General features: G+C 38.6%; 9 protein-coding genes across 14 annotated transcripts; 5 read left to right on the forward strand and 4 right to left on the reverse strand.

Moving 5' to 3' along the window:
* Positions 1–3,187: 3,187 nt before the first annotated feature.
* mideasa (mitotic deacetylase associated SANT domain protein a) lies at positions 3,188–15,585 on the reverse strand. 2 transcript variants are annotated; one of them, XM_042502921.1, is made up of 13 exons: positions 15,502–15,585; positions 13,334–15,080; positions 10,557–10,769; positions 8,637–8,979; positions 8,483–8,549; positions 8,240–8,382; positions 7,172–7,275; positions 6,921–6,996; positions 6,661–6,749; positions 5,913–6,056; positions 4,917–5,033; positions 4,656–4,825; positions 3,188–4,141 (listed from the first exon to the last, which is right to left on the reverse strand). In XM_042502921.1, the coding sequence occupies exons 2-13, from the start codon at positions 14,837–14,839 to the stop codon at positions 3,886–3,888; spliced, it is 3,228 nt and encodes a 1,075-aa protein (XP_042358855.1). In that variant the 5' UTR covers positions 14,840–15,080; positions 15,502–15,585; the 3' UTR covers positions 3,188–3,885. The 2 variants fall into 2 exon arrangements, with proteins under 2 accessions (XP_042358855.1, XP_042358854.1); XM_042502920.1 differs by having other exon boundaries at positions 10,557–10,772.
* Positions 10,728–29,780, forward strand: ttbk2b (tau tubulin kinase 2b). Of its 3 annotated transcripts, none has more exons than XM_042502922.1 (16): positions 10,728–10,793; positions 18,807–19,084; positions 21,085–21,207; positions 21,309–21,456; positions 22,084–22,157; positions 22,269–22,409; positions 22,519–22,623; positions 23,142–23,207; positions 23,295–23,387; positions 23,467–23,592; positions 23,683–23,840; positions 24,072–24,267; positions 25,469–25,683; positions 25,789–26,245; positions 26,880–27,580; positions 28,648–29,780. In XM_042502922.1, exons 3-16 carry the CDS (start codon positions 21,139–21,141, stop codon positions 28,991–28,993), a joined length of 2,895 nt encoding a protein of 964 aa, XP_042358856.1. In that variant the 5' UTR covers positions 10,728–10,793; positions 18,807–19,084; positions 21,085–21,138; the 3' UTR covers positions 28,994–29,780. The 3 variants fall into 3 exon arrangements, with proteins under 3 accessions (XP_042358856.1, XP_042358858.1, XP_042358857.1); XM_042502924.1 differs by having other exon boundaries at positions 24,072–24,261; XM_042502923.1 differs by lacking the exon at positions 10,728–10,793 and adding an exon at positions 18,445–18,505.
* A 1,487-nt stretch (positions 29,781–31,267) lies between these two features.
* On the reverse strand, positions 31,268–33,416 carry churc1 (churchill domain containing 1). The gene is made up of 4 exons (XM_042503051.1): positions 33,203–33,416; positions 32,847–32,982; positions 31,770–31,840; positions 31,268–31,649 (listed from the first exon to the last, which is right to left on the reverse strand). The coding sequence occupies exons 1-4, from the start codon at positions 33,239–33,241 to the stop codon at positions 31,557–31,559; spliced, it is 339 nt and encodes a 112-aa protein (XP_042358985.1). The 5' UTR covers positions 33,242–33,416; the 3' UTR covers positions 31,268–31,556.
* A 71-nt stretch (positions 33,417–33,487) lies between these two features.
* Positions 33,488–45,074, forward strand: znf106b (zinc finger protein 106b). 2 transcript variants are annotated; one of them, XM_042503045.1, is made up of 21 exons: positions 33,488–33,576; positions 33,994–34,125; positions 34,256–34,317; positions 35,483–35,686; positions 35,773–36,978; positions 37,714–38,065; positions 38,163–38,223; positions 38,869–39,023; positions 39,119–39,179; positions 39,260–40,001; positions 40,097–40,146; positions 40,890–41,023; positions 41,368–41,502; positions 41,807–41,923; positions 42,271–42,462; positions 42,725–42,787; positions 43,017–43,136; positions 43,407–43,478; positions 43,571–43,642; positions 43,819–43,965; positions 44,069–45,074. In XM_042503045.1, the coding sequence occupies exons 1-21, from the start codon at positions 33,556–33,558 to the stop codon at positions 44,123–44,125; spliced, it is 4,155 nt and encodes a 1,384-aa protein (XP_042358979.1). In that variant the 5' UTR covers positions 33,488–33,555; the 3' UTR covers positions 44,126–45,074. The 2 variants fall into 2 exon arrangements, with proteins under 2 accessions (XP_042358979.1, XP_042358981.1); XM_042503047.1 differs by lacking the exon at positions 33,488–33,576 and adding an exon at positions 33,643–33,771.
* On the reverse strand, positions 44,509–64,893 carry capn3b (calpain 3b). 2 transcript variants are annotated; one of them, XM_042503048.1, is made up of 23 exons: positions 64,360–64,893; positions 59,188–59,257; positions 57,700–57,818; positions 56,970–57,103; positions 55,718–55,886; positions 55,225–55,308; positions 55,040–55,131; positions 54,852–54,929; positions 53,557–53,717; positions 53,261–53,430; positions 53,160–53,171; positions 52,100–52,308; positions 51,913–51,949; positions 50,776–50,799; positions 50,462–50,548; positions 49,323–49,400; positions 49,168–49,225; positions 49,017–49,081; positions 48,258–48,326; positions 48,087–48,165; positions 47,817–47,933; positions 46,655–46,713; positions 44,509–46,161 (listed from the first exon to the last, which is right to left on the reverse strand). In XM_042503048.1, exons 1-23 carry the CDS (start codon positions 64,669–64,671, stop codon positions 46,135–46,137), a joined length of 2,310 nt encoding a protein of 769 aa, XP_042358982.1. In that variant the 5' UTR covers positions 64,672–64,893; the 3' UTR covers positions 44,509–46,134. The 2 variants fall into 2 exon arrangements, with proteins under 2 accessions (XP_042358982.1, XP_042358983.1); XM_042503049.1 differs by lacking the exon at positions 50,776–50,799.
* Positions 64,894–68,199: 3,306 nt separating this feature from the next.
* Positions 68,200–80,579, forward strand: nrbp1 (nuclear receptor binding protein 1). Its single transcript, XM_042503050.1, has 18 exons — positions 68,200–68,757; positions 70,087–70,345; positions 70,433–70,555; positions 72,064–72,165; positions 72,265–72,354; positions 72,490–72,530; positions 72,805–72,899; positions 73,968–74,051; positions 74,352–74,410; positions 74,790–74,888; positions 74,982–75,114; positions 76,241–76,331; positions 76,696–76,746; positions 77,085–77,220; positions 77,546–77,599; positions 77,712–77,775; positions 78,728–78,783; positions 78,888–80,579. The coding sequence occupies exons 2-18, from the start codon at positions 70,115–70,117 to the stop codon at positions 78,981–78,983; spliced, it is 1,605 nt and encodes a 534-aa protein (XP_042358984.1). The 5' UTR covers positions 68,200–68,757; positions 70,087–70,114; the 3' UTR covers positions 78,984–80,579.
* Positions 80,580–90,916: 10,337 nt separating this feature from the next.
* On the reverse strand, positions 90,917–108,055 carry si:dkey-12h9.6 (macoilin-1). Its single transcript, XM_042503655.1, has 11 exons — positions 107,492–108,055; positions 105,719–105,860; positions 105,481–105,607; positions 103,944–104,067; positions 103,396–103,574; positions 97,414–97,876; positions 97,174–97,332; positions 95,674–95,844; positions 94,461–94,587; positions 93,561–93,735; positions 90,917–92,627 (listed from the first exon to the last, which is right to left on the reverse strand). The coding sequence occupies exons 1-11, from the start codon at positions 107,566–107,568 to the stop codon at positions 92,437–92,439; spliced, it is 1,935 nt and encodes a 644-aa protein (XP_042359589.1). The 5' UTR covers positions 107,569–108,055; the 3' UTR covers positions 90,917–92,436.
* A 5,751-nt stretch (positions 108,056–113,806) lies between these two features.
* Positions 113,807–117,793, forward strand: LOC121955624 (cysteine-rich venom protein TEL1-like). Its single transcript, XM_042503656.1, has 7 exons — positions 113,807–113,896; positions 114,183–114,311; positions 114,557–114,647; positions 116,302–116,444; positions 116,615–116,709; positions 117,209–117,291; positions 117,666–117,793. Exons 1-7 carry the CDS (start codon positions 113,807–113,809, stop codon positions 117,791–117,793), a joined length of 759 nt encoding a protein of 252 aa, XP_042359590.1.
* Positions 117,794–121,641: 3,848 nt separating this feature from the next.
* Positions 121,642–130,996, forward strand: LOC121955845 (cysteine-rich venom protein TEL1-like). The gene is made up of 7 exons (XM_042503933.1): positions 121,642–121,705; positions 121,994–122,124; positions 122,371–122,461; positions 123,728–123,870; positions 124,072–124,166; positions 124,650–124,737; positions 130,856–130,996. The coding sequence occupies exons 1-7, from the start codon at positions 121,642–121,644 to the stop codon at positions 130,994–130,996; spliced, it is 753 nt and encodes a 250-aa protein (XP_042359867.1).
* Positions 130,997–140,603: the final 9,607 nt, after the last annotated feature.

Genomic DNA, 140,603 nt, shown 5'->3' on the forward strand with positions numbered 1-140,603 from the left:
AAGATGGAAACTGGTAAGATTTTATTTATACCAGTGCTTTCGTTGATTCTGCCTATTGATCTGATTCATTATCGATTCACTTATTGATTTCTGATCAATTTCACATGTGAGAAAAAAAGTCAGCTCAGCTGTTTTATTGTCTGTATCTGAACAGAGTAGAAAAATTAAAACATGCACGTGACTCAGGTGTGTAAACGCTCCACTGTTAAATCATTTTCTCTGTCAACTTAAAAAAAAATTCGCTAAGCCTGCCTGCATGGTGCTAATGTTATTATTAAAGTATATTTACTGTCAGTAACGGTAGCTGCTCGACTGAGGAGTGGAACTTGTGTAGAGTTTGCAAGGCATTCCTCGGACTTATGCCCATGATGCACAGTAAGATGTTTAAGCATATTACTGGTGTTTGCACCCTCACTTGAAATGATCATTTAACAGACAATACAAGAGCAGAGCAGCACTGTTGCCGTCTTTCTTCATGAAATGAAGCCACGTTTGGACCATGTCTTCCTTTCCACCATTGCCTTCCTCCAATGGTTTTGAAAGAAAATAAGCCAGTTTGGGTTTCCAGGGGTTAATCTTTACATTTAAAAAAATAACTGACATCACTGTCCAGACATTTTACCATCAAAACTTTGATTTCACAATGATTATAGTTATATTTAACCTTGCAAATGAGAAAGGAGCCTTGGTGGTGGATTAAGGTGTGTCCTATGAGAAGTTATTCTGTGAGCGTGTTGTAGACTGCGGTCCGTGTTTCTTTCTGTGCACTTATTGCAAGAATGACATTGACCCGCAGCCCCTCGGGTCAGAAAATGATCAAAGTTTTATTGCTCAGTGGTTGAACATAAATATTTTTAATGTACCTTATGCTTTGCATCAGATTGAACCTCGGCCCTGCTGGAGGAGAAACGTTGATGTCATCATCTGTCTTCCAGACATTTAGTGACATTGATCCAGAGTTTTGCTCTTGTCTCCATTGCTCCACACCGGTCTGCCCCTTAACGTCTTCATCTTCTCCTCTGTCCCTAACCTATTTTACAGTGTTCATGTAGCTTGGTTTCTAATGGGGCCTTATTAGCAGGCCCACTGCTCAGGGAAGACATTTGATCCTCGCTGTAAACCTCTGATGCTTCGTCACAAACCTCAAGCTAAAAAAGACCCTCTGAGGACAATGAAAACACCACACTGTTGGTTACATTTCGCTAATTCGGACATGACCATAATAAGCAGTTTATACTGACAACCATAAATTTACACAATAGAATATTTCGTTTTATCATTTATATCAGTATTTTTTTGCCAATTTTCATGACTCACTTTTATTTTACTCTGAATTATAAGGGAGTAAATAAATAAATGTACCACATAAAGTGGACCTTTAAAGGTCCAGTGTGTAGGATTTAAGGGTATCTATTGACAGAAATTGTATGAAATTTTAATGCTTTTATTGGTTAATCCCCTGAAACTTAATAATATTTTATTTTTTAACCTTACAATAAGCCGTTTATACAGAGCAGGTCCTCTTCCATAGAGCCTGCCATGTTGTTCCTACAGTAGCCCCGAATGCACAAACTTCTGCATTTTGGCCGTTGCCATCTTAGCAGAAGTATTTAAACGAGAGGGTGGAGCTCTGGAGAAGTCAGGGGTGGATCTGACTCACAGACAACCTGTAACTCACGAAGCAATGCCCTTATATATGCGTTACTTTGGGCCTTGATATAATGTAAATGGATGAGTTTAATAAAAATTTACCCCCTGTACAGTTGTCATAAATATTGAAATCAGCCATAGAGACCAAAACTGTTTTTTTTTTTGTACCAGACTGTAAACATGTTTATTTCTGCTGTAAAGTTGGGCATTTTAACATGGGGGTTTATAAAGACTGACTGTTTAGGAGCCAGCCTCAAGTGGCCACTCACTGAACTGCAGTTTTTGGTACTGCTGCAATGGCTTAATTTTTGAGCCCAGGAGATTACTGCTTGATGGTCAGAAAAGCATGCATTTTAGGATATTTACAGTATTTTAGGACATTTCCACTATTTTAGGTTGGTTCTAGGATTTTAAGACGTTTTAAGATTTTAGGACATTAAGGGCTTAGTTAGGACCTCTGTTGTGGTGTGATCCTCCACAAGCTCAGTTTTGATGCTTTTTTATGTACTCTGGCACGTTATGTATGCTAAAAATACAAACATTTCCCATTGTGAATCACTTAATTTTTATTGTGAATAAGAAAAAGGTTTTGGGGCCACCCGGCACCCTAACCACGGGCCATAAATTGAGTACCTCTGCACAAAAACATTCTCGTATTTTTGGCATTCTGCATTTGACATACTATGTTTTTGACATACTATGTATTTGGAAATCCATTGTTTTCTGACATACTATGTAGTATGTTGGTACCAGAATTGGAATGCACCCTTTATTTCCATTTGTCGTAAACACTTCCTTTAAAATGCATAAATACAGTTGACCACATAAAGCAGCAAAGTCAGTGGATTTTACTGTTGCTCTCCTCTTGGCTCAAAAAGCAGTTACGTATGTGTGTATGTGTTGGCTCCTGCTGCTAATTTCAGCAGTAAAACTAAATGAGAGCTGACGAGGTCTAAGATGTCAGTGATGAGTGGGAGATAGAGCAGGGCCATTTTGTCCTTCATGGTCTCAGGGCAATATGCTGTACATCTCATCTCCTGAGGGCGACAGGCTACACTTCCCTTTACTGAGCACGCTCTTTTAATGGCTGAGTTATGTCACCACTTATCAATGCCAAATTTCACCGCACCCCCTTCTCTAAAGATGAGTTGGCTCTTCAACTCATAATCTGAAAATGATTGTGGAGTCTCTCTTGCATACTGAATCAGATTTATGAACACAGCATTTGGAGTTATATTTTATTGTGATAAATCCATCTTGCTCAGAAGATATAGATGTTTGTGTAAGGGCAGCATTTTAAGTAACAATAAAAGAGGGAAAATAGCAAATGAATCCCAAAAGAATTCCTGTTATTGACTATGTTTCCAAAAGAATATATCTTGATGCATACAGACACCAACTAAATTCCCATTTATCTCTACTCACATCATGAGTGTGAGAGAATATTCTGCAACACAGTGAAACACTGCCTCCACCTGCTGGATCATCAGCGTCTTGCAATACTGAATATTTTCTAACTAAAAAATGAAGACACTTCTCAGAACAGTAGAGATTTTAATAAACTTTTCAATTTACAAGTCTCATTGCAGCTGACATGATTAGTTCTTATATTACCAAAATCATTGCAAAAATTCAGTATCATAAATATATGGCCATCTCATATATACTTTTTTTGTACATATTCATTTCAAAGGTCCCTTAGTTGTAAAAAGTGTGCAACCAACCTAAAAATCTGATGGAAAAATTCAGCACAGTATTTTCCTAAAAAAAAGATAAATACTCTAAAGCTCTGACTTTACTTAAAAGGGCTGCTGCTGTAAAGTGAAAATTGCTTTGATATTGTTGTTTTATTGCTAAAAAGGCATCCTGATTATCTCACGAAATCTCATGAAACCATTAAGTCAATGAAAATGTAGAATATTTTGACATGTATTCAATTAAATAAAAGGATATAAAAAAGGCAATATTGGCAAAAGCAGAAGCATAGGGGATAAGTGCATTTACAAAAAATAAACTTCCTCTGAATATTTAAAAGATACAAAATGTGTAAAGGTGTGGAGTGTGAGCCAGCGTCAGCTGGGAAAGGAGTGTGAACATTAACAGGAAGACTAAAAGCACTTCTCTCGTCTTTACTCTGCTCCCCGTGAGGCAGAAAGTCTTTTTCCAGCCATCTGATTCGACCTCCATCTCTACCCATCAATTCATCTCCTCATCCTCCTCTCTTGTTCTTGTCTCTCAGTGCCAGTCTTCATCATCATCATCCTCTCCTTCAGATGAGTCTTCCTGGCTGCTGACCTCTGCCTGCTCCGTCGCTCCATTCCCATCTCCTCTCTGATTTGCCGCCGCTGTTGCTGCTGCCGCTGCCTTCCTGGCCCGAGCTTCAGCTGCCGCCTGCTCCTCCTCCTCTTTCTGACGCAGCGCTGCAGCCTTCTTCTCCTGCTCCGCGTGGCTCTTCATGTGAGCACTTCGACTCTTCACTTTGTAAAACACCCTGGGGTACAGAGACAAAGCATGATGCAACATTACACACAGTAGCAGCGGTTTGGAATGATGCAGCTGACAGAAGATTTCCAAATATTGGAGGAAGGTACACCAAATATGAAAAAAATGTTTTTCTTCACAAAGTCTAATTTCACATCACTATTTTCCCATTTTATTTGATAATGCCACTTTTCATCACAATTTTTTTCTGTCTATTAAATCAAACGGGGAAGATTATTTCAATAGTTTTTATGATATGCTATCTGTATTTCTCTGTAATTAATTATGTCATAATGTCCTAATTTATTTATTTATGACTCGCATGCAGATCAACACAATGAGATGAACCAGTTGAGCGACTATAACTGCAACCATCTCACTGGTGAGTCACTGAAGCGGCAAATCTCAAACGCTAGTGAGACTGCAACTCTAGGTGAGCAAAATCCAATCAGAAAAGACTATTTAGTGCAAAATCAAGACATCATAAGAAACTACGATCAAGTAAATTTCTGATTCTGACATACCTGCCGCATTTCTTGCATGGAAATATTGCATCAGGATCCGGTGGAGGCTTTGCTGGTACTCTGGGCTTCTTCGCTGCAGGCTCGCCACGGGGCCTATGGGGTGCTGAAGGGTGGTGGGGAGCCTCCTTACTGACAGTGTCCGGCTCTTTGATAACAAGCATTGTCCCTGCCTGGAGCAACAAAAGTAAGTAGATGCCAGTTTGAAAGTTTTAATACATCAGTGGAAAAAAAAAGGTCAACCTTCTTGACTCACATACTTACATAGTCATGAACCTGTAGTGACTGAGCAACCCTCGCCTGATGGCTGCTCTCGTAAGAAACGTCCTTATGGTCGTCTCCATCCGTCTCTCCCTGTGTTAATTTTGACTGCTGTGAACTCTGTGTGATAATAATGCCAGAAAAAGACAACATCATTGCACAAAATATTAAGACAACCCTAAAAACATGATCTAAAACAGCCTTGAGGCTACAAAAAACATGAAATCCACAAAATGATCACATCTTTCTCGCAATCTCACTGATGAAATGAAAACACTATTTAGCGCACACATTCTGTAACAACAACTGAGTAATATTCATTGCCAAACATGCATCACTATGGTACATTTAAATACTTAAACCACAAAATAACCTTCAGCTAACCACACTGCATTACATTGAATTAATGAAGAAGAATGTGTTTTTCTCTCATGCCTCCATGATAAACAAAGAATCCAGCAGAAAATTCTTGATCAATTGAAGTCCTAGGGGTCGACGTTAACAACAGCCAAACTACATCAAAATATCTGTTTACAAATTCACACACAACTTGTGCGGTATAAACCAAGGCTCATTTATCCAGTTGCAAGTACTTTCCAAACACAGAATTTTCACAAAAAAACTGACCAACCTAAAAACTTACTAACAGGGTTCAAACCCATGTGCTTTGCCCAAGTGCACTATGTGGAGGTGTTTTAAACAGCAAGATTTTTGCAAAAATGCATGTGTTTAAAAAGTACTGAACACAAGACTGGATAAATGAGACTTGGATTATTTCACGATCTACGTGAGAGTTTGTAAATGGCTGTTTTGATGTCAGTTTTGCGACCCCCCTTTACCTCAATTCATGACGACTTTTCTCTGCTCTTGGATTCTTAGTTTACCTTGGAGGCATTTGATAAAAAAAGTTTTCTTCACAAACAGGGTGATTAACTAATATACAAATGATCACTTTGTGGATGAAATATTCCATTAAAAACAAGGTTAACTTCACTCTACCTTAATGTCCACCACAGCCTCTGTGTGCTTCTCCACAGGTGATTCTGGAGGCCCGAAAGTTAAAATCCCGTTGCGACCGATCTTCACCTGTTTTTTGTATGTGTAGTAAAACTCCACACACTGAGCCACAGCCTTTGTCCGCACCTTTAAAATCAGTCAAAAAGACCCAAAACATACAGAATTAATATCCTTTAGTTAATCTTTTCCACTGTGGTGCTGCTTGGCAGGATGCATCTCACAACATGCACTTGTAGCATCCATATTGATGGCAAAAACATTATTTACACGTTATTTAGGTGCATATTATTAGGAATGGAATGGGCTCAAACTAAGAACAAGTTCCAAATTGTCTGATCTATTGGATCTGTAAGCCTCCAAGCTTACCATTTCCTTATAAACACAGCTCCTGTCACAAAGAGGATATGGCTTCTACAGTCAAATTTTTGTCTTTTTTGCACATTTGGAACTTATCAAGTTTTAACTGTTTGTGATGAAAGAACGGGATTTTCCATTACATCACAATCCAGTCTAATATTGTAAAACGCAGGCAGAGTAACAGCTGAAAATCTGCACTTTAATAGTCTTGTTTGTTTAAAGCAATATAGCGATGCCTCATAATGAATGTGCTCATGATTTATTGATGTTGTCGAGCTACACGAAGCACATTTAATCAAATTTAAATGTATCTCAGATTTATTTACATCGAATCATAATCTTTCAAGCTGCAGGGTAAAATTAACGAGCATACCAATTTCTGCACCATAAAGAAGTCCTTCCTGTAGGCAGAGATCCCCTTATTGAAGTAGCGCTTCTCATCTGCAGTCCAGCAGTCGGAGCCTGTTTGTAAATCAGATATCGTACAGTTTAATGTGAGCTTGCAAAAGAGAATGAGGAAACATTTAAAGAGAGTTGGGAAATCAGAGACAGAAGGAGGAAGACCGAGAGATAAAAGGAATCTGTGCACATTTGATTTTGCACTGAGCAGTTTTCTGTGATGTCAGATCTCACCTGAGTAGTGATAACCTGCCAGGCGATGACCTTTGGGGAAAACTGGGTCCTGATGCATCAAACGTCCCAGTGTTTCCTTAAAATCAAAATGATTTATTACAGTGAGCGAGTCAATCTTTAGCACGGTCACCGTTCCTCATTTGAGTGCTTCAGCTAAAAACACTGAAACAATTTTGACAGTAACAAGTACAAAGTTGCACTGAACATAAAGTTATGTTTGAACTAAAGAAATTACAAGTCACTATACTCACAAGGAAATCACCTCCGCAATCATGTAAACAGTGTAAAGCCAGCTCCTGATTGGTTCCCCCACCGCGGAGCACACTGCAACAAGCCATGTTCATCAAATCCTCCACTAAAACAAAAACAAAGAGAAAATGAGTTAGACTGGTGCTGTGCTCGTTCAAAACGCGGCTGTTCAGATCATGCCGATTGCTTGGCCTCTGGTATTGCCGCATGCAGCTTTCTTGAGAACCACTTGAGGAATAATTTATTTTGAATTAAACATTTTGTAATATGCAGAGCGCTGTGGTGAAATATTCTGAGCGTTTATCACCTTTTGTCAACGACAAATAACGTCCCTAAAGGAGAACTTTGAACTGTTTCATATAGTATAAACTTTACCACTTGCGTCATTTTTAATGCAGCAAAATGTATCTAGTCAACTGAAAAAAAGCAATTAAATGTATTATTCTAGTGGGGTACCAAAAGTTTAATACGTACTGCAATAGTAATTTATATAACCAAAAAAATGGTATCCTAGGCATTTGTATACCTTTACAATATTACCAAGCAAAATATAGCAATAACGCTGTATTGCTTCTTTTTCCAACACCCCTAGTTATTTTGGTGCAAGAGGTCACATGAGCATTTGACGGCCTCAGTGAAATCAAAGTCAGGCAAAGTTACGAAAGTTACATTGTTAATGCTCAAACATGATTTGAGTTTTCTAAAATGTAACCACTTCCTCTTTTTGCATCCATTCTTGAATGAACTGTAATGAGTGATAGAGAGCAGGCTGAACCAGCATGCTGTTTGACGGAGAAACAGTTTATAGAGGTCCCTTCTTAATACACTATACAGTCTGTTGGTAATAACATGTTACTAATACATACATCCCTCTATCTCGAGCTCACGCTCGACACTGCTCCTCCTTCCTCAGAAATAAGCCTGCTGACTGTGAAGTCGATTGGATGAATGTTTGTCGAGGATATTGAAGGACAGACATATGCAGGAACGGAGACACCTCCCATTTTTGTTAGATGAGATAGTGAAAAAAAGTTCCCACAAAGAAAAGAACGATCAGTGGAGATACTAACTGGTCTCCTGGTCACCGTGTTTGAGGCTGGACTCATCCATAGGGAGCCAAACCAGGTCAGCCTTGTGCTGGTCAAACTGGGAGGAAGCTTGATCCTGTAACTCAGGAATTTCTGCTTGGTACTTCAGCCCGATGTTGATACGTCTGAACAAGTTCAAAAAATCAGCATGTAGAGTTGTGGTGATGCAAGTACATTTATATTAGAGAAAAAGAGGCCCATTTCTGTTCAGGCAGCTGTACTTACGGTTCAAGGCTTGCAGGTGCGGCATCAGCGATCAAGGGCAGAACAGGAGGTGTGATTTCTGAACTTGCTGTAAAAACAAACCTCTTTTTTAGACATTATCCGAGAACGCCACATTAGTGGAATTTAGTTTTGAGAACATACTGCTGGGACTTACAGGAGCGCAACAGACTGCGTGTCGCAGATTTGGGCGTAGGTGGCGGCGGCAGGATTTGGTTGCTCACAGCCATGTTGGTCAGGAACGTGGAGAAGTAGAGACCCGAGCCCTCGCGCACAGGAGACAGGATGGGTGGAGGCGTGTACGGGGGCAGGGTGAGGGGGTTGTCTGGCATGCGGACTGGAGAGCGCAGGTTGCTTTGGTAGGAGGTGATGGTGGAGTAAAGGGATGGAGGGATGAAGGTGGATGGTTTGTGTGGAGGGATGATGAGTGGCTGAGGGCGAGGTCGCCGCTTAAATTTGGATTTTCCATCCTCGTCCAGCACTGGATCGTTTTCTCCTTCCTGAACAGATGAATAGAAGATCGAGAGTTTGCTACTTTTTCTTTGATATCTGTCTGATGAAAAGTTTTTCTGTTGCACTGACTTCCCAATGATCAATTTGTGTCTGTTATTAAGTTCTGTCTGCTCGTTCAATTGTAATTTTCTACATTTTTATGACAGCAAATGACTTTGAACCATTACAGGGGTAATGAAATACCTGTTAGATGAAGAGCTGCAGGTGACAGTCTGCAAGGTTAAACAAAATTACTTGCTCTGTGCATCAGCTGCTTGTTGCACATATTACTGCCTGACTTAAAAAAAATCTTGAGCTTGTTTGCTTAGTAAACTGATACACTAGTTGCTCTTCTAGTGTGTGTCTGGCGAAGTAGCAGCTCAATAAGTGTTCGCCATCATCAAATAAAACGTTACTAGACAGAAGATTAACAGGCGCAGTTCTTTGCACATGGAACTTTCCCACATCTTATCGGACCAAAGTGACACACGGGGCTTCTCCCAAAAACACTGACTACATTTACATGCACGCTAATATTTAGAAATGCACATATTGGATTTTTTGCCAATATCTGATATGCTAATATAAAAACATCTAATTTCCACTAATATTACACTAGAATACTAGTGGAATATTCATTTTCTTTAGCTATGTAAACAGTTAACAAGATTATTGTCCTTTTTGAAACAAAGACAAAAACCTGTGTACTTTGTGCATGCAAACGTGATAATTGTCACTTTTTTTCCTTGCTTTCCTAATAACCATGACACAATAGTACGTTGTGTACTTGCTGAATCAGGCTGTACTGTAAACCTACACACCCAGTTTAAAACAGCTGTTTTGGAGCGTTAATGATTCATATTATCATCTAAACCATGCCACAAACATGGCAGATTGGTTCCAGTGGATGTTTTCCAGACTAAAATCTTAAAGACTGGTTTCTTGTACTCATGAGAACTTTGAGATTTTGTCTCACAAAATCTCAAGGGGTCTTGAGGTAGTTATGTAATGTGAGTTAGAAACTAAATTTACATCTACAACCATAACTTCTGTATCTGTAGTAAAATGTAATTAAGTACAATTATGCAAATAAAGTATATGTAGTCATAACTTTTACTGGGGTATTGTTTTTTATTTTACCTCAAAATGCTATGATAGTTTATAAAATATAATGCTTTTATTATAGATTATTAAAAAGCACATAAAGTCAACTCCCATTTGCACAACAGTGTTAAACTTCTGCTCACCTGTTAATGAATCAGTGATAATAATCAAATTATGTCATTAAAGGGGCTATTCTGCTGCATAATCAGCATTTTTACTTTTGATACTTTTGCTGATAATACTCAAATACTTTTGTAAGAGGTATTTTTTAAAAACAAAACTTTTACTTGGAATGGAGTATTTTTAATTTCTTGAATAGCAACTTTGACGTGACAGATCTGAATACTTGGAGGCAACGCTGACATCTTTAGAGGCTGATAATAAGATGACAGGTCACCCTTAATCTAATGATAAAGGGTGACCTGAAATAATAAACCAATAATCAGATCAATGCTAATGTCAATGTTTTTACAGTACTAACCTGGCCAAAACTCTCCGTCATGGAGTTTCTGAGCGATCGCCGACGAGCCACAATGACAGGTTTGCGATCCGACTGTCCTGCAGGCCGCTCACCCTGGCCAAGTCGTCCCTGAGCCCAGCCACCCTGAGGATCTGTCTGACTCTTGTGCACTGGCACGGATACAGGGATAACCAAAGGCACCATGGTGGTGTGTCTGCCTGATGAACCATCATCCTGCTGAGGCGCCAAAGCAAAGAGGTGAGAAGATAAGGAGAGATGAGAAGGTGACAGAAAGCAGCCGGGAGAATGGAAAAGGGATTGAGATATAAAAACAGGGGAGATGGTATGAGAATCAATTGTCAAATCAGTTAAAACATAAATTCATTATTCCTAAATGAAAATATGTTGTTTTGCTGCAATCCAAGATTATTTTCGAAAGTCAAAAAAAGCAAGAAAGATGGCCCTCACACAAATAACAAATAATATTGTCTTATCACCTGAATATTTTCAATTTAAAATGACAAAACATCTTTTAAAATAGCATCAAATCATAACATTTAGGATGTTTGAACCAGCGAAAATGTGGCATTTTCAGTCATTTGTTGACTAAAGCAATAAATGGATTGTGAAAATTTTTTCTCTCATTTCCTGTCAATGGATTATTTGTTTAATGACCAACTGTTTCAGTATAATTTATATAACTGTGGAGCAATAGCAAATTATTGGACACTTAAATTTAAATTTTGCACTAACTGAGCAAAAGAAAATAAAAATTAAATACCAATGATAAAAAAGAAATCTGAAATTTTGCAGTGCTGCCTTTCTAAAATGTTATATATGGGTTACTCTTTTTAAATTAAAGGAGCACAGTTGTTTTATTAACACATCTTTCCATTATGTAGTGTTCAGAGGAGTGCTCACGCCTCCCTCGCATTTATGGTCAACATTTTCAGCGACCCTAAATTCTACCAGCAGGAGCGAAACATATAAATCAGTGTTATGATTTATATTTAAGGCAAAGAACCAGATCAGTGATTTGAATCTTATCTCAAAACCCACAAAATTGCTGCTTGTTAACCACAATGCACCAGCTCTGGGTTGTGTGAAGAGCAATATTAAACCTGTCTGGTGTGTGCTGGGAAGTTCACTGTGGGAGTTTAGCTATGACAGTTTGACAGCTCGGCCCCTCCCTAGCTCGGCTGAATGACTGGGACGGAGCCTGAGGAATGTGGAGGTGTGCAGACATGCAGCTGCTCCAACTGTTCATCCAGCATGCGCACTTTGCACAAACCTACAAGCCTGATAACCCCCCGAGGGAAGAGTGCTGAACGTACCTGTGCTGAGAAAGTGCTGACAAAAACTAGAGTTTGACAGGGTTTTTGTTTGCTTAATGTCCATTTAACCCGGAGAAAAAACAGGAGCTGGTTCCATTGGGTGTGCCACTGAGAATGTAAACATTATAAATCCTGAATAACAAGGTTGTATCATCTTTCTTATAGCGATATAATGAGAGCAATCTTTCAAATCCTAAAGGAGGAATCGTCAATAATAGCTGTTTTTCAGGTTGCACCAGTATCACATGCACAACAATGTGCTGTAAAGCCTGACTGTGTGCACTTGTAAAACAGCCTACTGTAGCTGAGCCTCAACAGCTGCAGGAATCAAGTTAACAGACCTAAGAAAATGATTTTGTAAACCATAGGGAAGTTGTGCATAGAAACAGGGTTCTTCCTCTTTGTGCAGCTGCTTGCCAACTTTGCCAGATGACAAAATTTGCTGTAACATGCACAGATTAGGCCTTGGTCTTCTTCCTCAACTAAACTGGGCCTTAAGGAATACTCACTCACTAAGTGACCAGTTAATCAGTTAGTCATGCTGTGCTACCTTGAATTCATAAGGAAAACTTTTTTCTCGCATGCCTTTACAGAAAGCTGCAAACATACTAATTTATTGATTAATTGGTGACCCAATGCAAATAATATGCAACAGCAGCAAAACCATATCATAACATTAATGTACAAACTTCCACACAACTCATGCAGTATGATGTAAGTCCAGCTGTATGGTCAGTACTTCCTAAAATCATGCTTTTTCACTAAAAACCTGAGTCTGACTTTGAAAAGACAATAAATAAGTTTCACTTTCAGTTCAGTTTTAAATAGGTTTGCAAAAATACATTTGTTTGGGAAATACTGAGCATATGAATGAATAAATAAGACTTTTTAAGCCCCATTTACACTGTCTGCACGAGGCGGGAATATTGCATCGTAATAATTCTGAATAAAAGATGCGATCATGGAATGGAGGGGCAGCGTGGTTTCGCCTTTCAGCTGGCATTGAAGGAAGTAACAGTGCCTAAATGATGTCTGTCTAAATGGGGCAGGTGGCAGGACAGGTGTGATGTTTTGATGTGTTATGAGTGTGACCCCAAGCAGCTAGCAGCAGTATGTGGCTAACTCAAAGCCGAAGACCAAGAACAGCAGCTGAAAATGACAATGAGGTCTGGGAACTGCTTACCTTACGAGCATCAAACATCCCAGATGTTTTGATATTGTTTTGCTGTTGTTAAACGTGGTCCGAAATCAATCAATAAATCAATATGTTCACCATGTTCCATAGAGGCATACAAGAAGAAGTTTTTCTTCACAAATTCAAGGTAACACAGCATGACTAATAGATTTACAAATGATCATTTTGTGGGTGACATATTCCTCAAATATTTAAATGGCTATTTGCTGTAAAATCACTATAAATAAGTAATTAGCCACAGTAGTGGGTAATAAGTGATTTTTTTTAACCTTGACCATTTTAGCAGGCTCCATCACTGATGCCTGCTGGGCCAGAGTCTCCAAGTTGATCTCCTTAGACGCTCTCCTCCTCCTGCGGATGACCCCTCCTGTCGTCACCTCCCCTCCTTTAACAGCCTGGGTGCCTGCTACTCCGTTCTGCGGTGCTGAAGGCTCTTTGGTTGCTTGAGACCAGATATTTGTTGAAGGAGGACCCAGTGGGGACTGTCCATCTCTGGATAGGCGTCGCGAGCGCCGAGGGGCAGCCAGCTGTGTATCTGAAGGCTCTGCAGGATTCGTGTCAACCTTTTCAAGGCATGGATCAGGTATGGATGATGCGTCAAGGCCTTTAGCCTCTGGCTCCTGCTGCAGCTCCATCGACTGGACATCCTCCTTTTTAGGCATGGCGTCAGGCGGACCAGGCTCAGGAGGCTGAAAAGTCATGTGTTGGGTTTGTTGTTGTTTTGGTTGCACCTGTGGTGGTGTCGTTTCTTGCTGCGGCACATTTTGTTGTGGCACTTGCTGCTGCTGTTGTTGCATTTGCTGTATTTGTTGCTGTCGCTCCTGTATCTGTTGCTGGTGATACTGTTGCTGCATCTGCTGCAGTTGTTGCTGTTGCATTTGATGCTGCTGGATTTGGTGCTGCTGCTGTTGCTGCAAATGTTGTTGCTGTTGCAACTGCAGGTGATGCTGTTGCTGCAACTGTTGCTGCTGCTGGTGGTGGTGATGCATTTGTTGCTGCTGCTGCTGCATCTGGTGCAGCAGCTGTTGTTGAGTTTTAGGCTGCTCGCCGTATGCCAGACTCTGCATTCCCTTGTTACCTGGGAAAACAGAGTAATAACCTGATGAAAACTGCTGCTTGCTGGGTCTAAATGTTGTCTGAAAGGGCTGCAGCATGGAACCCTGCAAAGTGTGAGGGGGCACATGGGGCTGACCCTGGAGCTCCACGCCCTTGTGAGCATGTTGATAGGCTTGCAGCTGAGCCTGGTGCATCGCAGCCGCAGCGTGCTGCTCCCACTCGAGCCCCCTCCCCTGAGCCTGTGCCTGAGCCTGAGCCTGTGCCTGAGCCTGTGCCTGAGCCTGAGCCTGAGCCTGGGCGACATCTCTGTAAACCTCAACAGGTCCTGGCAGTTGATTTTCTCCCGCCATTGGCAGAGCGACACCCTCGTGGACTCCTTTATGGAACGCCATCTGACCTCTGGTGTTCACTCCACCCATATAGGCACCAAAGTTCTGCCCCCAGGCTGGCACAGGAGCTTCCTGCGACCACCCGGGGGCCTGTACGGAGTCCTGGTGCAGCCACTTTACTGGAGCAGCCTGTTGATAGTGCGGTAGGCTTTGAGGCCCTTTCTCGTGGTTGTAAACACCAGAGCTGCTTGCAGAGTCACTGTGGCTTGACTCTAAAGCCGAAGGTCCCATACCATAATAAACCTCGCCTGAATGCTGCACAGGCTCTTTCATGGCTGCAGCCCGATGCTTGCCGCTCTTGTCAGCACTAATTTGAGGAGGAAGACTCATACTAATAGGTAATGTTGGAGCTCTCAATCTTGATCTGAGTGTGCAAAATGTTACTGCCTCTGTAGTGTGCTTTCAATGCCTGTGCTTGAGGAATTCTTTGTTTTAATTGTGTATACAGAGGTATTTGGGAGGAAATATAAATCCCAACGGAAAGTGCAGGGTGGGGAGAATGCAACCCTCCTTCCGGAATTAAATCTGAGGTTTGCTGTTCTTTCTTCTCATCCTCTTTAGGGTGCCGGACCTTGTGAGAGAAAGGAGGGGTGAGACACTTCACTTTAGACAAGCACACAAAGTTTTCACTCGCCATATGCAGCAAAGAGGAAATTGAGGCCTACACGCGCAAATAACTCAGTCAGTGAAGTGAAATCAGTCTGTGTGAGTGTTTGTTGATGTAAGCGCTGGAGAAGCAAACCTATATTTTGATATTTACGTCCAGGTGCGTGCAAACTGGACGTTATAGAAGCTAAAAGAGCGGACACGGAGGCGCTCGCTGCGTAGCTGCCATTTGGCATAACAAGAAATACAGGAAACGGAGGGGCTCGTGCAATCACCCGAAGGATAGCCAGTGATGTTATGTTAGAAATCAGCAATAAGGAAGCGCCCGAAGAGTTGTTAGGCAACACCGCAGATTAGTGAGCACGAGTTAAACACAGTGTCTATACCTGATCAGTGGTGCACGGAGCTCTCCATGGCCAGCTCCATGGAGTCACTTTGGTTTCGATCAAAGTCGACTGCATGCAGCTCCATGAAGGGATCGTGCGCAGCGAGTGTCATAACTCTGACAACTTTCCCTCGAGTTTCACTGCGCACAATATGGCGAACAGGCGACTTTACAATCCCATTGAACGCATAATCCAAAGTCCGGACAGGCTGGAGAGGCGCATAAAACTGTAGTTACAATGTTGCACACTGTATCCGCAAAACTCGTGCACTTCGGGGAGAAAAAAATGTCCACAACTTTCTCCCCGCATCAACGAGTAAACCACACACGACACGGCGGGTTGTGTGAAAACTGTGCCGTGCAGCGGCCCGCACTGGTATTTCCGCTGATGTGCACACGTTGCTGACGAGGCTCGCCGGTCTAAAAGCGCTGTGAAGGTTTATCCAGATTGTATGAAGCCCTGCGAAACTGCGCAAACACGCAGAAAGTTGTGCGCCCCGGGACACACCGCCTCACCCCAAAACAGCTCAACTCACATCCTGTTATCCAATCCGATTGTCTGGCCACTCCCATAGCTGTATCCGTGTTCGTTTGTTTCGCTGTCACGGCTGCCCGGAAAGCGGAGTCTCGGCTCATCACACGGAAACAGTCTGGTGTGGGTTAAAGCAGAGCTGTAGGCAGGACTTTAAAGTACTGAGGTCAAGCACCAGCAGCCCCTCCACCCCATGGTTATAATAGTTGACTAAAAATAAACAAATAAGTAGAATCAGGAGTGAAAAAAACACAGTTAACTGAAATAAAATAACTACAAAAAAACTTAAAATAAAGTTGTATACTTAGAATTAAAAAATTAAATTAAAAAAACACAAAATGTCTCAAATTTTAGTCATTATCAATCTGATAACATTTTGTGTTGTGTTTGTAATGTAACAACTTTTATAAACTTTGTAAATCTTGCCCCGACAAATACACCCAGTATTAAATAATAACAATGATATTAAGATTCTTCTTCTTCTTCTTCTTATTATTATTATTATTATTATTATTATTATTATTATTATTATTATTATTATTATTATTAATCATTATTATACTGAAACTAGTAAAAAAAAACAAAAAATTAAATTATTTTTAAAAATCGCCAAAAATGTTTAAGAGCCAAAAAATAGAATGCCTACATTTTAAAAACAACAAAAACATGCTATGTATTGTTTAAAAATATTTCTTGGAGCACACGTTTCTTGTGTTTTAGTTGAATTATTATTAAACTTAAGATTTATTTATTTATTTATTTACTTACTTATTTATTTATTTTTTATACTGATAATAATTAATTCATAGGAAGAAGAGTTGAATAGTTCTTTTTTTTTCTTGGCTGAAAAACTTTCAAAAGCAAGGACACTAGGTCTAAAAGAGTAATGGTGTTCACCTTTTCAAAAACGATCATGTGTATCTTTAAATCATACGATCTGCACTTCAGGTCCCCGCATTCTCAGAATAAAGTGCTCATGACCTTATATGTCTGTTATGTAGGCTGTAAAATAACTTGGTCATCTCTGTTGCAAATAGTCGTAAAATCAAGGCATTAATGAAAATTTACATTTGAATCAAGAATAAGTGTAATTTGGTTGACTAGAAAGAAAAAATAACTGTAAACTTGCATTCAGAAAAAAACCCCAACTAAGCAGAAGTTCACCTGCTCAGTGCATTTGTCTTGCTGCTGCAGCACCACATGTTAGCCAGACAGTGAAGTACTAACATAAAACACCAATCAAAAAATTTATTCTGACACAAGATGAAAGTCTTTGCACAAGCCAGAGGTGTGTGGGGCTTATCTTGTGCTTAGTTTTCACCTGAACAAAATTTCAAAACACAAATGCGAAGGAAGTGTCATGTCAGGGTTGCATCTCTGCCTCATCAGACTGCAACCTTCAGTGTGCACTGAAAGATTTGTATATCATGGTCAAGTGGAAAGGATGAGAGTGAGCAGATTCAGGTCTGAAGCTATTTCAAGATCCTTTGAGTGGAATCTATTCTGCACAGACTGATTTGTTTTTTCTCCAGATCCCCACTTCATCAATACAGTGAAATTAATGTGGTGGTGTGTTTTTTGTTTGTTTTTTTTTCAGTATGTGAACAAGGCCTTAAAGGTCTAGTGGTGGCGTTTTGTGGCATTTAGCAGTGAGGTTGCAGAACTGAGGTTTTATTTTTGAGGTCATCATATTGTAAAGTCTGTATGTCAAGCGGGAACTCGTGAACGAGGCCAGTGGGAGAAACATACCGAGGCTACTCAGTGGGCTGCATACCAAATAATTAAACCTGGAGGCTAAAAACTTTCTTGGTGCATATGCACCAAGCCAGAAATTCTCATTGGACTGGAAAGGCCCAATCTTGGGGTCCTGTATCTAGTTATTACTATATATCTGTGGCAAAAAAAATGACCCATAAATTATGACAAACTTAAATTTAATTAAAAATAAGTTTTAAAAAAACAGGAAATGACCTAACAAGTACTAAAATAAAAATAATAAAAGAAATAAATAGTAATAATGATATATTGTACTGTAACCTAATTTTAAATGTATAATTATAATAAAAAATCAAGTATTTTGATATCTAGTTATTTGATATTTTTCTATTGATTCTCCCGCTACTTTTAAAGATCATTTTTGTCACCTTTTACATTATTTTCTTTCTTTTTCTGTTTTCTTCTTCTTCTTCTTTTTGCAGTTTGCAGAACATTTCATGCCAAGTTGCTGATTTTCCTTTTTTTCCATGTTTTCATAAGAAATTAAACCAAATTTGCTCATGTTTCAGAGTTTTGAAGCACAGGAAAACTGATGTTGAGCCAGGGTTGAAAGGGTTAATAAGAACTGAGCTGAGATTTTTTTTTCCAGGTTTCAACTTTATTCGTCACATTATCAACAAATCTTTACATTATGCAGTGAAATGCTTTGTTGCACCCTCTGGTACTGTGTCCAACACCAACAACATACTGTTTAAAGGTAAAAAATGACCTTCTTTCTAATATTTAGATTTGGAAAATAATTATTTCTTTCAAACAGTAGTGCATGTGAAAGAATGTGATGTGTATACTTGGGCTGTGGTAGTTGAAGGGTTATCAATATTTTATCAGAATTCCCTTCAACACCCATGCAACTCTGATGGTTTATTATTCGACAGCAATGATCACAATTGATCAGTTTGAGTGGTGGCCCAACAATGTTGGTGATGCAATGTCCCTCGCCTTTTCCAGTGCGCTGTTTGGACCACATGGATTTGATCTGTGCTTCATGTTTTGTGCAGGGTGCCGTGTGTCTCGCGGATGCAGGAGTTTGCGGATCAATCAGGAGACACCACCGCTGTGACGTCACCGCCGCCGCTGTGAGGCAGAGCGCAGGGCATCACTCCCCATCCATTAGCAGGCTAGCTGGCTAACACAAGCTAACGTCAGCTATGGTCCATCCCCACTATCTCATTTCTAAAATAAACAACTGCTCGGAATGACCTGGCTGACTAACGACACACCGGGAACATGGCGACCGTTTGGATTTTAACGACAATGAATGGTGCAACGAAGCGAGGTAAGAGGTCGAGAGAAGGTAACGGTTGTCTTTTGTAAACATGCTAGTTAGCTTGTTTGCAGGACCACCGGAGCCGCCGCATTGAACGCCGTTAACTAGCCAGATTAGCCAACTGCTAATCCTCTCCAACGCCAGGTTTGAGGACATATATGACAAGTAAAGATAGTCCTGGTTGTGTTTTGACACTGAGTCAATCAGTGCTGGCTACTATTTTTCGTGATTATCTAGCGTTGGTGAGCTTCTTGTATGAATCTGTGTAAGACGTGTGGTGTAGCTAATCTTTAACGCTAGCCATTTAAATTGTATTATTCACATGTTTCTGTCTGGCATAGTAAGGTGAAACAAGTGACATTTCCTCTTTCCATCATTTGTAGAGCTTAAACGACCATTCGAGTGACCGATTAGTCAATGTCTGAAAAATAACCAGCAACTATTTTAACAATTGGTACGTATTTATATGCAGGCACTTTAAATGGTGCAATGACTTGAGCCACAATGCACTAAAAACCCACTGCTGCCAATTATTAATTGATATCTATCTATCTATCTGTCAGTCTTTCTATCTATTTATATATGCATAGACGCACTTTGTTTTATTATTATTACTATCATTTATGCTAAGAGGTATTTTCAGTGTTTTATCTTAACATTATCTGTGATTTTGCTTTGTCATAATGTCATTATTAAGCTTTCATTTAATGTTTAATTTTGTTTGTGTACAGATTAACCAAATTTCGGTGTACATGTATTATGACAAATAAAGCATTTAATGTTCGTTCTGTAATCCCAAGTTCTACCTTCTTAATTGTGTATTTCTGCTGTTTTTGTTTGACTTTTATGATAGAAAATCAGTATGCTTTTATATTTTAGGACATCTTAAAGGTATAGTTCAGATTATTTGAAGTAGGGTCATATGGCGTACTTATCCATAGACAGCATATTACAAACAGTAGATGTCAGCTAGAACACCCCGAGTTTGGGCGAGCAGGCTGGAGTCTGACAAAAAAGCTATGCAATGTACTGCTGTAGAGGGGTTGGCAACAAAATGTATTTTACCCTACTAATGAAGTCCCACCTAAGAAAATATCAGTTGAAGTGTAGGCTATATTTATAATATTTTCACAGCTTTTTATCCCAATGTCAGGCAGTGATTTCCAACGGGAAAATTAGCCTGTTATATTGCACTCGTCAAAACCAGACTCCATTGAGAAAAAGTGAATAAACTTTTCTGAACACAGGAGCTGCTGATCTACCGCTGCCTGAATCAGTTAGTTTGTTTGTGTTATTGTGTGATTTTGGCATTTAAAGGGTAAGTTCGGATTTACCAAAGTCATACGAAAACACAAACTAACTAATCAGAGCAGCAGTAGACCATCAGCTCCTGTGTTGAGCGAGCTAACATTGTTGTTTTTATTAATAGAGTCTGGTGGCTTTGACGAGAGCAGAGATGGTCAACTGCTGTTAACAGCTGTTAACAGCTTCCCTGTTGGAACGTGTTGTCTGACGGAAAGTTAAAGCTGTGAAAATACTATCAGTATAGCACGCACTTCAACTGAGTTTGGTTTTTGTAGGTCGGACTTGTTTTAGGTAGCTAAAATATATTATTTTGCTGTCCTCCTATCCACAGCAGTACATTGCCTTGCTTTTGTGTTGGACTTCAGCCAGCTTCTCCAAACTAGGGGCATGCTGACTGACATCTATTGTATGTAATAGCTTTGGATAAGTACACCATACAACATACATACATTTCAGAAAATCAGAACTATCCCTTAAAGACATCAACTTGGACATCTATTGGTTTTGTAAAAAATATTTTATTACTTTTTATGGACTGAACAATTAATTGATATATCAAGAGAATAATCAGCAGATTAATCAGTAATGAATATAATTGTTTTTTCCAGCCCTAATCTTTCACACGCCCAGTAGCATGCAGAGTGAATTGATTTTCAACGAGAAAAAAATGGATCTGAATTTTAAAATCCGTTCCCTCTTTTCAGTGAGGGGCTTGCGTCACTGATGCCAGGTGCAGGCTGTAGCTGAGAGCACTCAGGATGAGTGGGGCTGGAGAGCACACTGACATCCTGTCAGTGGAAGATGTGGTCAGAGACCGATGGAAAGTGGTAAGAGAAGTCACAAAATCGTGTTTTAATAAACAAATGGCCCAATGAATTTCTACACAATCATACATGCGTGTATGTGTTGAATATCCTCTTCTTTACAGACAAGGAAGATAGGTGGAGGCGGGTTTGGGGAGATCTATGAGGTTTTAGATCAGTTGAGTCAGGCCACTGTTGCCTTAAAGGTGGAGTCTGCACAACAACCCAAACAGGTGCTGAAGATGGAAGTGGCTGTTCTGAAGAAGCTTCAGGGTGAGTATTGCTATCCCATCAACACTGACAGAGTAACTGATATTTATTAGAGAATTACTACGTAACACAGTTTCCTCCAAGAATTCATTTTGCCAGGGTGGTAACCCCTCACATCAAGATGTATTTGAATCAAGTTCGTAGATGTTGGCCTAATAATAACGAAACCTTCTGAACACATGTCATTTTCTCTACAATACTTCTGTGCTCTTTGTAAACAAGAGTTACTGATTTATTTAATAAATTAATTGATTTTTTTATATAAGCTGCAGTGGTTTATAGTTCAGTCACCATGAAGCACAGCAGGAAACCCTGCTGCATCAGAATCACATTAAGTGAATAAAGAAGTGTTTATAGTATGTGTTATAGACTTAATGTCCTACCTAATGCTGAATTATTGCAACAGTAATTTTAATATATCACACAATCAGCATTTGCTACATATTTATACCTATTGTTTGTGTCTGGAGCAGTATCAGTAATATAAATGCTGAGAAATATAATCATATGGGGATTGCAGACTTTATCTATTAGACTTTATCTATAAAAAGTAAAAGTAAAGCAAAGACAGCAGGGTTCAGGCTTTACCTATAGATCCACATTTATGTATACTGTATATTTCTTTGACAGGTAAAGACCATGTATGCCGCTTTGTGGGCTGTGGCCGAAATGATCGATTCAACTACGTAGTGATGGAACTTCAGGTAGGATTTCAACTAGTCAATATTAGTCAAGTATTTTGTTTGCTGACTGCAGATTTAAAATCCCTCTGCATCATAAACCTGACATGCTGAACCTTGATTTGACGTCTTAAGGGGAGAAATCTGGCAGATTTGCGCAGAACCATGACCCGCGGCACCTTCTCCGTCTCCACAACTTTGAGACTTGGCAAGCAGATTTTGGAGGCCATTGAAAGCATCCACTCCGTGGGCTTCCTGCACCGTGACATTAAACCTGTGAGTTGACCTCAACCCCTGGATGTTGCGTAAATATAAATTTGTATGACATTCAGTTTACAGTTTAATTTCAACTTGCTTGTGGTTATCTGTGTTGATAAACTTGTAGTCAAACTTTGCGATGGGAAGACTAGCCAGTACCTGCAGATGCTGCTATATGCTTGATTTCGGCTTGGCCCGTCAGTTCACCAACTCCAGCCAGGAAGTCCGTCCAGTAAGTGCCCCGTGTCAGCTTCTTTAAAGCAGTGTTTTGGCTTTTAAATCAAAGATCTCACAAGTTAACTTTCCTCTGAGAAGCTGTGTGAAAGCAAAATCTTTCAACTCTCTGTTGCATGCCGACACAAAAAAGTGTAATTAGTGAGTTAATCCAAAAGAAATTAAAATGAGATATTTAATGATACAACCTACTCTCACAGTACTGGAGAGTCACTGTTGGATGGTGAGAAGACAAAAACACTAAGTTAAAGTCACACAAATGTCCACTTTTTACATCAGATTCATGTGACAACTTTCACATGACATCTTTGTGACCTTAATGACCCTCCTGTGACATCAGTGTTAGACCATCCCAAAGAGGTGCAGACACCTGGGAATGGGAAATGTGTTTTTATAGATACCTTTGAATGTAATTTAGGACATATGAACTTAATGTAAAGGACAAACATTGTGTGATTTGTGTTTCAGTTTTTTTATATTATATCTTTATTATATCATTTCTCTATTCTCCCTCAGCCTCGTCCTGTGGCTGGCTTCAGAGGAACTGTGCGATATGCCTCAATCAATGCTCATAAAAATAAGGTGAAAAATTCTGCCGTACAGTCTCTTTCTTTATTCTTAACAATTTTACCCTTGAAATTACTCACATTTTTGTATCTTGATCTGTAGGAAATGGGCCGTCACGACGACCTGTGGTCCCTCTTTTATATGCTGGTTGAATTCACGGTTGGTCAGCTGCCCTGGAGGAAAATCAAAGACAAAGTACGTATTAGTCAGTATGAAATTATAATTCACAGCACATGTCCATTCTAAAACCTATTTTTCTCCTCTCTGCTCTCAGGAACAAGTAGGAAATCTAAAAGAGACATACGACCACCGACTCATGCTTAAGCACCTTCCCTCAGAGTTTAGTACTTTCCTGGATCATATCTTGACCTTGGACTACTTCACTAAGCCAGACTATCAGGTCAGACATCTCTTGTTTGGCATATTTTGCACACACTGTTTATTTCCCTCCAGCTGTCACACGCTGACGCCTGTGGTTTCTCTCTGACAGCTCCTGATGTCAGTGTTTGAGAATGCTATGAAGAGCCACAACGTGCTGGAGAATGACCCTTATGACTGGGAGAAATGTGATTCGGAGGATATGCTGACCATCACTGCCGCTGCAACCACTGCTCAGCAGCTCACTCGCCTCACACCAGCATACTTGGGGTATTAAGCTTTTAAAAGCTATTGACATAAAGACATTTATTCTATGCATTGGTTCTCACTGCAGTCTCCTATGTGCTAACTTCCTTCACACTCTGTTGGATATGTGTTAAAATATACAGCTGCAGCTTTATTTAGAACCAAAATGTGCACTGTCAGAGATCCCTGAGAAATTGCTGTTCTAAATTGTGCTTTGGAAATGAGCTGCAGGGTGACCTTCCCTCTCCTCCACAGCATGGCCAATGCTTCAGTGCTGCCAGGCGAGCTGCAGAGGGAGAACACTGAGGATGTCCTGCAAGGGGAGCGCCTCAGTGATGCAGACAACTGTCCCCCCATCCCCACACCAACCACCCCCGGTGGAGACGTATGGGAAGAGATGGACCGCAACCGAAACCATAAACATTCCCAGCCGATGATCAGGAAGGTCAGGGTAACGTAGTTTCATCTAAATACTTAGTAGAACGTTCTTACCTGCTGCTGAAATATTACTCTTAAAGGGATATTTCACCGATTTTCAACCTGCTTTCTATCAAAACAATGTGGGTAGTATGTGTAGATGAACCGTGGTAAACTTGAATCCATCTAACTGGTGCCTTGACATCCCTACTCCCCCCACAGCGAAATTCCTCCAAATTGTGTAAAATACGTAATTTGGAGGTGTTTCGTCAGCTCTCGGGCTGTTGTTCGAACTACAGGCTTTACTTCTGTGTTTTCGGCCATCTGTGCTGCCAACAGCGCGGACCAAGAGTATACTGCTGATCAAGAGCGATACCTGCCCCTCTCTCTTTCTCTCAAACTCGGACCAAAATCTGATGAAACGGCAAAACTAGGCAGAACATCGAACATAAATCAAGATTATTATACTGCACCGCCGAATGCTTTTCTAGCATGTTTCCAGAAACATATTTAAATGTTCTGTTTAGCTGTAATAAGTGAGAGTTTGTGAACAGGAAATGGGCATCATACTGCTTCCTGCACAGTGAAAATGGAGGCAGAATATTCGGTAAATCTAAGCGGCGCTGATATAAAGATTCAGTAACTGAGTTACATATTTCTAGTCTCAAATGTTTTCAGAAACATGTTTAAGCTTAACGTTAACTGTAATATGCGATCGCCGTCCGCCACGGTTTCAGACGGACCAGCCCACATTATGTCACCCACCAGCGGGAGCATCTTGTAAGGCGTGATGCATTCTGGTAGTTGTAGCTTTTTTATCTCTTGAGCAAAAGTGTCCTTTTTCTATGTTTCTCTGGTCATGTAGCACCAGTTTCAAAAGTATTTGCGTCTTTCTATTGCAGAGACGGCCTAGTTTTATGTGAGGACTCTTTATATTGGTGAAATACTTCTTTAAGTAATCTCATCCTGTGCACTGAGATGCATAGGTTAGCTGCAGTGCAGTAGATGTTGTGCAAAAAACTCCTCCCAAGACTAGAGTGACTTTGCCGAGAGATATGATAATTGCTAAGACCCACGAACCTCAATTACTTCATCCGCTCCTCCTAAGTTTAAACAGAAACCCACTGCTGACTGCCTTCCTATTTAAAGAAAAGGATATCTTGCTACAGCTTCTCTCTGGGGATACAAATGCAGTGTTTCAGTTTTTGAGACACTTTGTCGTTTATTCTTCTCAGGTGGTGAGTGAGGATGAACACAGTCAGAACCAGGGGAACCAGAGCCCCAACACCGGCTCCATGCAGAGTTCTCCGAGACGGGTGCGATCAGAGACAATGTTCCTGGATCGGGCTGCACCACTGCTCCGGAGGATGAGACACAGTCAGAGCTTGGCATTTGAAAAGAGGCTTGCACCGGAACCAAAGCCCACCATCGAACGCTTCCTTGAGGCCTAGTTAGTACTCAAATACACATTAAATCGCAATACTGTGAGAGTGTGCAAAAATAAATGGTCAAATGGACAGAAACTCACCATAACATTTCAAATATCTTGTTTCAGCTTGGGCAAACAGCGTCCAGTCCTTTCTCAAGTCGGAGAGAAATCCATACCTGAGAGGGGACCAGGGACGCCTTCCTGCAACGAGGAACACTCTGGCACAGCGACCCCTGACCAAGAGGAGGGCGCAGCGAGCAGTGGTTTTGTGGCTGTGAACCTCAGCCCCGTGCCCCAAGAGGGTGACTCTCAGGAGTGGGTGATGCTGGAGTTAGAGCAAGGCAGCGGTTCTGGAGCCACCAAGCCTCCAGGCGAGGCCCCTCATGAGGACAAGCCTGGGACGCCTGCTGAGGCTGAGAACCCATTGTCTGAGCAACAGGATGGCCAGTCTGCAGCAGTGCCGAGCAGTCCTGTCCTGTCGCAGATGTCCATGCCCGGCACATGGTTACTGGGCCACAGGAGACTGCCGGGGATGCTGGGACAGATGCCCTCTGTCATGATGGGAAGACCCCAGATGGACCAGGTAGGGTTGACCAGGCATTCAGAGGTAGTTGTATGCCAGATGGCAAACCAATCCCAACTCAAGCTCTGCTTACTCACGTGTTCTGGAGCTTTTGCCCCCCCCCAATCCAATGTTTTGTCAGTTAAATCTAATTTTCAATCAACATTTTGATTAGTTATAAAAGGTTGGTGACAAGACAGCCCATGCATTATTCATGACATTATACAAACTATGAGGTCTGCAATAAATATAAAATAAAAGACAACGGGAACTTGACACAAACAGGCCCTGGTTCAAGCCTAAGGGAATTTTGCGAAAGTACAAATCCGTCTAGGTGGGCCGGGTCCAATAAGGTTCTGGCAGAGAATCAAGGCTGTACATATTGCTGCTTGAATTTGTGCTCAGTTGCCATGGAAATGTAGATGTCCAAACTTTTCATGACTCTGAGCACCTCTATGTCTTAGATATACTTAGGACTTATGTATATTCTTTAAATATTTATTAAACATGCTCTTGCAAATATCTGTTTTTTGAACAACTTTTTAGATTAAAAATTAGATTTTAAAAATCTGATGGAATTTTTAAAATCATTCAAATATTTTGTCTTAAAACTTTTCAAGGTCAGACCCTCTAACAATCATTAAACTCTTTACAGTCCTCCAGCTGTGGGCTACAGTCCCCTGTACATGAGAGGAGTGATGCAATACCACTAGAGGCACCATCTGGTGAATCTGAAAAACTCCCAGAGGAAATCTTAAAAGATGAAGAGAGGCTGGAGTTAGCTCCAGTGCCAGGCTCAGCCAAAGGCCCCACTGCTAATCTGACGAACGACAGAGACCCTGAGAGTGACTCTGGTCTGCCCGACCGCTCCTCCGAGCCCAATCAGCAGCCTCAAGCAGACACAGCAGGAGGCGCTATGGAGAGCACCGTCACTGTCTCCTCCTCTCCACCCCCAGCTCTGCTCAGGAGAAGAGACTCTCCCTCATCCCCAAGATTGAGTCGAATCCCAGTACGAGACCCCAGCAACCCCCTGGACTCTCCCAGCAGGGACCTCAACATAGAGAGGCGTCATCGCTGGAGCAGTCCGGTCCCCGGCTCCCCCACCCACTCGCCCTCTCCATCTCTGTCCTGTGACAACCTGCCTTGTGCTTTGCCAAGAGACAGGCTCCTTTCAGAGAGAGGCTCCAGGTCCGACTGTGCAGGAGAAGACCCCCTCTCTCTGTCCTCCTCATCAGGTAGTAAAAGTAAGATCCCACGTCCTGTGAGTGCCACCTTTATACCCGAGCAACTCACTAGCAGGTTTCTGCCTCGACCACCTCCTGGGAAACCACCTATACGCCCGTGTGTCGACAACAGGTAAGACGCCATGAAGGTGTTCTAAACTAATCCACATTAAGTTCATTTGCCACTTTTGTTAGATGATAAATATTGAAAGTTAGAATCCTTTAAGGTGACCTATTATTATGCTTGTATGCCTTTTTTCTGTCTATATATATAGATATATATATTACAATGTAGCATAATGGCATAATTTTAAATATAAAATTATTATAATTCTAAATATATTTTTCTGGAATTTTGTTTTTATTTTGGGAATTTTTTGGGAATACTTTTTTAAAACAAATTTTTAGGCAAGATTTTTTGCAAATTGTGGGAAATTTCTTGCCAAGTTGGCCGATGTGTTTTTCCCACCAATGTTTTTAAAAGACATTGAACCAATATGCTTAGTTTTCATAGGGTTATACGTATGTCTTGTAAAAGGTGTCTGAATGCAGCACAAGAAAACCAATGTCGATCCAGGTTTTTTGGGGTTAAACAGCTTTTAATATGTCATAATTAAAATCATAATTTTGTGCAGTAACACTTTTCTGGTCATTACTTGATGTCATAACTTGGGACCAAAGGGGGAGATATGTGGTTAGATGCTGACTTTGCGAAATTAATCTTTAGTGCCCACCATGAAATTGTGCTAATTGTATAGATCTTCTGTGTTGCTAGGGGATGATGTGTTTTAATTATCCACATTTTAGAAATGGTAGCTCCTTAACAGCTGGATCTATATATGAAGCATGGTAACCTGTCATGGCTACATATAAGTATGTACAGACATGGATGTAAACTGCAACTTAACTGGTTTGTGGAGGCATAGAGCTGCAAGGAGGTAATTCTAGTTAGTGATTTTTCAAAGTAGAAAGTACGACTATCCTCTGTTGTGGTCAGATGTGGAAGACCTGAATGCTGACCTAAAAGAACAGGCTGGGTTTTTTATTTATTTAAAGAGACAGGAACTAACTACAGATGTTCCAGCACAGACAGTATCAGGAAATTAAAGTGTTTTTTGAACATTAGAAACTGTAATCATGTTCTAGTAGAAACTCAAAAGCCTGAACCTAAAAATGAACATTTTGCGCTCTCTTCTCCAGACGACGGCGGTTAAGAGTGCGTGCCAGCAGCACTAGTGACGCAGACTTCCTGGCCAGTCTGACTCAGCTGATGCAGGACCGAAGCGGGATGCTCTTCAGTCCCCCTCCGCGGCCTCGTAGCTCCTCCTCCTCCCTGCAGCGCTCCCTAAGCTCCTCCCCCTCGCGCCAGGAGCTGCGGGAGGGCGGGGCACTGCAGGGACGCAGCCGCTCTCCATCAAGTTTCTCCAGCTCCCCTCCTCCTCGGCACCCACATGACAGGTCCGGAGGGCAGGGTCAGTGGGGCCACAGCTCCAGGGGAAGGGGTCTGATCTACGAAGGAAAAGGCTCCAGCAAAGTGAGTCGATGACTGTATTTGACACACAACTGACTGATTCGGGTGGTGCAACTGTAGCGAGAGGCTGTTTCACACCTGGTCGCTGATAGCATGTGTAAATACGGTATTTACTCAAGGGAATGTACTGTATGTAATGTAAAATGTATAAAATGTATTTATTTATTTATTCATCGTTGGATGTGTCTCTCAAATACTTGACAATGTGGCTTGATACCTGCAGTTGAAACATGAAGGTTGAGAAAACCTTGAGATTGCCAACTCTTACCTCTCATTTCACTCCTCTCTTAACTCTCCATGTAGGCCTAATATGAGACCAAAAAGATCAAGTTTAATACTTGAGGGATGTAAAAATGATGCTAATTGTAGATATGTATCATGAGAAAAAACAGCAAACACTAATAGAAACCATGTACTCACGTTAAGAACACTATAAGTAAATAACACCATGAGCAGTATACCGACATTGGCGTTCATATACAGAACCAGGGCATGCAGCCCCATATTGACCTCACTCCTGTAAACCAGCTAGATTAATTATTGTATGTGACAATGAATTGCTCATTTTGGCATATCACATTGTGGTAGTGTGCTTTTACTTTGCTAGAAGATATTTTTCATGCAAAAATGCATCTGCATATTAGAATGTACATGTAAGTGCACTCATACTTAAGTATTGTAGCGGTGCATGAGTGTCATTGCAAATATTTTTTTATTTTTATTCATTTGTACAATTCACTAAGACATCTGTATTTTTAATGAGCTGCTTCTGATCAAAATACATTATAATGTAAACCAGCAATGATGTGCAATTTTATTTCTTACATCAAGTAGATGGTAAAGGAAGAAAACTGATAAAAATGGAACCTGTTCATCATGACTGATTGTTGTTGCATTTTATTCAATCACAATTTGAAGCAGGATGACCACTGCTCTACCCACCCTCGTTTTGGCAAGGTGCTGGAAACATCAAAAAAGTCCAAACTTTTAGAGAAGATATCCGCATACTATGCAATGTTTCACTTTATTCTGAACTTTTGGTCTGTCAGTCCTCCATCAGAGCATCCTCAGAGTAGAAATGTTTTCTAAAAGTCTGGCTTTTATCACAATTTAAATTGTATATTATAATAAGTAAATTCAATAAAAGCAAGATCTCAAAAATATGACTTCTGGTGTCACGTGCCAAGGGAAATTAATGCGATTTTATTGCTACCAATGCCATTATCGATTCTGCTTATCGGTCCAATCGTTTATCGATTCCCTTCTTGTTTCAGCTGGTTGCAATCTGCAATACCTCTAGCAAACCGTTAGATGCCACTAAACCCTACACACTGCTCCCTTAAACTCAAGTCACTCCAACTCAGACTGCATCATGTCCCCAGAGAACAATCGCTTGTCAAATTCTGTTGTAGCAGCTGTTTTCTTAGACAGACGCCCGTGTAAGCACAAGAGAGACTGCTGTCGAGCTGGTGACTGAATAGAACGGGTCACACGACAACAATGAAATGAAGGCTCCTCCATCTGTTGTGATCACTGTCTCATGTTTAACAGCAGTGACTGACAGATTGAATCTCAAAGACAAACACTAAAATCCTTAAGTAAGGGCAAGATTAATCATTCTTTGCGCTTTCTTCCAACAATGGCTCCATTTTGAAACTAACTATCTTTCCCCAAACCAACTAGATTTATCAATGTTTATTTAAATAAGAAAGTGCATTCGATGGGATAGCTGCAGTGTTGCTGATACAGATACTACAAACTACGAAAAATGGCCACATGTTGATACTATAATGAGCAACTTGGTTCACAAAAATAATCTCACAAAAAGTTTTGAAAAGTTTGTTAAGGGTTTCACCTGCTGACAATGAAATGTTTGAAATTTCTATTTTTTCCAGGCACTTGAAGGACAAACCTGTCTGAAAGTACATTCTTAAACTTGTGGTGGGTTGTTTTTTTGGTCGTCATCTTCTGTTTCAGAGGTCAGAAATGAAGTTTCAAATTCAAGCAACTTTACAAAGAAGTTCATATTTGTGAATTCTGTCCTCCCCAAATTTAGACTTCAAAGTAACTGGGTATAATAAAAGCCATGAACCATATAAGCAGATAAATATACTTTTGCTTTTAAAATATCCTTACATTTGAACCAACCATTTAGCCATTTTTTATTAAATTATAGTTTTTTTGGGTTAATTAATTAGAACTAATTTCAATGGCTGTATGGTAACCCTTATTTTGTTATTGTGACTTTGCAACATCAGATATGTGTCAAGCAGTAAAACGCAGACGTTATTAAAATTCTTAGTAAAAAATTTTTATTTACAGTACATCATCAATTCACATACAGAATAACTGTTGTTGTCATGGAGGATAATAAAATGTTATATGTCCTGTTCAAATGATATCTGCATACAGTATTTTATAAACAGAGAAGGACTTTTAATATGGTATACTGAATTGAAGATGTGCATAAAATTTGGATGATAAAAAAAGGTTGGAAACCTGGAGGCAGCAGCCAGCAACACATCTGTGGTGGTGACACTCGATCTAAAAAGTGAACAGGGATGTGCAGATTTGGGGTCTAGAATAAAGGCGCAGACTGTCGGGGGTCGTCTGGTAACACACTGATGGAGTCCTCTGCCTTTCCACACAGCATGCAGAGCATTGTGTACTCCTGGACAACACAAAACAGACTTAATATATATACCAAAAAAGGCATCAAATAACGAGTTTGACCCTATTAAGAACCATTGTCCTAACATGTGAATCAAATTATGGTTAATAAATACCTTACCTGGTATTCATCAACGACGGAGAACGTGTATTCGTGCCTGGCGATGACATGATCACAATTTTTGCAAACATCTGGAGGGAGAAATGGACGTAGTCGATTATTTTTAAACATGCTGCATATGAGTTTCTTTAAAGGTTAGGATTATTGCCACCAACTTTTGGTGAATTCTGAAATATTGTAGTAATTCTTTTTTCTTAAAAGACCCTTTTGAGTAAATACACTATATGGCCAAAAGCATTCAGACACCGATATTCTTCTATAACAGCCTCAAACATTCTTTAAAGGTTCTCCACAGGGTTTTGGAATCTTGCAGTGGGGATTTGCTCTCATTCAGCCACATGTATTAGTGAGGATGAGTTAAATGTTAAAGGGGAACTATGCTTATTTTTTAAAAAATCGTTCAATTCATATCTCAAATTTGTTATATCACGTCTGGAGCTGTTCCATAGACAATGAATTGGAAAAGATGTTCTAGGTGACACTAAGACCACCAAGGGGAATGTTCTGAGTATATGGGAACTGTCTTAGAACTGAGAACGACATCAAAATAAAGATCATTTGGGTATAAAAACAGGTTAGTTATCAAAATGATTCCTTTTGTCTATGGAGCAGCTCTAAATAATGTATAAGACTTACTTCTCTGGTTTCTGGCTTTGAGAGAGAGTAGCTCATGTTCACAAATATTGATTGAACTTTCCAAGACCATGAAAATAACTAATAATAATTTCAGTGGTGTTTCCCTTAAAGCTAAGCTCAGTGCAGGCCTGTCAAATACTTTCACACCAAATTAGGAAGCATTTCTTTACTGACTGGCATGTTGAAACAGGAAAGGCATCTTCCTCAAACTGTTGCTACAAAGTTGGAGGTGCAATATTGTCTAAAATAGCACTGCATGATAGTATTTAAGATTCACTTTTTATTAAATAAAGCCAGATAAAACCGTGCATATGCGATCAGAGTACATTTTTGACTATTTAGTGCATTATCTGAAGGTTTGTCCCCACAACAATAATAAATGGTTTGTAAAAAAAAAAATAAAAAAAAAACAGTGTCAGGAGCACAAGACGAGTGACTCACGGTCATATGTGACGATCTCCTCTCCATCTTCATCCTCTGTGGCTTTATTGCTGATCAGTACAAAGTCCCTCTGATGGCAGTTGGCACAGCCCAGGTAGTTCATCAGGTAAGAGCCACTCTCCAGACAAGTGTTCCCCTTAGCAGGAAACCACAGCATCACATTTAACAATTTAACTGCCATGAAATCTGGTCTTAAACGTTGAACTACAACATTATCGTTTAAGGTTGCTGATTAACCTTTTTTTAATCATAAATTAACGGTTCTCATCACAGCTAACTTGCTAACCAACAATCCTCATTTACTGTATTTGTACTTGTGCGTTAGAATAAGTAGTTAACAAGTTGCTGCTACTCACCCGGTCCGGGTATTCTTTTTGCACGCAGCCGTTGCACATTTTAACATGAAAATCTTTTTTCTTTTGAAGTCAGATGACGATAAAACACTGTAAACACCCTTTTTCTGAAGGGGGAAAACTCTTCTTCCGCACTTAACAGTGGCCCCTGTAGCATATTAGAGTTATAAAACACCCCGATCAGCGGACATCGTTTGGAAGCCCCCCTGCGCTGTATTACCTGATGTTTTGTAGATCTATGGCGATTGCCCACCGCCGCCAAACTTCCGGTTTAATCTTTTGCGAACGATTGGCCGCCGTAATCTTTACGTAATCGACGTACGCGAACATGGCGGTGGAGCTGCAGTAGAGGCTTGATGCCATGTGAAAACTATCTGGTAATTATGACATATTTACATATTAATTAGTCCAGTAGAGTCGGTTAAGAGTTCATTTATGTGCTCTTAACATTGGCCAGCGGCTGGTGTGAATGGTAACTCAGTGACCGGTAATCCGTTAGTCCAGCTCAAATGTGTTAACGTCTCAGTGAACGCTGGTTGGCTTTGGCTTTACACCCACGTTGCGCTGCAGTTGTAAGTCTAGACTCGGTTATGTCTGTGTTTTGTTGGTTATAAACTGTGCCCTGCATTCACCGCAATGCCGATACAACATAAATGCCACCAACAGTATATCTTCCAGGTCCCTCCAGGCTGTGGCGATATGATGCACTGCAGTTAGCCGCTCTTTGTCCTCGATTTAATGCTGCTGCACATCTTCGTTTTTACATGTGTGCTGTTTTTCTTTCACCTGTTTAGAAAATGGCAAAGGTTCAGACCCCACACAAGAAGGTGGTTAAAAGCCCTGCGAAGAACAACCAAAACTCACAATCCTCCCAGAAGACCCAAACAGACTATTGTATTTTGTGTCGCAAGTTTCATTTGAAACATGTAAGTAGCTCTAACTTTTATATGACATTTTAATAGGCAGCAGTGCTGGCTTGTTGCTATGTTTTTTCTTTAACAATATAGTGCTGTCACAAATGATTTATAATTTTGACATTCTGTTTCTTAACATCAGGAAGCACAACAGCATGTGCACAGTATGCTGCATCACAGAGAGCTGGACATAGTGCTGGGCAAGTGAGTAACATTAGTCAAACATCTTTATATCAATCATTTTTCATGAGGGATGCAAAAATACATCAGTAAACATGCACGATGCCCTTGATAAGACATTTTGGTAAGTGATGTAGTGTGATCTGACTAAAGAAGGAAAAAGATGACGCCCATAGAAACCCCTTTCTATTTCTATGATAACACTTTATGCATAACATGGGTTAAGGTTGCATTCTTCGGGAATATTCCTTTCAGCTATATATTAGGGCTGCAGCGGTATACCGGTTTCGATGTATTCCATGGTATGTAAATAGGTGATTGTCATACCGTGTACATTTGGTTATCTACAGTAAAAAAAATGTGAGAAGAATCATGCTTCCATTTAAAAAAATAGTTTTAAGTTCAGCAACAATAATAAAGTTTGTTCAACTAAAAAAAAACATCGTTTGTTTTTCTTGTAGGTTTTAGTGTTACTAATATGAATAGAAATATTGGTGTAATGTTGTATAACATCATACTGTGAAACTGTTATTGTACATTGAAACTCTTGTACTGTTGCAGATCTCCCTGGTATAAAATTTCAATCAATGCGTGCTTGAGCATGTAAACAGCATATTCTGTTAGTGAAAAACCTAAATATGCTAGCTGGAGTACTGTGAAAGAAATCAGGATGTATATTTGGAATGTGAATAACCTGACTTCTCTGTGCTCATGTAAACACCATATCCCAAGTATGATTATAACCAGGATAAGCCTCATAAACGGGTTGTTCATGCCCATGTAACCACAGTCAGTGTATTTGTGGCATATAGTACCTATGCCATTTAGACTAAGTTCTTGTACAGTTGCTTGTAATTATATTTTAACATTCAACAAGTTTGTGCTAAAAAATGTTTGTAGTGAAACAGTTTTATATTACTTGAAGTAAGATATGTATATCATTTTGATATTGTAATAACACTCGTGTTGTCCGCACAAGTATCAATAAATATCAAATGTTACCTGTTCACCAGAGTATTTGACTGCAATACTGAGAACACATAAGCATAACATGTATTGACCCAGTACTTCCATGGGCACAATTTTACTGTTTTGATCTTAAAATCAGTTCCTAGAGCTTAAAGCAGAAATTCTGACTGTCTCTACTCATATCTGAATGCTGTTTGTTGTTATGTTTTTTCATTAACAGGGATTCCCGTCATGAGTGTCAGGCGTGTAAATCCTCCTCCATGGGTTTAAATGAGTATGCTAAGCACATCTCCACCGCTGAACACATAGCCAAGTTGAAGAGCTTGATAAATAAGAATGTAAAGGCCCTCTCTCTGCATAAGACTCTGGGCAAAGAGACCGTATGCCAGATCCTGGAGAGAAACAAGACACTGAAAAAAGAGGAGTAATAATTTCCCTTGTTTATCTATTTGCATTGTATTCTCTCCATGGTGCAATATGTTTGAATAACAGTTTTTCTTTTCATTACAGGAAGAAAGCCACGAAAAAGAAAAAAAAGAAACAAAAGCAGATAGCTGGTCAGAAGCGTGCAGCAATGCTACAGGGAGCTGGCAGTAAAAACAAAGTGGTATCTAAAGTAGTGAAGGTGAAACAAGATAAACAAACTAACATTAGTACACTGAAACAGGACAACTACCAGCAAGGACGAAACAATGCTGTTGTTCAAAACAAAGAGAATAAAGTGTCCCGTCTGCAAAGACCTCTTCACCAAAGAGAATCATCTCTGCAGAATCAAAGTGGAAAATTGGCTTGTTTGTCAGGAGAGCCTGCAGGTCAAACTTCGCATTGCCCTGATGTTCGAGACCAGTCCACCCAATCGGCTCATCACTTTTCTATCAAAATTGAGAGCTCTCAAACAGACAGTCTTGGTAGAAAACAACAGAAGGGTCAAGGGGGTGCCGCTAAAATACCAGGAAAAGCATGGCCTACCATGAGCCAGAATGACTATTATAATAAGCAATACGACGGAGACTTTACCAGTGATCAGCTTCCTCATAACGGAGCCATCATCTTTGGTCATGGCCAGAGTGACAGTACAGGATCTTCTCTGCCAGGACAAGAAGCTTTAGCTCAACGTGCTGCAGCAAGCAGATCCACCAACGCAGTTCCCATACGGGATGTCGACGTTAGTGCGATGCTACGGCAGATCAGAAGAGCACTGGGTGTGAGGGAGCCGTGTAGAGCTGACCGTGAAGCCCGCAAGCAGAACAGTGAGGCAAGTGTCCGGGGGGCTGAGAAAGAGCAGGTGGCCAGTGGCTACTTCAGGAACAACACCAAGGAGGCTACACATCCCATCACCTATGCTGCAGCTACATCTGTGCAATCCTCACAGGTCAACAGCTCCGCTGCTGCATCCCATTCTAGTGTTTGTCCCTCCAGTATTGCCCCTCCAAATCCAAAGCAGATGAAAAGTGACATCAGAGAGAGGGTATCTCAGGGTGCTCTCAACAGCCAGATCTCTGTCAGCCGATGTTCAACCACATCCTCCGAGTACAACTCGAACATCACCCGCAAGATTCGAATTGCTCACAGTTCAGCAAAAGCTCAGGGGGGAAATGAAGCTGGGCTTACACCAAAACTGGATAAAATGTTCAGCCTATCAGGGAGCAATAGGAAGATGAGCTGGAGAGAGCTGTATGAGGAGACGAAAAGGGAGAGGGGCAAAGGCATGCCCAGGTAAACTTTTTGTGTTTTCAACTGTATCTCTTTTAACGTTTGTTTGCCAAACAGAAAATTTTAGTTTTAATGCCTAGAGGCATTATTTTTTCAGATTGTCTGTCCATCCGTATGTAAGTCCGTCCCATTTTCATGAGCAAGATATCCCAACAACGTCTTGAAGGAATTTCTTTAAATTTGGCACAAACATCCACTTGGACTTAATGATGAACTGATTGGATTTTAGTGGTCAAAGGTCATTAGTCTCATTGGTCTCATACTTGTGAACGCAATATCTTTAAAATAACTCAAGGGAATTTCTTCAAATTTGGCAGAAACATTCTCTTTGACTAAATGATGAACTGATTAGATGTTGGTTGCCAAAGGTCAAGGTCACTTTGACCCCACCTGTCTCATCCTTGTGAGTCCAATATCTTAAGAATTCCTTGAGGGAATTTCTTCAAATTTGGCACAGCCATCCACTTGGACTTATCAGTGAGCTGATTGTAATTTGGTAGTCAAAGGTCAAGGTCACTGTGACCATGTGTCTGTCATATTTTCATGAACGCAATATCTCAAGACGTCCTTGAGGGAGGTTTTGGTCAGTTGCGGAATTGGTGACGCTAATCTTGGTGTCAACCTTGAAAAGGTGCTGATTGTATAGATCTTCTGTGCTGCCAAATGCAACTTGAGTGGTTTGTGGAGACATACAACCATGAGGTGGTAATTCCAGTTTATCTGTTTTTATTCTGACAGGTTTGGAATTGAGATGGCCAACCCTCTGTCAGACCAAGAAAGCTCAAGAAAAGCAGAATATGACATAACTCTGTCAGAAGGCTTTCATTGGGAATCATTCCCAGACACTACTTCAGGTGCACAATGGATCGGACTACCTCCTCTGCCCCAAGACACAATTCATAATGACTCTCACACAGAAATGCAGTCAAATTCTCAGATGCAGGAGCCGGTGGAGCAGCCTGGTGCAGCACAAGAAGGCTGCAGCAGTCAGACAACTGAAGCTGTCTCTGTGAAGTTGGAGCAATACTTGGAAAATGATGATGGAGATTTGAGAGCCAGCGGTGGTGCAAGCAAGAGGAAACACAACGTGGTGAGTAGTATACTGTGTTGTTAAGTGTTGTGCACCGCTTATACATCCAGCAGATACATTTTTGTAGGTGTATTTTAATTATCATGTGTTCTTTCAGTGTGGTGACATTTCCGATCAGCAACCATGTGGGAAAAAGATGAAATCGAAGTCAAACCCAGGTAATTCTGATATTCTATTATTTTAATTTCCAAGTTTAATAATGTGTTATAGTAAAATACAGTGAAAGATTTCTGTCATTTTCAGGAATTATCATTTTATAGTAAATACTGAGTCAAGTCACTATATTTTGTTATATGCCAAATCAAAACACACTCTCATGACACTTTTCATTTAGAGCAGGTCTAAACCATACTCTTAAACTCACACTGACCCACAGCAAGAATATGAAAACTAACATGAAAAATGCCCTAACAGGCTGCTGTGGAAATATGGATGGTTTAAGTGTTTTACAGCTGTTTTGCCAGGCTAAATGAGATTCCTACAGACTAAAAGAAAGCCAGTTTCTTTTAGGTTTTTCGCTCTAATTTTTGGTTTGGGGAATTATACCATGAAGCCTACTTTTTTGTTTTATTATCTTATTTTTTAAAGGGGGAAAACGTAAATATATACACGTCACATGTCGGTACCAGGTTATTTGAAATCAGCTTAAATGAAAAGGGTAATGCCTGTGCACTGTCTTTAAAACACACATTTTGCAAGATGGGCAGCATTTTGATTCCAGTCAAGTTGTGGGGTTAAAAAAAGAAAATGTTATCAAGTAAATAATCTCATTGTGTATTTTTTCTTGTTTTCCTGCCCCACAGACCAGTGCCAAATGGACCAGCTGTTGGCTGTGTCTCTTAGGGAGGATGAGCTGAGCCATACGTTGCAGGATTTGGACAAGTCTCTGGTCCAGGCCCGCAATGCCTTGCAAGCTGCCTATGCAGAAGTCCAAAGACTGATGTTAATGATACAGCAGGTGGCACCACTAACAAAGACACAACAATCATGTTTACCTTTTCCTCAGGTGTCTTTTAGTGGGTTTTCATTAAACTGTTCTTCCTGTTTTTATAGTTCACTGCTGAGGTCAACAGTCTGAGAGCACAGCGAATTGAAATCCTGCAGGGGATGAAAGGTACAGCAGGTTTACCCTTTGCTTTAAATGGCTTCATACGCAGCAAGTAGTTTAATTTTTCTTTTCTTAATCTCTTTCAGGAGGATACTCAGGAGCATCTAATGTAACAGAGAAAGCCGCCATATCACCTGCAAGGGCTGGAGTCTCTCCTCTTCCTTCCTCCAGTGCCTTCCCTACCCAATCATGTCCCACAATCCCAGCATCTTCCATCAGTCCCCTTGCCCTGCCAGCCATGCAAGTAAAGCTAGAAAATGTTCAGCAGTTCACAGATGGACAATTTCCCAAAACCCTCTCCTGCAACTCTGATACACTTCAGGTACCTGTGAACAAACCCGTGCCCTTGTTTTCCTCTGAATTGCTCCCTTCACTGCTGCTTCCTTCACCAAGCTTAGCTGCTCCTACAGCTGCTGTTACCTCTCTCACACAACCTCAAACAGAGTGCTCAACATCACCATTTCGAAATCCTCAGACTGTGACAGTAGCGAGAGAGGAAGCACAGTCAGCTGACGCTGATTCTGTGAAAGCAGCGGGAGAAAATCTCTGCATAGTAAAAGAAAAAGAGCCAGCAGCAGAGAAGCCTGTCTCCACTTTTGTCCCCGAAAGAGATCAAAATGCATCTGCTGCAGCACCAGACGATGATAAAGGAAACGAGAGCGACTCCTCTGTCAAAATGGTGGAGGCCTCTAACGTGGTGGTCATTGATATTGATGACTCAGAGGAAACACCAAATGATCCAGTCCAGCAAGAGCCTCCTGAGAAGGCTGTCAGTGTGGAGCTCAACTCTTTCAGCACGCAGTTGGTTCAGCAAAATGAGGCTGAGAGGTGAGATGATGTTTGGTGTAGAATCCTAAACATTACAAGCATGAATTTATTTGTAAGTGTAAAATGTGACCGACTCTTCTCTCTTGATGACTCAGGAAACTTCAGCCGACACTGGCGCCGGTGAAAGATGCCAGTGTTCCTCCAGGTGAGTCTTGTGATTCCTGCTTGCATCAAGTGTCTCAGGCCATGTTTGGATGCCTCCATGCTGGTGACAGCTGTGGCCTAAGGCAGTATGTTTTTTGGTTGTCCGTCCATCCGTCTGTCCCCCCATTCCATTCTCGTGAATGCGATATTTCAGTCTCAAGCTCTTAAATTTGGCATGAACTTCCATTAGACTCAAATATGAATTGAATAGATTTTGGAGGTCAGACAGTCACTGTGACCTCACAAAACACCTTTTTGGCCATAATTCAAGAATTCATACTCCAATTATCACAAAATTTCACAAATAATGTCTAATAGCATATTAGGATAAAGTGATGAGTATTGGCTGAGTCCACACAGACACAGGTATTTTTGGGAACAGGGTTTTTTTCTCCCTTCCACACAAGCACTGGTTTACAAAAAATTTGTCCAAATGAAAACACAAAAACACTTAATATCCACAACGTCATAGGTTCATTGTGACATCATAATCTACCAAAACACTTTTCTGAATTGTTGACAATGTGCTGCCAGGTTAAAAGTGTGTGTGAAACATCCACAATTTCGAATTAGTAGCTTCTCAGCAGCTTTCATATTTGAAGCATTTTCTACCGTCATGGCTGCATACTGAATGAGTCTTGACAGACGTGGATGTAAATTGTAACTGCAGCTTCACTGGTACTTGGAGGCATACAGTCATGAGGCAGTTATTCTAAGGTTCTTGTTTTGGTTTTGGTATTTTAGAGGGTGTTGAGGATGACGAGCCGTCAGTGGGAGCCTTTTCGAATCACGCAGGTCTTGTTCAAGGCCTCCAGGTTCACGAAGGTCGACTGTACACATGTTCAGGGGACAACACAGCGCGAGCCTACAGTCTGATGGTATGTTGATCACGTTTCCAACTTAATAACAACTCATGCCAAACTTTGTCCCTGTTAACCACTGTATTCTTCCTTCATCAATAAGCAAGTATTTCAAACCAAAATGATACCTCTCCATGTAGACTGTTCATTTCCTGCTTTTTACTTTCCATGAAAAATAACTTTTTTCCTCTCCCAAAAAAAAGAACTTTTCATCACTGCTGTAGATTATATTTATCATGATTTTTTTTTTTAATATCTATATTTTATATTTTTTGTTTTGCATACCAAGCAGCATAGACAATGGATCCATTAAATAACAGTATATGGAATAATTAGATGTATATTTGTCTCGGTGTATCCAGAACAGGGAGTGCCAAGCCGTGTTTGAGGGTCACACAGACAAAGTCAACTGTCTGCTGGTGTCGTCTGTCCCAAACTTGCCAGCTCGCCTCTACACAGGATCCAGTGACCAGACTATCCGCTGTTACAGCATAAAGGTGCAAAGTGTCTCGATACGTGTGATAAATATTTCTCTTTATGATTGCTGTGTGGTGTTTCTACCCCAATTAGACTGGTCATCGTTTCAGTTGTTGAAGAAAGAACAGCTTTACTGGTGTAGGTCGGGTTTCACTGTGACACCCAGTCAGTATAATTTACTCTTTGAATTGGTCAAACTGTAAACTACACAACCACTTCTGTAAGCTCAATTCATCCCCCTGTCTTCTGTTATGCATTTTTAAAAACATTTTCTTTTTTTTCTTTTTTTTTTTTTAATGTTTTTAATGTTGTCCATACCTCTAGACCACAAAGTTTCTGGAGCAGATCTCTCTGTCGGACAGAGTGTTGTGTTTGCACTCTGCCTGGAACATCCTGTTTGCTGGACTCGCCAATGGATCAGTGGCTAGCTATGACTTAAAGGTGAGTGAAATCATTGTAATACAGGAAAATAAAATAAAGATTGCAGTACCATTAGTGGGTGTCATTTATTATGCATTGACAAAAAAAAAAACCAATCATGCTATATCTTGACTAGACCAACCAACTAAACGTTTAGTCACATTCATTCTGATTACGTGAATGATCAAGCTAAGTAGTTTTCCATATCTGTAAATGTAGCCATGTGATTTTCACTCTTTTTTTGAGAGCGTACGTCTTTTATCTTTGTCTGCCAGAGTTTTATGCTCTGATTGATGCGTAAAAACATTACAGCTATTATCTCCATATTTTCTTTTACCTCATCTTGATCTCTTTCTCTCTTTCGTTAGACTCTGAAGCAGTTAGATGTGTTTGAGTGCCACGGCCCGCGAGGTGTGAGCTGTCTGGGCACAGCACAGGAGGGCGCCCGCCGAGTGCTGCTGGTCGGCTCCTACGACAGCACCATCAGTGTACGAGACGCAAAGAGCGGCTTGTTGCTGCGCTCGCTGAAGGGTCACACCAAAACTGTACTCTGCATGAAGGTAAAGAGATAAACCTGCTTCTAAACTGTAACATCTAAATGGTTTTTGTCCAGATAATGAGACTAAATCATTTCAGACCTGCATGTGTAAGTGATGAAACTCAGTATTTACATCTTGAAGCTCGAAATATTTAGATCCTTTTGAATGCTGCATTAAATTGTTGTTTTCTGACAGACATTTGGTCTGTAAAGGGCCACTTCTTCTGTTTGTGGTATAGAAAATGTAGATCTGATTATCAAAGAGATGACCTGTTTGTTTTCAGGTGGTGAATGACCTGGTCTTCAGTGGCTCCAGTGACACATCTGTTCATGCCCACAACATCCACGTAAGTGTTGAAGATTCCCAGAAATTGAAATATTTCTGAGTATGGATGGACAGGCACTTGCAGTTTGTATGATGTCTTATAAACTAAAATTACAGATTATTAACCTTAACTCTTCAGCTTTAAAATAAATGTTAATTTATGCCTAGTCTCTTTCTGGGTTTGTGTTTTCCTTGTGTTGTTTCATGTATTCACTGTTGCCTCAAGATTTTACGCCCATCTTTATTTGCAGACGGGTGAGTTGGTTCGTATCTACAAGGGTCACGGTCATGCAGTCACATCAATAGTCATTTTGGGAAAAGTGATGGTGACAGCTTGTCTGGATCAGCTGGTCCGAGTTTATGAGCTAAAGGTACTGTAGTTATCACTCAAATTTACAAGGTTACTTTCCATGTGCATCTCTTTATATTGATTCACCAACCACTGTAGAATACTCAAAACAGTTTTATTTTTCATTTTATCAGTTACAAATAGACGTTGCTTAGTTCAAGGCCTTAAATTGGACTTCTAGAAGACTGCAGATGTTTTGGGCAGTGATTTTTGACTTGAGTGCTATATCTGTCTTCTTGTTCATTAGGTGTATAATCCATAAATTATTCATTTAAACTTTGTGTCTTTTCAGTCCCATGACCTCCTGCAAGTGTACGGGGGTCACAGTGACATGGTGATATGCATGGCTGTACATAAAAGTGTGGTACGTGGACTAAAACTGGCAACAGGTTCATTTTGGAAAAGATTAACGGTTACTGTGGAGTTCTGTATCTTAACGTTGTTTGTCCACCCCAGGTCTACACAGGCTGTTATGATGGCAGTGTTCAAGCTGTGAAGCTCAACTTGCTGAATAACTACCGCTGCTGGGTAACAACTCTTTATACACAGAGCAATCATTTATCAGTGCCTTTACTTCAGTCCATGCAAAAGTAAAATATCCAAAATTCTCCATCTTGAAGATATTTAATGATCTAAAGATTTGTTAAATTTTCTGACTTTCTTTGACTTGTATCATAACATGCATCTTTTTGAACTCTGTTCAGTGGCAGAATTGCCCTCTGATCTTCGGCATGGCGGAGCATCTTTTGCAGCATCTCGTCCACGATCACACCAACTCAAATCTACAATCAGTCAAATGTCGCTGGAGAGGCTGCAGCACTTTTTTCATGACACAGCAGTGTGTTCGGCAGGTAATAAACTCATGCCATCTTATTTTCAACCAGTTGAAAATTAGCAAACGGCTTCTTAGTGAAGCAGTTCGTATGACACCAGAAAACTGTATTTTTCCTGCAGAAGCTGCCTGAACACATGCAGAGCCACGTGGACAACGACAGTAAAGTGCAGCCTTGACAACAGCACTGAAGTGATGAATCAGATAAGTCTCATCCAGTAAAACACAGCGACTGATGTTTTGTTTCAGAGTTCTTTAGGATTTGCAGTTTATTTTCCATTTAAATTTCAATTGGAGATTGTCTTATTTTCACATCTCTTTGGTCTTGTGCGTATTGTGTGACCTCTGTGACAGTAAGATAAGACAGGCCAATCAAAAAATATCACCTTTTGGTAATTTAAGGGCTCCGTAAGTATTTGCATTTGTCAGCAATTAATCTGTAGTTCACAAGTAAAAAGATTCATTACTTTATTGTATTTTTGGATCAGTCGGTTAACAAGTTTGTTGTTATCAATGTGAATTCATGATGTGACACCATAAAAAAAGTCATACAGTAACCCTCTTCAGATGTGTCATTATTATATGTGAAGCTAATTATTCAGAACATTTCCACAACTATGCTGCACCGGTATGAACACCTCAGAGTAGCTTTTGCAAAGCAGTTTATATTGTGAGCTGTTTTCATCATTGATATTTTTCTAAATTGTATTGGCAGTTGACTGTGAAGTGGAGGCAATATGCTTTAACACTGACTGTATTTTGGTTTAGTGTTAGGTAGGAAGGAATGAGAAAAAAAAATACTGCCAAGCCAGTAGCTCATTGTTTCTGACTCCTAACATTCAGATATGTTTTATTTCTAAACTTGTTTTCTGCCCCATCTGACCCTGACTCAAGTGACATAACTCAGAGCTTTATCTGATTTTCTGCAGCTTTCTTATTCTAGGAAGGGTCAGGGCTCTGAGGATTGTCGGTAGGATTTTCAAATCTTTTCTTAAGTCTTTCAACATTGTTTTCCTGAGAGTGACCTAACTTTGGTGTGGAAGGGACGTGCGTACATGGAAGTAAACAGACTTAATATTTATAGAAGGTGCTCTTTGGGAAGTAACTTCAGTGTTTAAAATCCACAGGCTAATATTTAGCAACTTGTACTTGTATAAAGAATGGAATTTGTATCCCGACTCACCTACTTTAAAGTCAAATATATCCCTTTTGATTTGATTTGATTTTTTTTTAGTGATATTTCAGTGTAAAGTAAATGTGTCCTTAATTCCTTCCTGACTGATAGGGTTGGTTATAAAATATCATCATCACATATATAAACTGTCCATTAATTTATTAAGTTTTCATTTTCACATTTCCCAAAGACTTTATTCTTGGTAATGAAGACTTTGCCCCCTTTATTTTTTTTCAACATGTTGGAAAACTCTCATTTTGGGCATTAGATGAAAGTAGAAGTGAGGGTCGTCAGACCAAACTGTCCAGAGAGTTATTTTTATGTGTTCTGTGTTAAAGTCATGCCTTAATTTTTGTATGTTTAACTGTACAGTGATTTGTGTTTAATACCTACTTGTGTACTTGTGTGTATGTGTACAGCAATAAAAATACAAATATAATTTACAGTGTTCACCCTCACAAGATTTTGAAAACAATGTACAGTATATCCAGTATTTCTCTTGTCGAACAAAATGTTAATTCACTCAGTTCTCATATTCAAACATTTTTTTAAAACGCTGACACTTTAAGCTCTACATTACTAACCACATGTCATTTGTGACATAGATCAGAGGTCAGCTCCTCGATTCGCGGCTCAGCGCTGCTTCACGCCAAACACTAATGTAACATGATTATCAGGTTACACTGACTTCAGCATTCATCAGTGTATGTCACTCATCAGCACTGTAGAGGCGAGAAAACTAATGACGTTTCAGGAATCTGCTTCATACTTATAGGATGTTAGTCACTCAAAAATAAGCTAAAATTAAGTTTGTGTTAAATCTAAAACCATCATAATTTAAGTGATGACTGATATCTAAATGTCACCATTTTGATTTCAAGGCTTCTTTGTGCAAAAATACATTTTGTTCAATAATGCTTAAGAAACAAGAACGTTAAGTAACTGTCCAGGATAGCTGAGTCTTGAATGTGAGCACCAGCTGTCTGCAGCTACATCAGTGGTCATGAAGATGACTTAAGAGTATATGGTGAGCTGAAGCCACTGGAACGAGAGCAAATGGAAAGCAAAGATCAGAATAAAGAAAATAGACTTACAAGATCCTCTTAGTGACCAAAACCAAAAAGAAATTGAAACAGCTGCAATTGCAGTCCAGTACAACAGTATAAATACTATCTTTAGTGAAGCTTACTGCAAAAGTTTACACCAGAGAGCTTTTGATTGAATTTGGGTATTTTATAATGAACGCACACAAAAAACACCATTTTAGTATAATTTTGCCCATCACAACACCACCAAAAAATTCAGCCTCAAAATATAATCCCAACAAAAGCTGAACATTTTAAGTCACACAGTAAATATTACAGAGCAACAGGTGTTTCTGTTTTTCTGGTCACTCAGTCTGTGTAGCCCTTTGTCATTAACACAGGGTCTTTAAATACTGTGAAAAGCGCTCTATTAATAAAATGTATAATTATCATTATTATTAACACATCAGAGCTCTGATTAATCATAGAGCAAATGTAAACTGTCTTACCTCCAGGACATTGAGCTTGATTATTCCATCTCCATCTTTGTCAAAAGCATTAAAAGCTCCTGCAAGAGACCCAACAGTCTTCATACAGCTATTTTAAAAGTACCAAAAAATGTAAAAGCACTGATGTAAGCACTGATTTCTTTTCCAAACTTAAAGGGTAGCTTTGGTATTTTTCAACCTGGGCCCTATTTTACCATGCTTTTGTGTCTACGTGACCAATGGAAACGATATCTTAAGTTAGTCCAGTGTTGAGTGAGATTGCTGCAGCCAACAAAGGCACATCTGGCTGCAATGTAACCCCAATCCACCTGCACATTGTCAATAAACATCCATTAAAAGTGCTTGTTTTTGCCCTTGACAGGATCAGATTATTATTATTATTATTATTCTCCTCTATTCTTCTGACATTATAAAAAGGATCCCCACAGAGATAGAGCCTTTTGTTAAAAATGCTTTTTGTTTAAACGGAAACAACCCTGAAATCACTCTTATCTAACCCACCATATTCCATTCAAATAAATAGTCATTTAAACATGTCAGAGAGTCAGCATATTTTCATATCAAACTGGGTGAATTCATCCAAACCATAGTTGGTGATTGTTGGAACAGTGGAAAGACAAACCAAGACTCTTTTTGCGATATTTATTTTGTTTTTGTTGACTTTTTATAAAGTGTGTTCTATGAAAATAAAATTACTGTTTATTTACATGGAGTTTCATTTGATGGTAGTGACTTTGGGCTGTTTCTGATTCCACAAAAAGAATCTCACTCTCTGCAGGGATCTGCATTTATAAATCAGCGGCAAAACCAAGTGCTTTTAGGGGATATAAATTGACAGTGGAAACATGCCCTCAGTGGTTACTTTGCACCAAATGTGGTGTTGTTTCACTCAATAATTGTTGTTCCCATTAGTTACATAGCCACAAAAACATGGGGAAAATGGGTCCAGGTTGAAAAATACTTAAGCTAACCTTTAAGGTCACTATTACTGGCTCTTTCTTTATGTTTATAAAATTAGCAGGTAAATTTCAAATAAACTTTGTCCACATAGTATCAGAATATTTTCTGATGCATGCAGCATTGAGACTGACACACACACTGCTTAAAACACATTGTTTATTAATTTTACGTGCACATGCTCATGTGTTGTGTGTGTACTTACTGAACATGCCCTCTAGTCTCACAAAACAGCAGATGTAGCTGTCAAAGTCGATGTTGAGGAGTTCGTCTGCGTAGCGCATGGCTATGATGTCATATAGCTGTCTGTTGAGCTGAAACCCTTCATGTGGAGAAGATTAAACAGAGATTGTCAACGAATACAAATAAAGTTTAGTTGAAACTATATTGCAATTATAAATCCCAATTTAATTTCTAAGCAATAGAAAAGCATTCAGTCTAAAAATGGAAGGATAAAGTATCTCTTGTTGCTCACCTGCAGCATTAACAGTGTTTCTCAGCTCAAAACTACTGATGGAGCCGGATTTGTCTTTGTCAAAACGTTTAAAGATCAGCTGTAAACATATTATTGGATGGACAGTCAGATAAAAACGTGAAGGTTTGTTAAACATGAGCAGAGGCTATAAGGTGGCTACAGTTATCCTACCTGCCATTCCTTGATCTTCTTCCACAAGTGTTTGAACTCTTGCAGGTTCAACTTTCCCGTCCCATCAGTCTGAGAGAGGGCCAGTCATGGAAAAACATCCAGTGAAGCCAATTTTGAAGCCAAAAAGGTGCTTTTTATTTTTTTGTTATAGTACTAAAATAATTTTCATCATAGTAAATGATTCTAAACATATTTATTTACTACACGTGCTTTTGAGTAAATGCAAATTCACTAAAGTTTGTCTAACGCAAAGACATTTGTAGTGTCAAATCTTATCTCACTGTGCTGTAGTTGTTCAAAGTCCATTCAAAAAAATATACTTGATTTGTCAGCAAATTAAGAGTGGAGTATTAATGAAAAATAGTTTGCCTGTTCTACCCATAGATTATGGAAAAATAATGAATGTAGCCACTGTGATGTCACCCATTAGTTGGTGGACTCCCTTTTGAGACTCGAGTTTGGCATTTTATAGCATAGTGAGCATATCTGTAGAAGAGTGAGGGACTAAGTGACTTAAAAACATGTTGTAAACACGTTTATTTCTGCTGTTCACTTAGGCATTTTAACATGAGTGTCTGTGAGGATTGACTCGCTTTTGGAGCCAGCCTCAAGTGGCTGTTTGAGGAACTGCAGTTTTTGGCACTTTGAGTTTGCTTCATTTTTCAACCCTGGAAGTTTCCGCTTGTTTCTACCACTGGGCCTCAGTCACTTGTGGGATTATTATATTATTATTATTATATAAACTAACTGTAAGGATACATCCATCAAGGCGATCATACTCCGACATGTCTCAAGGCTGAATCCCTCCGTCTTTATGTCATTATCTGTGAAGGACAGCTTGGTATGAATGGTCACGTGACACCACTATGTGATAATTGTTATATGGTCTTAGTCTTTCCAGTGTACTCACGTCTGGAGAGTACGTTCTTCATGATCATCTTGAGTTCATTGGCACAGATCTGCATGTCCTGATGGAGGGAGGAACAATTTGTTGCATAGATATTTACACATTCAGACATCCACACCTGTCCTGTGTTACCCTCTGTCCTCTCTCTGTGTACTCACCTCACCGGCAATCTGTCTGTAAATGGCCCTGAACTGTTTTTCCTCTTCAGTCTCCTCCTCAGGTTCAAGTAGTTTCAGCTGAGACACAAGAAAATAGTAAATTGTAAAGAAAATTATTAATACTAAAAATGATAGCTACATGTTGGAAAAGCGTATTTATGTGATTGGACGTTGTAAAGGCCCTTTAAGCTTCTCCAGAGCAAAAGGTAGCGTGTGATCATAGAAATAGAATGGCATTTTATTCCTTTGGGTGTGACTGAGTGCCCTGAGTTTCTGGACGGTGTTGAGCCTTTGTTGGCAGTGCTTATGGATGTTGGTAGTGTGATGTTCAAAAGTTTAGTGATCCAGTCACACCTGAAAATAAACTAAGCTTTGATTTGACAGCTTATGGGGTGTTTCCACTAGCAGGTCGGTTCTGTTCATTTCAGTTTGTCCTGATGATTTAAATGGATTCCTCAATCTATAGCTGCTGCTAGCGGCTGCAAAATGTTGTTTTATTTTAATAGTTATAGTTTATTAATGTATAAGAAACTTTTGTTAGTTTAGTTTAGTTAATTTAAAAAGGGACAGTGAAAATTATTAAATTGTGCTGGAACTGTGAGCCAGGCAACCCAAGAAGAAGGGAAATGAAAAATGGGGAACTAAAGGGACCATGCACAACTTTTCACAATGAAAAGGCAAAAAAATGCTTACCAAACTGAACTGAACAGAACCAGCCTGCTGGTGAAAAAGCCCAAAATGAACAAAGCCGAAAGCTTTTGATGGAAACGCAGCTTTTGACTTGTTTTTGGCTTTGAGTAAAATTGTTTTTCCAATTTCTTCACAAAAAAAAATATATTGTGACTGATTAGCACTGGATGCGTTTCCTTTTAGTACCAGAGGAGAGCAGCACATTAGAGAGAGACATGAGCAAGTTTGTCTGTATACACTGAGGCCTTACAGGAAAACAGGTGCAGCTGAGTCACTTGAGATCAGCTGGCTTCAAGCTCAATTGTTTTATTCCCAGCAGTGTTATTTGACCTGGTCAAGACTGCATTTCAGAGCCATAAATCTCTAGAAATTACGACAGGTCAAAGGTCACTATAAGCTAGTTGCTGCATAGTGATGGTGTTAAGTTTTGGCTCTGGCAACCAGATTACCTTTGGTTTCTTCTTTATTTCCCCCTGAATGCCGTCATGCTCGATTTCTTTGTTGGCTCGTGCTCTGTCTGACACAAATACAATAGGCTGGCATTTGGGTAACGGCAGAGGTTAGTAAGAGGAGAGACAGGTTATAAAAGACAAACAGAAACAGAAAAGAGAAAGTTATTTCAGTGGTTATAATCTATACATGCAAAAATGACACAAACTAAAACTTCTACCGTTGATTATAGCCAAAATATAAGGGAGAGTATCAGTGGTGAAGCAGAGTTTAAAAGCAATCTAACAATGTTAGTGCCACTTGCATGCATTACCTTTTCTTTCTTTTTCTTGTCTTGCTGAGGGTCAATAAGACAAGAAAGGACAGAAGGATGAAATGAGATGAAAAGGAGGAAGACACTTTTCAAGTCTGTTAGTTACTTTTGTAGGAAAAAGAATGAGAACAGTATGAATGGAAATGAAATGAAATTTTAAGAGCAAGGTTGATGAAATATATCAGTTACTCAGGTCGGGTCTACATAGTATCAAATCTGAACTGATATTGCAGTGTGAAAGTGAATTGCAATAGGCATCTGCCTTGCACAGTTTTGGTAATTTCCATATATTCACCCTCTTTGGGGGGAAGCAGAAGCTTAATGTCAAGAATATTTGGGTTTAGTATTAATGTGCTAAGTGACTAAAGATTTATGTAAAAGTGATATCTACTTCCTGAGGAGCTTTATAGCTACAAGTAAAAAAAAACAAAAAAAAAAAAACAAAGCAAAAACATCTCACCAAATCCCAGCTCCCCAGACTTAATGAACTAATAATATTAATAATCCTATCCTTGTCCCGATGGTGTATTTATAAAGTTTCTGAAAGAAAGTGTGTTGCAACGGAGTGCAGTCCTTCTTAATATATTTTAGTGACTGGACAGTGCCTTATAATCGAACCTCTTCCAAGCCTTGATATATCAATATATCAACTGGCCACAGAAATTATGAGGAGGAGTATCAAAAATTAAATGATAAAAATGGAGGTTATAAACATGCATATGAAATACCACTTATCATTCACAACACCCAAATGGTGGTCGCAAATTTTCATTAAATTTTACCTGGAATGATGAATGGCAATTTCATGTTGTCACTGATGAATGTCAGACAAGGAAAACAATGAAACATGGCCTTTTTTTCCATTATATCACAACTGTATTAATCGGTTTTAAATTAATCAAATACTTTTATAATTAATTATTCTGTTTCTTGATTCACATACATCAAATGTATTTCTATCGCTGAATTTTTGTTACTTCTCCCCTCATATAAAAGTCATTAAACTATGTTAAAACTAATTTTTTGGACATAAAAAGTGGACATACTACTCTGTTTTGAGTCATTTCACCACTGCAATATCAGTCAGGATTACGAAAATATATTTAGACTCCACTGTTTTTCAATTGTGTAGCAAACCTGTGTTTGGTCAGACCCGATTGTGTTGTCCGTCTCCCTGCAAAGAAAAACGAGACACATTAGGATTCTTGCTATTTATTGATTACGACCTTTGCTATATTTTGCAATTTTACTGCCAACAATCCCCAAAATAACATCAGCTACACCACTAAAATATGTCGGGTGCTCCTCCCTTGGTGATCCTTACTCAGACGTGCTCCGCTTCTCAGAGAAGACCCTGAGAAGGAACTCTCCCTCTTGATGGGGTTCAAAGGTCGTGGGAATGATGACATACTCTCCTGCTGGCAGATGGAAACGCTCTGTCACCTCTCGCAGGTTTATGTAGGTCTTACATTTAGCTTTGGAGGCCGTGTACAGGAAGAAGTCTTTCTGCAGGTGTTGATCCTTTCCACGCATCTATGGATGGAAAGAAATCCGTTGAGGTCTTCAAATAGGAAAGTAGATGAAACAGAAAACTTATTACAGGAAAGGAATAGTTCAAAATTGTGACTGTCTTGCAGTGACTCAATGCCACTCTCATATGTGTAGCTTAACTTAGCATAAACACTGGAAACTGAAAACTGCTAGCCTGGATCTGTCACAAGACAACAAAATCTGTAAGCCAACACCTCTGTTTGTTTTATTGGTTCAAATACCAAAGTGTTAAAATGACAAGTTGTGCTTTTATGTACTGCACTATTTCTTGGCTGAGTCCAGTGCGATAATTTCTTGGAGTCTTGTCATCACTGTTAGGTTGCCAGGCAACTAGTGGAAACTCCAGGAAGTGACTGCGCCTGGTCCAGGCTCTCAGGATCGGCACTTTGCTACTTTACACTACTACTACTACTACTACTACTACTACTACTATGGAGGCCTTTAAATTTTTGAAGTATTTGAAGGAAAGAAATCAAGACCTTGAATGTTTATATAAATGGACATGGGTCATGGAAGGTGCCTAGACTTATATATTTTGTGGGAGAATAGGAACAATTTAAAAAAAAAAAAAGTTTTTAGAAAAATTCTTAGTGTTGTAACAGCAATTAATTTTGGTCCGTGTCTCAAATTCTGCCACGCTTGGTTTTTGAATTTTAGGAAAGTGGGCCTTGAAAGTCCTTGGAAACTCATTAATGTAGAAGGTGTGGGAACACTGCGACTGCTACTACTACCACATGTATCTCTGGATCAAACACAGCTCTCAGGAGACGCAGGTTAACACTGTGAAAACTCTGAATTCATCAAACTAACGTCCTTCTCCAAGATGAGCATACCTCCTTCGGCACCTGCAGGGACGAAGAAGAAGTTAAAGAAGTTCAATTCCAGTGAATGTTCATCAGATAATTCGGTGATTTAAGGTTCAAGTGACCATTACTTCGTAGATTGAAAATCCGATAGTGAGGAATTTGGCCCCTTGATGGCGCTGCTTCCTTCGACCTTTTTGCATCAGAGAAACAACGACAGTGCAGAATGCATTCTCATTGTCTTGGTCGTCATCCTCCTCGTACAACTGCAGCCGGTACTGAGGGTTCGTCCAGAATGTTTCTGTAAAACACATAACAGTAAATCTGCGACAAAGTGGTCACGTTATCGCAGTGAAGACGCATGAGAACTTGAGCAATATTGGCTTTGAGAGGAGTAAAAGCTGATATAAAAAAAGTCGAGGCTTACGTGGAAAGTTCCTGCAGCCTCCAGCAGAGCTGCCTCTCACCCAGCGACCCTGGTTAACTGACACTGACCAGCTGTGCCTTTCATCACCCTGCAGGGTGTCAGGGGTCAAGTTGCACATCTCTAATTTTGTGAAGTTCCTATTGAAATCATCAAAAGACATCCTGGAGACGAATGTGAAAGAGGAAGCTGTTAAAGTCTCTGTTCTTTAAAAAAATTTTTTTTTCTGTCTTTCACACTAATGGAGCAAAAAGTGTTAAGGGGCTCAAATTGAATTTAATCTCATGGATGAGAGGCTCATGCTCGCAACAGCACAAGGTGTTAATATTACTGGCGTCCTCGGCTGAGCTGTAACGTTTGCCAGCTCTGTGGTGCCAGGCGAGCTAGCGGTAGACGCACACTGCTTTCTGCGCAGTAGTGGTGAAATGTGTAAATTTTTTAAAGTATTTTACTTAAGTAAAAATTTGAGGTACTTTTACTTTACTTTACTATTTTAACCTCAGGTCATTTCTATTTCTACTCCACTTCACTTCAAAGGGGAAAAAAATACTTTTTATCTATTACAATTACTTTCAGTTTCAAATTAAGATTTTTTTCACACAAACTATATGAAAATATAGAGAGCAGTTTAAACAATTTCAGTCGATTGATGAGAAAATGAATTGTCAGCTATTTTAAATCATCTTTGAACCTATTTTTCTTACAAAAACTATTTAATGGTCCCAACTTTTCAAATATGAGGTCTTGCTGTGTTTTCTTTTAATCTATTAATTTTATTAAACTGATGAAAATGTTATTGTATTGAGTACTTTTACTTTAAATGTTCAAATACATTTTTGTAATTGTACTTACATACTTTTATTCAAGTAACATTTTCAATGCAGGAACTTTATGAGCAACAGAGTATTTTACAGTGTGGTATTGGTATTTTTATTTAAGTAAAGGATATAAATATTTCATTCATCACTCTTGCACAGCCAATTGGCAGGCGAAAAAGAAAATGTTTCCTACATGAAACTGGGACATAATTTCTGGATAAGAAGTCGGGTGCAATCTAGTTACATTAGAGTGGACAAAAAGCAGCTTTTCAGACAATCATCACCATATCATCATAGCACTACAATATCATGATAGCACTACAGGAGAGAGGAAAAATATGTATATTTTGATTTTGGCGTTAACTTCCCCTTTAAGCAAAATGCTTTGTTTCATCCTGAGGGAAACAGCTACAAAACTGGTAAAAAATCTAAAAGTAATGTTTAATTTGATGAAGAGTGTGTCGCAATGGTTTTACTCACCAGAACTCACTCTCCTCTACGGTTTGTTTCTTTAGGTTGTCCTTGTCTGCGATGGAAATGGTCGACCACTCCTTCGAACTATGGAAAAAAAGAAAGAATTAACCACAGTACAGCCCCTTGTTCATTCAGGCATTTAATCATAATATAACGGGCTAAATTAAAGTGTCAATGCCTCAGATCAATCTTACTTTGGACACCAAGGTCCATTCCACAGCACTCGACCCCAGGGATTGCGCAAGCGAATCAGGTTAATTTTGGTGTCCTTTGCAACCTCATCACACTAGAAACAACAACCAACCCGTTAACATCACTTTAACAGGCTCCCCTCAAAATAATACCATCTGCATTTATAGAAAGTGGCTTTTTACTGCACCTGAGCCAGGCCTATAATGGAGTAGGCATGACCCCTGACCAGCCCCTGAGCAGTGCGAGACTCCAGTTCAGTGGCTGAAAAAATCTGACAGACACAACAAATGTCAGAGCAAAACACAAATTTGAGGCAACACATGCTGCTAAAACATCATTTTATTTATTTTTTACTCTGGATTCGATGGTTAAAATGTAGTTTTCTGGAAATCAAGTTGAAAAGATGCAAAAAAGATATATAATGAAACTTTGATTCAGTTTTCTTATTGTGAGAAAATGTTTGAAACAGGGTGATTTGCATGGAAAAAAGAAATGTAAATGCGGTTTATTGGCAGAGTTTATTTTCCCCACTGCATCCTTGCCGTTTGATTTTCTTATTTCAGTCACTTCTTTTGCTGCATATCTAATCTAATGTTTGTTTTCTCATGTTTCTCTAATTCCATGCATGACTTTTCTCTGTTTCCTGTTCACTTAATTTCATCACTTTCATCACCACTCACATCTATGGAGCAGCCCATCAGCGAGCCTCTCTCCAGCGCCTTCCTCATGATGCTGCAGAGCTCTTTGGGCGCCTCGGACAACTCAAAGAACTCGGTAACTCCTCCTGTGAAATCCTCCATGGCTTCCAGAGTGTTGCCCCCTTTGAGTGCCTCATAAGAGCCGTGCAACCTGAGAGACAGAGCGAGAGAGAGGTGTCTATCATTCTGGTCAATGTGCTGACGTGTCTGCTCTCTTGCAGGCCTGGATTGTTCAGAGTCTGCGGCCAATCTGAGAAACATGACGACGGAGCAGAGGAGTGGTGTGACTGGTAAGTGTTGCTGTACACTGCAAAAAATAAACACCTTAATGAGACATTCAGCTCAAATAGGAGCTTAAAAAGAAATGTTATGCCAGTGAGGTGAAAGGTCAGTGGTTTCAGGTCAAATATCTAGTCTAGATTTTCTGAAATTCTAGGGCATTACTTTGATACCGGTGGAGTAATTTTCCTCGTTTCCCAGTACTGCTAAAATATTTTGCGTTTAAAGTATTTGACCTTATTTCATGTCTTTAGGCTTTTTTTTTTTTTAAACTTTCGACTTTTTTGAGCAAGAAAACAACTGAAGGCTAAATGACAAACATTTTTAGTAGGTGGTGAACATCAAAATGACAATTAGAGAACTGCACATCTTCACTTTGCAGTGAAAATTAAAGGAACACCTCACCCCCCAAAATGACCATTTGTATATCATTTAATCACCCTGTGTTACATTTAAGTCAGTAAGGAAAACGTAATGTTTATCATGCATGCCTCCACAGTGAACGAAGAATACAAAAACTGAAAAAAATATTGATGAATGGAAGTCATAGGAGTCAGTGTTTAACAGCAACAAAACTATATTAAAACATCTGTTTTTCTCAACTCACGCTGTATAATTACTCTCATTCATTCAGCAGTATGCTCAGTACTCTCCAAACGTGTATTTTTGCATTTTTGGAAGTACTGATTGTATGACTGGATAAATGATAAAATAAATGAAACTTGGCTGATACTATAAGTGTTGTGCGAGAGTTTGTAAACGGATATTTGGGTATAGTTTTGCTGATGTTAAACATGGACCCAAACGTCTAAAGTTAAATAACAATTTTCTCAATGTTTGTATTCTTCATTCACTGGGGAGGTATGCACAAAAAAAGTGTTCTTCCTGCATTCATATCACAGGGTGAGATATTCATATACAAAGGTTAAGTATCCCTTTATTAAGCTGTGCTTACTTGGCATAAGCTTTCTCCAAAAGAGCGCTCCAGTACTCGTTCTTTCTGAAAGATTTGGTGAAAACCAGCTGGTTGTTCAAAGTGGGGATGCGGTCGTCCACGATCACATCGACCCATTCGCCATAACGCCAGAACTGAGTGACAGGAGAGAGAGCAGATTTAAAACAGGAAGATGGTAATGAGACGGAAAATAATATTTTATCATCAGGCAAAGAAAAGCTCCTTTTAGATTATTAGTTGATTCATATAATTTGGTTAAATCTGTTGTTTCCAATTACAGATGAGAAGACTTGAACCACTTTTACATCAGCATGAAGCTATAGCCAGCAGTTAGCTTAGCTCAACATAAAGACTGGAAACAAACGACTTTTCTCGGACTAAAGTGACCAAAACCTGTCAACCAGCGCTTATAAACCTCATAACTAACACTTTATATACCAAATATTTAATCTGTACAACCACTGAAATGTAAAAACTGCAATATATTTCTTGGAATCGAATGTTTTGCAAGAATGTGTTTTCCAAAAAGGCAAACTACTTCCTTAATGTTATGGATCCCTTAAATTCCATTTTTAAACAATCAAGATGTGGTATGACATGAAATGCAAGTTTACAACTGAAGTGCTCTGCAGTTGACAGTGGCAAAGCATCACAAAAAACATGAGTATATTTTTCAGGATATGAGAGGTCAGTTGTTTATTGCGCATTGTGCCAAATACCCATTTAATACCTGGAAATGGAAGATGCCGGCATAGTTGTCAGTGAAGCTCTGGTCGCGGGGAATAACTCTGTACAGAAGCTTCTCGTTCACTGTCAGGCAGGCGATGGCAGCCAGCAGCCAGCAGTCACCTGTCAGCAGCAGATTCATGAGCTATGAAAACACTTGATCCAAACATACCGCTTCATAAAGTAGTTTTCACAGATTAAAGCCACATTTCTGCAGATGTCAGTCATTCACAACAGCAACGTAGCTAAATTTAAAATTAACTCTCGTGGCCATTCCAGCTTCAGTTTCTACCCCACATATTTTGGCTGTACTCTGTGTTGTTATAGATCTGTGTCTCCGAACAGCACGGTTTGTGTTTTCAGCTGAGACACATTTCACACTTTGTACCTTAAAAAAAATTTACTGCACAAAACTTCTTTAACACCATCCAGCACCAAAAGGAGCTGAACTTGTTGTTTCTTTTGACACTTTTTTCCATGGTCTGTAATATTCTTATTTTTATGCTAGTATTATTGACATGCAGGCTTTGGTTAGACAAAAAAATAGTAATGTATTGTCAAAAAGAGGCTGTGTATGCACCATAAAAAGATTATGTAGAGATGCTTGGAGAATCAGTGAAAGTAGTGCGGGAAAGACAATTTTACGTATCAAAACTGTCATGGTGTATACCTGCCTGCCCTCTCCCCCTCCTCTGCTGCCGGTATTTTTCCACTCACCCTCCCTCTGCTCACTCCACCTGCAAACCACGCCCAACTCCCCAGCCTGCTCACCACACAGCTGCAACTGATCACCAATCAACCATGCATATAAGCCACTCCAGCACACTCATTCTCTGCCAGATTGTTCCTCTGCATAATGCATGTCTTTCCAGCGTATCTCTATCAGATCTCCCGTTGCCGACTCTGCCTGTTCCTGACCTGCTCTCCTCGCCTGACTCCCCCCGGACCTACCTGCTCTTTGTCCTCGACCACGTATTCAGTTTCGGCATTCCGGAGATCTGACGGCTCTTCTGGTAAAGACTCCTTCGCTCGGCTAAGACGATCCTCCTGCCTGATCCCTGTCGGTACCGTTACACCCGCGGACGGACTTCCTGGTTACCGAACCCCTGCTTGTCCCAGACCATCCCTCTGCTCGATCCCAGTCGGCGTTCCTGCACGTGGAGACGGCTCGTGGAGCTACGGGGTTTCCTCCCGGCCAGCCACTGTGGGTACAAGCTTCGTTTCTTCGCCTCGTGTGAAACCCAGAGACATTGCTAGGGCTTCCTGCTCGAAGAACGAACTCTTTGTCTGTAAGCTGAGCCATTTCTGTGTTGGTTATAATAAACGTTATTACCAACTAAACGAGCTTGTTGGTGTACTGCATCTGGGTCCTACCACCACCCGTTACAAAAACACTATAGCGTATACTCTGTCTGACAGTTTCCAGGCAGAATGGTTTACATGCTTGCTTTTGAAACCACTTGTTTGAAAGCAGAAATGATTTCAATGTTACCCAATTCTCCTTGACAGATGTCTGTCCTGCTGGCTCCATCAATGATGAACTTGGGGTTTTCACAAATTTCCTGTCAAAGAAAAAAAAGGAGAAAGTGTCAGGAAGTATGTTGTGCAATATCAAATTTTTTTCTCATTATGAAACATCATGTAAGATGAAATGAGAGATGCTTTAGATGCGAACTCCTAAATTTAAAATGTACGGATCCAACCTCTATACCAAGGAAAAATACTGTTCTTTAAGTGTGCTTTTAGTCTGAAGTCCGCATTATGATGTCCCGCAAGATAACATTTACTCTTTTAAAAGACTAAGCAAGAAAAACACAAGAAAATAGTCTTTAGTATCTAACTGATCTATTATGGCTTAACCAAAGCTTGTTATCAAATTCAGTACTGTTTTGATGTCAATACCAAAATCTATCTTTTTTTTATTATTTTAATCTGACCCAACCTTTGAATGTTGAGTCAGATTCAAAATCATGTTTACTTATTCTTTGAACAAAATAAGAACCTGGTTCAAACCAAAATTTTGCCAATTTTTGATATTAGATCGTTTTTTGAATTTAGTTTTTCTAGAGGCAAACTTTTCATTCATTTATTTGTGTTTAGACAACATTTGACATGAGATCTTTGCATTTTGGTATTGGTCAACATTTCAACCTTACAACAATTCAAAATCTGCATTTACATGAAAAGTCTGGTGACCTCACCCAAAATCAGACCCCCAACTTGCTTTGCCTCTGGGCCACTTTTGTAAAATGTCATGGGGGCCAGGGAAGCAGTTTCTAGGATTTGCGAAGACGCAACACAGGCTCGAGCTCTGTCAGGCATTTCTGGGTATCCTCCCTTGGTACTTACAATTAAAAAAAGCTCTGTGATTCCTTTTTTGTGAGCCTTGCCACCTTTTATATTTATAGTCCAAAAAAACCCAGGGTGAATCAATTTATTTTCACTGAGTTAGAAAAAGGCTGGTGGGCCACCGGGCTACCTATTGCAACCAGATTTTACAGATAATTTATGAAGATTTACAAATCTACGCCTGGCATGATTGACAATTTGAGCACTTGACCCTGAAACTGAAAGCCAGTTGTAGAAATTTCTCTGACAGCATTCACTGCATATTTATGAGGAAGCAGCTGTTGGGGGTCCGTTGGTCACGACCTTTAAGTCCTCTGGACAAGTGATAACGTGCTGAATGCAGAGGAGCCCCTCACCTCGTAACTACGTACCTCTGTCAGGGCAGACTGATTGCCTGTTTGTTCATCTATATTACATATTCAGACACTTCTTAAAGGGATTTTATGGCTGACTCTGGTAAGGTATTAATGCTCATGGAGAACATACTGGCTGATATCATGTTGAAGGATTATATGATCTTCTATAAAAGTAGTTTCCAACTTGCAGGTTTGGACTCCTCAAAGGGTCACTGTGAGGGTTACAAGATGATTAAATGCATGAAAACATATTTCTGTTACACAAATTAAGCATATTTTTGTCTGACTTTTCTCTATTTTTTGCCTTTGTTTTCTTGTGAAATAATGGACACTTAAGGCCCCTAGAAAACCTTCAAATACAGCAAGAAAATCAAAAACCCTCATGCACACAATATGTGAGGTGGTGTCAGCCAAACAGGTTGGGATGCTTTATTCTTTAAAACTTTTGAAACCCTTTTCAGATGCAAATAATGCACGATAATCAAGTTTTCAGGGGTTAGAAAGACTTTAGAAACTTAGGGGTCGCCAAAGGGACATTTTGTGGTATAGCAGGAAAAAAAAAACATTAAAAGGACAACAATAGAGTAAAATGTCAGAAAGTTTTATTTCAGGGGATTCACAGCATTGACTCTGTTCCCCTCATCACACGATTGACCATAACTAAGGCTGTAAAAATGCAGCCTCATGATCCGAATTTAGCGCACGCTTCACTGCTGACCCTTCAGATGGGATTCAGGTATCACTAATCTCAGCTGATGTCAAATAGGACATTCATCATTGGCCTTTAAACAGCAATCAACCTTCAGATTCATGTTACACTGATTCTGTAAACTGTGGAGCAGAGATTTCAGTTTGTTATTTGTATTTACCGCTGAGATTTAGTTTGGATTTGATTTATGCTTATGTAAATGGATACATAGATAAGGTTAATGTGGGAATTAACTGTCTTTTTTAAAAGCTTGTGTCAATTTGTGTTAATATTTAGATTAAAGTTATTATTGCCACACCAATCACATAGAAATGAAAGGGATCATGTTTAAGGCAGTGTTTAAAAGTGATTTATTTGTACAGCACTTTAACAATTTTGAGGTACTTGTACTTAACTTTATGTATTGCGTCTTAAAGTTATACTACATAGTATTGACAGTTACTTCTTGTAAACACCAGCAAAAGTGAAATTAAAATCCAACTCCAGATTCACTTTCATCTGGCGTTTCACCTCGCCATATTTAGATTCTTTCTTTCGGTGCTGAATCTCTTGGATGCCTGCTGCGTACAGTCTGGCACCTGCTCACTATCTGTTCATGAAGCCCAGACCTCACCTGAGTGCTGTGGATGTACACGGCCATATATGTCCCTAACACAGAAAATAAGAAAATACAGGCAGAGGACAGAGTCTCTGCAGACGAATACACCGCCACGCACTGCAAATGAGTCCAAAGTGAAGATTGATACGGCTTACATCTTAAATCTTGCATAGTATACTTTTAAAGAAACTCTTTTGATAGTTCAGTGTTTTGGGCAATACATTTATTTGCTTCCTGGGACATTTAAATGAGACAGTTGATACCACTCTGATGTCTCCAAGGTTAATATGAAACTTCTGGTCTTTGTGCTATTCAGTTAGTTTAGCATATCACAAAGACTGAAAACAGTTTGCCTGGCTCTGTCCAAAAGAAAATCCATCTACTAGCACCTCTAGAGCTCAGTAAATAATTGTTTATTTAATCTGTAAGACTGCAGACTCTATTTATTACCACTCAGCTAAGCCAGATGCTGGCTGTAGCTTCATATTTACCAGACAGATAATAATAGTGGTATTGATCTTCTCATCCAAACTCTCAAAGAGTGAATAAGCATATTTTTAAAATCACAAACTATTCCTTTAACACTTCTCCTCCAATATGTTTATCTGACATGTGTAGCTCCTTGTTACACTGCGGCAGATTCAAATTTTACAGAAATATGTTACCATTTTTTTTTAAAGATTATTTTGGGGGACTTTGATATAACTTGAGAAAGGGACAGAGAGAGGTGATGGCATGCAGCAAAGGGCTGAGGTTGAAATCAAGCCCATGGCCGCTGCAGTGAGGATGTAGCCTCTGTACATGGGGCGCCCACTCTACCAACCAAGCTACTGGGCCCCCTAACCTAAAACGTGTGCATTAAAAATAATGTTATAATAATATAACCTAGTATGTATAATATTACAACACTCTTAAAGGCATTGAGAACTCTTAACTTTTGATACTTAACATCCATTCTGCTGATAACACTTCTGTACGTTTATTTAAATGGACAGATCATCCCAAAATGTCTCTCTTACCTGTGGTGCTATTCTAGTCTAATCTAGATTGTTTTGCTGTGAGTTGCAGAGTATTGGGAATAACAGCAGTAGAGATTTCTGCATTCTCTCCAATATAATGGCACTAGATGTCACTCAGCTTGTGGTGCTCAAAGCACAAAAATATTTTAAAAATTAAAAAATGCAACAGCATGTCTCTTTCCAGAAACCATGACCTGGTTACTCAAAATAATACACAAACCTTGTTGGGAGCAATTTCAAGTAGGAACAATTTTCTTTCTATAAAACTATCTGATGACTGTGTCACCACGCAGAAAGAGGTGCACATCTACTCATGGACAAGAGGCTCGTTGTTGATGAAGTTGATGCTTTCTTCTGTGTGGTGATAAAGTTCGCAGGTGTGGTTTGATGGACAAAAAATTGTTCCCACATAAAACTACTCACAACAAGGTCTGTTGTATTTTATTTTAGTCATTCTTATTGGGTTTTTGTTGGTGCTTTGAGCACCACAAGCCGAATGCCATCTAGTTTCATTATACTGGAGAGTCAGACATCTCTACATATACATATACAACATATACAACATATGCATGAGACTGTTATCATCTCTCTCAACATCATCATAGAGAGCAATTACTAATTTCACACCTACCATTATTGTAATATGACATGCATCTCCCCCCCTCTCTCTTTCTCTTTCCTTTTTTGCCATGATTGTATTTCATTTGCTATTTATGACATCTATTGCTCGTCTGTCCGTCCTGGAAGAGGGATCCCTCACTATCCTCTACCGCTCTTCCTGAGGTTTCTTCCTCTTTTTTTTCCCCGTTACAGGGGTTCTTTTTGGGGAGTTTTTCCTTGGGTGATGTGAGGGTCTAAGGGCAGAGGGATGTCGTCCACTGTAAAGCCCTCTGAGGCAAACCATGTTTTGTGATAATGGGCTATATAAATAAAACTGACTTGACTTGACTTGACTCTATGGCTGATATCCTCAAAACTCTGCAACTCACACCAAAACCATCTAGATTGATAAATAGCACTACAGATAACAGGAAAAATATTTAATTTTGATTTTTTGGGTGAACTGCTCCTTTAAGTAAGATTTTGAATGCATAACTATAAATGCAACATTCTTACATGCCAATGTTTCTACATAAGTAATGCGTCTTAGGTATGAGTCCGTCTCATTTGTTGTGCATTAATAATATTATTAGGATCTGTGTCAGTGTGAAGGCAGGCGCTGTGAGTGGTGTCTCTTTAACATTTTACATGTAAAAGTAATGCTGATACAGCAGAACTTCTGGCAAAAGACATAAAGCTTAATCAGAACAACTTGTTATCAAAGGCAGAGTGTTGGATAACTATCAAACCCTTGCAAGTGTATATCATAAAAACATGAAACTCTGAAGCCAACACTGAGTTGCCACTATGTTTCCCAGCACTGGCGGAGGGCGTCCTCCTGTGAGAGAGTCAGCTGTCTGTGATTGTAGAAGGTGATAACTCAGAGATATGCATCCACAACCACGCAGCCACTTGACACCAAACCCATGTGTTGTGGAGTAAGTGATGAGATACATGTGGATTTTAGAGAAGAGCTCTACTAAACACATTAGAGAAACATTTGGCCTAAAGGTTGTGGTGAGAAAACACTCACCCAGGGACGTTTCCACTCAAACTTAACGGGGGGGTTATGACTGTAGAAGAGTGAGGAGTCATTTGCAGGAAACAGGGGGTCTTCAAACACCACCTTTTTCTTCACGTATTTGTCTCGCAGCTCCAAAAAGGTCTTAAGCCGCTTTGCATCCTTGACAGCCTCGTTCCTGCTCAAAATCGCAGAGTAGATGGAGTTTGTCCCAGCAGGAGGGTAATCAGCTTTGTCATCAGGCTCAAAAGATGCTTCAGTTTCATAGAGCACTTTCACCTTCATTTCTTCAACAACACGCACTTTATATTTCTTGTCCTCCATTTTTGTTAAAAAAAGATCCCTCAGCCTTTTGGTGTTCCTGTTTCAAAATCACTTTATAAAAAAAAAAAACTACTTATATGCCGAAACAGAGTGTGAACTTGCAAAACAGCCCAAAGAAGCTTCCTGTGTCCTCCCTCTGACTCTGACAATCACTTTTAGTTCCTTTATTTGCTGAAAATGCTGTCACCGCTCATTTACACCCAACAGCGTCTCACACCAACACTGGCGCAGTCTCACTGTTGTGTCCCTGGCTGCTGGCTGCACCTAAATATAGGCCTCTTTAAAGGAGGGGAGGGGACTCCTCAGAGATAGACCCTGACACTGATACAACATTCACGCTGTTCTGATCAGGGGACACTGACCAAAATCTACACATCTAACTAAAGATATGGAGGGTTATTACTGGAGAAATGTAAATATGGAAAATATTAGATGTAGGTGAGGTCATGTACCCAGTTACATGTGCACCATGTACATGATACTTCCTTTGAAATGTATCAGAATCCCTGAACTAAAAGGCCCATTGAATATAGAGCCTATAGTGTTTATGATAAACAACAAATCTCATATTCACTTATATTGGCTCTGTTTAGTTTACTTCAGGGACTGTTTGTTTTTAATGAGAGGGGAGGGGTGGTGAAAAACAGGGGAACATGTGCATGATTTGCCACAGAATGGTGCAGGTTGAAACGTTGCCAGTAATGACGTAATACAATGAGTGCAAGAGTGCCTATAAGGCAGATATGAGGGCTGGTGTTTAAGTCCAACAAGCCTTGGACTTTCATGTGGGAGCCTGATGTTTGCTTCCCGTCTGAATGTGGGTTTTTTTTCTACACCTTACCATGTGCCTCTATTGTCTAATCATAACCATCTGTGCCAACATGTGCATTGGTTGATGATCCGGTATTGGTTGTGTTGTCTAAACATAACCATGTGCAGCATCATTCCACCACTTGCATTTGTTGGCATGATGGTAACGATTAGATGGTGAAGAACAGAGGCAGAAGGAGACCTAAAATGTAATATGTAGACGCTGAAGTCCTCTGCAAAGTGGCAACATGTGACAGTTTTGGATGAGAACATGTTGGTCTAAACTTTTGTATTTACTCACTCTGCAGCATCTTCGCCTCTTGTTCATTGATCTGATCAGCTCTGACTGGATCATCAATCAAATAGCCATGCTGTGACTCAAACTGCTGCTGACTGATAAAAATAACTTATGTTGAGTTTGGCCTGTGCTGCATTTACACACCCGGAAAGGGGGCACAGAATGACTGAAAAAAACAACAACATGAAATTCACTACTGCCACACATAAACTGTAATTCTGTGGGAAACACTGGTTGTTGGATATTTTGTGTTTATTTTAAATATCCTTTGAACCCCACATCCAACTAGTGGGTTTGAAAGACTTGTTTTGAAATAAATAAATAAATCACCCAAATTAGCTACTTAATTTATCATAACCAGAAACTGTAAAAGAAAAAAAAAAGAGGTTGCTGTAAGATTTTTACATTTCTGACATATTTAACAATTTCTGACCTTGAACACATTGTGTGTGACAAAGGCATTGAAATCACTTTACTCCACATGTTGTGTTCAAAATTATATAGTTATTCATAGTTCAGGGAGGCTTAATGAAAAATATTTGTAGCTTTAGGAAAGGACAAGATTAGAAAAATACAGTCCCTTAGTCCGCAAGACAAGTAGCACCATGTGATTAACTGTTACAGTTACTCTGTTCAACATCTAAAATATCAGCTGTAATGACACCTAGTGGTAAAACCTACGCCTTGACATTTACTTTCCTTTCAATGGTCGGCTGTGGCTGACATAACAGGCCATTCATCATAATTCAGTTTTCAGTTGGCCTGGCTCTCTGTCACTCCACGCCCATATCAAAGAAGAGATGGGAGGCTGCTGAGCGCAGGGTTGCCAGGTTTTAAGGAGTAACCTGCATTCTTGTTTTAGTATGAGCCAAGATGAGAGGAGATCTTAACCAAATTGTGCAGTTTTTTATGTTGCATGGCACTCACGGTAAATTAAAATTACGAGCTGCTGGAATATGAGAACCTTTTAAATCAAAATTAAGAGAACATAAGTAAAATTTACGATAGCTTAAATCGAAACTCTGAGATGGTAAACATAATCTCTATCTGTTTTTTTTTTTAACTTATGCCATGGATATTTCTATATTTTTATCATTCCAAATATTTCAGGAAAAGGGGGGAAATTTCTATTTTCCCCCCTTTCCTGGTTATTTCTGAAGACATTTTGTTGTTTTATCGGTCAAATATACACTGAGATGTAACTTAAAATTTGCATTTTTGATGATCTAGCGCAAAATCTGTGACTATGAAAAATTACAATCTCATCTGCAGATAAGTGTGTTTAGATCATGCAGCCATGACCACAGCCAAAATTTTGCTATTGTGCTCATATTGTTCCAATTGAATATAAAACACTTAATGGACTGTGTGTGACAGCATTACTTAGTACTTCTGTGCTGGAATTTTGGCTCAAGGTTGTCTGTGGTGCTGAGAGAAGTACACAGATCTTTTACTTAACTAAAACATAGCAATACTACGATGTAAAAAAAAAAGACTTGTTACAAGTTCAAGTCATGCATTCAAAATGTAATTTAATAAAAGTATACAAGTATTGTTCTCAAAATATACTTTAAATACCAAAAGTAAAAGTTTTCAATGTAGAGAACAGCCAATTTTAAAATAATATATATCACCGGATTATAATTAGTGGTGTATTAATGTGTTCATCATTTTAATGTTGCAGCTGGTAATGGTGGTGCTAATTTTAACTACATTAGTGGTTTTGATAATTTTTCCAGGAGTTTGTATGTCTGTCTGTGGACAGATTTTTCTCAACATCTGTGCAAGATGTAGACACAAAACTTTACAGTTGTGAAGTTGATTTTTTATTTTTTTGTTACCATTTCTAGTACTGTAGCTAAATATCTGGAATAAATTTGTGGAAATAATATTAGTACTGTTAAAACTGGTTCTATGGTCAGAAATAGTAAAAGAATTTTAAAAAAATGTAAAAGTTGACAAGAAAATGACCAATCAAAAACTAGGGCAAAATATTGAGAAAACTGTATTTATACTTACAATGATTATATAAAATTAAGTTATAATATTATTTTTTATCAATCACTTTATTTATTTGCTTATTTATTTATTCTAGTCCTGTTTGTTTATTCATTTATTTTATTTTTTGTACTGTTTTTGTTCGTTTTTGCTAACTTCAGGTATTTTTCCTGTAACTGATTATTTGCTAATTTTTAGGTCATTTCTTCCAATGGTTTCGACAGAAATCAAACCCATTTGCTCAGGTTACAAAGGGTTAAAATCTCACTATATGTCCACAACACACCATATAACCACACGTCATGCCAGTTGCATTACTGAGAGGAAAGTTACTGCGGCGAATTTAGCACCGCTGAAGGGGGATGGGTCAACCCTTATCTGGCAACCACACCGGGCTGTGACGGAGCTCGTAGTGCAGTGTGCATCTGGAAGTTGTCGCCATCATATCTGGCTAAGTGTGTAGCTAGCCTTCAAGTCAGTCAGCCGCTGTTGTTCGGGGTTATAAAGTCATTGATCTCATTAACCCCTTTTTGTTTCTTCTGTCGACTACCAGTGAGCTGCTGTGATGTTATTAATCAGTGAACGCCTCTAGGACGGGCGCTGTTGTCATATTGTGTAGTTTCCTCACATTAGCAGTGGCTAATTTTGTGAGCACACATTAGCCGGAGTCTTGAGAAGCAGCGAGGGGCGGTGGGCTGCAAACACCGTCGCTAGCTCGCAAGTTAGCTGGCTAGCAAGTAAAAACATATAGCGGCGTTTAGTGTTAAAGTGAAGAAAGCAGCGGCTGTGGATGTTACATGCTCGCCGGTTGAGTCAGCGGTGCATCTTAGCCAAGGAGCTAGCAGCGTCATAAAGCTAGCTGCAGAGAAGCGAAGATTTTTTGTAGCTAACAAAGCTAACCAAAGAAGCTGGGTTTGGTCTGCGACGACTGGAGTCTGCTAAACTGGAGCTGGCATCGTCACATTTCCTGTCTTCAAAACGTACGTGCTGCCTCTACACTTAATTTCTTGTATAGTATGGCCTTTCCCCGTGCAGTGCTAGTTAAGCTAGTATGTTTTGCAAGGTTTACAGGTTATTATTAATCTGCAATTATGTTAGCCTGCTACAGCCACCAAGTGCATATCATCACTGTCAAGCTAGTTCTGAAATATGAATGCGTTGTTTTGAAAGAGACTTGGTCCAATGTGGTTTACATGTAACACATGCATTAAAATCGCCCTATTTTGTATAATATTCAATCTCTCTCGAAAAATCTAGTCCATACTTGATCTGTTTAAGTATAGTGGTTTTTGATCTGGACCTGGTTCATTGTGTTCTAGATGTGGAAACGCAGTGAAATCTGCTGTTTTTTAATTTTTTTTTTAAAATACCATTTTCACAAAGTTTAAACTGCGCATTAAATAGTATTCAGACTCTCTATGATAAATCAGTCCTGTTTTTGACAAATCAAAGTATAATGGGTATTGATATGATACTTGTAAAAATGTTGGGAAATCTCCCTTTTGTTTGAACCAGGCTGGTTCAGTGTGGTCTATATGTGAAAGACGAAGTGAAATCTCCCTTTATTGCACTTTCACAAGTAGAACAAAACTTTCCCAAATCTGAAACTGTGTTTAAAATCACACATAGCTTCTCTGTGCTAATCTAGTCCAGATTTGAAAAATCTAAGTTTAGTGAGTTGTGACCTGGACCTAGTCTAATGTGCTTTTTAAGTAATAACACAGTGAAATGTCCCTTTTCACATTTTCACATACTACAATAAAGGTTTCACAAACCTGAAATTGGGTTTTGATTATTACTTAACCTTTCTCGAGTACCCTAGTCCAGATTTTACAAGTCTAAATATTGTGGTTTTTGATCTTGACCTGGTCCGATGTGATCTGTATGTGGTAAAGGCAATGAAATTTAGGCACTCTGGGATAATCTAGTCCAGATTTGACAAGTATACTGTTTGTTTTTTAACCTGGGTGTGGTACAAAGTGGTGTACATGTGAAAAATGAGTGACATGTCCATTTATACACCTTCTCAAATGCAGTCTAGGTTTCACAGATTTTGAAGTGGGTTTCAGGCAGCATTGCAACCTTATCTAAAAAAGTCTAACATGCCTTGACAACAGTAAGAGGTACAAAAAGCTGATGATCGGTTTGCGCAGCAATAGAAATACGTTTCCCTTAACTCTCCCCTTTTGCTGATTCAGAAGCTACAAATAGGAAGCTAACTTAAGCATTGTATCTTATTGCTCAGTTTTGTGTTTTATTTCCTCTGCACTCAGTGTCATGAACAATGATTTGTCTGTTTTGTCTTATAGCTGGCTGTTTGGCCTGACAACTAAGAAGATGTCTGAGGGAGAGAACAAACAGGCCTCGGACACTGCCCAGGAAGTGAAGGCAGAGTCTGTGGCAGCTGCATCCACAGGTCAAGGAGTGTCATCTGTGTCTCCCCCTGTGTCCATGGTGACCCAGCCTCCGGCTACTGCTGCCACAGAGGATGAGGAAGAGGAGAGCGAAGATGAGTCGGAGATTTTGGAGGAAAGCCCTTGTGGACGCTGGCAGAAGCGCAGAGAAGAGGTAGGGGATATGTCTGCAGAGGGGTCAGGTTTACCTTTACTAAGGTATAAATTAGGCCTGATGCATTATTTTGTTTTATTCCTAAAGGTGAATCAGCGCAACGTCCCCGGGATCGATAATGCTTACTTGGCTATGGACACAGAGGAAGGAGTTGAGGTGGTGTGGAATGAGGTCATGTTCTCGGAGAGGAAGAACTTCAAACTACAGGAGGTGGGTGCAGTGGCTGGTCTGTGTAATACAATATAAATGAAACATGCATAATGGGTGACATTAGAGCATAGTGTTCATACCTGCAAGGAATGAAAGTTTTTACATTGTTTTAAGGATCATGTTTTTGTGTTGCATTCTTTACTGTGATCTCACTAACAATGTAGAGGCCTGCAGGTTTTGTTTCCCCCTTTGGCTTTAAGCTCCTTAGGCTAGTAAGTGGTCAGACTTGTTGCTGCCAGCAGCATTGCAAAGTACACACTGTAGCTGAGTAGTTGCAGGAACAGTGTTCAGAAATTTAAGCTAGGGAGGAAGTGAGCTCTTGTTTGCTTAAACCTTTTGGCATTTTAGGCATTTATTGTGGGGGTTTTGCATCATTCTGACGTGATTTCTATTTTCTCACTGTTATCTTGGTTGCAGAAATTACACCATATCCATGCTTACTTTTTTATAAAAGACCACGAGAATGAGGCAGTATTTCTGTGTTAGAAAGCTACTGTGTGCCACAGACACAGAGACCGTTATATGCAAGACTGCAGTAGGAAGCTTTAAATATACAAATGACTGAACGAAAAGAGTTTTGTCAGTCTGATAGAGCTTTTAACATGCATATTGCTGGAAATTTAACAGCTGATAGTCCGTATGGAGTGAAGAGTCAGACCCAGAGCTGCTTTTAAAGGACGCTCATCTGCAGCTTTGGAATTTGAATTTGACCTTGCACTTGCAAGACAGTCTGTCCAATAGGGCTAAAACTAATGATCATTTTCAGTGTTGATTACACTGTTGATCATTTGTTCAATTAATCAATTAGTGGTTTGGTCTGTAAAATGTAAGTAAATGGTGAAAATTGTCAATCAGTGTTTTCTAAAGCCAAAGAAGATGTCTTCAGATTTCTTGTTTTGTCAACAACCCAAAGTTATTCAGTGTACTGTCATAGAGGAGGAAGGAAGCTTGAAAGTATTCACATTTAAGAAGCTGGAATGAAAGAACTATGATTTTTTTCTCTTAAGAACTAAGAAACAATTAATCCATTATCACATTAGCTGGTGATTAATTTAATAGTTGACAACTAACCACTTAATTGTTGCAGCTCTGCTGTCTGAGCAGTAGTCTGAACTGCTGGCCAACAGAAGGCCAAGGCATTAAAAATGAACATGTTGTTAAGACATAATGAGCTCACTTTCCCTGAATTGTCAAAACGTTTTTGCAATTGAACAGCAAATCCAACTTAAATTTGACATTATGCAGGCTTCCCATGGTCATGCAATTGACCTTGTAAGGTCATAAATCCCAAAGTCATCCACTACTTTTTTAAAATTATACCGGTCAAATTTTCTTATAACTCCTTGAAAATTAATGGATAAGTTTTGAAAATTTGTCCTTTAAAATGTGGAAAACCTGAACATGGATGGAAGATGAAACATTCAGTTTTGTGCTGCCGTTACATGATATATGTGACATTATGTCTGCATTTAAAGTCAAATGTAATCTTTTCTCACTTTTTTCCACAGGAAAAAGTCAAAGCAGTTTTTGACAATTTGATTCAACTGGAGCATTTGAACATTGTGAAGTTCCATAAGTACTGGGCAGATGTCAAAGAGAACAGAGCGAGGGTAAGAGATCATCTGAAAAAAAAACCTTAATCAAATCATATAAAAGGTGTTGTGTGTAGAGGCTTTAAAGCTGATCTGTTTTTCTTCTTTTGTCTGAAGGTCATTTTCATTACTGAGTACATGTCTTCAGGAAGTCTCAAACAGTTCTTGAAAAAGACAAAGAAAAATCACAAGACCATGAATGAAAAGGTGCGCAAATTCTGCTGTAAATCAAAGTAAAGTTACTCTGAAACGACGCAGACTAGTCAAGGACAGTTCATTAAAAACTATATCTGACTGAACTCATTTTACATGAACTTTTCATTTCTGTTTCTTGTCTGACAGGCCTGGAAGCGCTGGTGCACACAAATACTGTCTGCTCTCAGGTACGTTGAATATCAAGGCTAATGTCTGTGAGCTACTTAGTGTTAAATAATAAATTGCGCTGTGGAGCAATGGCACAATTCACAGGCCAAATACAAAGATATTTTAACTACAACTGATGCCATGTTACATAGTTCCAATTATTTTCAAAATATATTTGTATATTTGAAAGTGGCCTGTAAATTAAAATTCACCAACTGCAAACAGAAAAATTCTGTGTTTAATGGTGTGTTAGCAGATGTTTTATTGACTTTACCTTTGTTCACTTTTCTCCAGCTATCTGCATTCCTGTGAACCTCCCATCATTCATGGCAATCTGACCTGTGACACCATCTTCATCCAGCACAATGGCCTCATCAAGATTGGCTCAGGTAGAGGTCATTTAATTCAAGAGAAGTCTTTCAGAAGATGACATCAGGACTGTGTAAAGCCAGTGACAAACCCCTTTACAACTGCACAAAAAAACCTGCCAGGAAACGTTATAATTGTAACATCATTCCGAAATATGCGACACTGAGTTTGAAAGGAGACTGACTGACTAGTAAAAGTAAGAGGTATTTTGAAAACGAGTAACATTTTCACTGGTCTCTATGCTGCTTTCTACTATAACCTGTTTTACGGCCCATCCGTGACATTAAAGGTGAAAACAAACACAAACACACACACACACACACACAAAAAAAAGGCAAATTCCTGTGTTACAGAGACATATACGCAGCTCTGGTCTATTGGCTCTGGGAAAGGAGTCTATCACCTTTTTTTTTTCAGGCTTTCTCATTTTTAAATTTCTGCATACGTGCAAATTTTGTTGGAAAAAGGGTATTAGGCTCCTCTTAAGCTGAATGTGTGTTTTTTATACTGCAGATGGCCTCAATATTGTTGTTAGTTCTAGGTCTCAGAGTCCTGCCTGAGTCCAGCTCTACAAACTCACACACGTAAAGCTTAGCATCGAAATTGATCTGTTAACCATAATTATCTCAAGGTCAAATCTAGAACCGCCCCGGCCCGTTAATATAAGTCCCCTGACCTGACCTGTGATTAAACACACACATGGTATTGCAAAGTGATACAAAGATAACCAATTTTGCAGTAATTATTTGTCCACTTATCCAAAGTAACTGCCGTGATGCAATCAGTCAGCTGCGTCCTCTGTCTGAATGAGGTTTTGTTGAGTGTCCTCTGAGTATTTTGTCTGCTGTGCCATACTGTTGTCAGATCCGGCAGAAGCTATGAAGTGTCCACACAGCCAGCTCGTGCATTTCTTTGCTCTCACTCACATTAAGTTAATTTTTGTTCGAGAATTTACATAAAAATATGTTTTACCTATTAAAAAACTGTTTCTGCAGGTTGCTGCGCCGGTACCCGTATGCATCAGAACTGGTGCAGGACTCGACTAGACTTACTAGAATTGTCATTAAAGCTTTCCTCCACTATTTCAGTTGCTCCAGACACCATCAATAACCATGTGAAAACCTGTCGGGAAGAGCAGAAGAGCCTTCACTTCTTTGCTCCAGAATATGGAGGTAAGATCCCGACATTTGTCATCAGAGGTCCTGTAATTTCAGACCCCCTTGTTGCAGCACATGCCGTATGATCGCAGCGTCTCTGCTTCAATGGTGGAACATTTGTTGCATGTCATACCTCTCTCTCTCTCTCTCTGTCTCTCTCTCTCCCCTTTTCCAGTCCACCTCTTTCATCTGTCCAATGAAGGCAAAAAATGGAAAAAAGTCATGTTTCAAAAAGATCTTGTAATTTCTCACATATGCCCTTGCTGTTGTGCATTAGAGTCTCTGCGATACTGATGATCTTATTTATACTTTCAGCTGTTGCCAATGTTACCACAGCCGTGGATATCTATTCCTTTGGAATGTGCGCCTTAGAGGTGAGAGGATGCCACCCTCTGCTCTGAGCTGTTAGTCACGTACTGACCAGCACTCTCAGTCATTCTTTGGTTTATAGAAAATGTGCGCGATTGGTGATGCACTGCTGCAGAATGCATCAGTGCATTTTTAACAAAAATGTCACCCAGCTTTATACAAGTCCAGTTTTGGTTTGCAGTCACAGAAATAGAAATCAGGATGTCAGTTGTTTGCAAGACAGGAATAGTGGAAATACTGTTTCTTATCATCCAAGTCTGCAGTGATGATCAGTGTCTTCAAAATGCGTTATGTAACATGAGATTGGCTGCTGTTGACTTGCTGTTGTTTGTATCTATGAATCACTTCCAATCAACACCCTTCTTTGCCCAATAACTCCCTCAGATGGCTGTGTTGGAAATCCAGAGTAATGGAGATTCGTCTTATGTGTCCCAAGAAGCCATAAACAGTGCCATTCAGTCCCTGGAGGACCCACTGCAGCGGGTGAGTGAGGGAGAGGCAAGCATGTAAAGCCTTTGTGGCAATTTGGAAAAGAAATTCATCAACTTAAGTTTTTTTCTTTCTGTGTTTTTTCAGGAATTTATTCAGAAATGTCTGGAGTTGGACCCCAGTAAGCGACCCACAGCTAAGGAGTTGTTGTTTCACCAGGCCTTGTTTGAGGTGCCCTTACTCAAGCTGCTGGCTGCACACTGCATTGTCAGCCACCAACGTAAGTAGCAAATGGCTCCATCTAAACCTACACCACAGATCGTTAAAGTAATAGGATGTGAAAGTAAAATAACTTCATCATTTCAGTCATCATTTCATAGGTTATAGTAAAATAAAAATAAACATATAAAATGTACAAAAAGTGCAAAAAAAGTTTGATCCTAAGGTTAAAACTAGCCTACAGTGTTTCCCCTCTCTTACTGGGATATAGGCTACATGTCAAGAACACAACTATTTGTCGAGAGAGAGAGAGAGAGAGAGAGAGAGAGAGAGAGTTTTTTAATGTCAGGGCAGAGGCTGAAGCAAATGCAGATAGGCAACACACACTCCAGGTTAGATTTCCTTGTACCACAATACAAATAAAGCGTAATCCCACACACATTCAAATGTCTTAAAAGATATTGAATTTATTAATGTAAAAATAATCTTAAAATGTCTTAAATCAATCTTTCAAAAGTCTTAAAAATGTTTCGGACATGGAGCGTTGGATTGTAGGAAACTCAAAATAATTGGTAACATAAATTAAAAAAAAGATAGAAAAAGAAATATCTCGCAGGATGGTGGAACCAGCAACACTCATATTTTGTTTTCTAAGAGCAGAGGATACATTTTCTGCTAGCTAGCTAGCTGTCACTGTATGCTGACATGGGGAAGTTTTTTTAAGTTCGGTTTTAGTGAGTTTTGGCTTTTGCGCCATGAATGACAGCTGTGACAGCCAATCTGTGCGCTCAAATTCAATGGTGCTGCTCGCGATTGGTCGGACAGGTATTTTTATTTCTTAATGACTTCACCAGCGCAGGATGGCAGTGCCCGTATCTCAGATACTTTAGGCTGACTTGAGCAGAGCGGGGGTAAGTGGGGGCGCATCATCCATCTTTATAAACGGTCTATGTTCAAACCAGTTATAAAGTATACAGCACACCAAAAACTGTAACTTCATCAGTTTGCCAAAGATGTGTTTTATTCTAAAGGTCAAATTGACCTTTTTTAATATGCCAAAGAGTGATGACTTATAATTTATTTAGATAGAACACGAAGCCCCAAACCCACCATGCTCAGTTACAGAAATAAAATACACGCGTGAATGCTTTTATGTGATTGCCAACAGATTCCCTTTTTGCCTGTAGATATGATTCCAGAAAATGCTTTAGAAGAGATGACAAAGAACATGGACCCTAATTTGGTGATCGTTGAGGCCAAGGAAGGAGTTCAGATGAAGTGAGTCTTAGTAAAACCACCACACTGACGTATAGATATATTTGGATGAAAATAAACTGAAGGAAAGCTTTGTTGTCCCTTTTTTTCTGTCTTCATATTGTCAAACTAAAAACAAAAGAATATTTGTACTTACTGGTGTATATTTTAGATAACAAAGTTGTGAAGAGATTTGTCTGGACTTTTGGTTGTTTTATCATTCCAGATTAGTTCCAGTGTTCTCTTTTGTCAGAAATATTGCACTACAGTTAAATGATGCAACACCTGAATTTGTCCCAGGGGTTTAATTGAGTTGAAGGATTTTGTCACTCTCTGGTCCTGATTGGCTGAAAATTCAGTATAAATAACAGTTTTTCTTCCGCTTCAGGCTCTCTCAGTTTCCTGCCCTTGAGCTGGACAAGTTCCTGGAAGATGTAAGGTAAGAAAGCCATAACGTTGCATCAGGGATCGTACTTGGCGTCAGATATGCTGTTGATTTGAAGATTCTGGCTTGAACGTCTGGAACTGCTAGTAAAAATCATGTGGGGAAATAAATTGAGAATTGCAGCTCACCCTCCACTGATAGCTTTATAACAGTTGAGTGTGTCCAAAATCTGAAGTAGGGCATCGCAAGTACATCGTTTAAATGCATGGGTCAGCGAAACCCTTGTTTCAGAGGTACCTCCCAGCACTCAGGGCAGAGCTGCACAGCATGAAATCACTTGCACTTGTCCTAAAGTTAAGACTTTTTCTTTTTTTTGTCCTTTGATGCATCAGGAATGGGATCTATCCTCTGACTGCGTTTGGGATACCATGTCCACAACAACCTCAGCAGGAGACGGTGAAGTCGCCCATAGTGCCGCCCTCAGTTAAAACCCCAACTCCTGAACCTGCAGAGCTTGAGACCAGGAAGGTAGGAAGCAATAGTATAAAATTATATAATTAATTGTATAAGACATGGTCATAAGTAGTTTGAGAATGTACAAAGTAGGCTCGGGTTGTATCTTTTTTTTGCCCTCCTGAAATTTCCCCAGGGTATATGGTATTTAGGGTATTTAAATGCAGCAACCGTGACATAACCTGTACAATTAAGCCCCAAAAGAAAATCATGTTGTATACTGGTTGTGTTTTTCAATGTTATATCATTTATTTGTTTAGGATTTTTCAGTTGGAGCACTTTTTTCAGTTTTGGATCAGTCTGCACATCAGTGTGTCTCAGACGCTGTTTTCCTTCACAGGTCCTTCAGATGCAGTGCAATATTGAGCCTGTTGATGAGGGCACCAAGCATCACGTGAGTTGCACCTCTGCCTGTCTTTGTAATAAAGTAATGTATTGTCCGTCAAATGGGAAAGTGCTTTATGTTTTGCTCGACTTTTGAAATGAACTGTTTTTTCTCCTCTCAGCTGACTCTGCTGTTGAAACTTGAGGATAAACTGAACAGGCACTTAAGCTGTGATTTGTTACCAAGTGAGTATCGTTATTTCTTGCCACTCATTTCAGCATTGTCTTATTGAACAGTCTGAACTTTGCAGAAGTTTCTCAGACAGAGCTAAAAGTCCAGTTTCAATCACCAACTCTGTGAAAGGACTCAAGTTTACACCTTCAGGCTAACATGTTGCAGTTTTAGAAAGAATTCAGGCTTAAAGTTATTTTTCGGCTCCTTAACAGTGAGATTTAGTGGCTGTGGAGGAAAAAACCCTTGAAAATAATGTTAATTGCATGAAAAAGTACTTGAAAGTACTTTAATTTACCTGTTTGTGTGAACCTGGCATGCTGATGTGTTCTGTGTGATTGTTGGTGGAACTTACAGTGCACACAATAATATGAAACTGTTGATCAGAATTTTGTTTGGCAGCACCGCTTACGGTCAAAACTCCACGTTCCACTTTTATTCACTTTAGTTACAAACTTCAAAACTTAGAACAGGTGTCCCATGGATCTTTAAGCAGTCTTTGGCATTATGCTCTTTTATTATTTAATCATTTATCAACATTGTTTATCATTTATCCAAGATTTAAAGCATTCATTGATATTAAAATGCCATGTCTTAAAAATGGTAAAATCTCAAAAATAATCTGTAGCATCCATTTTTTTAAAATGGGAGGTACAAAAAATTACTCTTAAACCAAGATTTTGCAACTTAACTGAAACTAATACAAGGCAATGTCTTTAAGGCTCAGTTCATTTTATGCAAAAATAAAAAAAACTCGGAGCACCACATGCAAGGTGAGAAAAACACAAGTCATGTTTTATGTCAAAATAAACATTTGGGCAAACCTGTCTAACCCTAAGTGGGTTAGTGGCATTAAAAAAGTCTTAAAGTCTTGCCATGCAGTTAATACAAAAACAGGAGATGGACAAGGTATCTGAACACCTCATCACCATGTTTGTGTTCTGACTGATTTGTGTTTGTGTTCAGATGAGAACGTGCAGGAGCTGGCTGTGGAGCTGGTCCAGCTGGGATTCATCAGTGAGGTAAGTGGAGTTCATGATCCTGCTGACCTAAACGCTCATGCTGTTAGTCATCGAACCGCAGCAGCCTTAAGATATTTGACAGCCTCGCTGTCTCTTCATTTCAGGGCGATCAGCCACGCCTTGCATCCGTTCTTGAAGAGGCCTTTTCAAAGTTCTACAGCCGGAACGGCTCTCTCAATCCGGTGACTGTTTCCTCATAGCGGAGGACTCACTTGGCCTTCTTTCAGCCCTCCTCGTCCTCTTCAACAGGACTAGCTTTTTGCTCCACCTCTGAGTTGCAGGAAAGCTTTGCGAGGTCAGAGGAGGAAGCCTTTGTCTGGTTGCAGATCCTGCAGCCTGTCGTCGTATTTTCTGGTGGGAAAAGCTGCCACTAAGTGGTTGTTGCTTTCTATCTCCTTTTTTTTCTTTCCCACCCAATACAGCCATCTGCTTCTCTTTTAAAAGAGAAAATCCTAGTTGCAACTTAAAGGAAAATATAAATGTTTTCACTTTATTGGCTTGTTTCTTTACATTCTCAAGTATTGAAGAAAGAGGCAAGCTAAATAAGACTGGATTACAGCAGTATTTTCCTTAAGTCAGTATTAAAACTGTATTTTAAACATTTTTACTTAAAACTGTTTATTAGTTGTCTGTTTAAAACAATCTTTGTCCTGGCATACTGAAGTGTATGTGCTATGGTGTTGTAAGGTTAAGTCCGGTCCTTTAAACTTTCTCTTGAGCAGCGAGTGAGGCATCTTCTACCTTGTATCAGTTTTCGAAGGCTCTTGAATGCATCAAGCTAGCAACGCAACAGATGTTTCATCACCTTTTACTTCAAACTTCTGCCATTATACAAAGTAGTCGTGAAATAAGCAGCTGCAACACATTCGGAAGAGTTACAGCTAAAATCTATAAAAAAAAAAAAGTCAAACTATTTATTTGTGTATTTTTCTTGAGTGTGTTTTGTAATTCACTTCCAGCACTAAGGTCGATGGTTGTTTGAATGTATGCTTTATTTGCTCTTTCTTTAAATCACGCTGTTGTTTTCTATGAAAAGGGGGTGTCATCACTTGACTGTGGTCCAACTACTGCTTTTGATTTCAAAGTAGGCCGTTTCAGTACATAGTAATGAGGGCTTGGTCTTTTGGTGGAGAGGTTGGTTAGATCCATGTGAAGATGCTTTAAGTGTTAAAGCACATGGTCTGATGGATATTTGTCAACAGATGTGGTGAATGCATGTATGCTTTTCTATGTCTAAATGGAAACTGATGCATGCAACAGGCTTCCCTCTGGTGTTGATTCAGTTGTCTTTTAACAGCACCAAGTCATTTATAATGCAAAGAACATTGTGTCAGCTTAGGGCCGTCAAAATTTAGACTTTGCAGCTCTGAATCATTAGTTTCCTTCAGGGCAAAGGCACCCTGCGTGACACCAGAGCTAAAATTTGCTCTTACCATGTAGATATTCTCGTATCGGCTCTGACCGACCTTTATATGTTAACTGTCTGGGAATCTTTCTGTTAGTTTGCACTGCTGCACTCTTTTATATCTTGTTGAAAATGTCCTGTGGCCTCTGGCTTTTTCGCAATAACAGGAAGATAAATTGGAAATGGCATCATTTAAACTAGTCAATGATCCAGTCTGCTCTATGCTGTGACTACCTTCTGAAAGGGTCTGTAGATACTTCGAGATACAAGTGTGGAACTGCCTGGCATGCTTGTAACCATCTTGTACACTGTATGCTGGACACTGTGCTCTGTTTCTGCAATGCATTTACCCCCTTTTTTTCACTCCCTGAAATAAATATGTACACTATCAGCAGGTATGGTCTTTGTTTGGTGTCGTCAACTTTCACAATCAAAGAAAGTCTATAATAAAGCTTTTAGAGTCACGTCACAGCACACAAAGTGGGAAGAAAAGGCCAGAAACGTCATAATTTAGCATGTTGAACAAATGGCCGAAAACCTATACAGTATGGCGAAAAAAATTTCGAAAATTTACACAACCCAAGAAAGTCAAAAATAAAGCTTGTTATTATAGCTTGTGGAGTGCTGTCATAGCATACAAATTCAAAAAAAGGCCAAAAATGTCATAATTTGGCATGTCAAAATAATGGCCCAAAAACCTGAAAGTATAGTATGTTGAAAAAATTCAAATAATATAAAAAAAATATATAACATACCCCAAAAATGACTGAAAACAACATATTATAGCTTAAAGAACATACAAAGTAGGAAAAAAGGTCATAATTGACCATGTTGAACAAATGGCCCAAAAAACGATGGTATAGTATGCTGAAAAATGTCAAATTTGACATGTCCTAAAAATGACTGGAATGACATATTATAGCTTGTAGAGCTGCGTCAATACATTCAAATGTGAAAAAATGTCATAATCCAGGACGTCGGAAAAAACGCTGAGAAACCTAATAGTATAGTATAGCGAAAAAAATTCAAATTTAATATGTTCTAAAAATGGCTATGAATGACATATTATAGCTCGTAGAGTACAAAGTCAGGGGAAAAAAGGACAAAAATATCATTAATTAACATGTTGAAAAAGTTTCCAAAAACCTATTACTATTGTAAAAAGAAATTGAAATTTAAAATACCCCAAAAATTGCTTTCATTTTTTGACTTATTCGCCATACTGTAGTCTTGATTTTTGGGTCATTTCTTCGACATAACCATATTTTGGTGTTTTTTGGCCGTTTTGCAAACATCCTATGCTATGGCGTCTCTTTGCGCACCATGTTATGTGTTTTTTAGCTGTTTCTGGGAAGTTTCATTTTTTTACTCTTTTTTTTCTTTCTACAGGCCATATTATGGTGTTTTTGGCCGTTTTCGTAATGTTCTCTGCTATGGTGCGTCTTGGCACACTATTTTAAGTGTTTTCCAGCTGTTTGTGGGATGTTTACATTTTTTGACTTTTTTTTCAACATGCCATATTATGGTGTTTTTGGCCATCTTTGCAACATGTTATGCCATGGCGTGTCTTGCACGCTATCTAATGTACTTTTCAGGTGTTTTCAGCTGTTTTTGGAACACGTCATTTTTTCGCCATACTATAGCCTTGCTTTTTCGGTCATTTTTTCAAATTGCCATATTATGGTGTTTTTGGCAATTTTTGCAATATTCTATGTTTTGGCGTGTGTTGGCATGCTATTTAATGTCCTTTCAGTTGTTTTCAGCTGTTTTTGAGACGTCATTTTTTGACTTTTTCATTTTTTTAACATGCCATATTATGGTGTTTTTGGCAATTTTTGCAATATTTTATGCTATGGTGTGTCTTTGCAGGCTATTTAATTTGTTTTTTCAGGTGTTTTCAGCTGTTTTTGAGACATGGCATTTTTTTTTGACTTTTTCGCCTTACTATAGCCTTGCTTTTTTCGGTCATTTTTTCAAAATGCATATTATGGTGTTTTTTGGTCATTTTTGCAATATTCTATGCTATGGTGTGTCTTTGCAGGCTATTTAATGTGTTTTTCAGGTGTCTGATTTCAGCTGTTTTTGGGACATGTCATTTTTTGACTTTTTCACCTTACTATAGCCTTGCTTGTTCGGTCATATTTTCAACATGTCATATTACTGTGTTTTGGGCCATTTTTGCAATATTTTATGCTATGCCGTGTGTTGGCATGCTAAGTAATGTCCTTTTCAGTTGTTTTCAGCTGTTTTTGAGACATTGCATTTTTTGACTTCTTTCGCCTTACTATAGCCTTGCTTCTTCGGTCATTTTTTCAACATGTCCATTTAATGTGTTTTTGGGCCATTTTTGCAAGATTCAATTCTATGGCGTGTGTTGGCACGCTATTTAATGTCCTTTTCAGTTGTTTTCAGCTGTTTTTGGAGACATGTCATTTTTTGACTTTTTCGCCTTACTATAGCCTTGCTTCTTCGGTCATTTTTTCAACATGCCATATTATTGTGTTTTTGGCCGTTTTTGCAGTATTCTATGCTATGGCATGTTTTTGCATGCTATTTAATGTGTATTACAGCTGTTATTGGGACATGTCATTTTTTGACTTTTTCGCCTTACTATAGCCTTGCTTGTTCGGCCATTTTTTTCAACATGTCATATTAATGTGTTTTGGGCCATTTTTGCAAGATTCAATTCTATGGCGTGTGTTGGCACGCTATTTAATGTCCTTTTCAGTTGTTTTCAGCTGTTTTTGAGACATGTCATTTTTTGACTTTTTCGCCTTTACTATAGCCTTGCTTTTTGGGTCATTTTTTCACATGCCATATTATGGTGTTTTTGGCAATTTTTACTACATTATGTGCTATGGCGTGTCTTTGCACGCTATCTAATGTACTTTTCAGATGTTTTCAGCTGTTTTTGAGACATAGCATTTTTTGACTATTTTTGCCATACTATAGCCTTGCTTTTTCGGTCATTTTTTCAACATGCCATATTAATGGTGTTTTTGGCGATTTTTGCAATATTTTATGCTATGGCGTGTCTTTGCACGCAATTTAATGTCCTTTGCAGTTGTTTTCAGCTGTTTTTGAGACATGGCATGTTTTGACTTTTTTTGCCATACTATAGCCTTGCTTTTTCGGTCATTTTTTCAACATGTCATATTGCTGTGTTTTTGGCATTTTTGCAAGATTCAATTCTATGGCATGTTTTTGCACGCTATTTAATGTCTTTTTCATGTGTTTTCAGCTGTTATTGGGACATGTCATTTTTTGACTTTTTCGCCATACTATAGCCTTGCTTGTTCGGTCATTTTTCAACATGTCATTATTACGTGTTTTTGGGGCATTTTTGCAAGATTCTATGCTACGGCGTGTTTGGCACGCTGTTCAATGTCCTTTTCAGTTGTTTTCAGCTGTTTTTGAGACATTGCATTTTTTGACTCTTTCGCCTTACTATAGCCTTGCTTTTTCGGTCATTTGTTCAACATGTCATTTTATGGTGTTTTTTGGCGATTTTTGCAAATATTTTATGCTATGGTGTGTCTTTGCAGGCTATTTTACTTGTTTCTTTTCAGCTGTTTTTGGGACATGTCATTTTTGTACTTTTTTGCCATACTATAGCCTTGCTTTTTCGGTCATTTTTTCAACATGCCATATTATGGTGTTTTTGGCGATGTTTGCAATATTTCATGCTATGGCGTGTGTTGGCACGCTATTTAATGTCTTTTTCAGATGTTTTCAGCTGTTTTTGAGACATGGCATTTTTTGACTTTTTCGCCTTACTATAGCCTTGCTTTTTCGGTGATTTTTTCAACATGCCATATTACTAATGTTTTGGGGCATTTTTGCAAGATTCTATTCAATGGCATGTGTTGGCACGCTATTTAATGTCCTTTTCAGATGTTTTCAGCTGTTTTTGAGACATGGCATTTTTTGACTTTTTCGCCTTACTATAGCCTTGCTTTTTCGGTCATTTTTCAGCATGCCATTATTATGGTGTTTTTTGGCGATTTTTGCAATATTTTTTGCTATGGTTTGTCTTTGCAGGTCTATTTAATTTGTTTTTTTTCAGGTGTTTTCAGCTGTTATTGGGACATGTCATTGTTTGACTTTTTTCGCCATACTATAGCCTTGCTTTTTTAGTAATTTTTTCAACATGCCATATTATGGTGTTTTTGGCAATGTTTGCAATATTTTATGCTATGGTGTGTATGGCAGGCTATTTAATGTCTTTTTCAGATGTTTTCAGCTGTTTTTGAGGACATGGCATTTTTTGACTTTTTCGCCATTACTATAGCCTTGCTTTTTCGGTAATTTTTTCAACATGCCATATTACTGTGTTTTTGGGCATTTTTGCAAGATTCATTCTATGGCGTGTTTTTTGCACGCTATTTAATGTCTTTTTCAGTGTTTTCAGCTGTTTTTGGGACATGTCATTTTTTGACTTTTTCGCCTTACTATAGCCTTGCTTTTTCGGTCATTTTTTCAACATGCCATATTATGTGTTTTTGGCAATTTTTTACAATCAGATTGTGTGCTATGGCGTGTCTTTGCACGCTATCTAATGTACTTTTTCAGATGTTTTCAGCTGTTTTTGGGACATGGCATTTTTGTACTTTTTTGCCATACTATAGCCTTGCTTTTTCGGTAATTTTTCAACATGCCATATGATTGTGTTTTTTTGGCGATGTTTGCAATTTTATGCTATGGCGTGTTTTTGCACGCTATGATTTTAATGTCCTTTTCAGATGTTTTCAGCTGTTTTTTTTGAGACATGGATTTTTTTGACTTTTTTCGCCTTACTATAGCCTTGCTTTTTCGGTGATTTTTTTCAACATGCATATATTACTGTGTGTTTTTGGGGCATTTTTGCAAGATTCTATTCTATGGCATGTGGGTTGTTGGCACGCTATTTAATGTCCTTTTTCAGATGTTTTCAGCTGTTTTTGAGACATGGCATTTTTTTGACTTTTTCGCCTTACTATAGCCTTGCTTTTTCGGTCATTTTTTCAACATGCCATATTACTGTGTTTTGGGCCATTTTTGCAAGATTTCATGCTATGGCGTGTGTTTGCACGCTATTTAATGTCCTTTTCAGATGTTTTCAGCTGTTTTTGAGACATGGCATTTTTTGACTTTTTCGCCTTACTATAGCCTTGCTTTTTCGGTCATTTTTTCAACATGCCATATTATGGTGTTTTTGGCAATGTTTGCAATATTTTATGCTATGGCGTGTCTTTGCACGCTATTTAATGTCTTTTTCAGCTGTTTTCAGTTGTTTTTGGGACATGTCATTTTTTTTACTTTTTTTCCCATACTATAGCCTTGCTTGTTCGGTCATTTTTTTCAACATGTCATATATTACTGTGTTTTTGGGCCATTTTTGCAACAGATTCTATGCTATGGCGTGTGTTGGCATGCTATTTAATGTCTTTTTCAGTGTTTTCAGCTGTTTTTGGAGACATGTCATTTTTGTACTTTTTGCCATACTATAGCCTTGCTTTTTCGGTCATTTTTTCAACATGCCATATTATGGTGTTTTTGGCGATGTTTGCAATATTTCATGCTATGGCGTGTGTTGGCACGCTATTTAATGTCTGTTTTTCAGATGTTTTCAGCTGTTTTTGAGACATGCATTTTTTGACTTTTTCGCCTTACTATAGCCTTGCTTTTTCGGTATTTTTTCAACATGCCTTATTATGGTGTTTTTGGCGATTTTTTTGCAATATTTTTTATGCTATGGCGTGTCTTTTTGCAGGCTATTTAATTTGTTTTTCAGGTGTTTTCAGCTGTTTTTTAGGCATGGCATTTTTTGACTTTTTCGCCTTACTATAGCCTTGCTTTTTCGGTCATTTTTTCAACATGCCATATTACTGTGTTTTTGGGCCATTTTTTGCACAAGATTCAATTCTATGGTGTGTGTTGGCACGCTATTTAATGTCTTTTTCAGTGTTTTCAGCTGTTTTTGGGACATGCCATTTTTTGACTTTTTCGCCATACTATAGCCTTGCTTTTTCGGTCATTTTTTCAACATGCCATATTTTATGTGTTTTTGGCGATTTTTGCAATATTTATGCGATATGGCGTGTGTTTTGCACGCTATTTAATGTCCTTTTCAGATGTTTTTCAGCTGTTTTTGAGACATGCATTTTTTTACTTTTTCGCCATACTATAGCCTTGCTTTTTCGGTCATTTTTTCAACATGCCATATTATGGTGTTTTTGGCAATTTTTTGCAATATTTTATGCTATGGTGTGTCTTTGCAGGCTATTTAATTTGTTTTTCAGGTGTTTTCAGCTGTTTTTGAGACATGGCATTTTTTGACTTTTTTCGCCTTACTATAGCCTTGCTTTTTCGGTCATTTTTTCAACATGCCATATTACTGTGTTTTGGGCCATTTTTGCAAGATTTCATGCTATGGCGTTGTGTTGCACGCTATTTAATGTCCTTTTCAGATGTTTTCAGCTGTTTTTGAGACATGGCATTTTTTGACTTTTTCGCCTTACTATAGCCTTGCTTTTTCGGTCATTTTTTCAACATGCCATATTACTGTGTTTTTGGGCATTTTTGCAAGATTCTATGCTATGGCGTGTGTTGGCACGCTATTTAATGTCCTTTTCAGTTGTTTTCAGCTGTTTTTGAGACATGGCATTTTTTGTTTGACTTTTTCGCCTTACTATAGCCTTGCTTTTTCGGTCATTTTTTCAACATGCCATATTATGGTGTTTTTGGCGATGTTTGCAATATTTTATGCTATGGCGTGTCTTTGCACGCTATTTAATTTGTTTTTCAGGTTTTTTCAGCTGTTTTTGAGACATGGCATTTTTTGACTTTTTCGCCTTACTATAGCCTTGCTTTTTCGGTCATTTTTTCAACATGCCATATTACTGTGTTTTTGGGCCATTTTTGCAAGATTCAATTCTATGGCGTGTCTTTGCATGCTATTTAATGTCTTTTTCATGTGTTTTCAGCTGTTATTGGGACATGCCATTTTTTGACTTTTTTGCCATACTATAGCCTTGCTTTTTCGGTCATTTTTTCAACATGCCATTATTATTGTGTTTTTGGCCGTTTTTGCAAAATTCTATGCCATGGCGTGTCTTTGCATGCTATTTAATGTGCTTCTCAGCTATTTTCAGCTGTTTTTGAGACATGGCATTTTTTGACTTTTTTGCCTTACTATAGCCTTGCTTTTTCGGTCATTTTTTCAACATGCCATATTTTGGTGTTTTGGGCGATTTTTGCAATATTTTATGCTATGGCGTGTCTTTGCACGCTATCTAATTTACTTTTCAGTTGTTTTCAGCTGTTTGACTGGTTGTTCGGTCAATTTTCAACATGCCATATTACTGTGTTTTGGGCCATTTTTGCAAGATTCTATGCTATGGCGTAGCTTGGCACACTATTTAATGTGTTTTTATGCTGTTCTCAGCTGTTTTTGGGACATGGCATTTTTTGACTTTTTCGCCTTACTATAGCCTTGCTTTTTCGGTCATTTTTTCAACGTGCCATATTATGGTGTTTTTTGCGATTTTTGCAACACTTTATTCTATGGCATGTCTTTGCACGCTATCTAATGTACTTTTCAGTTGTTTTCAGCTGTTTTTGAGACATGGCATTTTATGACTTTTTCGCCGTACTATAGCCTTGCTTTTTCGGTCATTTTTTCAACATGCCATATTATGGTGTATTGGGCCGTTTTTGCAAAATTCTATGCTATGGCGTGTCTTTGCACGCTATTTAATGTCTTTTTCAGCTGTTTTCAGCTGTTTTTGAGACATGTCATTTTTTTACTTTTTTGCCAGACTATAGCCTTGCTTCTTCGGTCAATTTTTCATCTTGCAATATTATCTTGTTTTTGGCCGTTTTTGCAAAATTCTATGCTATGGCGTGTCTTTGCATGCTATTTAATGTCTTTTTCAGCTGTTTTGGGGACATGTCATTTTTTGACTTTCTCGCCTTACTATAGTCTTGCTTTTGGGTCATTTTTTCGACATGCCATATCAAGGTTGCTTTTGGCCATTTTTGTAAGATTCTATGCTATGGCGTATCTTGGCACACTATTTAATGTCTTTTTTAGCTGTTTTCAGCTGTTTTTGAGACATGGCATTTTTTAACTTTTTTGCCATACTATAGCCTTGCTTTTTCGGTCATTTTTTCAACATCCCACATTTTGGTGTTTTTGGCGATTTTTGCAATATTTTATGCTATGGCGTGTCTTTGCATGCGATCTAATGTACTTTTCAGATGTTTTCAGCTGTTTTTGGAAAACGTCATTTTTTGAGTTTTTGCCTTGCCTTTTCTGTCATTTTTTCAACATGCCATATTATTGTGTTTTGGGCCATTTTTTTACAATATTCTATGCAATGACGTGTGTTGGCACAGTATTGAATGTACTTTTCAGTTGTTTTCAGCTGTTTTTGGGACATGTCATTTTTTGACTTTTTTGCCATACTATAGCCTTGCTTTTTCGGTCCTTTTTTCAACATGCTATATTACTATGTTTTTGGCCGTTTTTGCAAAATTCTATGCTATGACGTGTCTTTGCACGCTATTTAATGTGTTTTTCTTGTTTTTCTTATTTAATGTGTTGTCATTTTTTGACTATTTTCCAACATGCCATATTATTGTGTTTTTGGCAATTTTTGCAACATTTTATGCTATGGCGTGTCTTTGCACGCTATTTGATATGTTTTTTAGCTGTTTTCAGCTGTTTTTGGGACATGTCATTTTTTTTAACTTTTTTCACCATACTATAGCCTTGCTTTTTGAGTCTTTTTTTTGTCATGCCATATTATGACATATTTGGCCGTTTTTGCAACAAAACAGAAAAAAAACTTATTCTAAACTTATCCCCATGTCTAAAATAATATCAGAATTAAACCTTTTGTTTTTGCGTAATTTTGAGGGGTGTTGAGCCCTGGAGAAAATGGCACGTGAAATCCAAAAAATGGGTTTTTCTTCACAACAGCCGTACATTCAGTTTTATGTTTTAGATTAGTAACTCAAGTTGTGATTTACGTCATAAGTAAAATAACGTATACACAGAGATACACAGATGAGAGAAATTCAATTTAAATTATTTATACAAAAAAAACCCAACGCATCCTGTTATATCAGGAGTGTGATCTCTACCCTCGGAGCATCACTGTTGTAATTAATTATTAGTTCAAAATTTTAAGAAACTGTAGCCCTTGTACAAGTATATTCATGTACATACTTAAAGTCACAATGTGTGCTCAAATAACTGTTGAATAAAACACATTTCATGCTGACAAACACATTGCCGTACAAAATTACAGCAGTATAATAAAAGTACAGCAAGACTAAAAAATATTTTTGATAGAAAACACTCTAGAAACACACTCTAAATAAAAAGCTACCAAAATGGCGACATCCAGTTCATGAGTGTTTTTCAGCTGCGTGGGTATTTTCAGTTGTGTACATTGTGAGTAAAAAACAAACAAACAAAATAAAACCTACAAAAACAGTACATAGCACTTCAATTCAAACACATTACTTTTTCACATTAAATTAGTTTTTTACTTCCCAGTTTGAAAGTAATGTATATAGGCACAGTAATTAAATTCATGAACCATGTTTGGTCAACACCATTCCTTGTTATTCACAACTCCACTTTAACTCGTGGAGGAAGTCTAATTCTGGCAAGCGACATGGAAACCATTCGGTTCACTTTCTCACAGTTTCTCTCTTTTCCAGAGGTTTAACGTTCTTGAAATGAGAGCTGCCAAATGTAGCTGTTAGCTGTTAGTTGAAAGAGATCTTTGCCGCTCACAGTGAGCTCCCTTTACAGCTTCACCTCAACTTTATCTTTAATGCTGCAAAATGTCCTCATGAAGCTTCCACTTTGCAGCTGGGAAGCTTCACACAAAAACGACACCTGATAAGTCAAAACTCCTGAAGGGCCTCATTCCAAAACAAACTTTAGATTTTAAAAAATGTCAATTTGATTACTCATCTGAATTTAAGCACAATTAAAATAATCTTATTCCACTATTTACAGTCATAGACATACTGTACTTAAAACTGTAGCACATGTCGATGTTATCAGTTAATTATGCTTTGAAAAAAAATTGTAAGTAGTTTGGACTTCATATTTGTATTTTATCAAAAAAACTGTCTTTTATTTGTAATATTCAAAGGAAGTCCATAAACAAGTAACCATGGTTTGGGTATAAACCAGTATTATCATTTATCATCTCTCTATATCCATACTAAGATATTACTGAGCAGTACTGGGTCCAAATGAACATATTTCACTAAAATCTGTTGCAGCATTATATCTTAATATTTGCATGGGCCTTTTTCACAACAGACATTTTGAGATGTCACAGTAGGTAACCCACAGGTGTAAATAGAGAAATTCATCATGGCTGAATTTTATTTAGCTGCTGCAGTTTCAGGGTCCTGACATTGTTCATGCTGGCTCAACGTCGTGGCTTACTGGGACACCTGAATAGAACACAATTGTTTACATTACTCGTAACACCTATGCTTTTCTTATGACAAGTCAAAGTGTCTGCTGGGAAAAAGGTTTATCGATCATTTTGTTTAACTATAAACAAAACAAAACAAAAAAATCCATTTTACTTAAAGGGATAAACACGAATTTGGAAATGTCGAAAAGTATTTTTGAATTCTTAAGTTAATATCCCTGCAGATCAACATCATTCTATATAATTAAAACAACAGTTATTACAATATTCCCTAGTATCTTACATCTTTGTAAGTATTATACTTTTTCAAACCATAAAAATGATATTGAGTGTGTAGTTCTACTGTCGTGCCTGAAAATATATTGTACAGAGTGAGTTGATTTGTTAAAGCTACAGTAGGACAGTAAGCTCGTGGGTCTACAGGTTAGCGAGATACATCTACTTGTCTGTCCCTACAGGATTCGGTGGGCTGCTTTTGTGATTGCTGCGGCTGGAAATGTCTGATTTTGTAGCAGTTATTCTAGAAAATTGCAATGCAAGTTGCAATATTTTTAGGGATTTTTTCATCATAAGAGTTTGTATTTTTGTAAGTTACAATTACGTAGGATCACATGGTGATATAATGCATTTTCAGAGCAAATATTGGCATAAGATAAAACTAATATTTTAAAAAGATCTTTGATGGTCCAAAGTTTTCTTTGTCATACACGTCAGAGCCAGTCAGGAAGATTTAGGAGGCAACAGTGAGGTCGACGAGAATGAAACACAGTGATCGACAGGAAGAATAGGCTACTTTACAAATGAGGCAGAAACAGACGAGAAAGAGATACACCATCAGGTGAGGGAGAGTCTGGGATCCCGAAGCCCAACAGCTTCAGTGTCAGCTGAGACAGAAACACCGTGTGCCCCAAATCACTGTCAGGTGAGGGAGAGTCTCGTGTGCCTACGACAGCTCAACAGCAGTTGTGACACTTTATGGTTTGTTAAGTGAAAGAGCTCCAACACTTACTGAGTACAATAATCTTTGTCCCGTACAGTAGTATGTATTTCATTGTTTGGCTGAAATGGTAAGTGTCCTCCATGAAAGCCTGCTCTGTGCTGCAGAAAATGACTCCACTCGGGATTATATGTGGTGGGGCTCACGTGTTTGCATTCTTGTGCGGTTCACACCGATACCGAAATGACTCAACTCAAGGTATTAAAACCGGTTAATAAACGTTGAGTAAAATTAGCCTTGGGTTGCGAACAGTTCTTCCTGTCACTGTGTGTGAGACTAAATTTGTGGTGAAGTTGCAGTGATTTGAAAAAATTGCAAGGTTGTGCAGAATTCACAAGGATTGGCTGAATTTGCAGTCGCAACACTGCAAAATCCTGGCTTGCACAATTTAAACACAACCAAAAATCAGTCATTTAGACAAATTTACAGGGTCTAAAAGTGAAAACAATGTTGTGCTTTTCTCTGTTGCATCCCAACTAGATGGTTTATGCTTATTGTGAGTGTGTCTTTACATAATATTTGTGCCTACAGCAGCACTGCATATCAGATATCTCATTTTGGAGTGAAACTCTTCAACTGTTCATGTGGGAGGAAAAGGGAAATATATTATGATGGAAAGTTAGCACCATAAGTGCAGCAAAAGGCATTCAACTTGTGGAGGCTCATTCTGGTTTCCATTCATGGCTGGAAGTAGACGACTTAATGGTGTCATTTAGCTCTGTGATGAAATCCATTAGCCCCTTCACCTCATGTTTCATATTGGAGGGATCTAAGGATCAGAAAAAGGCAATGACAGACCTTCATTTCTTTAGACACTGGTACATCAGTGCTCGTGGATTCAGCATGTAGCGCTCAGAGTTGAGTAACTTGGTGAGATACTGCGGCACCGGAGGCCGAGGAGCCACGTAGGATACGCCAGGACTGACAGCCATCACCTCTGCAATCTTCTGCTTCATCTCTTTTATCTCCCGGTCCTGCTTCATCACTTTATCTGTCAAACAAACAAATGTAATACATGAGGGGGTGGATGCTACAGGATTTTTTTTCTTCTTCTAAGGCTGGATTATAAGGAGTCATTCCCTTTCCTCATGTTTCCTAGCTATGAAAACTACCCTCATATAAAGTTCATATGGTTATCGTCTCTAAACTGAACTCCCCTTAAAGACCAAATACTTAAGACTACAAAATGTTCTAAAAAAAAAGTTTAAAAAAAAAGACAAAAAAAGTCAAAAAGTGTGTCAATTTTTTTTTTAAAAATGTGATAAAAAAAAGTATTATTTGTCACAAAATTTTAACTGCAAAAAGTAAAAAATTTAAAAAAAAAACTAGTATAGTATGTTAAAAATGTGGTCATATTATTATTTGTCAAAAAATAAAAAGTAATTGCCTTGTATCTTGAAAAAATAGAATGAAAAAAGTCTTACTATGCCAAATATTTTGACAAAAAGAAATTGCAGAGTATGTTAGAAAAATCTGACAAAAGGTCAGTATTTTATGTCAAAAAATATGATTTAAAAAAGTCACAATATAGTATTTTAAAAAATGTAATACAAAAAAAGTATTTCTATTGTATGTTATAAATGTAAAAAAAGTCATAACAGTGTCACAGTGTGCATGTAACAAAAGTTATTGTATGCCTACAGTGGAGCCAAAATATGAAGTGCATCACGGCCACATGGGGACGCTGTTGAATTCAGATTTCCACCAAAAGGTCATCACTTGTTCCTTAGTCCATGATCTACTTTTCTTTAAACAATGTTTGAATCTGTTAACACAATATCTAAAAAAATATCATCAGGTAGAAGAAAAAACAAGCAGGACTCATTTTAGCTGAGTCACTCACAACAGGCACTACGAATGCACAAGAATAAACAGCTAAGCTGCACAGGGAGATGACGCAAACGTTCAGAGAAAGAAAAGGAACCTTGAGCGATTTCCAGCTGTCGGCGGGCGTCTCCCAGAGCCGAGAACAGGTCCAGTTTGATGCGAGTCTCTGCGCTCAGGTTGTACTCCAGATGTTGAGCTTTCTCCTGCATGGCTGACAGAGTGGACAGCAGCATGTCTGTCTCTTTCTCCACACAACGGTACTTTCCCAAAGCCTGAGTCCAAAAACACATTAGCAGTGAGAACACAGGTAAAACATCAATCAAGCGTCTGTGATGACCACCTGCAGGTGCTTTGGTTTCCTACGTTTTTCAAAATGAATTAGTATTTCACATATTTCTTTTGCCTTCATGAGTTCAGGTTCATTCACATAGGAAACAAATGCACCACAGAGAAAACAATTTCCATGATGAAGTGGCCAGCCATTCAAAAAACATGAAAGCTGCACATTATATTAGATACTCTGAGGGATGATTCTTTCTGTGTTAACATTGACTTTTAACATTTTTAGGGAGGTGGCCTGTACTCAGACACTTTTCATTAAAGCAGTGCAATGTTTTTATGAAAGACCTGGCTTTAGTTTCAGCATGCTTCATGGAGAGTATGTCACTAAAATGAAGTCAAATACCACAACAATGTACACACCTGATGTCAAGACAAAAACACCCATACAATATTACTGCATACCGATATGATGACAAAGTGCAATATGTTGACTGCAGGCCAAAATAAAATAGATTAAAAAATACTAAATGGTCCCGATGAACCCAATCTCACTGACGATTCAGTTTTCGAATAGAATTTACAAACACAAAGAATTACAGACATAAAAATCAAACAGCAAAACGACTACATGACCAAACTGAGGACAACCAAGAACTGGACCACTCGAGACTCACAGACACTTAAACTCACATTCCCAAATAGTTTAAAAAGATACCTCAACATCACTCTCTAGATCTACCACACGACTCTGTTTCACTTGACACTCCAGCTGTAGTTGTTTGTACTCTGTCTCTAGATCTTTAACTCTTTTCCTTAACATTTGGGTCTCACAGTGTTCCTGCCTGGTGTAGGAGATGGAGAGAATAACAGTTTTGAGCGGTCAGAGAGGGTTTTCATTGGAAATCAAGACAAGTTTACACAGAAAGAAACATGACACTTCATTTTACACAGGTCTTTCTTTTTTCTTTTTTTATATTTTTCACACAGGTAGTAAATATGGCAAACAAAATCAAGGGTAATATATAAGTCTGTAAAAATGTGCACTGAAGCAGTAGTTTGACATTTTGGGGAGACGCTCATTTACTTTCTTGCCAAGACTCAGATGAGAAGATACTGTCATATCTGTTCTGTAGACGGTATAAAGACGTGGACATAGCAACTGTGATGACACCTTCTTTTTGGACTACTGTGTTGACGCGTCAAGTTTGTGACTTTGTTGCCATTTTGTTGGGGTTTTTTAGAGCCAGAAGTGACCATATTTGGACGAAACGGTGGAGCTATAGAAACGTGAGGGTTGGATGTGCGAATCTGGAGACACAGCCAGGGTAGTGACTAATCACAGGGCAGCCACATCCTAAATCATACCCTGCTTTATCGACTATTTTAACCTAATTTACAAAATGAGCATTATGCTGTACTGAAGATGACTTAAAACTGGTGATTGGGAACAAAAATGTTTACAGGGTGTCTATGGGAATCAGACACTTCAATTTAATGCTTCTCTCCTTTCTTTTTTCACTAACTTTAAGGCAGATTTTTTGAAAAATCTTCATTTTCTTATTTATCTCTTTTTGGTTTGTGGATAAATTAAAAACTGAGACATAACATTTTAATTAGTGAGCTTTAGAGGTGCATGTAGACAAATTTTCTTAATTTTGGACAAATCCAGGCTAGCTAAGCTAAGCTAATAAACTGCTAGCTTCATATTGAACATTCAGACATGAGTGTGGTATCGATCTCTTCATCCAACTCGTGGCAAGACAGCATATAATGCATTATTCAAACTATTTCTTCAAATGTTTGGCCATAAACTCACAGTAGCGTTTAATGATACTCAGTAGAAAAAAAATGCAGGTCCAGCATTACTTTTCAGGCATAAAACCACTTCAGTTACAAGGAATTTTAAAGGTTTGGTAGGTGTGATTTACCTGTTTGTTAGACTCCGTGCTGTGCTGGCTGCTTCCTCCAGTTTCTGAGCCTGAAGCTCAGCCAACTGTTTCTCAACGGAGAGTCTGGCCTCCGTCTCTGCTCTGGTCTTCTTCTCCAGCATCGCACTGCTCTGTTTGTCCCTTTGTTTGGTTTTAGTCAGACACAGAATCCTGAAGGAAGAGCATTAAACTCACTTTACATAATGTCAAAAATATGCAGATAAATAAGTGGGTTACTGTCACATCCAAATAGACTTGAGACTAGACTTTGAGATTAACTTCAGAGCCCCTTAAAGAACAGACAGACGATGTTAAATGTGCTTCTTATCATCCTCGTAGTTGCTGAGAGCACCTTGCTTTAAAAATTGAAGCATGTCTTATTAGAACTGACGGTGCTGATCAAAGCTGTGTGTAACGTGCTCCTCGCAGAAAAGCTTTAAAGCCTCTGGCAGGTAGATGTGGGTTTGATGTGGTGCATGTCTTAAAAGTTCATCTGTGACTGGACAGACTATGTAACAAAGTCATTTTTTGAACACAGTTTTTTCTAGATAAAACTGTGATGTTACATTTTTACTATTACAGAAACAAATGCACTTATTAGGAAATCAAATAGCAGGATGAAAACTCAGTGACTGGCTAGGTTTACGTGCACATTAACATTCCAGGATTTTTCTGAATCTGACAATATCCTGAATTTCATGTCAGGTAAAGAGCATAATCCATTTTGCATTATTTGATTTAAGCTTTTTCCTAGATGTCTGTCTAGATGACTTGGACAACAATGGATTTTTGCGCAAATATTGCAACGACAACCTTTTCAAGAAGGTTGTTGAAGGAATGAAAGAGAAGGCCTGCGCTCACATCGATGAACAAGTCTGCCACTAGTGGAAAACTTTGAAACAATCCTATCATGAGGTAATGAAACAAGTGACACAAGCGTGTCTAGCAGTTCCACTGTTCCCTATTTTGATGTGATGAACACCATGTTAGGGCATGTTAATTGCAGAATGCATGGCTGCATGATAACAGGAATATTAGTAAAGTGTTGATTTTGATTATTCAAGTAAAAAGCTTAGTAGAAATATTGTCTTTTTTAGAATAAGTGCAAAAACCAGAGTATTTTGTGTATGTCCTTGATTAAAGGGAACAGATTGTTATTGTAGCCCAAAACCGTATAATTTTTTTTTTTTTAAGTTTTCATTGAAATTCAAGTGTTTATCATTTATTTATGAATAAGAATTGAGGGCCACCATCACTCAGCTTGAAATATAACTTCATATGATATTAATTCTGTATTTAAAATAGATCCATTGATCCTTTTCAGAATAAAAAACATCAGCCCACAGACAGTTTGCTTTCACACAGATAACCATAGTCCTAGCAGCATTTTGCATGCAGTCTTCCCTGTCTTACTTTATTTATAGACTGATGTTATGTGTATAATGGCCCACAGAAGGAGCCAAAGAGCTTTCTTCATCAGCAGATCTGGTGGTGACTCACTTGCTCTGGAGCAGCATGTTGGACTGTCTGAGCAGGGAAACTTCTGGTCTCAGGCTCCTTTCGCTGTTGGTCAAGTTGCAGATGTGACTTCGCAGCTCCTGCTCGCTCTGCCTGCTCACCTGCAGCTCGCCTTTCAGCCTCCTCAGCTCCTGCTCCAGCCTGAAAGAAAAACATGGTATGTTTTTAGCACACATTCACCTTAACATGCCTGGTTTCAAACTTAAAAAAACAATGGCATACTTGGTCATCTGCTCAGTGTGGTGATTCTGAGCGGCTGTGGCACTCTTCTCCATAACGTCCCGGTTGGGGCTGACTGTTTTTGAGCTGGATCTCTGCTTCTTTTCAGTCCTCCCTGCAGGTGGTGAAGGAGTGTTTGTGCTGCCTCTGCGGGTTTTTGGCGAGGAGCTTTTAGACGCCCGTGTGGCTTTGCTTCCTTGCTCATCTTGAGGTAGATTTTCTGGGGTTGTAGAGGATTCTGGTCCTCCTGCCCCACAGTGGAGCACATCTCTGGACTCACCAGGTTTGGATAATACCAGCCGTCGGTTTGATTCAGCCGACCTCACCTCCTGTGTTCCCTTCTCTGTTGCTCTTTCTTCGCTGCGGATCTGGAGGCAGTCCACAGTGTGCACCTCATCGTGGGCCACAACAGCACCATTCTGACACTGATACTGAGTCGACTCTGGCTTTATTTTCCATTTTGAGCCTGTAAGTTAAAGCAGCAACAAAAGATCGATGTCATGACCCTACTATTGTCTCAATTCTGCAGGTGTAATATACAGTGTTGGGGTAATTGCATTGAAAGCATCAAAAAAAAGTAGTTCGAAAATACTTCTGAATAATTGACACCTAATACTGGTTCAAGTTTAGCTATTCTGTCTGATCTATGAATTTCCCTGTCATCCGTTGACAGGGGTCAGAATGAAAGAAAAGGGGCAGTGAGCTGGTCAAAGAGAGTTCAATTACAGTAGAGAGGCGATGGTAAAATTAAAAAGAAAAAAACTTCCTTTTATGGCTTGAAACTATTAGTAGTTTCATTAGTTAACAAAAGACAAATATCACAATGTGACTGGACCACCAGTTGGAAATTGTAGTAACTTCTAGTTTAATGCAGTGTATGTAGTTTACCACACCCCAACACTGGGGACATGAAGGGTTCAAAGACATTTGCAGTCTTTGCTGTGAACAACAATGGAGAAAGTTCAAGTTTGTTTTTAAATGTATTGCATTATATTAAAAGTAAAGTAAAAAGTAAAAGTATTATATTATTATTATATATATTATTATTTATTATTAAGATTTGCAGCAGCTAACTGACCTTTTTTGGTGTTTATATCAGCTAACAATGCAGTTCTCTTATTGTTGTGCTACCACATAAATTAGAATAGAAAGCTTTATTAATCCCAAAGGAGGAAACTCATTTGCCACCAGGAACAACTTGTACAAACAACAAACAATGTACATGGTGCATTCATAGTACATAACAAATACAAATGCACGGCACAACAAATAAATTACACCATAAAACACCAGCTGAGAAATAATCAACAGCTTAGACCACATCTAAAAGTGTTCATTGAAAAATCTGACAGCTGCTGGAACAAAATACCTTCTGAGTCCTTCGGAGGAACAGCAAAATCTTTTAAGGACTAAATTATTAATTGATTAATCGTGAAAATAATCAGTAGATTATTCGAATTATACTGTATTCTAATAGTATTATATATCAATTGAGTTTTCAGCACACACCACTGCCAGTACTGAGTTAAAGAGAACGTTGAAAACATGTTTATGTCAGGAGGCTTAGCTCAGTGAGTAAATCAGATGTTTAGGGGTCTAGAGAATGGTGGTTCAAATCTTACCTGTGACATTTCACTTTTATGGCATAGATAAAATATAATAGCTGATGTGTGTCTGCTCTGCTGATGTAAGTCATCGATGAGGTACCTTGCAACAAACACTTTAAACATTTAAAAAACACACAATTCTCCTTGTCTCCTGAATTTTCATAAAGTGAACACTGAATTTTCCCTGCTGAGAACTATGTTGATTATCGGCCTGACTCATATATCAGTGGAGTTTTCGACAGACGTCACTGCCATTACTGAGCGAAAGGGAACATCGAAAACAGCTGAAGTACCAGGAGGTTTAGCTCAGTGGGTAAATCAGGTGGTTAGTATACCAGAGGTTGGTGGTTCAAGGCTTACCTGAAACAGGTACATTTTGAAGACTGAGCTAAACCCAAAGCAAGCATAGAGCTAAGGGAAACATTAAATACATGAAGTTGGGTTGAGAGACAGGAAAGACAGTCAAGAGTCAGGCAGTAGGGGGAAAGAAAAGAAGTTAGATAAAGAGACAGGAAAGTCTGTCAAGTTACATGCAGTTGGATTGTGAGACAGGAAGTTGAGGTGAGAAACAGGATGTTGGGTTGAGAGACAGGAAGGTTAGTCAAGTTACAACAAGTTAAGTTGAGAGACAGGAAGTTGAGTGAAGGTAAAAGGAAGCTCATACTGAATACTGAATTGTCAGAGTAGACCTATATATCAGCAGATATTTTACTTTAATTATGCTATAAAATATTATTTGGCTGTAAATTCATACAGTTTAGACCGTGATTGTGAAATTAAGGCACGTAAAGTTGAGTGACATATCATTTTGGCTGATAAATCAGGTGAAGTGGTCCCATAACAGGTAAAACCAGCATCAGCAGTGACGTCTGTCGAAAATGCGACTGATATATGAATCAGGCCGATATTCCTTGATTTCGACAGACGTCACTGCCGATACTGGTTTTACCTCTTTTGGGACCACTTCACCTGATTTTTCGTCCAAAACGATATATCACTCCACTTAACATGCCGTTTTGGCCGAAAAATCAGGTGAAGTGGTCCCAAAACAGGTAAAACCAGTATCTGCAGTGACGTCTGCCAAAAATCAAGAAATATTGGCCTGACTCATATATCAGTCGCATTTTCGACAGACGTCACTGCCGATACTGGTTTTACCTCTTTCGGGACCACTTCACCTGATTTTTTGCCCAAAACGGCATGTAAAGTTGAGTGATATATCGTTTTGGCCAAAAAATCAGGTGAAGTGGTCCCAAAAGAGGTAAAACCAGTATCGACAGTGACGTCTGTCGAAAATCGACTGATATATGAGTCAGGCCAATATTCCTTGATTTTGACAGACGCATCTGCCGATACTGGTTTTACCTCTTTCGGGACAACTTCACCTGATTTACTAGCCAAACGATATATCACTCATCTTCACGTGCCTTAATTTGTTCTGCAATATCACAATCAGTGTCTAAATTGTATAGCTCTACAGCCAAATTATGTTTTATAGCATAAATAAAATAAAATATCAGCTGATATCTTGGTCTGCTCTGCTGATTCAGTATTCAGTATCACCTTTCTTCTGCCTTCACTCAACTTCCTGTCTCTCAACTTAACTTGTTGTAACTTGACTAACCTTCCTGTCTCTCAACCCAACATCCTGTTTCTCACCTCAACTTCCTGTTTCTCACCTCAACTTCCTGTCTCACAATCCAACTGCATGTAACTTGACAGACTTTCCTGTCTCTTAACCTAACTTCTTGTCTTTCCCCCTACTTCCTGACTCTTGACTGTCTTTCCTGTCTCTCAACCCGACTTCATGTATTCAACGTTTTCTTTAGCTCTATGCTTGCTTTGGGTTTAGCTAAGTCTTCAAAATTTACCTGTTTCAGGTAAGACTTGAACCACCAACCTCTGGCACACTAAACCCTGGATTTACCCACTGAGCTAAACCTCCTGATACTGCAACTGTTTTCGATGTTCCCTTTAGTTCCGTAATGGCAGTAACGTCTGTCAAAAACTCCACTGATATATACTGTATGAGTCAGGCCGATAATCAACATAGTTCTTGGCAGGGAAAATTCAGTGTTCAGCGTATGAGAATTCAGGAGACAAGGTGTTAATTGTGTGTTTCTTAAATGTTCTCAGTGTTCATTGCAAGGTACGTCATCAATGACTTATATAAGCAGAGCAGACAAATTAACTGATATTTTATTTCGTTTATGCCATAAACATCAAAACTGACCTGCCACAGGTAAGATTTGATCCACCAACCTCTGGCATGCCAACCACTGTATTTACCCACTGAGCTAAACCAACTGCTACATCAACTACTTTAGATGTTCTATTTAGCTCAGTGATGGCAGTGACGTCTGTCGAAAACACTGATATATGAGTCAGGCTGATAATCAACTAAGTTCTTGGCAAGGAAAATTCAGCATTCAGTTTATGAAAATTCAGGAGACAAGGAGACAATTGCATGTTTTTTAACTGTTTTAAGTGTTTGCTGCAAGGTACCTCATCGATGATTTATATCAGTTGAGCAGACATACCTCAGTGATATTTTATTTTATCAATGCCATTAAAGTCAAAAGTTACCTGCCTGAAACAAGACTTGAACCACCAACCTCTGGCACACAGTCCACCTGATTTGCCCACTGAGCTAAACCTTCCAATACATAATTACTTATTAATGTTCCCTTTAGCTCAGTAATGGCAGCAATGTCTGTCAAAAACTTGGATGATATATGAGTCAGGCCGATAAAAAACACACAATTGTCTCCTTGTCTCCTGAATTTTCATATACTGAATACCTAATGTCCCTGCCAAGAACTTAGTTGATTAACTGTTTTAAATGTTTGTTGCAGGGTACATCGTCGAAAACATACCAAACCTCCAAAAATGCGATTCATTGGAAAGAAAAATTATGATAATAATAATGAGAATTATTATAAATAATAAGAATTGTGGTCTCCATAACTAACTACAGCATTCATGACAATTGCCCGGGTGAGAATTTTTATATAAGGCACCCTTTTACAAGTTAAAGGCACGCATAATAAAGTGTGGGATGCTTTGAGTAACAAGCCATCTGCCAATGCGGCTTCTCACTTCTACCTCTTGCTCCTCCACAGCTCTGCCCTCTCGCCCAAATATGGATACTTCTGGCTCCAAAAGCCAAGATGGCGATGGCTAAAATGCCATACTTGAGGCTTGAAAACAAGTGTCCACAAACCAATGGGTGACATCACCGTAGCTGCATCCATTATTTATACATTCTAAGCTGCAGACCTGTTGCACACACCTCTATTGACAATAACTGCAGTGTTGTATTTAGGGCTGGACCGGAATATTTGTTTTTTCGGATATTCGTAAATTGGGTAGGTATTTGATTTTTAATTTAGGATTTCGGATATATGTGGGGGTTTTTTTGTTGGTTGTTGTTTTAAGGAATGTCATTTCAAAGTTTGTGCGAGAAAATTGAATAAGTAAATCTTAAATCTTAGATTTGCTGGAGTTAGTAGGGTCTATAATAATTTGTCTATGATAACAAATATTTTCACAAGCTGTGTGAAAGGTCATTGAACCCAGCACCTCAGGAGTTTGAGTTGGTCCGCTCAGCCCCTCTCTTTCTCTCTCTGTTTCTCATGATATTGGTGCTGCGCCTGTCACACACAATAACAGGAATACTCATTTTACCAAATGTTTATTAATGGGATTATTAACCGAGCTGAGTCATTTCGGTGTCTGTGTGAGCAGCACCGGGGTGCAAATGCGTGAGCCCTCCTGAAACTCACCCAGAGGGGAGCCATTTCCTGCAGTACAGAGCAGGTGAATTTTAACATCTTCCATATTGAGAACACTTATCATTTCTGACTCATATCCAAATGTAATTTAGAACTCTGGACACAGATTACAGTATTGCGAAAGTGTCAGAGTTTTTTAACTTTACAAACTATAATTGTGACAACCACTGTGAAGCAGTCGGGGTGCACTGGGCTAATGCATGGTGTCTCTATCACTTCATGCTGAAGCTCGAGGGCACCCAGAAAATGGTATTTGGGACAGCCCTAATTCTACTTGTATTATATGTGTTACATTTGTATCATTGGAATTGTACTATTGGAATTATAGAGAATCTAAAGAATTTCACTGAAACGATAATAACAAAACAACATGTTTCACATTTACAATTGTTGTTCTGAACTCGCAGTTTCTGGTAGATCTTCACACAGTTCATTTGGAATAAACACTGCAGGACTGAGCGGGTACTTTGAGTTATCACACAAACAAAAGAGTCAAACCTCTGATCTCATAACAGAGCAACATCCTGCAGATTGTAAGAATGGTAGACACAAGTGTGTATTAATAGACGGTGCAGAAAACTCACTGCTGCTGCCATCTGTGCCAGTCTTGGGGTAAACCTGCAGGCCTGGAGGGAGCGAGTGCTGCAGGAGGTGCATGTGGAAATCATTCTCACTCTGCACAGCTTTCTGTATGCGCAGCTTGAAAATGTTAGTGAAGTAGCAGGTGGCATCAAACCCCAGATACACCACGGGATATCCAATGCTGAACATTAATACAAAGGGGGGGAAAAAAAGACACAGTTTGGTAATGTGTGCCACATTAAAAAGACATAAACACATCCTGGCTACCAGATCATATTATCAATGCTTAATCTATTTATAGATTATACACATTTTTACATATTTTAATTCATTCTTTATTGGTCATTAGCTGGTGTCATAAAAATGAATTTATTCCTTTTATCTATGATGCACAATAACCTAGGCTGATCATAATATCACACAGGGGATAAATAAAAGTTTAACTTTTAGTTTTACTGATGCTTTTTATTGCAGCTCAATTAATTTCATGTAAGATATGTCAATTCTGAAAACTCCACTAAGGGCTAAAAGGGCGATTAAACCAACTTACCAGTGTGCAGCAAAAAGATGAGACAGGTTGGCATGAGAAGTTTTAAGGTCTTTCAGTCGAAGTGAAGCCTCTGTGTACACAAGCAGGATCCACAGGGACACCGTTGATATACAAATGCCTTTCTCTGCAGAAAAATATTAAATAAACACATTTTAAGAGGGGGAGAAAATATTTATTTATATAAAATGACAACTCATAGAGTTAAATTGTGAATTAATCACTAGCACCTAAAAGTACATATTCATTGCAAACAAAGCAAACAAAGACCAAGTCATTATTCATTGTTTTTATTTTCTATATTTCATTGTGTTTATTGCCATTGTTATATATCCTTAATTTGTAGCATATTTGTTTGTTATTTATTCGTTTTTATTTTATTTTTTTTAATTTTTTTACTGCTGTTTATCATTCTTGACAGAAATCACTGCTAGGGATTTATTTTTAAAGTACTTTTATTGCGATTGTAATCATATATTATATATCTCTCAAACATGTATGCATGGGAATTCAGGACATTGCCCTTAAAGAGCTAAATGCTCAGTCACTTTTTTTCTGAATAAACAATGGCAGATGATGATGATGATCTTAATATTTTGTGAGCAGGGGAAAAAAATGATACAGCATAGTATCAATATTTTTGGATGGCAATATTGTATCGATACACTACGCCACTAATCAATGTTTTTTATTATGTAAGTAATAGCTTGGATTTTCTGAAGTGCGGTTATACGAGGGACTTATCAATAGTCAATATATGACATGCAGTAGATGGCAGTCCGCACGCCCTCAGTTTCGAGAAGCAGGCTGGAGTCTGACATGGAAAAATTAGTCATGTAATGCTGTGGAGGGGGTCACCAACAAAACGTATTTTAGACACCTATATAAAAGTCCCACCAAAAAACAGCAATATCAGTTTAAATGTACACTGTATTGAAAGTATTTTCAACACTTAACCTTCATGTCAGACAGTGATATCCAACGGAAAATGAAGCTGTTATATCTTTGCTGTCAACACCAGACGACATTGAGAAAAACAGTGATTACTTCCCCACTAAAATGGACTGTCTGAAGGAAAGCTAAAGGGGTGAGAAATACTCTCAGTATGGCACACACTCAAACTGATAATGATTTTATAAGGTAGGACCTTTATGTAGCCAAAATATGTTTTGTTGCTGACCCCAATCAACAGTAGTACATTGCTTAGCTTTGGTGTCAGACTGCAGCCTGCTTCTCCACCCTGGGGGCATGCCGACTGCCATCTACTGCTTGTAACACAATGACAATGGATCCCCAAAGTTCCCAAAAAACTTGAACTATCACTTTTAAAAGGTTTCACTTGTGGGAGATCATCTTAGCTTGGAATAAAGGTAATCCATCTCAGTATATCATGATATATTTCATCAAAACACATTTCAAATCCCAATAATATTTACTGTGACTAAAGTACTGTGATAATATTATAACATGGGGCTTTCTGCTGATATTTTTGTCCTATGTGTGGTAATTAAAAACAAGAAACAATAAAACACATACTCACCTGTGTGCCAAATGTAATTAAATAACACATAGGTGCTCGCCACAAAGAATAGCCAGTGCAAAGGAACAAAAATTAAACAAAAGATGTCCAGAGTAAAGGCAGCACAAACAAAAACAACACAAATAACCTGCAAACAAACACAAAAACCTTCATTAATTTCAGTAAAATGCACTGGATTCATTCAGTGGGATTATCATCTTCTGCACACAAAATAAAATCACACAGCGGGGGTTCTTACCAGCCCGTGGCAGTGGAAAGTGGTGTACACGCTCCCAAAGAAGAGCCAGCATGGCCACAAGTACTCCAGTCTGAATTCAAGGATGAAATCTGCCAGCAGCACCAGTGTCCACATTATCATAAACTTCAGGAAGGTGTACGCACTGCAAAAAGAAGGGTAATATTATTATGTTTATACATCAAACATCAGCAGGAGAATATATTTAGTCTGGACAAATGTAAATCAAATTTGTATTTAAGGCTTTGATTTTTAGCAAATAAAGACATTTCAGATACACCAAAGCCACTTGAGCCAAAGCATTAAACACACAGAAGCCAATTTAAACCTGGAAATCGGATTGCTAAGCCTATAATCGAGCAGCTGCATCTTAAAATTGCAGTCTGTTTTTTTTAAGCAGAGGCACAAAAGAACAATGACTGTTCCCTCATTTGTTTTATGAGGAAACCACCAGCCAAACAGGAGCTGTGGTGTCCTCCTTTGTTCTGCGCGTCCGTAGACCACTATCACATCACCCCTTCTTTGTTTGGTAACCATGGCAATATTTCATCTGGAGGAGCGAGGGAGCACCACGACATCCTATTACACATGCAAGTTTTAAATCTCCCCCTTTTTATTGTTACTGATACAAAGTGTAGTTGAATCTATCGTACAGGTATTTTTTTTATAATAGATACTAAACAATGAATGATAAAAACAATAAAAAGCCATTTTTATCTTGAAGAGTGAGAAGGGACTGTAAACAACTTCAAATTAGCATTATGGTACCTTTTTAAATTTAGCCCACTTGAATTTCAACTGTATAATCTGGATTTATTCCTAAACAAAGAAGTAGCAATATTTAATCTTTGAGGGTGAGGGGCGAGAGAAAGGGAGGACGTAGGCATCTTAAATTCAAATCAGCTTTATAATGTTACTCAAATTATGTATTTTCTTTAATCTCACTTGTTATTTTAAATAAAACTGACTTAAATATCTGACTTATTCCACAACCAAAAAAAACAATATTTATTTTGGAGAGTAAGGGGGGGAGAAAGGGCATGGACTACAGCATTTTAAATTCATCAACTGTTTATTGCAATTTTATCACTACAGTATTTTTTAATTTAGTTTATAGGTATTTTTTATCAGTTGCTAAATTTAATTTCCATTAAAAGCAGAAATTGTAAGCTGCATTTGATTGCAAATTTATTAACCCAAAATAATGCAATGTTTGTATTTCCAAAATAAAGCACATTTAATAGATTTCTATTTACTGCCTTGCTCATGTGAAACAATGCACATTTAAAACAAATGGTTTCTTTCTTCTGAGGCAGTCTTCTCTTGTCTGGACTCTGTCTAGACGCTTTTAAATTATGTTTTTTTTATATGCAAAATGAGCCGCTCTCCTTTAGTCTTATGAAAACGCAGTTAATAATATTAACTGCATGAGCTAAGTAAACATAATTGGGCCTGATTGAGGACACAAGAGACAGAGTAAAGCAGATGTAACAGCCTGAGCAGAAGCAGGCCGACGTCAACTTGCACAGCTGCTGATTTCTGTCTTTCTGTAAACAATTTGGGATGAAGTAAGTCGCACATTTCCACGCCTCTGTCTGCGCAGTTAAACCCGCATTAAAGCGTATTAAAACTCCAGACTGGTTTATGAAAAATGTGATACAGGAGATGAGGTGATGTGAGGCAGACAGGTGAGCAGGATGACGACGGCTGAAATTTACACAAAGACGAAGCACCACAACAAAAGCAGCCTCCGCCAGGCGACGCGGCGCTAGCTACCTCTCAGACAGCTTCTCTGTTATTTTCAGTTTTTTCATTTTCCGTAGCCTGCTCGCGTCCACATAGCGTTTCTTCATCTTATGGCTTGTGCTCCCTCCGTGCTGTTGGTTTTGACACCGCGGCAGCAGCAGCGGCGGCGGTGAAGACCGTAAAAGGAGCACAGATTGCTGAAGAAGATCCCTCCTTGTGGCAGCGGATGTTCAGCTCAACCTGCGATGATGTCTGCGAGCTGACACAGGCGGCCGACGGATCTGCGCATGCTCAGTGGATGTTGTACCTACAAGTGTTCATCGCAGGAGGGGAGCAGAACAACACACTGTACACACTGTTCCCTGTGCATGTTGCATTAATTTATTATATAATAACAACAGTGGTAGCAGCTTTACAAACACAATTTGGAACCATAACAAGTAGCAGTGACCAGCAGCACTCATCACTCCCCCTTTTCACTGACCCTCTGTGGATGGATTTACTTATATAGGTCTACTTCAATTTGTTATTTCAGAATCAGAGATACTTTATTGATACCTGGGGGTAACAACACAATCGCTCTGATACCAAGCATAGAAAATAATACAAATATAATTAATAGCTATTGAAATCTGAATTAAGTAAAAAATAAAGATATACATAGATAATATAAAATAAAAGATGCAGATTAGAAAAAATACAAATATGTGCATTATGCTTTAATTTCACACCAGTATGTAACAATGACAAAATGTTAAATATGTATAATATGTTATTAAAGACAGGCCTGATAACCTGTGTCCGGATTATTCTAAGGTGTTGGAAGGAGCCTCAAACTCCTACACTGAATATGTGGAGGGTTCAAATGATGGAAACTGCTGCATGTGAAAAGATGGTAGCAAAACTGAACTGTGAAACTGGCATGGTTAATGAACAATGGGACAGTTTCAGTGGATATGTGTCTGGAAGGAATAACCCGATGATGTAAAGATGCTGCGTACACCATTTGGAACATTTGCAATACCTTGTTTTGATGCTTAGCACATCATCATAATTAATAGACTACCTTTTTATGCTGACACTTGCTGATGTTTGCTGGACCTCCTGCCTGTCTGTCTGGTATTTTTTAATATTTTTAAAAATAAATTATATGTAATATATAATTTATAGAAATTATTTACATATTTTACTATACTTAATGTTTTTTTTCATACTGCTATGCTAAATTATTATAATTAACACTATCATATAATATTTTATACCATTTTATACTGTACACATATCCCGTGGTGGCAAACAACTATGTATATTCACTGAGTTGTTGTTTACTCAGTAGTACAGTTCTGAGGTAGTTTATTATTTCCATTTTATGCTAGTTTATATTTCTACTCCTTTACATTTTGGAGGTAAATATTGCACTTTTTAATCCACTACACTGCTGTGACAGTTTAAGTTACTAGTTACTTTGTGAGTTTATGTTGTTAATGCAAAATATAAATCAACTAATAATTAGCAGCAGTATATAACGGAATTCAAAATAACTGCAGCTGCCACATTGGGAGATGAACACATTCATGCATCAACATTTATAAACCAGTAATATAATATAAATGTTTTATTGTGAAATAGGCCACTGCTCTCACAGATTACTTTTACTTTTGGTGCTTTAAGTATATTTTAATGCTAATACTTTTGTACTTTTACTTAAGTAAAGTTTTGAATGCAGAACTTATAATTGTAAAAGAGTATTTCTTCATGGTGGTATTGCTACTATTTCTTCAGTAACTTCTTTCACCATTATATATACCAAACGCATGCATTTTCACTAAAACACACTAGTATTGGAGTCTGGCGTTGGAGACAGCATAGTTAAGTTTCACTTTCGTTTCAATTTTCAAGTTCAGTTTTAGTAAAAATGCATGTATGTCATTCATCATTCATTACTTATTCCAGTGCCCTTTGCACTTGTTAACAGTTTACAGAAAGTGTTACTGTATATACTGTATACATTGTGTGTTGTTTCATGTTGCTTTTTATGTATATTTATACACACGTTTTTCCACCTATTTGTGTTCTGCATTGTAGTTAAATGTTTACTTTTACCCATCTTTGTTCAGCTTTTTTATTCTTGTTTTTAGCTGTTGGTCTATGTCTATTTCCATTTATCTTTCTGTGAAGTGTTCTTGGAACAGTATGTAACATTGAAAACAATGGGGGAAAAAATCATGTTCCATGTATGTGTAAATTTTTGTATGAGCACAAAGCTTGTCATTAGCGGTTGAAGATGTATTCAGATCATTTACTTAGTTAAAAGTAGTGATACCACTCTTTAAAAATAATTTACTACAAGTAAATCCTGGATTGAAAACAATGCTGAAGCTAAAGTGTGTTATTATAATCAGGAAATGTGATAATATAAATATAAGTGCGTGCAAAGTATACCTGTGAAGTTTAAGTTGTGCAAGAGCAGCAGTAGCTGTTTGTGTATCCTTTAGGACATTTGCGTTCAAGATATGTAAACTGTTAGGGATTAAGGTGCAATTATTTAGACAGAAAGTAAAGTGTATTTGTGTTTGTGTGAGTGTGCGAGGCAGGGAGATGAGCAAGACATTGATAGCGTGCAAAAAGAAGCTGTAGTTTGTAGCTGTGATCTTGTGCAGCGTTTACAGTAAATATCTTGGATGGATGGGAGAGAGTCCCCAATGATGGGCTTGGCTGACTTTACTGTCCTCTGTGGGGACTTGCGGTTGAATTTGTTGCAGTTCCCACACCAGACAGAGATGCAGCTGGTCAAGACACTCTTGATGGTTCCCCTGTAGGAGGTGGACAAGATAATAGGGTAGAGGCTGGCTCTCTTCAGATGGAGAAGGAAGTGGGGTGACTGTTGTTCCTTTTTGGTCAAAGAGGTGTGGTGGCAAGAGCAGCTGAGGTCATCAGCAATATGCACATCAAGAAACAAAGGGCTTGGTATTTGCGCAACAGGTACAGAGGACCTTCCAACTACAGCTTCTAGCACCTGTTTCCACAATGGAGGTTTTGAACAGGTTTTCAAAAATGGAGGTTTTGAAGATGCCCTGCTTGGATGCCATGTCTCCAACCTCCCCTGGGATGCACAAAGAAATTCTTCCAGAAGTGGAAGTTGATCTTGCGAACAGTGGCCTCAGCTAGATGTTCCCAGTTCATCCACCTTACCCATTTGGGTTTACTACACTGCAACCTGATGGTTGACAGCTCTGCTCTTCTCTTCACCCGAGTGTCCAAGACATACAGCCACATGTCTGATGATAGGCCTATCCATCACCTAAGATGTTCTGGTATCAAGTACACTTATGAACCACCCCAAACTTGAACGTGATGTCCGCTATGGACAATCCTTGACTAGCACAGAAGTCCGATAACATAGCACTACTCGGATTCAGATCAGGCAGGCCGTTTCCTCCCAGTGACCCCTCTTCAGGTTTCTCCATTGTTGCCCACATGAATATTAAAGTCCCCCATCAGAAATATAAATTCCCTGTTCAGCACTCTTTCCAGGACACCACCCAGAGAAGGTCAGGTACTCTGAACTGCTCTCTGGCACATAAGCTCAAACAACAGTCAGAGTCCTCCTCTCAGTGACACTTAGCCAGGGCTTGTAAGTATCCCCACACCTGCCCGTCAACCAGGACAACTCAGGAATAGATGTGAGTACAGCCTCTCTCCAGGCTGTTGGTTCCAGAGCCAGCATTGTGCTAAGAGATGAGCCCAGTTACTGTATATCTAGCTGGTGCTGCTCCACCTTGCACGCCTGCTCTGGTTACTTCACCGCCAGAGATGATGCCCCAAATCAAAATCCCTGGAGCCAGTTTTAGATGCCAGAGGTCAGCACTCCTAGGTTCCTGCCCTTGGCCCTAGGTTCCTGGCTTACAAGACACCCACCCAAATGCCTATCCCTGCACGTGTTGAGCCCACAAGACAGCAACTCCATGTTGTTCTTCCATGCTGTGCCCAACCCAGGCCAATGGTTTTAGGCCTGGCCACCAGGCACTTGCTGGCCAGTTCCCCTGCCAGACCTGGCTCAAGAAGGGGGCCACAGTAAGAGTACGAGTGTTCAATTTGAAAACCTTAGAATTGCATCTCTGCTTTTTGCAGATGATGAGCTCTACAGGCTTCTGAGACTGTGACATCTGGCACACATTATGGCTTTTTGCAGCCAAGTATGAAGTGGCTGGGATAAAAGTTAGTACCTCCAAGTGTGAGGCCATGCTTCTCTGTCAGAAAAAGGTGGATTGTCACATATAGGCTGGGAGTGAGTTACCGCCCAAAGTAAAGGAGTTTAAGCATCTTGGGTTCTTACTGAGACTTGAGAGACATTATTGTCATTCATCAGTGTTGTACAGTACTTGGATGAATGAGACTGTGTTTTTCCTGGTCCCTGGTGCAAAACAAAAAGAATGAATGATGCACGTATGTTGCAAGAATAGACTGTATAAGACAATGAACATAGCCATGATGTCAACCATTGGTTTATGGAGTGCCATTTTGAAGCCTCGAATACAGCATTTCAGCTGTCGCCATCTTGGTTCTTTGGGGGTAGAAGTGACCATATTTGGATAAAAGGGTAAAGCTGTGGAGGAGTGGGTCATATTTTTTTCCTAAAAGGCTGTAAATATGTTCATTTCTGCTGTTAAGTTGGGCTTTTTAAAATTATGTCTCTAGGAGTTTACTTGCCTCTGGAGCTAGCCTTAAGTGGCCATTTGAAGAGCTACAGTTTTTGGCACTTTGTGTTGGCATCATGTTTCTATCCCATAGGTTGCCACTAAGGTGTAAGAGAGCAAACAAGACACAAAACAAGGTACAGGCATGCAGTGCAAAAAGCAGGGAAAATGTATTACAGGACTGTATTAAAAAATAGAAAAGCATAAATATAAATGAGGAAAATATAATAATATGTATGAAAATATTGAATAAAGTGTTAAGTGTAATGTGCAATAGCAGCAGTACCTGTTTGTGGGTCCCTAAAGATATCTGTGTACAGTATCTGTAAGGATTAAGATTAATTATACAACAAGTAGTTCTGCCTAAGCAATCTAATCGGTCAACAAGACGTTTGGAACGTGCTTAAATCTACATGACAGTACACCTTTCTCATCACTTAAAATATTACTCTGCCACTTCCTTAGCACTTTAGCACACTTGCTAAAATTCCAGAAATGTGAAAATGTTCATCAGTCAGGTGACACGGATCATTTCAGGGCACTATCATAAGGTGTTGATAACACAATATCAAAAAATCTTCACAGCATTAGCGAATTACAGCGGAAATCATGAAAAGAAACAGCCAACTTGATAATGGTGCAAACTATGAAATAACACAAAGATGACAAAACCAACATAAACCACCATGGTTAAGCATGAAAGGGTGAGAGAGAGAGGGGATGATATGCAGCAAAGGGCCGAGGCGGGAATTAAACCCACGGCTGCTGCAAGGAGGACAGAGCCTCCATACATGGGGCGCCCGCTCTATCCACTGGGCAACCAGGTGCTCCAAAACCATCATGTTTTGAACAGACAGATAAATACGGACAAAAACTGACAATAGTGTTTTGGAACATAAAATAGCAAAATTAAAAAAAAACTAAAAACTATCTATTATTCATGAAAAACAATTTGGGAGCCAATTGCCCCAAAACATGAATACATTTTGATAATACATTTTAATTTTGTTGGTAATAGTTGTATAATCGCAGTATTACACTTGAGGGTGTGCTTTAACGTCCTTTGAGCACTTCAGTGGCAACAGCATCACTATCATGCTCAAATTATGTTAAAGCACAACCTGTCATGTAATATTGCTTCAATGGTCAGACAGGTTATTAAAGTTATTAAAGTGAGGTATGTCATCACTTGATGTACACATTATACAGTAAGTTAGAAAAAAAGAAAAACAAAAGAAATGATACACCATATAGAATACACAGCAGCACGTTAGATGTGAAAACATACATGCCTGTCCAATCAAAAAGATCTCAAGCTGTCAAGGACAAGAGAGGGAAAGGGGTTTTGTAAATCTTATCAATGCTCCCAAAGTTAGTTTGACCCTTTAGTTATCAAGGTTTGATTTAGATACCATGTTCCTTTTGATATTGCACGCTCTCTTTTCATAACCTTGCGTCTTCAGCAGTTATTATGAAGAACACGTACAACGTAAACACAGAACTGTGGCTTTCCATACATTATCAAGGACGTTTCACAGGTGCTATGCTGTCAAAAGGATGCCCTCAAGATACTGTGGGTATTTATCACATGTTTGCATGGCCCTGCATATATAAGTGACACCTGTGGCACCCAGTCCTGGAGATAACCATGGCTGCATACACTCTTACTCTCCTGTGCACCTTGGGCGTCTTTGCCGCTCTTCAGGTTCCTGCCACTGGTTCCCGGCTGGTAAGTGAAATGAATTGGAACTATATTTGAGTTATATTTCTTGTTTTGTTATCTGAAAAAAATATTTTTCTCTAAATGTCATTTCTTTACTTTTTTATTCTAATTTGCTATAAACTAACCATTATTTCTCTTTCCTCTCTGAAAATTATACCTGAAGGGTAAGTGGTAATTGTAATGGTATAATTATTAATAATTATGTAATTTAACTACTTAATTATTATTAAATCTTATATATTCATACACATTGACAATTCACAAAATGTAGTGTTTTGGTTCTAATTGTGTTTATGTCGACATAGGAGGACCACCTTCAGAGGAGCAACCATCTCAATTCGTAAGCGGATCTGACCAGATCGAGATTGTGAACAAGCACAATGCCCTAAGAAGAGGTGTTCAACCTACTGCCAGCAACATGCTGGAAATGGTAACATCCTGATTATGCAATTAAATTATTTCAGAAATTCAAAAGCATAATGTGATTCAGTGATTTTTAATCTGAGCATGGATTCTCACTTGATCTAGCCTATTAGTGCCTGGTTTGAGACCCCACATGGTCCCCTGCAGCACATCAGTAAAAGCTAAAATAATTTTACAGTCAAGCACACAGCACTTGCAGATTTTCTGGTGTATACACTGTAGTGGTCTACATGTGTCCTCTGCTCCCCACAGAGCTGGAGCAACGAGGCTGCAGCCAACGCTCAGAGATGGGCCAACACCTGCTCCATGACGCACAGCCCTGACAGCTCCAGAAAGATCAGCAGTAAGCTCATTTTAACACCTCTTTAAAAACAAAACAAAATGAACTACTTCACAAAAACAGACAGCCACACTGTCACTTTAGATAAGTGGGGACTACTGTGTTACTTAACGAGTTTGTTTCAGGCATTTTAATCTAATCAAGAGCATAAAATCACAGGAAACAGCATTTTAGATCATCATCATGTGACATTAAATGCTAAATTGCCACCAAGACAAATTACATTACTTAGAATTAACAGCTCTTAAAAGGACTGTGTCCAGTATTCAATGGCAGAAACATTAGTGCTTGCAGTAAATAAATGTGCAGTGTAATTAAAATGTCATGAATGGTTTCATAGACTAGTTTCATGTGGCAGTTCATTGTGTGCTTTTATTAATGTCTCTGGTTCTAATCAGATGCAAGTAAATATATGATGTATGGGTCTTGTGATGATGATCAAACCGGCAAATGGGGAATGGTAGCATCCAAATATGCCATTAAATAACTGTTTAGATCTATTAATGAGAACAACATCATATGAGATAATGCTTTCAAAAATACAAGAAATGTTGCCATACATGTAATCTAAAAAGCGATATATTGTTATCACTTTCATACATCATCTGGATATATGAAGATATAAGTTTACAACATTAATAAATAATAATGGATAGTTGTATGTATACATATTTAAATAACATATAAGGAATTTCTATATGATATTAAATGTTTTTACCATATATGTTAACTATATATATAATTAATACATGCAAGTTTACAAAAATAACATATATACAAAAGTTTTTCATTGTTTTTTTTTTTTTTACTAATTTTGACATGCATGTCTATTTTTTATATTTACATATATTTTATCAACATATAACAATGGGCTTTGGGGTTTATATATTTGTACATACCATATAGGTGTCTACAATGTAAGTATATATTATATGTACATATATTTAAAGCATTTATATGATTCATTTTTATATAGTATTGTATGTTGCTGCCATTTATGTTGAGGTTGTTTATTTAATTCATGGATACAAGTTTATAAAAACAACATACATACAAAAAATACATATGTCCATATATGTTTTTAATATTAATTTTTAACATATGTCTATCTTTTAGAATTATAAAATATAAACATTTATCCTAATTATTTAGAAAAATGTTTTATTTGCCGATTAAAATCACAGATAGCTCAGAAGGTAAGATTCAAGTCCTGGTTGGGACACGAGAAAGAGTATGTAACTAACTGTCAGGAACATCTGCAATATTTGCATACCATGTATTTTTCATAGTATATAGATGTGTAACTTATACAAAGACATGTATAGATATTTATGTGACAGAGATGGCAATAACTGTATTATGCATACAGAGCCTATGTGTATGGCCCAAACATTTGGTGTTCCAAATTTTAATAGGTTTCATTATAGTTTCTGCACACATGTACCTATATGATTTTACTTCATATGTGCATATATTTCATATATGGAATTTCAGTATATGTACATGTATTATATTTCTACTCTGCTTAACCTCCTGACTTTCACAAAGAAAGTGTGCAGAGGACAGAGAATTTTCTTTTAGGTGTGAACATGATTTGATCACTCATTCATAAAGGGTTTTAAGAGGATGAAAGTATCCCACTTCTCTATAACTGTAGCTAGCGGCTGTGGGGAGAACCTGTACATGTCCAGCTGGAAAGACACCTGGAGCAACGCTATCCAGGACTGGTATGACGAAGTGAAGAACTGGCGCTACGGAGTGGGATCTACCGATGGACAAGTGGTCGGACACTACACACAGGTGCACTTCTTCATTCTGATTAACTTCCATACAAATGGGCCATCACTTATATTTAATAACCCATACAAGGTAAAAGGGACTCAGTGACCTAAACAGTGACTAGAAAAACACTTAATGAATGTCCATGAGCTCCTGATGAGTTTGAGTTTTATCTCCTGTTGTCTGCATAGGTTGTTTGGTACAGGTCCAACAAGGTTGGCTGTGGTATGGCCTACTGCCCCAACTCTCAATACAAGTACTTCTACGTCTGCCAATACTGCCCACCGTAAGTACAAAATATTTTTCTCCTTTTCAACAAAGAATAGTGGCACATTTTCTCATATTTTCTCTTTGAGTAAATATTTACATACATACCCACTGAGCTGAATGGATCTGAGATCAAGTTCCATTATGCAACCTTGTATGTATTCTTGTGTTAAGTAAGAAAATGGAAATATGCTTCCAAAGATATATGTTTTTCCACAAATTTTCCTTTTCTGATTAAATTGTTTTTTATACATTTTTGACCACAATGGCCTACTCTAAGTACAAATAATGTTGAAAACATCATTGGAATACTAAAGCGGATGCAAAAAAAGTACAGTTATGATGCTCTGCAGTAAAGAGAAGTAAAACTGCAATTTCCATCTAATTTGCCATTTCACTGAGCAGTCATTAAATAGTTATTCAAAGTGCTTCGCCTTTTCAGATCATAAACCATGTTTGGGCAATGTCTACTGCTGTTACAGTACGTTTAATATTTGATACTTTGACCGGCATTACAGTGGAAACTACCAGTACGCTCGTCCTTATCAAGCAGGACCAACCTGCGGTGACTGTCCCAGCGCCTGTGACAACAAACTGTGCAGTAAGTGGCAAATACAACACTGTGAAATTAAATCTTCTCATGCATTTTTTTGTAAATAAGATAGGAGACAGGTATAGGATAGGAGGTTGAGTGAGAGTTATATCTTAGTATAAATAGATTTTGTTTGAGATAATAAGGAGATCATCCAACTTACTGATTACCTCCAGTTTTGCTTTTATCTTTTTCCTGGACCTAAATGTAAAGAAACAAGACAGGAAAACTTTCTTTGACCCCAACCAGTTAGATAAATCTTCGAGAAAAAGTTGTCAGACTCCAATCTGACTAGTGAGCTCTATTGGGTAATGTTTTTTTGTATTTGTTTGTTTGTTTGTTTAATTTAGGCGTCCATTCTCCTTTTTCTCTTTCTATTGCAGCCAACCCCTGTCCCTACACTGATCAGTACAGTAACTGTGCTCAGCTGAAGCAGCAGTGGGGCTGCAAAAATGGCGATGTTGCCTCTTGGTGTCCCGCCTCCTGCAAGTGCACCTCTCAGATCATTTAAATGCCACGTCTGCACGTGCTCTGACTCATCAGTCACTTTCAATAAAAGATACTTTAACTTGTGTATCTTTACTGATTAATGAAAAGGTCTCATAGCTTGGAGTAAAAAAAACAATTAGAAATGAAATTTACTTTCTGTAGAGGACCAACTCAAAACGGGTTTCAGACAATTTATCAATATACATCACATATATGTTTATTATATATACAGTTAATCATTTATTTATATATATATATAGGGTCTATAGGTCAATTTAGCTACTCTACAGTTTACAGCACAGTACATCAACCCTGTCTGGTGGGAGCTCACGGATGACGGCACTCTTTCGCTGATTACTGTTAGTAATGCCGACCTGACCCAACATGAATGCTGTGGAAACATTGTGCCCACCCGCCAGTCTCCAGCTTGTTTCAGAATTAGCCTTTAGAAGTGAATTGAAGGGAATTAAATACACACTGTCCATATTTTCAGGAGAAAAAAAAACGAAGCTATGCTTCTGGGGCAATAAGAAGCAAAAAAGCAACAGTAAAGAGGAGGCTGCAGTGCATATAGCTGGGGCTAGACTGAAAGAGAAAGGAGGAAAATCAGAATCAGAATCAGAAATACTTTATTGATCCCTGAGGGGAAATTGCCTTTAGTTACAGATGCTCCCATTCTAAAGTCTTAAAAGAAGTAGGAAAGTGTGGAATATATCAATAAAATTTAAACATAAGTACTAACATAAAATAAATATATCTAAACACTAAAGTATAATATAAATGTACTATTGTTCTTGTTACTACCGTGTTATAAAAAAAAACAACAGATTAACAACATATGAATATAGAATATTACACGTGGATGTGTAAAAGAAGAAGAAACAGGGCCTGGAGCTGGGCTCATGAGAAAAAAAGAGGCACAGCAACAGTTAAGTGGTGTTAGCTGAAGTGTAAGTTGTGCAATATCAGCATAAACTGACCCCCTGAGGGTGTTAGTTTACACTATATGTATTACGGATTAAGGTGCAAGTAGGCAGGCATGCTATGGGAACTAGACGAGAAATGTCTGCTCCATCCAAATATTTTTGGTCTCAGTAAACAGAGTCTGTGGCTCAGTTGCTTGGTACTCCCGTCACATTGAAACTTACAGTATACCAAACTTGTAAGTCTCTTGGCTTCAACAATTTCATGCCGTAACCAGCACAATTTTTTCCAAAGATTTAAGGAAATAAATGTGTATGTATGAAGCTTAAACAAAATTTTACAGAGGAAGTTCAAACTAAAACAAGAGTCCTGTCCACTCTGTGATGTCACCAACAAACTGAAAACTGTAAATCTTAAACTGTAAGCTATCAAAATGAACATAGTGCTATAAAGTCTAAAGTTTACAGTTGTAATTAGGGTTGTTAAAATCGTGATTAATCACAGCATTTCAACAAGTTATCCCAATGAATCACATTTTTAATAGCATGTTTTTAATTCAGTGGACATGTCTGTAAAGGGGAGACTCATGGGTACCCATAGAACCCACTTTCACTCAGATATCTTCAGGTTAGAGTATATGGGACCCCTGTTGTATGGCCATGCCATTTTTCCATCGCCAAAATTTAGCCTGACTTTGCCACTACCCTCCTTATTGACAAGCTCACACAACATGGTTGGTACCACTGGATTCCTTTGGTCCTCTAGTTTCATATGATTATATGACTGATATCATAACAGTAGCTTTAAAACTCAGCCCAGTACAGCCCCTTAAAGACGGGAATGTTGGCCGGCATTTAACGCAATTTAAAAAAAAGTTACACATTAATTACAGAACTGCATCATGATTAACATGTTAATGTGAATAGCTCTACTTTAATTTTTTTCTAATTGTTCTATATTAAAGAACAGTAAAGTTATATGGTTTTGAGCTCTATAATGTGAACTTCTTTGGGTTTTTTTGCATATGTCCTGACAACATGATGAAAGGATGAATAATTTTATCTAGTGTTGCCTTTGTGCTTTGCATACAAGACATACTTGATAGTGATGATGCAACATTTAGACAACAAATTAAGTGCAAGAGTACAAACAAGATGCAAAACAGGTGAAAAGCATGACACCAAACAAGGTGCATGGCTCTAAGCTTGGAGGCTTCAGGAGGTTAATAGCCTGGGGGAAGAACCTTTAGCTATGTCTGGGGGATTAAGGTCAAGTAGTCAACAGGTTCTTCTGACCACTTCAGTGAGGTATTTCATCACTTGATGTACACAGTATGTTTACATAAGCCTGAGCAGCTTTGCATATATGCATTTTCACAGGTTTTCTCATATATTTTTATATTTGTGGTGGCCCACCACGATAAAAACATCTGGTGCCACGAATAGATTTTCTATTTTTGAGGGTTGACTATTAAGTTATGCATTGCATCTCTTGGAGTGCAGAGTGCACTCTGAACACAGATGGAGCAGCAAAACTTCAGGCACATTGACACTGAAATTTTAATTTTGGGGGTCTAAGAGTTTCCAGAAATTAGCAGTAAAGTTGTCTACAAACCAATCAAGGTAAAGCACAGGGAGATGCAGCACATGTAGGTGATTATGATAGGATTAAGGTATGTTATGTCTAGTTCTTGAAGAAGTATTTCACCAATATAAAGAGGGCCTTCACTAAAAATAGGCCATCTATGCCATAAAGAAGACCAAATACTTTTGCAGTTGGTGCTACATGACCAGAGAAAAACAGAGAAAAAGAATTGTGATATTCTATTTTGCTCAAAAGGGGAAAAATCTGCAATGACCAGAATGCACTGCACCGCACTAAACCAAGAAAAGCTCCTGCTGATGGAAGGAGAGATATCTAGGCACTGGTTAGATGGAGGGATGTTTGAAAATCATCAAAGTATCCCTTTAAGTGATATTGCTTGATTACAATGTAAAATATATCAATCAAAATGAACAGAGTGATGTGTATACAATGTAACAAAAATGTGGCCCTTGGTTCGGATTGTAAGGTGTGAAAAGGCCCTAAATTGTTCATCAATCTAAATTAAACCATTATTTTTTGCTTTGTAAATTAATCAGTTTAAGATTCAATTCAACATTTTAAGCTTTATGTGAAAAACAAATTGGACAATGTACAATAAAGAGATAAGAGAGATGTTACTGTCATCCATCAGTGTTGTATTGTATGTGGAGGAACAAAATGTGTTTGACTAACCTGTAGTGCAACAACCACGACAAAAACAACTGTAAGACTGTGTTAGAAAACAGAAGATTGTATATAAATAAGAATATATAAATAGAAACAAGAGTATAGAATAAGTGTGCAATGCCAGCATTCACCATTTGTGGGTCTCTGAGGGTATTTGTGTACAGCATCTGTATTGATTACGTTTAAATAGTCATCCAGGCTATTAAAGTTATTAAAGTGAGGTATGTCATCACTTGATGTACATGTAATATGTAAAACAAACAACGAAGATTTGAAAACATACAAGCCTAATCCACTTTAAAAAATCTATATAAACTGTCAGTGACAAGAGAGGGAGAAAGGTTTTTAATGTTATTAATGTTCCAAATGTTACTTTCCCCTTTTAATTTGTAAAGGATTGATTTAGATGTTCCCTTCATTTTGTGCACCCTCTCTTCTCATAACCTGTCCACATGAGAGCAACAAATACATACATGTCCCTTTATCACAGTTATCATGAGGAACGCATGCACAAGGTAAACAAACCTGAAGTTTTCCATACATCATCTCGGATATCTCACAGGTTGTCAAAAGGATGCCCTCGGGTCTGTGTTTTTAACTGTCACGTGTCTGCCTGGCCCTGTGTATATAAGCGACACCTGTGGCCCTCAGAGGTTAACAGTCCTGGACATAACCATGGCTTTGTACACTTTTACCTTCCTGAGCGTCCTGGGCATCTTTGCTGCTTTGCAGGTTCCCAGCACCGATGCATTTTTTTTTGATTGGTTTGTAAGTTAAATTTATTGTGCTTCCTAAATTACCCACTGAATGTGCATTTCCTTATTTTTGCTTGTTATGTGCAGTAAATTAACCATTATTTCTCATTTCTCTCTGAAAACCATACCTTAAGGGTGAGTGTTTTGTTGTTGTTGTGTTGGTTGTTATTATTATTATTATTATTATTATTATTAATTATTTAATGTAATAAATTCATACACATCTGCAATTCACAATATGTTGTTTTTTGGTTTTAACTGTGTTTATTTAGACTCGTCTTCGGAAGAGGAACAACCTGCTAAACAATTGTCTGTAAGCCGATCTGAGCAGAATGAGATTGTGAACAAGCACAACGCCTTAAGAAGAGCTGTTCGGCCTAGTGCCAGCAACATGATGGAAATGGTAACACACTTATGATGCAACAAAATAATTTCCTAATTTCAAAAGTGTAATTTGATTCACCAGTCTTTATTCTGAGCATGGATCCTTAATTGATGTAGCCTATTAGTGCTTGAATTGATATTACACATGCTCCTTGTGCAGCACATCAGTCCAAGATTACATTATTTTCAGGACTAGCACACAGCATTCGGAGATTTTCTAGTGTTTACACTGTAGTGGTCTACACGTGTCCTCTGCTCCCTGCAGAGCTGGAGCAGCGAGGCTGCAGCCAACGCTCAGAGATGGGCCAACAAATGCACCATGAGTCACAGCCCTGACAGCTCCAGAAATATCAGATGTAAGTTCATTATAACACCCCTGTCTCTCTTTTTAAAAAAATATATGTATAAAGTTTATATATATATCACAAAAAAGACACCCACACTGTCATTTATCAAGCATGTAGATAGGCAAGAACTACTGTGTTACTTAACATGTTTAATGATGTGTTTCAAGCACTTTAATCTAATCTAAAGAGCGTAAAATCACTGGAAGCTGCATTTTAGACCATCATGTGACATTAAACGCTAATCTGCCACCCAGACAAATTACATTACTTAGAGCCAGCAGTTCTTGAAGACTCTGTGTCTGCAGACTACCACATTATTTAACAGGGTTCCCACACATTTTCATAGACAAAATTTCAAAATTATTCCATGACTTTTCAAGGATTTTTTTTTTTCTTCTTATGAATTGTTATGTGGGTTTGTTGGTTAATGAATTGTAATCTACACTATGGAAAAATTGTGTTGGAATTCTCAGCATTTAGTTTTAACTTAAAGTGTTTATTTTGTTTCCCACTTGTTTGTTTCTATAAACCTAGGCGTAATTTTAAGAGCCCGACTGAAACTGGATTTTTGGGACCACTGCCAATACTGATATGCTGATATGCCAATATGCGGACAGACAGACAGACAGACAGATAGATAGACAGAAAGATGGATAAATAGATAGATAATATATACATAAAGAAGGTGGGATATTTTTACAGTTTAACAATTAACAATATTGGAAATTGAAATCTAGCAGCGAATCAATAGATTACAATTGGTTTTTTTTGGCTAGTGAGTGAAGCAAATGTAGCAGTCACTAGCATATTTTACCAGCATTTGGCTGGTGGCTGGGGTAATTTCAAACCGTGCAATAAACTTTATTGTCAAAAATGACATCAGTGCACTGAAACAGTAAACTTCATTTGGAATTTTATCATTCTAAATTTCTCTAAGCATCTATCTCTACATTACGTTCTACTGAAATTAAACTTTTCATATGATGCATATTGGACAACATATAAACCAATACCCATATATCTGTAATGCGCCAATATCGTCCGATAAAATTGTCTCATCAATATATCACTTGGGCTGTACGAATTTTATGATTTTGGCTTTTCACATTAAAAACAAAGTTTTTCTGTAACAAATGTAAAAACAGAGGTGGACAAATGTGTATCCTAGCAAATGTCTAATATTCAATAAATGTAAAAGTCACGTTTTGGACCATGTCATAAATAATCTTTTAGAACAAGCTTAAGATAAAAGTCTTCCCTCCTCTCTAACTGTAGCTAGCGGCTGTGGGGAGAACCTGTACATGTCCAGCAATCGGAAATCCTGGAGCACTGCTATCCAGAAGTGGTACAACGAGGTGAAGGACTGGCGCTATGGAGTGGGATCTACCAATGGAGGAGTGGTCGGACACTACACACAGGTGCAATTATATCACAGTTTGGACAGCACTTCTTAATTCTGATTAACTTCCATACAAATGGGCCATCACTAATATTTAATAACCCATATGAGGTAAAAGGGACTCAGTGACCTAAACAGTGACTATAGAAGAGTATTATACAGTACATTACTGCCATAAACTCCTGATAATTTTGTGTTTTACCTCTTGTTCTCTGCACAGGTTGTCTGGTACAACTCCAATAAGGTTGGCTGTGGTATGGCCCACTGTCCCAACTCTAAATACAAGTACTACTACGTCTGCCAATACTGCCCACCGTGAGTATGAAACATCTTTCTCTTTTTCAACATCAATTCAAGCCATATCTTCTCACGTTTGGTGAATGTTTACATGAACATTGAGTCTGTTGAGTTATATGGATCTGATATCAAGTTCCATTATGTGATATTAAGTGTAATGGGAAGTTTAGAAAGAAGAAAAAGAAATACGCTTCCCAGAAAGTATCACTTTATCACATAGATTCTTTTTCTAAAAACAGTGTTTTGATACATTTCGGAAATAATTTTGAAAACATCATTAGAAAACAGAGGTGGATACAAAAAAAGTACTGTGAGGATGCTCTGCAGTAAGAGGAAGTACAACAACAATTTGCATCCAGTTTGTCCTTCTCACCAAGTAGTCATTAAATAGTTATTCAAAGTTTTTCACCTTCTCAGATCATATCTGTGACATGCTTGCATGGATATCCAGTGTACCTTTGCTGTTATGTTTAATATTTGATGCTTTGTCCTACATTACAGTGGAAACTATCAGTACGCCCGCCCCTACAAAGCAGGACGCACCTGCGGTGACTGTCGCAACTCCTGTGACAGCGGACTGTGCCGTAATGTACGTGACAAATATATGAGGACTAAATTTTCTTATCTGTGTGTATTAAAACGGCTGAGTTTGGGTGACACTTTACTATATTATAGTGCGTTATAGGGCTTGGAAATATATTTACAATACATCAAAATCGCAATATGAGACTAGAGATTGTCAAAGATTTTGCCAAAAGTGTTGTCTTTTCCTGGTTACATTACAGTTACTTGATGCAGTTTCCTGTCAGACAAGGCAATCAATCAAATATGACACAAGATCCTATTACTGCCTTACCTATTTCTCACCTCAGATTTTTTCAAATTTTATATTTCATATTTTAGGGTACTGCTTAGCTGTAAAATCAGAAAGTTTTTGAGCCGGCCCTCCATGTTAGAGACAGTAGACATAATCTTGACCTTGATTCATATTTGATCAATGTTGCATAGTTTTACAGTTTAACCAGAGATCATGAGCAGTAACTGACATTAGTTGTTTCCATTCACATGCAGTAAGGCCACTAGAAAAACTACAAAGTAATAGCATACACAGAGGAGTATATTTTTATGATTGGCCATCACATTTGAACATGGTTTAAAATCAGCAAATGTGAAAAATCCTTTTTTGTATTAAAGTGCAGCTTAAACCTCAGTGAGCGAAGCCCACAGTTTCTTTAAGCACAGACAAAAGTAAATAATTTAAATGTATCAACAAAAGAAATAATGCATCCTGTGTATCCTTTATGTAGGATACTGACTAGTGAGCTTGCTTGGGTTATGTTTTGTTTTTAATGTATGTATCTGTTCTCCTTTTTCTCTGTAAAGTGAAAATCTGAAGTCAAGTCCTGCCGCTTCAAGGATTGGGTCCCTGACTGTCAGTCACTGAAGTCTAAGTTGGGCTGGAGACACAACTCTGTGACAACTAAATGTCCTGGCTCCTGCATGTGTTAATTCATAAAATAGCACTGTTGACATGGGCTCTGCCCCATCAGTCAGTTTCAATAAATGATATGCATCTTTGAAGCTTGTGACCCTCTGCTGATTACTGAACAGATCAAATAGCCTGGAGTATTAAACCAGAGATTAGAAAGGAAATTTAGTTTGGCACAGCACCTCTCTGGACAAACACCGCCTGCAGGGGCAAGCATCCTCTGACTGTATGTGAGGTGTAAACTCACAGGGGGAGGGGAAGGAGAACACATTTGATGGGGTGGAATTGGCAGAAGTGGAGAGGAAAAGTTAATTCCACATAGATTTCCTACAGCTGAGCCAAGAAGTAGTTTTTAAGACCACACCTGCTTGCTGGTGCTAATAAAGATGACCATCAAAATGTGATTATTTTTTTCCAAAATCCTATGTTTCCAAGCTGAAAAGAGCTCAGATTGAATCCAGACTTCCTTAGTAATGGTTAACTCTTTCAAATATTTAACTGATTAATGTTCCAAGACCTTTTATTATTTCACTACAAACTGATAACTTTGTCAGGTAAATTTTGGGAGGGCTTCCTGTGGAATAAGGCTGCATGGATTCTTTCCACAGGAAGCTGAAAAGGTAATTTCCTGTTAGATAAGATGTCTACTTGACTTTAAAACAGCCAAGTGTTGAGCATCTAACTAATGCCAAATGGTGGAATGTAACTAAGTACATTCACTCTGTATACAATATTTCCCGATTTAACTACATTATACTTTCCACTATACTACATTTCAGCAAGAAAATATATTTACTCTGCACTATATTACTAGTTTTATTCTGTGCATTTTGAGCATTATTTAGCCCCCATCCTGACAATTTTTGTCAGTGTGGTTGGTACCAACAGATAGCGTAGAGTGCCTACACTGTAAAAAAGTTGATTTTACTTTTTAAAAAAATCTAAGAAACTGATTTTGTTATATTTACTTAATTTTGTGAAGTTGCTGCAACTTAAAAAGGCAAGTTTAATTAAAACAATCCTTTTACGTTTTAGTATCTTCAGTAAACCAAGTTTATTGTGCTATGTATTTGTATTCTGCTGGTTGCAAACTAGTCAGTGATACTTGTATTTTCTTCCACATGTTAAGAAAACAAATATCCCAAATCTCCTTACATCATCACTAGCAAAATGCTCTTTGTGATGATCAAATGAAGTCAGACTAATGTGGTTTACTAATGCTACTAACATTTACAAAGAACAAGGTCATTTCACCTGTCATTTTTAAGTATTTTTATATATAACTAATATAGCTAAATTTCAAGTAAACTTAACACTTCAATGTAAAGTAAACAAAAATTAGGATTTATAGTGTATTTACTTTCCTTTACTTTGCTTCCTTCAGTTTCCAAGATTATTTTAAGTAAGATCAGCTTGTCAGATTTTACAGTGAAAAGACACCACTGCCTTCACGCTAACATAAAAAATGTGGTGCGCATGTGGCCCTGGGGGGCGCCACCGCTGGGTAGATATTGTCATTATTGGTGACAGTAATCCTTCCATGACTAGAAGGACATCTTTAGTCAACTCAGGCTATAACTGTCTTGTCTTGCTTTTACATTGTTGTCTTTTTTTCTTTTCTTTTTTTTTAGATGTTCCTACTTACCCACATCTGAGGCTGAGACAGTGCGCCTCTCCTCAGGGGTCAACCAGACATGTTCTCGCTACACAGCAGGCGCCTGGTTCAAATAAGGCCGTGTTTGTATGAGTTAGGCTCATGCAGTCCACATTGAGAAGCACAGATGGATCTACAGGCTCGACTGATTGGAATTTATCCAGACTGGATCTGCTGAGTTGTTTTTTTTTTTTGGTTCTTTTTGCTTTCTGTTATGAGTCAGTTCTGAATTTCCACTCTGCACTAACAGGAGCCGTTGTTTTCATTTTGGCTCATTAAAGTATCCGCTCCAACTTCAACATTAGATTTCCTATCGCCACATTGTCACACACACACTGCTATTGTGTTGAAATTAGCAGCCTTTTATGTGATGGCAAACTACTTTCACTTAAAATAAACACTTGAGCTGAATTTCTGTAATCTTGTCTGCACGCCAAAAGAGCCATGCTCTTCATACCACAGCGTGTAGGAGTCATACAAAAGTATGAGCCTTTTCTCTCTGCTCCGTCACTGCAATCCCCATGAGGTCAACTAAGAAGACAGATGAGGGCACCACCTGAAGTGAGCAGACAGGGGAGCTGGAAGGAGTGTTATTCCCCCAGCAGAGGGGAGATAAGGGGATGAGTTTTTCCTCTGCTAGTGCGCCCAGAGATAGCAGAGGTCTTCTGGCTTGGCAAAGCCCGATAAGTCCGCCCGTGCCATCCTGTGGGGCTTATCAACTTCAGCAGCAAGCCTCAACAGTTGGTCCCAGGGCCAGAAAATGTTTATGACTTTGGCGTCAGTTAGTCTTCCAGAAGAGTAGATTGTGTAATATGGCGAAAATAATGACTATGCACATGTCCTGCATTGTTGTAGATTTTATATAAATCAGCAACATGACATGGAGAATTCCTGCAAGCTATCTGCATGTCTGATGACAGAGGAAGTCACCAAGTGCAGAGGATGCATTGCTCTTGCTGTTTCTTTTAATTAAAGGGTTAAAAAATTAAAAAAATAAAGGAGATAAAAGTGTGAAAATAAGAAAAGAGAAGGACAAGGAGGGAAAGAGGGAAGTTGGCATAAACACTTTTTCATAAGCAGGAAGACATTGGAGATCAGTTACATCAGTCTGTCCAGACTGAAGACAGTTCATTTAGTCTGAGCCATTATCTTGCCACATCACAGTCCTTCTGGATTAGAAACAGGATGCCGAAAAAAAAGGAAGGGCTCACTCCATTTGAATCCAACCACAGATCTCGTGGCTCAGTGGGGCAAACTGTATTTAATTCACTGCATTCAACTGACTATAAAACCAAGATTAAATATTCCCTGACACTGGGGAAGCTAGCCTTTGAGAATAATAATTATAATTGTTTTAAAATGCTTCCAGAGCTTTGTGGTAGGCTTTTGCCTGGTATACCAGGACGAGAAAGTGTTTCCATATCACTGGTGATTGTCCAAACCATCAAGTGCTCATAGTTCATTCACATGTCTCACCTGATGTGAACACATCAGGCACAAGTGTAGAGTAAGGGAAAGCATGGTCTCAATAGATCTTGTCACTGTCACAAAAAATAGCATTTTAGTTAATGTGCGTTGTATTTAAAATTGAAAAAGAAATAAACCTTAACGGAACCTTAAAATGTTAAAATGTTGTAATGCATTATAAAACTAAATGCATGTTTTAGTATGAAAATGCTTTGAGACTTGGTGTCAAGTCTGGGGAGGTGTGAGTATATAACAGTTTTAATTGATTTTTCCAGTCCCCTTCATTGTCCTGACTTTATTACAAGCATCCTTTCTTTGTCTCTCTCTCTTAAGTACTTTGAATCTTTATTTTGAAAAGCCCTCTAAAAATAAATTGGTATTGGATGTAATCCAGGGTTTTGCAGCATAAAATGTGGAAGTTCTAGTCTGATGATAGGGTTGGATTAAAAAAAAAATGATTCCAGTTTCCTATGCCAGCACAGCACAGTCAGCAATCTTTACTTTATACCTACCTGACATCAAGATTTTTGCACCTTATGAGTGCCTAATATCAGGTAAGTTTGTATTATCAGCACTCCCCTCTTAATGTATTTTATGAATCCCTGAGTGTCTGAGACTAGGGTTGGGACAATACACAATTTTATTGCGGATCACAATCAAAAACATGCTAAATAAGTTCATTGTGATGAACTCTCCTTATCGGGATAATCATGACTATCCAGTCGAGCAGCACCCAAAATTACTGCAGAGCAACCAACTGTCAAAAAGGCAGACTGCACACACACCAACCTCTAAAGATGAATGAGATAATGAAGCAAGACAAAGCATTGGGATATTCAGTATCAAAAGATATGATGACATTTTAAACATTTTAAATCGTTGAAAAGTAGTTGAAAAAAGGCTATTTAAGACTGATCTGACTGAAAAGGATGTTCACTAAAAAAAGATGTGTCCTATCTGTGATGCAATAAAACATTTTTTTCTTGTAAGATTAAGTTATTTAAGTATATTTTAGGCAAGTGCCAACATGGATTTGGCATAGACCGCAGTTTCTTGAAAGGCCACTTGAAGCTGGCTCAAGAAGCTAGTCAGTCTCCACAAACACCCATGTCAACATGCCCAACTTTACAGCAGAAATAATCATGTTTACAGCCTAGCACAAAAAATGGTTTTAGTGTCTATAGCTTCTTTCAACAATCATGACAACTGTATGCAACTCACTAGCATACATTTTATTAAGGCTTAAAATCACACATATTTAAGGGCGGGCCGCTTGAGTGACAAGCTGTCTACAAGGCGTTTCTACAGTCTGTGAGTCAGCCTCTCACTCCCCCCAAAATATGGTCACTTATGGCTCCAAAAAACCAAGATGACTAAAGCCAAAATGCCAAAGTCGAGGCTTCAAAGCAGCAGTCTACAAATCAGTGAGTGACAATTTCCATTATTTTATACAGTCTATGGTTTTGGTGCCATTTTAAGAGTTTTAAGAATAATTTTAGGATTATTGGTTCACATTGTCCCATGCCTAACTAAAATGTTTCCCTCCGTGATCTTTAAGTCATATGACGGTCCCCAGTCAGGGCTATAGGTCTCAAACTCCACATTGTATTGAAGTGTCACCTGTGAGAAGTGAGATTTTGCCCACTGAGTGCTACAGAAACATTCAGACCTCCCTCTAATGAAAGCAGAGCACTGCAGTTGTGCAGCTTCCTTCCTTTCATTGATTGCTTTGAGATGCAGCACAACAAAACTTGCTAACAGGCTCGTCAGACCCCCTTTTAAGCTTTCATCACAAATACTGTAACATCGCAAGACCACCATTAGACCAGAGCCCACTTAAAACATATCTCCTCTGCCACATGCCAAAGCACTGACAGATCATTTTCATCGATAAAGGCCTCAAGAAATGACGATTGTAGCCATGGCAAACACTTTTTTTTCTAATCAGTATGTGGTAGCTGGTTCTATAGTAACCACATACTTCCCTAGATTGTCCTGAGAAGCTCATAGCCTATGGACGGCTGTACAGTAAGGGGTTTTTGTGTGCTCTGTGCTTCCTCTAGTGCCTGTTAGTGTGGTTATTGTTTTATGAGCTAGCGTGATGGCGACGAGTTCAACCAGTGGCCAAAGACAGAGCTCTCCCAGCACACCCAGCTAAATAAAACAGACCTGGTTCGCGTCAGCCATCAGCAGACCGGTGTTGTTCTTTCTCTAAGCCACTGCCTGTGTGATAGCTAGTCTAACTCAATAGTCCTCAAGCAAATGTACATTAAACAAACATTGGGAGAGGGGTCCCAAGGCAGCGGGGGAGGAAACAGTTAAAGTGGGTGTGGGTGTATCCCAAACACAATGTGGTGCAAAACATTCATTCACACACAACCACAACTGTGAAGAAAATAAAATCAATAGACTTTAGTACTCAAGGAATTGTTTGAATTTGTTTTGTTCTTCAAACCTTTAAACTATTGACAGATCACAGAGAGAACAGAGGACATTTATCTTCTCTACCTCTGGTATTTAAAATATGCATGTAAAAATGGTTCCTTCAATCAGAATTAGTTGATGTTTCAATCAATTTTCCAACACTTGTTAAAATGCTTCATTGTTTGGTTAACTATGTTATTCCATGGAGGCTGAATTAGAGTGATAAACAACACAGCAAATAGCTAAAATACCCTACCGTGCAATATCATAGAAGATACAAGAAGTGCCATTAGACTAACTTTAGGTAAGACAATACAGCCACAAAAAGTATACAATCATACGCAGCACAACCTAGCTTTAGCGCTAAAAAGATTACTAAGCAAACTTGCGCTGCAGACTAACCTAGGCCTGTCACAACAACTCCTCTTTGTCGATGATATATTGTCACAAAAATAATTACAATAAATGATATAATTGTAATTTTAAGAGCATTTTTATGCCACTTATATAATAATGATTTCAGATAAAAATATTGTACGTATATCTCTCAGAGAGCAAGTAAGCGTTAATTCTTTAAGAAATTCAGACATTGGCGTTTGAATGTAAAAAAAAATCTAAAAAAACTAAAATATAATAAATTTTAAAAAAGAAAAAAAATGAAGAAATAAATAAGTCACAGCAAAATGCTTCTCATCATATTTGTTTTAGGTATGTGTCTCAAGTACTGGGGGTAAAAAAAACACTTAACGGCTAAACGCTACTATTTAGTCCAGAGAAAAATGTTGATGACATTCTCATGTAAACAGACAACTGACCTTGATAAGTTGAAATGTAATTATCATGATGGGTCAAGACTAACATTGGCAGAAATGCATGTGGGCACCTGCTTCCCAGCATGCCACTGATGTATGTGTGTTATTAGGTGCAATGGCAGATGGGATGAAAGAGTTCCTGGCTCTGTTACTTCTGAAGGTAGTGGCCCCACTAATGTGCAGATGGAAGCGCCTGAACCTCAATGAGCAGGGAGCGCCACGGCAGAGAAGGCTCGAGCTAATGTTACTAAAGCCATGTTCACATTGTTGTGAGAATAAACCAATAACATTTCCTGGATGAAATATCAGCCTTCAGATTGTGCTACTAAATTTGATACAAAACAGTCTGAGCCATACATTGAAATAGTTCTTTTAAATATCGTCATTTTGCCTGTTAACTTATTCAGAACAGATGAGAAGTGAGTGTAGCACTTGAATACATATGTTTAGGTAACTAGCATTAAAGGTCCAGTGTGTGGGATTTAGTGGCATTTGTAGGGGTTTCCCAAACATTCATTTATTTGTCGCCGCCTGTCACAATTATAACATTTGCCGCCACATTTTGATTTCCTATTTTTGGAGCTAACTTGGATTGACCCATCATCATGTGCTGCATTCAGGGACCCACAACAAAAACTTAAATTTAGAGAGGGGATACAGATTGATACACAATGACACACAGGCAAGGTACATCAACACACATATCAAATTCTTTCAGAAACACTAATGAGGTTGCAGAGCTAAAACTTTTTCCCATGTGCAAATCATATAGGAGAAGTATGGTGGCCAACATTTAAAAGCACAGGGCTTACCGAGAGCCAAAGTTCGATTTGTCTGTTCTGAGCTACTGTAATAACTATCACTGGTCATCACACATCACCACCCAGGTTAAAAAAAGCACAGAAAAGGATCTTCTTCCTACGGAAACTTCGGAAGGCTAAATTTCAAAGCAAGATCCTGGTTATATTGTTACACACCTACAGGAGAGGATCATTTCTCAACATACTGCAACTTTAAGGCAACCACATATTTTATTGTGCTCAGAGTTAAACATATTTCTGCTCAGGAACTCATTGTGTTCTCATTTATTCTCTGAGTCAACTTCTGTTTTTGTTTTTTCGTTTGTTTGTTTGTCTTTTCAAAGTTTGGCTTCTATGTCTTATAAAAACTTCACTGTCATCCTTTATATTTATTATTTCTCTATGGAAATTCTTGAAAACTGATGACTGGGAAAAATGCATGAACTGTATATCCATCCTGGTGTAATATCACACAAGGGAGGCGCCCTGACAAATATTGCATGAGAGCACGTTATTTTCTCCAGAGCACTGTTCTCAGTTCAGTGCTCTGGCTATTTTTTTCTCCACTTTTTGCCGTAATAATAAATAAGCCCCACGGGTCTTTACATCTGCTTATCGCTGCTGCCACAGTAATCTGACACAGACGTTACCAGGTCTCACATTTACACAGAAGACGGGGAGAGCATTCCTTTTTCTCATCCTGGTAAATCTGTTTGCCATTAGCCGTGTCAGACAGATGCAGGGACCAAATCCATAAGCTTCACTCAGGAATGGCTTGGTCATGCAAGGGTCAATTGCTCATGGTTCATTATTTCAGTGGCAGCCAATGCATTCCGGGTACAGCAGTTATACTATGTGACATAAGAGAAGATAGTGTGAGAAGTTCAAAGTTCAGGACTGGGTTACACTGGCTATTAGTATCTAAATTTGTTGTCCCTACTACCAGCTTTTAAAGTAGTGATTCACTAAATCAGGGTGCACCAGTAACATTAAAAGAATTTTTTAGAAAGTGAAGACTTGAAATGTATAAATGATCAAAAGATATCAGCTATGTTAACAGAAGGTTACTGTAGCATCACAAGCTGTCATATAAACTTTTTAAAAAAATGCAGAGGTCAAATGACATTAAACTTGACTACCAGTCCTTTGTAAATGTGGGTACGACTTTATGATGCTGCAGAGTCACCTGAAACTAGACTCTATTATCAGCCTGAGAGATTTAAAAAACAGGATTACAGACGTTTTGAACACTGAATGCACATCTCGTCTCTGAATCGGCTGTTTAATTTTGTTGCCTGTTGTTTCTGTGTGAAATTGTTATGCTTTTTGTTTTAACTTTTGCTATTATGTTTTTAGTCTATTTGTTCTTTAATGTGAAATTCATCATGATGCTGTTTTGGATTCCTTTGGAGAAGAGATTCTGAATTTCAATGGGACTATGCCTGATTAAATAAAGGTTCAATTTAAAAAATAACAATGAAAATAGTATTTCTACACACATACATGTATTAATTTGTGTTACGAACGAGGGGAAATATCCCATCAAGCTAAACTTGATAGTATGTGGTCGTTTACGGACAAGACACATGCTGTGTCTTTTACTACCTCCTTGAAAGGTTGGGCACTGGGAGCTACTTGGTGCCAGCTTTCAAGGGCACAGAGCATAGACTGTACAAATAAAGGATGCAGCTCATGTGACGTCACCTATTGGTTTTTGGACTGCTGTTCTGAAGCCTCGAGTTCAGCACTTTAACCATCGCCATCTTGGATTTTTGGAGCGACAAGTGGTCATATTTGGACGTGAGACTGGAGAGGTGGATCTGACTCATGGACTGTAGCGAGGTTTAGCAGACAGCCTGCCACTACGTCTTAATTTGTTTAGTAACCATAACTAGCATCGTATCATAGCCTACTTAACAAAATCCTGTTTTTGAAGCTTCTTCCAGACTTTGTTTCTTCAGTTTGTTTCAGGCCTAAAATGTTGTGAGTGAAACAGATAGTAAAGCTCTGGATACTTTTCCTTCATTTACTTATTCATTTACTTATTTACCGAAGACCAATATTAATGGAAGAAAGAAAAAAAAACTGTCAATGATTGCTTGTCCCTTGTCACATGTAATGTAGTACACTCTGCTGCCTTCCAAAATTTGCCTGCCCTGAAAAACAGGCACTTGGGACGCTTTAAATTTGCCACATAGCCCAGCATAGCTCGCTTTTGAGCATGCTTTACATGCGTCTGTATTGAAAGCAATGGATTTGAGGGCACCAAAAAAGCGACATGTGTACAAGTCCTTATTCTACCTTATTAGCATAATTTGTAATTTTATGTTTATTGTGGTTTGTTTGGGTTTTTATTATTTTATTTTTTGTAAAATGCAATTTAGAGTCTTCCCAGTTTACATCATACTCGGGATACGTCTGCATGTGGGTGAGAGACACAATATATTTTTTCATTGTGACAGGCCAGACTTTCATAGGGAATAAATACCACCAAACTGGAGTGAGAGTCCTAGAAGGCACGTCCAGAGATGGATTACTACAAAAATGGTGTGTAAAACAGAAAAGTAGGACACACAAAAGAGGGAGATCCAGTGAACAAAAAAAGATATCAAAATAAAAACTTTAGGCAATAGAAAATACAGTATGATAGTATAATATTGTTTCAATATGCCTCCCTATGACCTTAACAGTATACACCATTATAAACCAATATTGCATGTACACACACACACCCACACCCACACCCACACAAACATGAACAAACTATATCATCCCATCCAGCTGTTTGTACAACCAGTACACGGCTCATTACATTTAAAGCTGGAACACGTCCTTCCAAATTTATGGTGCTCCTATCACTGATTTGGCTTAAGGAGTTAAACCGTCATGAGAAAGACTTTAAGAGAACAAACATATGGTCTCGCATATACAGTAAATGGACCCTACACTGTACATCTGTGAAGCTTACATAATTGGCATGCCTCTTCTAACAACTAACATGTGAGGAAACATTTAAACAGCTGGATCATCAAACAAAAGTCATATTCAGCATTTATTTTGTTTCATGTGGCTGCTGGAAATTACTTGATAGAATCAATTAGTTGGTTTTAAATCAATATTTTCAAGAAGGATTCTATTACATGAATAAAACTTGCATGACTGTTCTGTGATTCCTCTGGATGCCAAACATTTTTTTCAGTGTGTAAATGTTTAAAAGAGTGTAGTCATTAATTATATAATATACACAAAGCTCCTCCCAGCTGTGTGGTCTGCACTGCCATTTGCGTGACAAGTTATTTTCTCTTTTTTTTCCCCCAATCTCTCTACATCCTGTGCATTGAAAGCCTACTCCCCGTGTCGTTGAAGTCAGGATGTTTTTTTTGTTGTTGCTTTTTACCGCACTCCTCCCTTCTTCATTTTTTTGCTATTTCTGTGGGAAGTCCTGGGTTGTGGTCCAATCATTTTAGTTTTTATTAAGATGTGGCGATAACGTGGCAGGTTGATTGCTGCATGGAGCCACATGAGGAAAGGGTGCGGCGAGGGCCCTCAATTAGGCGTCATTTAAAGAAGCTTGCACTAGATAAAGCAATTACAACATCGCTGCAGGGAGGCTGTGTGTTTAAAAGCACCATGACATGAGGATGTGCTGAGGAAGCCGCAGCGCTGCCTTCCAGAGGTTTCCACCCAACAATAATACGATAGGCAATTCCTTTCAGGCTGGGCGGATTTAAAAGTGTAAGGATAAAAACTGTGGGAAATTAAAAGCAAAGAACAACATCAGAGGTGCTATTATGTGTCCTTTTAACGCAACTCCACTCAAGATGTTCATGTGCTATGCGTACAATTAGCTTGACATTTCAATCTGAAAAGAAAAGTGTGGATTAAACGTTATGGGTTCAAGTTTAGCTCTTGACCTGAGACATGTCGCAGCTGTTTGAATGCCTTTCTTGTCACTTCCTCTTGCAGAAGAAATGTCAAAATTTAAATTAAATAGGAGTGCAATCATACATTCCATACTTGTGGCAGCCTGGGACCACAACTTGCTTGTGTTATCTTTGTAATTGAGGAAACTAGAAAGTAAAGCCAAGATTTATCTCTGTGTGCAAGCAAATAGAAGAAGTCCCACGGTACTACAAAGCAACCAAACCAACCCCTCCCCCCTGCAAATAGGCCGCATACTGTAGTTGTAAACATGTAAGCATGAGTTGAAATGTATTTGTAGACATAATAGGTCTTCATGGAGCCAAACTAACACAGCTGAAGCCATCAAAGTACACTGTAAAATCTGACAACTTAATCTTACTTAAAGTAATCTTGAAAACCGATTGCCTTGAAAAAGGAAAGTAAATAGGACTACAAATCTTAATTTATGCTTAACTTTATATCTATCTATCTATATATCTATCTATTGGTAAGGATTGGGGCGACACTGGCTAGCACTGTCACCTCACAGCAAGAGGGTCCCTGGTTCGAAACCCGGTTGGAGCGGGGTTCGATCTGTGGGCGGGAGCCCTTCTGAGCGGAGTTTGCATGTTCTCCCCGTGTCTGCGTGGGTTCTCTCCGGGGTCTCCGGCTTCCTCCCACAGTCCAAAGACATGCAGGTCAGGTTGATTGGTGACTCTAAATTGCCCTTTGGTGTGACTGTGAGCATGTACAGTTGTCTGTCTATATGTGTCGGCCCTGCGATGGTCTGGCGACCTGTCCAGGGTGTACCCCGCCTTCCACCCGATGACATACTAACGCGACCCTTACGAGGACAAGCGGTTACAGAAAAATGAATGAATGGTAAGGATCACACACATTCACAAACATATTAACGATCTTGAAAATCTATTAAAAGTTTCACATTTCTAAACTTTCATGAGTATCAAAGGTCAGCAATTGTGTGGAAGTGGAATTACCTCGTCTTTCTAAGTGTTAACAACTTCAGTAGACCAAGTTAGTCTGATTTAACTTGATCATGGCAAAGAGAATTTTGCTAATGATGAAGTTAGGAGATTGTTAACATGTTGAAGAAAATACAATTATGTTTGACTAATTTGCAAACAGAAGAATACAGATATGTTAACATATACTGTAAACTTGGTTTACTAAAGTTGCTAAAACTTAGAAAAATTTTTTTCATTAACCTTGTCATTTTTAGGTTGCACAAGTTTTTCTGAATTACATAAATATGACTAAATTATAAGTAAAATTACATATACATTAAACATATATTAAGACTTACATATATTTACTTAAATTTTTCAAGGCAATTGGTTTCCTAGATTTATTTTTAAAAGTAAAATCAATTTGTCAGATTTTACATAATTCTAATTACCATACAGGGAATACTTTGTTAAAATCTCTCTCAAATTCTTACAGCTGCATACCATACTGTTGAAAGCTTGCTTATTCAAATATATTAAACTTCGAGGATTTAGAATAGCAACCATCCAGCGACAACCATACCTCTTTAAAAAGCATGTACAGGCTTCAGAGGGTCAGGAACTGTACTACGTCTTCCTGCTGTCATGGACAAGCACGTAACTGTAATCTCTCTGTCTCACGTTTTGCACATGTGTTTTTGGTCCCACAGCATTCGTACTGTACTCACGCTCCTCTGTCTGCACTGTTTTGACTGATGTCTGTTGCACATCCCACAGTAACTCAATATGCAAGCCGCAAAATCCTCACACACACACACACACACCTGTTAAGCATTCAAATGCTTTCAGCCGTCTTCAAACAGAGCTGCATATCAGCATTTGCAGTTGTCCGCAAAGCCTTTTAATCACATCGGTACTGATGCAAGAGAAAATGTTTGTGTTATGAAGATGCAACGTTTCACTGTCAGAAAAAAAAAAATCCATCAAAACCTTATCTGACAATGTAGTCAAGGCTTAAAGGTGTTTATTTGGCCTCTACTTGTTGCCATAATTTCTTTCCATCTCACCTGGATTTGACCAGATGTGTAAGCTCTTAACTCTTTGATGTGATGCTATACAATCGCCCTTCACTTAAATAGCATAAAAGAGCCACCGCAACATAAACATGATGAGAGCTTGTGATTGTTCTTGATTGCTAGCATCCAACATGCTGATTAACCGCCTGTTTAGGCTTCCCTCCGAGCACGCTTATCAGGTTGTGCAACTGTTCCCCTCAGCCAAAGCCACAGGAAACGAGGGGTGGAGTAGGTTCAGGGGGGCTGTGTTGAGAGAGGAGGAGTGTCTCTGCACTATCATCTCTTCCTTCCCAGTTCACACCCCCATGATGCATCAGGGGAGTTGGGAATTGAGTGTGGAGGCCAAGCATCTCACTGTAGATATCTGTAGTGGTAAAATAAATGTTGTGGTTCTGGATGTGCTATTTTCCCTCTGCTTGCAGTGACACATGGGAATGACTGTTTGTCACTGTGGTTCAGAGCAAGATTTCTCAACAACTATGGACCAGATTACTATCAAATTTGGTATGAATATTCATGGTCCTAAAAGGAAGATTCCTAACCTGATTCCAGTCCAGCATTTCGAGTCAGGTGTTGTGTTTACAGACTGCTATTTGTGCTTATTAAAGCTTTGTAGCCAAGGTTAGCTATGGCCACCTCACATAGCTAATAACAGCTGACACTGACTCAACTGTAAAGATCATAAGTCAATTTACAGAAATAACAGCCTGGCATCTCCAGACCAATTCACAATTCACATCTGTCTGTGAACGAGTGTTAATGAATGAACTGAATGGAAATTCAAACTAAAGTTCCACTTCAGCTGCTGCCATTTTTGTTGTTTTTAAAAATACCTCAACGATACGGCGCTGTCAGCGCTCCTATTTTCTAAGCTAGGTTTATACTTGCTGTCGTTTCCCCAGCGCAAGAGAGAGCCAAAAATGAAGTCATCACATTTTTTGTGTAAGACTGCATGTTCTCAGTCATCATCTGAAATGTGTCCCATATTAAAATTATCAGTTATCTCATGTGATCTGATCAAAGCAGTGACTTTTTTTCTCTCAAGCCACACTTGTTTTGCTCTTGTGAAAATGCCACTGAAAAAATGTAAATTAAATACCTGTACCACAAAACAATGATTAATTGGTTTTAATGCTGTTTCCCTTTGTAAACAAGTGAAAACAGATCATCCCCATGGCAGATTCCTCACTTGTTTCAGAAACAATTTTCAGAATAAATACAAAATTCAGGGATTTGTATCACAGACAGACATCAAATGCCATCTATACTTAACATTCTTTAGTCTGGCTCTGCTTTCTCCTCACTGCCATGCTTCTCATCTTTAGCTTCAACAACAGCTACCCAAGTGACTGAAGTGGACTACGTCTTTGACCCTCATAACAGACCCCCGCTGCTACAGTCACATTACACCAGACTTAAAAGGCTCATCACATGACTTGGTCTCAAAGCAAGTAGTACAAACCTTTTCACAGAAAATGAGCAGCACAAGTTTCTTGGAAATATTCTTTTTTTAAATTTTGTCTCCATATGAACTTTCAACACCCTTCAATCAAGCACCTGCTAGTTTAAAGGAGGTGAGAATTCTGCAGATAGAAATCTGACATACTGCACTGCACATATGCAGAAAATCCCATCCGTGTTTAACAGCAACATATGTGCTCATTTTCCAATAGATACTTTGCTTGTTTCTCAGGTGAAATGCTTCTAACTAAATCGGGGAATGACACTGTTTCATAACTGCCCTAACTAGAGTGTCTGATCCCAGTGAGACTGTTCACACCTGTCAAAAGTGTCCTTGAGCAAATACTGAACCTTTATCTGCTCTATGATCCAAGCTGGCCCTGACCTCTGTGGTGAAATGCATA

Source organism: Plectropomus leopardus, chromosome 16 (assembly GCF_008729295.1).
Source record: "Plectropomus leopardus isolate mb chromosome 16, YSFRI_Pleo_2.0, whole genome shotgun sequence".
NCBI lineage: Eukaryota > Metazoa > Chordata > Actinopteri > Perciformes > Serranidae > Plectropomus > Plectropomus leopardus.

Excerpts from the sequence above, each read along its gene's own strand:
- capn3b (XM_042503048.1), bottom strand. The coding sequence starts at position 64,671 with ATGGAGGACAAGAAATATAAAGTGCGTGTTGTTGAAGAAATGAAGGTG. Across the intron at positions 59,258-64,359 it reads TTGAGTGGAAACGTCCCTGG|GAAATTTGTGAAAACCCCAA; the intron begins GTGAGTGTTTTC and ends TTTCTTTGACAG. Across the intron at positions 55,309-55,717 it reads TGATGGGCTGCTCCATAGAT|ATTTTTTCAGCCACTGAACT; the intron begins GTGAGTGGTGAT and ends TGTGTCTGTCAG.
- nrbp1 (XM_042503050.1), top strand. The coding sequence starts at position 70,115 with ATGTCTGAGGGAGAGAACAAACAGGCCTCGGACACTGCCCAGGAAGTG. Across the intron at positions 72,900-73,967 it reads CCTCATCAAGATTGGCTCAG|TTGCTCCAGACACCATCAAT; the intron begins GTAGAGGTCATT and ends CCACTATTTCAG. Across the intron at positions 76,332-76,695 it reads AAGGAAGGAGTTCAGATGAA|GCTCTCTCAGTTTCCTGCCC; the intron begins GTGAGTCTTAGT and ends CTTCCGCTTCAG.
- znf106b (XM_042503045.1), top strand. The coding sequence starts at position 33,556 with ATGCCATGTGAAAACTATCTG. Across the intron at positions 38,066-38,162 it reads GCAAGAGGAAACACAACGTG|TGTGGTGACATTTCCGATCA; the intron begins GTGAGTAGTATA and ends GTGTTCTTTCAG. Across the intron at positions 43,643-43,818 it reads TGAATAACTACCGCTGCTGG|TGGCAGAATTGCCCTCTGAT; the intron begins GTAACAACTCTT and ends AACTCTGTTCAG.
- LOC121955624 (XM_042503656.1), top strand. The coding sequence starts at position 113,807 with ATGGCTGCATACACTCTTACTCTCCTGTGCACCTTGGGCGTCTTTGCC. Across the intron at positions 113,897-114,182 it reads GTTCCCGGCTGGTAAGTGAA|ATAGGAGGACCACCTTCAGA; the intron begins ATGAATTGGAAC and ends GTTTATGTCGAC. Across the intron at positions 116,445-116,614 it reads TGGTCGGACACTACACACAG|GTTGTTTGGTACAGGTCCAA; the intron begins GTGCACTTCTTC and ends TTGTCTGCATAG.
- ttbk2b (XM_042502922.1), top strand. The coding sequence starts at position 21,139 with ATGAGTGGGGCTGGAGAGCACACTGACATCCTGTCAGTGGAAGATGTG. Across the intron at positions 24,268-25,468 it reads CGATGATCAGGAAGGTCAGG|GTGGTGAGTGAGGATGAACA; the intron begins GTAACGTAGTTT and ends TATTCTTCTCAG. Across the intron at positions 27,581-28,647 it reads CGCCCGTGTGTCGACAACAG|ACGACGGCGGTTAAGAGTGC; the intron begins GTAAGACGCCAT and ends TCTCTTCTCCAG.
- si:dkey-12h9.6 (XM_042503655.1), bottom strand. The coding sequence starts at position 107,568 with ATGAAGAAACGCTATGTGGACGCGAGCAGGCTACGGAAAATGAAAAAA. Across the intron at positions 95,845-97,173 it reads AACATGCTGCTCCAGAGCAA|GATTCTGTGTCTGACTAAAA; the intron begins GTGAGTCACCAC and ends CTCTTCCTTCAG. Across the intron at positions 92,628-93,560 it reads ACAGCTGGAAATCGCTCAAG|ATAAAGTGATGAAGCAGGAC; the intron begins GTTCCTTTTCTT and ends TTTGTTTGACAG.
- LOC121955845 (XM_042503933.1), top strand. The coding sequence starts at position 121,642 with ATGGCTTTGTACACTTTTACCTTCCTGAGCGTCCTGGGCATCTTTGCT. Across the intron at positions 123,871-124,071 it reads TGGTCGGACACTACACACAG|GTTGTCTGGTACAACTCCAA; the intron begins GTGCAATTATAT and ends TTCTCTGCACAG. Across the intron at positions 124,167-124,649 it reads GTCTGCCAATACTGCCCACC|TGGAAACTATCAGTACGCCC; the intron begins GTGAGTATGAAA and ends CCTACATTACAG.
- mideasa (XM_042502920.1), bottom strand. The coding sequence starts at position 14,839 with ATGAGTCTTCCTCCTCAAATTAGTGCTGACAAGAGCGGCAAGCATCGG. Across the intron at positions 6,750-6,920 it reads GGCAGGTTATCACTACTCAG|GCTCCGACTGCTGGACTGCA; the intron begins GTGAGATCTGAC and ends ATTTACAAACAG. Across the intron at positions 5,034-5,912 it reads AGGCTGTGGTGGACATTAAG|AGTTCACAGCAGTCAAAATT; the intron begins GTAGAGTGAAGT and ends ATTATCACACAG.
- churc1 (XM_042503051.1), bottom strand. The coding sequence starts at position 33,241 with ATGTGCAACGGCTGCGTGCAAAAAGAATACCCGGACCGG. Across the intron at positions 32,983-33,202 it reads AAAAAGAATACCCGGACCGG|GGGAACACTTGTCTGGAGAG; the intron begins GTGAGTAGCAGC and ends TTTCCTGCTAAG. Across the intron at positions 31,841-32,846 it reads GGAGATCGTCACATATGACC|ATGTTTGCAAAAATTGTGAT; the intron begins GTGAGTCACTCG and ends TTCTCCCTCCAG.